Source organism: Pleurodeles waltl, chromosome 10 (genome assembly GCF_031143425.1).
Source record: "Pleurodeles waltl isolate 20211129_DDA chromosome 10, aPleWal1.hap1.20221129, whole genome shotgun sequence".
NCBI lineage: Eukaryota > Metazoa > Chordata > Amphibia > Caudata > Salamandridae > Pleurodeles > Pleurodeles waltl.
Genome location: NC_090449.1, coordinates 605,407,443 through 605,551,621, shown reverse-complemented (window position 1 = coordinate 605,551,621; position 144,179 = coordinate 605,407,443).

The window sequence follows — 144,179 nt, the reverse complement described above, 5'->3', positions numbered from 1 at the left end:
CTCTGCCACCTCTGTCTGCCCTGCCAAATGGTGCCGCCTCCGTCCTGGACCCTTGGAAGTGACCTAAGGTGTTTGCTCCAGCAGAAGCCATGCATTTGCTGCTAGACTGATGCATCGCCGCTGCTGCGCAGATCAGAACTGGTGCATCACCTCTGTTGCATGGATTAGAATCAGCACATCACCTCTGTTGCATGAATCAGCACCAACACTTCACAGCCATTGACTGGCCCTTACTGTTACTGCATAAGTACAACCTCATAGTGCATGAGTCAATGTATATTTGTGTAGCAATCCACCAGAAAAATCAATGCACATGTCAAGAACCTGTATCACACTCAAGAAATGATGCAATGGGTGTGGCTGCATACCAGAAAGCGTAAACTTTACTTTCACTTTCTGCTAGTGTCTATTTGTTGGTGCTGGTGGTTTGAGGAGTGCTATGTGAGATTGGTGGTTATTTGGCTGTTTATGGTGGAGAGTGTGCATGTTATGTGCCTGTGAATAACATATAGGCCCTCATTCTAAGACTGCCAGAATCACTGTGGCGAGAGCTGCAATGGTCAGACCGCCGACACTGCCAGGTTTCCGCCAGCGGACAGCCTGGTGTTCTCGGCCGTCTCAATCTGGCAGGGCAGCGCTTCTTTCAGCACTGCCCTGGGGATTACGAGTCCCCTTTCCACCAGCCTTTGCATAGCAGTAGTCCCGCCATGCAAAGGCTGGCAGAAAGGTGTTGTTGGGGGGCCCCATGGGGGCCCGTGCACTGCCCATGCAATTGGCATGGGCAGTGCAGGGGGTCCCCATGGACAGCCCAGTCGCGCTTTCAACTACCCGCGTTATGGGCAGTGGAAAGCGTGATGGGTACTGCTGCACCCGCCGCGGCGCCACATTGTAGCCGGCTCAATAATGAGCCAGGGTCAATGTTAAGGCCCTGTGGTGAACTCTTAATAGGGTGGGCGGTTTTCAGACCGCAATGGCAGTCTACCAGCAGTTTGAGTTTGTCAGGTGGCCTCTGCCGCCAGCCAAACTCAGAATGAGGGTCTATGTGCAGTCTGTGTAACTAAGTGTTGCTTTTATACTTGTAATTGTATTTGTGTTGTTGGGTGTATGTCTAATTTGGGGTAATAGTTATTTAGGTATAGATATGGGATTATGGGATTTTTTTCAGTGGATTAGGGATAGCTGGGACATGTGCCATTGTGGCCATGTTTGGAAAGGGAAGAGTGAAGGATTTCACAGCAAGAGAAGTTGGATGTTTCATCTGGCTGGTCATCCACTTCTTGCTTCAATGCTGGCTGCAGGAGGAAGGGTCAGCAAAAGCTTCAGACCCAAAGATCATAAGAATTGATGTGAGTGAGTGCGGTGATACATGGGCAGGGTGGCCCTTGAGGAGCACCCCATCTCCCAAATGAATCACCATTGGGCGGATGTCATTGCCCATGAAGCTGATGTGCTGGACTAACCGGGTTCAGACACTAGATACCCCATAGGTATGTATTAATGTACCACCAGCATGTAGAAATGTAGATAACTTCGTTAAGGTACATCTCAATATCAAAATGTATTTGCAATGTGTGCATGCCTTGTGACACACAAGGCAAAAATGAGTGACACCAGTGGCAGATGTATCAAACTGTCACACAAAGCACCTCACCTGGCATAAATGCTTTGTTGCATTACAGGAAGCTACCACTCTTGACGCTAAGTAAAGCAAGGCAACCCATTGTCCAAATGAGGGTTACTATTTGGCAATATCCAGCACTGAAGAAGGTTTGGGCTTGTAGATGTAATTGAATTAATCATTTTTTGCCGTTTTCCCTCACTTATGTGACTCAAAACTGCACAATATGTGACTATGCCAGCCCCTATGGCTAGACTCGTAATACAGATCACATCCATTCTGCATAAGGTACAAGGTATGTCTGTATGGCAAGGCTAGTATTTATGTACCAAGGGACACATTTATCAGTTCTTCATGCAGCACAGCAAGTATTTTGAAATCTGATATAAGACATATCTGACCTTTCACCACCTGGCAGATCAGTTCTGCGTGGTATCTGGCTGCGTTCCATGGTCTGAAAATGTATACCTATGTATATAAGGGTGTCTATGTTATACGGTTTCTACATTGGTAAAAAGGACTGTGTATTAGGGCAACAGAATTTCAGAACATGGGGGACGACCTCCACCCATTCCATCAGGAGCTGTAGGCCCAATTCCTGGCTAGCTCACAGTATCTCACCTGACCCCCACCCCAATCAGGGAAGAAGGTGATTATGGAAACCTGAACGTGACATGCTGACTCCCAAGGAATGTCGTGGAAACAGATCTTACCCTTTCATGGTATTACTCATGGATGACCAAGCGAGACTCAAACAAGATGTGAGATTAGTTTTCAATGCATATATTAAAACAATTGTAATATGGCATAAAGAGAATGACCTGCAATAGTTAGGCAGATGAATCACAGCAAAGTAATAAGCATTAAGAAAAGAAACAATCCAAACATGATGACTGTGGTTCGAGATGTTCTAGAGCCTCTAACCTACCCCTAAGACTATACTCGAGGGCATAACGGGTGTACCCTTCTGCCTGGCCCAATTTACCTGATGACAGTGTCAGGAGTTGGCCTGCTGAATAGATGGCAATCCTCTCGGGTAGCTGGTAGATTAACCCCAGCAAAGCTGCATATCAAACACAGCATGTGTTCCAGGACGGTCGTGGCTGGAATGCCCTCTGAACCTTCCGGGTCAGTGAATTGTTTTTATAATAAACCATACTGTGTTGGAAGCACAACTCTGATGCAGTGCTTTGTCTAGGTTTTAGAAGCTGTCTCCTGAATAGGCAACACAAACTAGGATATTGTGTACAGTGTTCTTAGCCTTGTACAGAAAGAACTGATTATATGTCGTACAGAGGGTAACTAAATAATCAGCTTGATCTGTACATTCCTGGAATAAAATCAAGCTGATACAAATTAGTAAAAGATACTCACTACAAAAATACTAAGGGCCATATTTATACTTTTTGACGCAAAACTGCGCTAACGCAGTTTTGCGTCAAAAAAATTAGCGCCGGCTAACGCCATTCTGAAGCGCCATGCGGGTGCCGTATTTAATCAATGACGTTAGCGGGCGTTAGCCGGCGGCGCTGCCTGGTGTGCGTGGAAAAAAACGACGTACACCAGGCAGCGCTGGCGTAGGGGGATATGGGGCTTGGGCGTCAAGAAATGGGGCAAGTCAGGTTGAGGCAATTTTTTCGCCTCAACCCGATTTGCGCCATTTTTTTCCACTCCCAACCCCCATAGAAATGACTCCTGTCTTAGCAAAGAAAGGAGTCATGCCCCCTTGCCCAATGGCCATGCCCAGGGGACTTCTGTCCCCTGGGCATGGTCATTGGGCATAGTGGCATGTAGGGGGGCACAAATCAGGCCCCCCCTATGCCACAAAAAAAAAAAAAAACACTTACCTGAACTTACCTTAATGTCCCTGGGATGGGTCCCTCCAGCCTTGGGTGTCCTCCTGGGGTGGGCAAGGGTGACAGGGGGGGTCCCTGGGGGCATGGGAGGGCACCTCTGGGCTCCTTCAGAGCCCACAGATCCCTTAACGCCTGCCTTTTGCAGGCGCTAAAAAACGGCGCAAAAGCGGCCGTACGTCATATTTTTTGACCCGCCCACTCCCGGGTGTGAATTTTGCCCGGGAGTATAAATCCGACGCACATGCCTCGGAGTCGATTTTTTAGACGTGAACGCCTACCTTGTATCTCAGTAACGCAAAGTAGGTGTCCACGCTAAAAAATGACGCAAACTCCATGGACTTTGGCGCTAGACGCGTCTAATGCCAAAGTATAAATATGGAGTTAGTTTTGCGTCGAAATTGCGTCAAAAAAAATGACGCAATTCTGGCGCAAACGGAGTATAAATATGCCCCTAAATGTGTAAATGAGAAGCATAAAATGAAGCTATTAGCAGGAGAACCAACTCGGGTCCAAGAGGTCCTCAGAACATCTAAATGTGCTCTAACTCTGGTATGTCATATTGCTTAGTTTAGATTTGGGAGTGTGTGTAGTTGCTCTATGTTTGATGCAATTTCTCTATTTTTGTTTTGCAGGTGGACATTGCCCATTCATGCAAGTCGACGTTGACAGTTGCAGGGATAGTGATGACTCATGACTACTTTGGTTATAGATCTGTGACAAGTGGGTGTGATCCATGGCAGCTGTAAATGTGTGATGTCTATGCAGAGTATACATCACCAGCCAACAAATCACTCAGGTTAATTGAGTAAACACAACATTGCATGTTAAACAGATCGTAAAATAAAGAAGGAGGCATGTTAATATAAATGTAGTGTCAATAAAGGTGTGGATTTTTCTGCTGTGCCCCTCTTGAAATATGGGGATGGTATACCTGTGACTGTACCTATGTGTCATACCTAACAACACTTTGCATAAACATTCATGGCAGTGTCACCAGGTTAGACATCACATTGCAATCATTGCATAACAGATAGATGTTGGAAAAGTGCCAATTACATCCCAACTTTAGGTGTATCCTGAAAACAACACATGAAAAAGTACAATTTACTTCTCAACATGTGTGGCTGCAGGGGCGTGAGTCATTTGTATTACATCTAAACATTCCCTCACTACTACAACTTACCTGAAATATAGCTGTTGTAAACCTGTCTGAGGGGTGACTGACCCTACATCAGAGGTATCTATGTCAGTCCTAAGTAGAATGGAGTGACAGTGGACCCATTGCACTGATGCCCTGGAGGTGGCGTGGATGTAGGGCAGATGATGTATCACTCAAGGTTTGCTTCTAAACATTAGCTCTCAGCCTGTCTAACGTACATTGTGAAGGTAGATGTCCACAAGGTAGGAAACTTGTTCTGTGGCCTAGCAGTTGTACTGTGGATGGCAGCCAGCATATCTCAGTTATATATGTATCTGTTGAGCACAATGTGGCAGTAGCATTGTTGTAAAGTCTATGTGGCCCCATTAGTCCTCACTGCATGGATACAAAGTAATTGGCCTAACTTTGGACAGCAGGATATTTGCTCTAGATTTACCATTTATTGGCGCATAAAGGCCAGCATTAAGTGCAGCAGCTATCCTATGTGGTATTAATGTCAAGCTTTCTTGCAGTGCAACATTGCAAGCCAGCTTGCTGCACTGTGTGAACGGGCAGGAATGCACAGTGATACCATGATATCCTGTCCTTTCCTGCTGGTGGTATGCTTTTGCCTGCCTAGCACCATCTCATGGACCCTTGCATCATGGTCCAAGGGGTCTTGCATTGTAAGGAAAATAGTTCTAGGGCAGGTAAGGACAGCTGACTCCATAAACACACTCCTGAGAGGCCTTTTGCTCAATCTTTGTGTGCTACAGAATGCAGCACAAGGATAATGAGGTAACAGAAATGTGAAATTAGATTCTTTCTCCTCATTTAGGTTCACCTGCTGACTTAATGCATTATGACACGCTTCCAAGTCTGACACTGATGCTAAATCTGTAAAGCCATCAAAATAATGGTTTTGATGCAGTGAGACCCCACCCTTTATCTATGGAATGGCACCCTGCTGCAGAGTAAGGCAAGTCAACAATGTGCGCTGCCTTGCATAGCTCAAGATTACTTAATGCATGTGAAGCAACACGAGCTGCCGTTGCTTACCTTTACACAGCTCACTTAGGTTTTTCCTTGACCTTGCCCCCCTCCTTTGCATAATGCAGGACCAACAGCAAAGTGTACATATCCAGCCCACAGGTATTATTTACCACTGACACATCAGAATGAGTGGGGACCACTGGTATGAGGGAAATACATGGTTCTATATTGTGCCTAAATAGACATTTTGTATAGCTACACTGACTTTACTTGGGTTAGTTTGACATATTGCAATTGGTGAAGTCATTGTGATGAAGGTACATTGTAGTTTTCTATGTACCAAGGTATAGACAGGCACTAATGATTGCATAACAATGTCAGTTATGATTTGTGATACGTGTTGTACATGTTATAGTTGTCCTAATATGATGTACAATTTTCTCCACAGCTTACATGAAGCCAGACATGGTGAAAACACTTGCCTTGAGACGGGCATATCATGGCTACATCCAAAAGATAGACCATGGCTTCAGGGGAATGGGTTGCACATATTATAAGGTTAAGTCCTCTGGCATTTGGGAAGGACACACATTGACACAGCCATAGAAGACGCCTACCGCGACAGCATCTCAATGTGCCACTCAGAAGCCAAGCATAACACACCCCACCCCTATACCCTCAGGGAGACAGCACCTGCAAGCCACTGGAAAACCAAAAATTGAAGGTGCAGCATGGGAAAATTTCCCTGTTTTGCTTGTGAGTAGGATGGACCGGAGGATTGCCCAGCTAAAAAAGGAGCAGAAGCAGCAGGGAGATGTTTTGTTGAATTGCCATCCAGATTTAGACCTTCCCTCTGGACATCCCCCTCCCCGTTTTTTATACATTTTTATATTGTAATGTTTAGTGCTTATAGTTACAGTTACTGTTTAGTGTAGGCTTAGTAATAGTTTAGGATAGTATTAGATAAGTAAGAAGTTTTATTTAATAGTTTTTACTGTGGTAGATTTTTAAGTGGGTGGGATGGTAACATTTTGTGTTTAAAAAAATACCCCCTTTTTTTTAAAATGTATCAAAAATATATCTTTGTTTAGGCTTCTATGTGTATGTAGTCTATGTTCAGGGTGTAGTTGATGTTTGTATTGTATTGACCTATGTGTACTAAAAGGGGGTGATGCTTAACTTGTCATGTGTCAATAGTGGTTCAGATAGGTTAACTGTTATATAAGGTAGTATATGCTAGTGATAGTGAAGGTTAGTTGATTTTGTCCAGGCATGTGTGACTTCCTGCACAAAAAGAAACCAGCCAGCGATGCATAAATTATCAGGTCATATCCAACACTTACCTGCCCTGTCTCTTTCACACAGGGCACTACAGTAAGGAGGCTGTGTTGCGCTGTGTGTAAAATCAAATACCGAGCCCCACTTACAGTGTCTAAAGTTTGGAAATGGGTCCAAACACATTCCTAATGTGAAGAAGACCTACATTTGTCCAGAGACCTCTGAAAATGACAAATTTCCTATCATGTACTCACAACAAATTGAACATCATGTACTCACCTAACACAATAGCACCAACTCATGACAAATAAATAATATCCAACGAGAGAACAATGATTAATTTATTTAAATGTAAAACCTAATTTCTTAAATACACTACCTAACCTTAACTAACTATTGTGCTATTGTGTTAGGTGAGTACATGATGTTCAATTTGTTGTGAGTACATGATAGGAAATTTGTCATTTTCAGAGGTCTCTGGACAAATGTAGGTCTTCTTCACATTAGGAATGTGTTTGGACCCATTTCCAAACTTTAGACACTGTAAGTGGGGCTCGGTATTTGATTTTACACACAGCGCAACACAGCCTCCTTACTGTAGTGCCCTGTGTGAAAGAGACAGGGCAGGTAAGTGTTGGATATGACCTGATAATTTATGCATCGCTGGCTGGTTTCTTTTTGTGCAGGAAGTCACACATGCCTGGACAAAATCAATTGTCATTGGCATTCACTTCTTGCTAACTGTGTCATATCATGCAGCTCACTTAAAAAGAGCTAACAACAATATTTTTGTCCATATATCTCTCATTTAACCCTCCCCTGGGAAAGTGTGGCATTGTTACAGGTTCCTTGGTCTGCCGCTTGTGCAAAATTGTATGTGCAAACACTTTAATCAGGGGCGGCTCCTCCATTAGGGCGGAGGAGTGCTGCCTCTCGGCCAGCAGCGGCAGCTGCAAAACCTTTCAAAGAAAGCGATAATAAACTGTGTTTATTATTGTTTTCTTTGAAAGGGATGGGGCCACGGGGGGACAAGCAGTGTATGTTTGGCCGGCCATCTCGGGCCGGCCAAACACACATGCGCAGTAGGCTCTCTCAGGCCCAGCAACACAGTTGCTGGGCTGGAGAGAGCCTCCACAGGCTTCCAGTCGTCCTTGAAGCACCCTGGCTGGGCGCTCCCAGCCAATCCTGATGTTGCTCTGAGTAGGGTCAGGATTGGCCGCAGGGCAGGCTGGGAGCCTATGCGTGCAGCAAGAAGACAGAGAAGCAGAGTGGCACGACGGCGAGAAGGTAAGTGTTTCTTTTCTTAATTAATTTAATCTTTATCCCCCCCACGTGACGCCCCACCCCTTCTGCACCCAGCGAACCTTCACTGGCTTTAATGTGTGGATGCATTCACACTCCACACCTGTGAGGCTTCTCTGGGGCAGAGTAAAAAAATCCTGCTATTTTGGCCTGTGTTGCATTACACAACATTTATCAGGATAACAGGACAAGGCAAGGTGCCCTTGCATGTCTTGGTTACTGTCATTCAAGGTATTGGGTACCCCGTGTGCATCCTTGTGTGCCACAGGTACAATGCAAATCAATGAGGAATATGAGCCTGAGTATCTCGCTAGTACTGGTACAACCATCCAGAGCTATACACTGTTGATTATCTTTTGTGTGAGCAGTGATGCATTCCCATTAGGTAATGATGTCATATTTACTTTGAAACAATTATTTGGATCAGTGGAACAATGTCTTGGCCTCACATGCCTCACACGTCATATTTCTAGGTGGTAAGTATTTGTGTACTTTGCTAAAATCTGACTGTGTGTCTATCAAGAGAATGCAGCTTGTTGATATACTCTGAGGTTACATTATGACTGCTACACATTGCTCATCATACCATTATAATGGATATACATGTTGTAGGTGAACCTACAAACACAGCATGTTCAATTTACTTTAGCTCATTCTTCTTCAGCTTCAAAAAAAGTGGCTTTGTGATTTTGAATTGCATTATGTACGTAGACTTTTGAGAAACAACCTTGCTAATCTCAAAATGTTTTTTACATTGTTTTATTTATCACAGAGGTTCAGATCCTCACATTAGAACATGTAAGTAGTTTTTTTTTCAATCAACACATATGCCAAATTATAATGTATTGTGCGTAAAAATACAATTGGATACACCTGTGACTTCACATTTACATGTGTTTGTTGAGACAAGTCTGGAGGAATTAATTGCCATTCTTCGGAAACTGAGGAACTCTACATCTTTATCCTCTGATGAGTGTTGTTATAAGGCTCAGACACACAAACACCAGAGGCAGAAGATGTACATACCATGTTTCCAACACATTTCTGAGTGCCAGTAAGGCAGCATGGTAGTCTCTGGCAAGGGTTTTCTGGTAAGCCAACAAAGCAACATTATTGAGGGCACTCACTGATGCTATAAAGGAGTCAATCTTGGTCTCAAGGGACTGGATGGATGGACTGATGGCTCCCAGCTGCCTGACAACATTACTGATGTCAGATGTAGAAGGCTGGTGTTCTTTTTCCTTCTGCATCATGACACCAGTGATGCCAGGTAATGATTCATCAATCCCATGAAGCTAAGAGTAGGTGTCTGTGATTGTCTTTGTCAACCCACTCTTAGTGCTAATACACTTACAGACTCCTTCAAGATTGCCCTCTATGGTCTCCATCCCCAACTGGACTTCATCAGCCATTCTCTGCTGGACTCCTACCACTTGCTGTTGAAAAGTAATTCTGGGGTCATCAGAGTCCTCAGCTGTTATGTGAAAAATTGATGGTCCATGTCCGGTCTGTGTTGGTTCATCTGGACCTCTACACATAAGAATCTCTGGCCGCGGGCCAGGGGCAGTCACGGCTAGTGACAATGAGAAGGGGCGGTGCGCGTGCGGAGATGTAAATAAAAATTAAAGAGAAACACTTACCTCCTCCGCCACGGGCCGCTCCTCTGTCCCTCGTCGCTGCTGCAGACACAGGTTCCCAGCCTGCCCTGCGGCCAATCCTGATGCTGCTCAAAGCAGTGTCAGGATTGGCTGGGAGTGCCCAGCCAGGGCACTCCCAGGCAGACTGGGAGCCTGTGCAGGCTCTCTCAAGCCCGGCAACTGTGTTGCCAGGCTTGAGAGAGCGTATTGCGCATGTGTATTTGCCCAGCCCGAGATGGCCGGCCAAACACACATGTGCTCTGAGGGGGAGGCTGCTCTTCACCCCCGTGGCCCACCCCTTTAAAAGAAAAGGATAATAAACAAAGTTTAGAAAAGGGTAATAAAGTTTATTATCCTTTTCTTTGAAAGGTTTTGCAGCTGCTGCTGCTGGCGGGGGGGTGACGCTCCTCCGCCCTAATGAAGGAGCCGCCCCTGGCCAGGGGTTCAATTTACCTCTGGGATTCAGGGATTCCTGTCACCCGTCTCATGCATCACGGAAGGGGCATCAGGAAGCGGATATGGACAGCACTAGTTGCGTGCCACGTCTGCCCCACTGCCACTTTGGCCAAGGGTCATTTAGGGTGGTCTGCTCCTCGACACTCCCTTTTCTTCTGTGGCCATCGTTACGGCAGGAGAAGCTTCAGGCACGGAGAAGAGTGAGACTGGTCCGCGGCAGAGCAGCATCTACTGGGCCTGACAAAGTATTGAAGTAGGCTTACTGCTCCTGGGCAAAGGTTCATCAGTGTGCCCTTCATTTCCCCCTCCGGGCCAGATAGAGTTATTTCCCTATTTTAAGTGTGCCACATTAGCACACACCCTAGCTTACTCTTTTGGCACAAAGGATTTATTTTCCTGATATTATGTTGTGTTTTACCTGCATTGTAATAAAACATGACCCATTACCCACAACCAGTCTGGTTGAGTTGTCATTGATTTGTTTGGGTTTGGGGGGCGGGAGGCCCACATTGGAGTCTCTGCGTCCTAATGTCACCCATTCTACACAATGTCGCTCCACTCAGGGCCAAGCCATTCCACGGCACTCAACCCCAATCCACTCAACTCCACTTCATATAGAATGTCTGCCTCATTACCAGTGTTTCTGTATTTTGGATGACATTGCCGCATCCAATAAATTCACAAGTACTGCAGTGTGCGGTATTAAGCGGGTACAAAATTCTCCATATATTCTGTGTTCCACAGGTATGAATGAGTTTGCACAGGCGTTTACAACTTGATTTTGCATGCTTCTGGCCAATTGTCCTGGAGAAATGTGGCCAGGTTTTTCCTGCTGAAATGTGTCTCAAGAACATTTCAAATGTATGGCAAATACCGCATAACCCCGAATCAGTTTTCGGGTGCAAACTCCTGCAGTGAGGTACCTTTTCAGCTAATTAAATACAAGTTCGGCTAGAGAAAACACATGTCTTAGTAGGTAGGCCCTGAGAGTGGGGTACTAGGTCAAACGAAGGTTAGCTATGGCTGTACCTGGATAAAGCGCAGATAAATTTGGGTTTTCAATAAAAATATAAAAAAGATTTGGGAAGAGTTCCAAACTATTTAAAACCGCCAAATTAATCTCGTTCAAAGAATTAACGTTTACTTATCCCTTGTAGCTTCAAGAGAGTTTTGCGCTTCCCTTGTGCTAATGTAAATCACTGAGAAAGCTGGGGCTTCGGAAATAATCAACAAAAATAAGCAAAGCACCTTGGCAACCAACATGATTTTTTTTAAACGGACGACAAGAACAGAAAAAAAATAAAAGAAGCACTGGAGCGAGGTTTTAGGTTAGCCTCCCCTCCCCACGCCATCCCAGAGCCTTCCCAGGGAGCTGCCGGGTGCCAGGGATACTAAACCGGACCAATTGACGAGAAGCAGCAGGGGATGCAGATAATTGAAGCCGCGGCAGGGAAGCAGATGAGAGGATGAGTGTGAAGCGCGTGTCAGATGGGAAAAAAAGCCACAGGGCCTGATTTCGTGTGTGGAGGGGGACGCTCGCAACAACACCTGCAAAAGGCAAAGGAAATCTGCAAGGCCAGTATTTACCCAAGGATGCCATAACTGTACCAAGCAGAGCACTGGGAACAAAGAGCAGCTTGTTTGTGAGACTGGCTCTCAAGAGAAGTCTGTGGTCTTTTTTTCTGCAGTCCCTGCTTGTTCTTGTGTGCCCTGCTCATTCCTCTTGTTAACTAGCTGTGCCACCTGACTTACTACAACGGCGTGGCTTTAATTAGAGCATCGCCACTCGGGAACAGGTTTGTGAGTTGTGAGGGCTTCAAAACGCCCCGGTTCTTCTGGTTGCCTTACTATTCTCCGCACTGGGCTCAGAGACAGCCATTTTATTTTCTTGTGCTTGAATTAGGGCCCAGGGCACTCTGGGTACGCCACTGCTTTTCGTAGCTGTATTATTGCATTGCTAATAGCTTTTTTTTTTTTTTTTTTTTTTAATTATTATTATTTTTTTAGGTCGAGCGTGCAAGCGCTCTGGCCTGTTGTAATCTTTTAACCACGCCCACCGCACGACCATCACTATCACTCGTTCATGTGTTTTCCCTTAAAAAATTATTTGTTATAATTGGTAAATACTTTACGTTTGTCCCTCCGTGGGGCGGATTTGCTACCGCCTTGCAGACTACCTGTGTTACATGGATAATTGCACGTTTGCCAATATGTTTGACTGCGAGCAAACTTGTTTTCCGTTTAGTATCTCTCCTTCGTGCTCAAGCTCATGGCGGCCGTGGCACTTTAAATCGGCTTGTTTATGTCAACTGTTTTACTTTTTTTTTCAATTTATGTGGCAAGAAAAGTCCAGTTAGGAATTTACAACACTAACAGCTCCAACTTGAGCAAACATGAGACCCATTTAATTGCAGATGTTTGTTTGTAAAGAAGTCGATGGAGCTCTCGCCCTTCCCAGAGTTTTGGCATTGTTTTTGAGCTAGGTCAGTCTTCTGGGAAGTTTAGGCTTTGACAAGAGGTCCAGATATGTTTTACATTAGGGTCTTCCTGGAGGAACAAGTTATCCTTCTGGGTCATACCAAGAGAGCAATTAATTAAATGGGAAGAATACGGTGTGGGGCAGCTCTCTCTAAGTTAGGTTTTAAAGAAGAATACCTAGGAATCCTTTTCAAGAGGCCTGGTCTATGTAATTAAGAGCACAGTTTAACTCCTTAACTGCTGCCTCCCCAATAGTGCTGAGGCTTTTTTGGCGATTTGGGGTAGTTAATGCTTAGGCCTTCATAACCTTTTGTCCAAATAATATATCCATGCCTAATTTACGTCCTGTTTTTTCAACATCCTGGATATTCTCAAGCTATCCCAGGGTTTGTGGAACCAAGAAAAACGCCAAAATATAGCTAAATTTTGAGTTTTTGGGGAAAAATATGAAAAAAGGTGTTCTGGATAAAAGTGCCTGCGTTTTTGCAAAACATACCATCAAATAATGGTTTGCTGTGCTAGGCCACTATCTCCCCAACTTTAAGAAACTTGCAGAGCTGATTAAAAAAACATTTTTTTACCACAGTTTTGGCATTTTTCAGAGAGGTAGCTTATTCTTCATATTTCTTGTGCATTCAACCTAATTTCAGTTTGTGGTGGAAAGTGGGTAGCTGTGGCTTTTGAGCCCTGCCTCAGATGGCACCTGGGAAAGCTAGCAAACCAAAACTATAGACACCTGTGGGAATCCAAGGCAGGGTGTCATGTAGGCTCTTACCAGGTTGTCTTACCTAAACTCCCTTGCAAACCTCAAACTCTGCAAACTTTGACTAAAAAAATAAATTTTCATCACATTGGTGTGATGAAAACTTCTGAAATCTGTTGGGAATGGCAAACTTGGAAGGCAGTGGGAGGTGATTCTTACTGAATTCAGTTTGATCTGTTCCCGTCATAGGCACTAGGCCCAACCACACAAGTGATGCAACGTTTTTATGGGCACAACTGCTGCCATTCTGGGTGGTAGGAATTTTGTGAATTTCTGCAGAATCCGGACATTTCCATCTCAGAAACCTAAGAAAATGTGTGATTTCAGGCAAAGTTTGAGGTTTGCAGGGCATTGTGGGTAAGAAAAACTCATGGAATTCATGCAGGCACACCACCATAGAATCCCCTGGTTTTCCAGTTTTCAAAAATGCCTGTGGTTGGTAGGTTTCCGTGAGTGGCGGACGAACACAGCCCCAAATCCTGCAGCTACCCCTATTAGTGATCTTGCCACAAAGCACTTTAGGGCCTTTTTTGTCAAGGTCTTTAGCCCACCTACACAATTGAGGTAAACATTTTCTCGAGAGACTTGGGGAAAAGCTGTGTGGTAGGAAATTTGTGACTCCCTGCAGATTCCAGAAGTTTTCCTCACAGAAATGAGGAAAATATGTCTTCGAAGTCAAAGTTTGAGGTTTGTAGGGTGTTGTGGGTAATAAAATGGCATGGGATGCATGCAAAGCACACCACCCTGGACTTCCCCCAGATGTCTAGTTTTCAGAACTTTCTAGTAGGTTTTTCCAGGTGGCAGCCTACCCAGGCCGAAAAAGTGCAGACATTCACCAGTGCAAGTGGGGGGAAATTGCTAGCCACACTCTCCTGTCCCATATGTAAAAACAACACCCAAAAGAGTCAAATGTTCTCTCACTTGACATTTGGATAGAATGCTTTATTCTACTGGGGAGCAGAAAGAATGTTGGGTATTTCAGTGCCTCCTCGGGGGAAGATCGGGGTAATTACCCATCTGCCCACAAAGGGGGAGCAGAAAGATTGTTTCCCCATTTACCAGGGGATAGGTATGGCCTTGCCCGTGCTGAATAGCCCACACCTCTATATTTTTATAAAAAAAGAATCCTGGTGCCTAGTGCCCCCCCGAGGCTGCTTAGGAAGGTCTTCCTGAGGAGTCTAATACAAATCATAAAGGACTCCCTCTGGTGGAGAGCACCAGAGAGGCCTTTATAGCCCTACCCAGTGTCAGCCAATGGCTGACACCCACACTGAAGAGGTAGTGCAGCCGTCGGCCATTGGCCGATGGCCAAACTTAAGAGATTAAAGCATGTAAACTAAAATCCAGGGCTTCACATAGTGTGCCACCTGGCCAGTATTTGGATGTGTCTCTGTGAATTTTCAGTAATTGTCTGCAGACATATAACAAAACAGATATACTTTTAGAACAAGCCAGGTCTATAGGCTTAACCAATGCTTGTTAGCAGTATCAAATAGATAACTGACAACAACCTTTTTTGTGAAAGATCAGAATTGAAAATGTTTTAATTACAAAAATATGAGACTGTGAATTAAGCATTACTAAAGTTTGTGGAACAGGTACACGCTCTTCAGCATATATTTTCACTCTCTCTGCACCTTTCATTTACTTCGCCACCCAGCCTTCCCTTTGCGTATGACCCACCCACTCACTTATGTTTCTTTATTGCTGTGCATATTTTGACAGATGCGCACCTCCTTCACACACTTTTCCACATTTACAATCAGCCAGATGAAACCATAACTGTGTGTGCTCTTAAGAGAGATCTAAGATTGGATGTGCATATCACCTTTATGATCGACTGACAGTCAAGGGGGGTAACTCACAATGCCTTCAGCCTCAGCTGCAGAAGTGTTAAACATGCCCTGTTATAAACACCAAGTCACAAACTTTATTCGTTCAAACACTTTATCAATGGGAAAAGCAACTCCAGCTAAAATCCTTGCCACAGCAAATAATCATACTTCTCAAAGCTCCTCAAAGACAAAAGCCCATATTTATATTTTTTTATGCAAATCTGCGCTAGTGCAGATTTATGTCAAAAAGCATAACGCTGGCTACTGCCATTTCAACGTGCAAGCCGGATGTCATATTTATGGAATGACGGTAGCCGGCGCTGTGGCCTGGTTAGCGTCAAAATAAATTACTCTAACCGGGCAGCGGAGGCATAGGGAAGGCTGGGTACAGTGCGTCAAAGAATGGTGCAAGTCAGGTTAGAGCCCAAAATATGGACTCTACCCTGACTAGCATCATTTTTTGACACACAACCACCATGGAAACTACTCCTGTCTTAGGAAAGACAGGAGTCATGCCCTCCTGCCCAATGGCCATGCCCAGGGGACTTCTGTCCCCTGGGCATGGCCACTGGGCACAGTGGCATGTAGGGGGGGCAAAGTTAGCCCCCCCCCCTATGCCAACTCAACGAAAAAAAAAATACTTACCTCTACTTACCTCTCATTACCGTAGATGGGTCCCCCCATCCATGGGTGTCCTCCAGGGGTGGGCAAGGGTGGCAGGGGGTGTTCCTGGGGGCAGGGAAGGGCACCTGTGGACTGCTTCCATGGTCAGAGACCATGGAAATGAGGCCACAGGTCCCTTATCGCCTGCCCTTACCCAGGCATTAAAAAATGACTCTAAACCTGTTCAGAGTAATTTTTTAAGGCCCTCCACCCGAGTGTCATTTTTGCAGGGGAGTATAAATAAGGCACAAATGCCTTTGTGTCATTTTTTGCCCGGGAACGCCTACCTTGCATGTCATTAACGCAAGGTAGGTTTCCACGGTAAAAAATGGACTCTCACTCCATAAAGTTGGTGCTAGACGGGTCTAGCACCAAAGTATAAATATGGAGTTGAGTTTGCACTGATTTTGCGTTAAAAAAATGAGTATAAAAATGCCCCAAAGCGTCTACACGGTTGTAGCACCAATTACTAGCGGCATTAGATGAACAGAGTGAGGACACCAGGGAAGGAAGGCCCTCCGCTCCTAGTCGACATTGTGCTCATAGTTATATACCTGCATTAGTCCCCAGTCCACTGCAAGTTCTGCACTTTGATCCCGGTTATAAGCAAGGCCTTACAGTGTACATGTGTAAAGTACCCAAATTATCTCCCCTTTCACACGAAAATAATGTGTCACTGAAGAATAAAGTTACACATTAGGCATATGAGGCAATGGAGATCTATTGTCTATTCAGACATACTATATGTTAAGCGCCAATCGGAGAGGGCTAATTCATGGGACACAAAAGAAATCAAACTGGCTAACTCATATCTTGTGGAGGGAATGTTATCCTTGGATGTTCGTTCCCTGCCTCCAAATTGTCTAACATTTTGTTCAAAAGGAGCTGGCCAAATCAACAGTCTTTTGTGCAGCGGTGACCAAGGGAAGTCCACTACTGGGGTGGCCCCAGATGGAGAAGCCAGAAGCCTGACCCAGGTCTCCATCCCATATGACAATAGGCTATAGGATGTAGGCTGACTGTCCAACCTGCCTATGTTATATGAGTACTCACATGCTACAGTTCCAACTGTTTTGTTTTTACCATTTGCATGTGATACAGAGTGTTCATCCCTTATTCATGCTAGTGTAATAACAAAAGGTGACGCAAGTAGGATAGACATTTCCCTTCAGCCTGGAAAACCTTGGCTCCTTGGTCTCTCCCCACAGCCTACAGACAGGCGCTCTTTCTCTCTTATCTCATGGAACATTGCAGGTATAAGGAATAAGGTAGAGGATGTGGTTTGAGGCTTGTACTTAGATACCTTTGATATATGCCTATTTCAGGAGATCTGGGCTATTACGAACGTATATAGGCATGGCTTCAAGTCCCACTGCATTGAGGCTATACCTTCAAATGCAGGGAGGGAAGCGAGGGGTCTCATTGTCTGGGTAAAATTCTGACTGGGTTGCACTATAAAGAAAATACATATTGATTTCCCTGACATCATAGCCCTCAGTATAACCCCAAACATCGTGGCTCCCTATTTGCTTGCCAACATTTACAATAGAACCAATCCATTCCACCACACCTCTAAAGCCCTTAAAAAAGTCTGAAACTCTTTCTTGGCAGATCTGTCCCCTTTGTATTGCATTAATTTCTGGCAATTTTAACACTTGTCTAGAACCATATCCCCCATATTTAGAACTTCTTTTGGAAGAAGATTTCCTTCCCTTAGTACAACGCGCAAGCAGTCAAAAATTAGTGAACCAGCTCTCCAGACCATATATCTGATGGCCTCATATGAACTGAGACCGGGGAATGGTTGTTTCCCCTCAGAAGGTCCGGCTAAGCCCACTTTTACTAGGGGAACTACAGTAGCCTTATTGATTATGTTCTTTTTGTTTTGAGAATCTCACATGAGATAACTGATTTTTGGATAGGATATTGCCAGGATAGTGAACATTTTCCGATTATGGTAAACTGGGATAAGATTTCCTCCAAATGTGGGGGGGAGTGGCTTGGGCAATCATGATCCCCTATCCCCGGTGGTGGTAACTAGTAATCAGCGCACCATTAAAAGGGAAACCTTTTTTGCATTCTGAGGACTTGGTAGCAAAATCACATACTGTAGTTCACAGTGAACTTTCAGCACTTATAAAATATGATTCCCCCCCCGGTCAAATTATTGCCATGGAAAGCTCCTGGCTTAGATACAATTTCCATAGATATGTATAGATCTGACTTAAAATACAAAAGGATGATGGTCGGAGTGCTGAACAATGCAAACACTCACCCCCAGTCACAGATCTGGGTTAAATCCATTGTTCTTTTAGTCACCATGCCACCCCAGTTTGGACCCAGCTATATGCAAATCAATCTTGACCCTGTTCCTCATGGGAACAGTCCAGCCCGATCTGCCAGGCCAGGTCCTCCCTGGACTGGAAACAGGCATCCTGGGACCAGTTTCAGGGCATCATCATTCATCAGCCAGGCTAGCTTTAATCCAGTGGCACAGTGAGCAAGGGACCCACGTCTGGGCATACCCTTCCCACTTAGGGCAACTTTAGCAACACAAAAGGATGATGGACGGAGTGCTGAACAATGCAAACACTCACCCCCAGTCACAGATCTGGGTTTAATCCATTGTTCTTTTGCTCACCATGCCACCCCAGTTTGGACCCAGCCATATGCAAATCAGTCTTGACCCTGTTCCTCATGGGAACAGCCCAGCCTGAACTGCCAGGCCAGGTCCTCCCTGGACCGGAAACAAGCATCCTGGGACCAGTGTCAGGTCTGACTTACAGACATGGGGGCCATACATAAACTTGAAGCCAGATTTACAGGGCCCTGGTGCCACTCGAGCTTCACTTTTTGTGATGCTACGGTGGTGCAGTGCTCCACATTTACAAGGCAGTGTTAAGCCACTTTTTGTGGCTTAATGTGACCTTGTAAATATGGGCACATCTGATGCAGTTTTCTGCATCAGAGCGGTGTGCAATGTGTGTTGCTGTGGGTGTTCCTGCAAAACACCCATTGCTTTTGAGGCTGCCCCAGATTTACAAGGAGACATAAATCTGTGGCAGTACCAAAAACTAACACCACCCCAGTTGTGGCGTTAACATGGTGCAACAAGGAGGAATACTTTTATTCCTTCTCTTTTTTACTGTTTCTATGTGTGCTGCATTCTGCAGCATACATAGAAAGAGCAAAAGACTATGAATGATTGTTTATGTGCAGGAATGTGTCCCTTCCTGCACATAAACAATCATTCAAAAATGACGATTTGGTACTTCTATGAATGCTGTTTTATGCAAACTGCAAACTATGAGAAGATATATTAATACAAAAAGGAGTACGTCAAGGGTGTGTCTTGGCTTCTATCCTCTTTCTTCTATATATAAACAAATACATAACCTACCTGTATGATTAGCTGAATGACTCCCCCAAACTAGGTGAAAAAAACGCTGTGTTTTCTTTTGCCGATGACACCTTGTTATTATTCAAAACAGCATCTGGTTTATCCAAACTTTTAGAAAGGTTCAAGGCATATTGTGAAATATATAGGCTACAAATAAACATCTCAAAAATTAAATACATGGTGTTTAGAGATGGTAAAAACAAAATGAAAAAACCTACACTCTTAGATGGGGAGGCCCTCAAAACAGAACCTAAGTTTGATTAGAGGACTCACAAAGATGGTTAGGACAACTTAAGAAGTGCATCATGTCATTAAAGCATCGGGCGGGGACCATTATAAGGTCCGCAAGCAGAGTGTCTGCTTTTCCCATTTTTCTAGCTCTGGAGTTTATAGAACTTGCGTGGCAGCACTTTACGGTGCTGAAGTTTGGGGGCATTGTAATCTAAACACCTTAGAAAAAGCTGAAAATGCATTTTTAAAAATGTTCTTCAATATTCCCCAAAACACGCCAACACTCCCTATTAGCTTAGGTCTAAACGTAAGATCCATTGCTGATATTGCCGCTATGAGGCCATTACAGTTTTGGATAAAGGTATGGTCCCTAAACGAACTACAGCCTTTAAGGGAATGTCTCAGAGGATTGTGGAAGGGCCCGCATGCCGACAAAATTCCCTTGTGTTACTACGTAAAAAATTGGCTTTGTAAGTTAGGCTTGGGAACCTATTGGCCAGATCCTCCAAACCTCCCGAGAGATGCTATTCAGAAGCTCAAATTGCTTATTGGAACTTTGTCCAAGGAGAAAAATTAGTCAATGTGCACTCGGGAAGTTTAACTGATAGCTTTATATCAATTAAATATTGGCTTGAATTTGAGTCATTTTTTTGATATTGCTTTGCAGCCATTTGAACGAGCACTTTATGTCAGATTTAGAACAGGCTCACTTCCGTTGTTTGCTTTTATTAGTAAATGGAAAAGAAGTTCAGGAATATCGAATACTTCACCATTGAAATGTGCAACACCAGAGAATATTGAGCACGTCCTATTTTTCTTCACAGTCTACAAAAAACAACGGGCCCGTTGGATTAAACCTCTCTGTAAATTATAGGACTTTATGGATCGCCATTCTGCCCTGCGGGTTTGTAGATCTAGTACTTGTAGCTCTGTTGTGTTTGCTGTAGTAGCGTTTTTAACAGCTGCACGTTAGGATGAAGAAGTTTTTAGGCCTTGATGGGCGCCTTGATGGAGATAGCATTAATTTTCTATGGCTAAGTTTGTATACATGGTTTAGCTTATTTTAGTTTTCTTTTGAAAATGTGCCTTACTACTTTTTACCTGTTTGTACGTATGTACCTTTTATGATACTAATGAATCGAAATAAAGGGAAAATGATGATGATGATGATGATGATGACCTGCAGGCGGCTCAGTTCACAGTACATGCCACAAAGGAGTAATTTGTTGCTTCAGAAAAAAACTATAGAATCACTATCTAAAGGCAAATCATTTTAGGCATTGCAAGATGAGGTAAAATGTGAAATCACAACAAGGACTGTATTACTGACTTGGACTACCTTAAAAGTGTTTACAGTCAATGTTGTGAAATCGATCAGTGTTTGCCTGTAAACTTAAGAACATGAATTTAGGGCCTGATAAAGATCCACTTCAAAGTGCATTTCTAATTACTGAGACCCAACAGGACATGAGTATCAAGTATGAGGAACAGGTGGTCGGGTAGGTCCAGGAAGAATCAAGCAGTGTCCTTTACAACTGTTCCTAAATGATACCTGGGCCTTAGCAGTCTCATGGTAAAGCACTACTGAAGACTTCCTAGATCATTAAGAGCCGGCCAAGTAGCCGAGGTGTAACAAGGGCGGGTCTTGTCAATCACTGAGTGAACTGTCACACAATGAGCAAGCTGTGGTGCTCAATGCATCCCTGTCGCCAGTAAACCCTGTGCTGCTACTATGGCTCTCATTTTATGTGCAGACATTTCACCAGCATGAAACATACTGAATGTTAAGTATGGCTTCCTTTCTTTTCAAAATAGCTTTCTTTCTTTTCAAAACAAGGCTATTCCCTACTATTATTTCATAGCCATAGCAGTGTAAAAACTAATGTGTTTTCAAATGAAGTGGTATCACATTAAAAAATGGGCACACCCTCATCTTCCTCACTTTGCAGGGTCTCCAGAAACTCAAAGGGTGTCATGGAAGTGGATGAGATGGACCACTGTCTTCTTTGACGCCCTCAGATGGGTGGTGGGAGAAAGTGCGTGACACTCCGGTGTCACCTATCAGTTCATATCCTGTCTGTTGCAGGTTTGTGCAGATTCAAGAATGACAGGGGATTTCTCTTTGCAACACCAAATGCTCTTACACAGTCTCTTTGATCAGAGAGCCTGCTATGCTACAAACAACAAAGTGCATGGCCAGCAGCTTGGGAGGGAGAGTGAAAGTCCAGAAATAACAGATTGAGAGATATTTGAATATTTTGGGTAGCTGGGGAGAGTGGTGGAGAGGTATCAATGGTACAGCAACTGTGGTGACAAAGGACCACTGGGCTGTAATGGACCTTCTGCACAGCAAACATGGATTTTCTGCTGTGAAACGTGTAGTGAAGGGACCCAGTTTTCATTAGGGCCTATGGCACCATTGCTATGCCTCTAGAAGCTGGAACGATGCTATGCATCGTTTTGGCTGGTGGCTATAGGGAGATGGCTATATATGTAGTGTACAGTAGTGGTTCCCAACCTTTTGACTTCTGTGGACCCCCAGTTTATCATTAATCGAACCCAGGGACCCCCACTGAATCATCATTGGAATCTGGGGACCCCCACTGAGTCATTACTGGAAGCATGGGACCTAATTTGTCATTATTTGTTAATATTTTTTAATTTTCTAAGCAGTTGCGGACCCCCTGAGAAGGCTTCGCGGACCCCCAGGGGTCCCCGGACCACAGGTTGGGAACCACTGGTGTACAGAATGTAAAGGGACACTATGCAGATAGTCCAGGTAACCCATATTGGTTTAAAAGGGTTAGAATAATAATTCCAAATGCTCTCTTTTGTGATAGTGTGGACGAGCAGTTTAGTCTTATCAGAAGGTAGTGCCAAGCATTTGCTGATACACAGAGTCAATAAATTAGTCATACACTCAAGAAGAAACTTGAGACCTATTTTAGAAAAATACAACACTTTTATATTATGTTTCAACACCAGAAAATCTTCACTGCAAGGAAAGTTTTGTTGCAGAGATTTCATCGCAGTGGGGTAAAAGAGTACCCCAATCCGCTTTTACGTAGTAATGACTTTCAATGAGTAAAGCACACTTACTGCATAGGGGTCTTTGCAGAAGGACCTCAGGGGTCCCCTTTTAGTCATAAGGTGCTAGGGGGGCAAGGTTACAAGAAACACTGGCAGTTCAGTTTTATCTGTCCTTGGTCTTCCAGGTGCTCGATAGGTCGGGTGCCTTGCTCCCTGCACTGTTGGCAAAGAGGGAGGCCACTGAGAACCAGGCTGCAGTAGGGGACAAGTCCAGAGGCTCTCAATGGGAGACTCAGTCTGTGAGGGTCCGAGGAGCAAGAAAGCACTGTTTGTTGTCATGGACCCAGGTAGCTCGGATGCCGAGGGTTTTGGTCAGCAGGTGCTCCTGACTCAAAGGCGCCCACAGTTCTCAGTTGCCATTCAAGAGGGGAACAAAACAGGACTGCAAGGCCATTCTCATGCTGGCCTCTTTGATGCTGATGTCCCTAGTCGACTTGCCGGTCTTTGCGGCTTTGGAGTCTGGATTGGACTCAAACAAGCGGTGGTTGCTGCAAGGGATCTGCTACTAGGGGTACATAGTGCAGGACAGTCTGGTGGGTCCTGGCATCTTCTCACTTGGTTGGAAGACAGATCTGACCTCCTGGACCATGTTGACTTCCTCCTGAGTGGCAGCTGTGTTGGTGGACCTGGTGGTCAACAGAAGAGTGAGCCAGACGTAGTGGTTGGTGCCTGCCGGCTGCAAGGAAGTGGCTCCTCCACTTCAAGAGAGATGGGTGTTGGATTGGAAAACTTCTGGAGGCCCTCCAAGGCCTTTGGATGATGCACAGCTGCAGGAGAAGTCACGTTGTCATTGCTGTCGGGAGAGGAGCAGGTAGGCAGGCAGGCAGGGTTTAGCACCAAAAGTCCACCAGCATTCCACAGTTCTCACTTCTTCAGCTCTTCTTTGTCCTCTTCTTTCTTCAGCCAGTCAAATCTAATCTTCTGGTGTCAGGGGGCACCACAATACTCAATGTAAGGGCATTTAGGGAAGTACAGGGTAGTAGCCAAAGGGCTACCTACCCCTAGATGACCACACCACCTATAAGACCACTTCCTATGGGGGGTGGACATAACCCTGACCCAGAATTCCTAATTCCACCAAAATCAAGATGGTGGAACCTTTTTTTTCAAGGAGCACATCAAGCGGCCCACCTTATGGGTGTGACTAGCCTGGTAGTGCAATACGCCTACTTGCATAGCTAACTTACTGCATGTCCTTCTGCCAAATGGTCCTCTGGGTAGGGGGTGACAACTCCCAGGTCTAGGGGAAGACAGGCTTGCATATCAAAGGAAGCAGGGACTTTGAAGTCCCTATCCTAGATATGCAGATTCACTAGCCATCCTGCTGGGGTACGTGACAACACCTTCCTCTGGAGTACACATTGTTTCTGGCCTCTGAGAGCATAGGCTCAAGGTGATCAGAAACATGCCTTTGATGGCAAGCTGGTCGGTACCAGTCAGTCAGCAAACTATAGGACTAGTAGGTGTCAGTGGGCACCTTGAAGGTGCCTTCTGGGTGCATGTCATATTAAATCGAGTACTGGCATTAGTATGGATTTATTAAGATGACAAACACCATAGGTTTCAGTGAGGCCATTGTGTAGCTGGGTAACTCATAGTAATAAGTGTCCAGTACATACCTTAAGATGGCTTCCCTGCTCACTTGTAACATTCAGTAATCGAACAAGACATCACAGGGGTATATCTGCACATGTAAATAGGTTCTCACATCAAATATAATGCACCCTGCTTTAAGAGTAAAAGGCCTGCGGTAGGTGTGACTTACAGTACTTAGATGCAGTGATTTGGGGCATGGCACACAATGAGTGTGCCATGTCATGTTTTCACTCATGGCTTGCACCATGAGACGCAGCCTGCAATGGCAGGCTGTGCACAATTTTTAGGGGGTCCCTTAGGATGACACAACACATGCTGCAGCACATAGGGAACCTCTCTACTACAAAGGCTCTAGGTGCCAGGGGTACCATTTACTAGGGACTTACGGGGGTACTAAAGTGTGTGCCAACTGTGCACAATTAGATCTTATACCTTGTTTTTTGGAAGAAGCACTGACACTTGGCACCTGGTTAGCAGGAGCTCAGTGCATCTTCAGTGGAAAAACCTCAGTACTAGTTGCAGAAAGTGGGTGTGACCATGTCAAAAGGGGCCCTTTCCCACAGAGGCAAGAGGCAGGGTGCCAGGAAATATTTTTTGAGTGGTGAGAGTGTGGTAGGATGTAAAGTATTATTTTTTGTAGATGGGAGTGGAAGGTGTTACTGAGGGAGGTGGGGAGCTTTATAGGCCACATATAACTGTCTTCTTATTTACATAGGAATATGGATCTAAGGAAGAGTCATAGGAGATGGAAATGTGAATTTTCTTAATAGTTTCCCTAGGACTCCTCACTACCACTCAGGACCCATGAGATCAACTTATAATACATAGGATTCTGTAACCCCTTTATAAATCCCAGCATCTAATTTCTTGATAATCAACAACTTGTGACCCATCCAATGGCCAATTCTAAAGAACAGATGTCAGTACTCGACTATTATAAATTACTACAGTGGAGTTATAATGTCACAATGCCTGCTGCATAGGTAAAAGGCAAGTAAGTTAATGGAGTATCATTAAAACAGCTGGTTAAAGCAAAAAAAATTGAACTTTTTTTTTTTTTTTCTTCTGCTTTTTTAGCATACAGCGACAAACATGAAGAATATGTTTAATTTTTGCACTCCTTAAACAGAGAAAAGCTAGAATCTTTCTGCATGTTTCTACACATTCCGAGCTAGAGCAGAGTTTTTATTAAAACAAAAAAATGACTTCTTTTGAACTGTTTAGAACATCAGTTTGCAACAAATAACTAACAGGTTTTTGGTATGGTGAATTCTGCATGAGAGGTTTTATTTTTATTCTTCATGTTTGCATACATGCTCTCTCTTTCATGGGAAAGATCTACACACCAAAGCTTTAAGAGATTTGTGTGAAAGATGATTGTGTGACCATGTATTATATGGGATAAAGTAACGACTGGTTGTACATGATGAGAATATTGCAAGTCACCTCAGTGACGTGTAATATCCTTATAATGTACGGCAAGGAGTATTCTCATAAAACAAAGAGAGAGGCCTGTTCCGTGGGAGAGGGGTTTACCACCTTGGGATCGAAAGTAATACCATAAACTCTTTACCTTAGCTTTGATCTTCAATGACGCCATTTAAAATCTTTCAGTGGAAACACAATTATTGATGCCTACCCATTTATACTTCTAGATGTGGCATGTTACACTTACCTGTCATTGGGGAAAAAGGGAATCCTTTGGGCTCCAAAGGATGAATCTACCCTCCTAGATTGGGAAATCCACCTACACCTAAATTAGGCAAAGTATCTAGAGTGTTTTGCCTGTAGAAGAACATTGGGGCTGGGGATAAGCAGAATGCATGTCAAGCACACCATACAATGTGACTTTATTAGCCTGAATCACAAGCATATCAAGTATTGATGAGCACTGTCATGCACACACGATAGTCTGAGGACCACATTTATAAACGGCTTGCACCGCCGGTGTGTCACATTTTGTGAAGCACCAATGGCGCATGCTGCAGGTCCATATCTACAAAGCCACACAAAGCCACTTTGCATCGCTTTACATGGCGTTGTAGGTATGGAGTATGGCAAAGCAGTGCAAGTTGCTGTGTTGCCCTACTCTGCGTCAAAGAGGTGCTCCATGGATGTTGCAGTGGGTGCTCCCACGCAACACCCATGGATTTTGACGCATTCCCAGATTTACATGGACTTGTAAACCTGGGAATGCGTTAACAGCTTACGCCTCTCTAGGGGAGGCATAAGGGTGGTGCAACAAGGAGAAATACCTTTATTTCTCCTTGTTTCTCCTCTTCTATGTGTGCTTGCTCTTTCTACGTGTGGTTGACATGCAATTGATTTATCCCCATCCCCAATGACCTTCTACAAGCCAGTCGCTCTAGAGAATTTGCCCAATTTAGGTGTGGGCAGATTTCCCAATCTCGGCAGGTAGATTTATCCTGCAGCACACATAGAAAAAGGAAAACACCTCTCATGATAGTGTTTGTGCAAGAAGGTGTCCCTTCCTGCACAAAAACAATCATCACGCAATGCAGACACACTTGCACCATAGTGTAAGGGTGCCTGCGTTGGCGTATGGCAGACGATTGATATTCTAGTGCAGGGGAAAAGGACTGGAATGTGCCATATCTTTTTGATACAGCACAGCCTGCCCTTTTCTTTTGACACAGGGCAGCACCGCAAGAAGGCTTGCTGTGCTGCCCTTTGTCAAAAAATGGTAAATATGCCACTGAGTGTCTGCCTACCTAGTGCTTGAGAGGATGCATGTTATTCTGTAGAACATCAGGACCTTCAAAGCAAGTACAATCCTCTATATGGTTGCGGGGAGGGAAATGATCACCGTTTCTTACTGCTCTTGTGGGAAAGCGTAATGTTTTCCTCTGCAATTTTTCAGGTTCAGCGGGGATTCCTGCTGGGTTTGTGCAGCTATTGTCAGGAGTTTAAACTCTCCACAACAGCCAAGTTGGTAGAAGGAGGTGTAAGGCTCTGAAGCCAGAAACCGCAATCATAATCAGTTCTCGACTAAAGAGACAAGTGGAGATTCATGAACGCACTTGCTAAACACAATAACTACTGAACGCACACATCTACCTACATGTATGCTCATTTCTGAAGATTTTCACCATATGTCTCAATTAGTTATTATGGCTTATGTGCTGCATGCAGAGATTTGTGACTACTTGGGAATGTGGAAAACTTCTTGGAAAACTATGGAAAGTTTGCTCAGGTACAGACTACCTCACAGACGTGCATGGACTGCAATACCAATTCTTGTCCAAATCCAACTCCTCTTTCACTGAACATCATGAACTGTGGAGTCCCTCAACCTTCTGTGCTTGTACTTCTAAAGTACCTTTCTTTAACCGGAACCCTTCACTATAACAGTCCGATGTTTGCGTACAAAATACACTGTTGTCAGATAGCTCTCCCTAAAAATATGGCGCCAGTATTACATTCTCAAGTCGACATTGTGGCCCAAGAAAACACAGCTGTAGATGCCAAGCAATGTCCTCCTACCACACCCCTAAAATACAGACTTTGCAGTCATTGTCCCAAGAAAACAAGCAATGGCAAAGCCAAAAGATCCCACCTACGCAAGAGCTACTGGCTTTGTCAATGTGTTTTAGTCATGTAGTGCAGCAGCTCAGCAGTTGTGCAGCAGTGCTGAAAGTTAGAAAAACATTGCTATGAGGTGACCAGCGCTGAATGTGTCATAGAACTTTTTTTCTGGTGGGACAAGAGGACTCAGGAAGACAGGCCAAAGCAAAAATGCAGTACTGGTGAATAAGGGTAGGGCAAAGCAACAACACAGGACAAGGGGGATTGTGTAAGCAGCAAAGTATGAGGGAGTGGGGCAAAACAACAACACGGGTTGGAGGGACAGGACAAAGCAACAACAGAGCAAAATGACAACAAAGGAGGGATGGGGCAGAGCAACAACATGGTAAGCAACGATTGAGCATGAAAACATAATCACGATGGGGCAAGGAACAACAAAGATAGCCTGGAAATACATACACTGCTGTAACTAAAAGAAAAAAAGTAACTCTGAAGTCCAAAAGCAGTAAAAGGATACACACTGGGCACAGAAGCAATGCTTGAGCCATGGATGGTACAAACACACAAAGAGGAAGTGAAGACGACATCCTCTGACAAAGGAGAAACAAGGAAATGAAGGTGACAATGAAGCCTGCTAATATTAAGCAATGTGCAGGCCCTAATCCCCCAGGAAGTAAACAAAATGTATTGCAAGTGACAGAGCCTGTGCTGTGTCAGGTGAGACCTAAAAAGCAAACTTGACATAGCCTTGGTGAATGAACTCTTATATCATCACTTTCGTGCAGCCTTATCACCTTCTATTAAATCCCTAGGCTTCACCAACGATAACACTCTAACTCTAGAACAAATTAGTCCAATTCACAAATATTTTCCTTCAGATCCTGAGAAATATCTCCCAGTACCGATCAACTGAGAACTGCAGACAATGCACTAATCAGGGCTCGCCTGGATTAAGGGAATGCAATTCTTATGGGTCCCAAGATCTCTGTTTCCATCATCAAGGCAGTCTTTCATGACATGGCTCATCTGTTCTCTGCAGCGAAAACATTTGCATTTTTGCTGGCCCTGAGCAATATGCATTGGTTACTCATACAAACCAGAAAACAATTCAAAATTATTTGTTCGACACACAAGGTCTCACTGCTCCCCATCTTGGGAAGCCAGAGGGCTTTGAAGCAAGGACTCGCTCCTCGTGCAAACACGTGTTGTGAACAACTTCACTGGTTTCCAAGCATTCCTGCATGGCTAAGAGCCTATCTCACTTCCATCAACACTAAGAACCCAACATATCTCCTCACCTTCAAGAAACTACTGAAAGTGCCCCTTTTCCGGTTGTACCTGAACTAAATGCACCTGTAACCAACCTGTTTGAATTTCCTCTTCTCTTCAAAATGTTGTTTTCTTACTGCTTTGCCTATTTCAGGAAATGTGTTGCTACATTGCAATTCACTGGTTACTTGTAAAACACAATTATACCCAAAAGAAAATCATAAATTAATACAGAAAATAATAAGTAAACATAAATAAATACATACATTCATGCATGCATACATACATACCTACATACATTCATACAATAGGTGCCTTGCTGATCACTCTCAACCACCCTGCAGCTTCGCAGTAGGGACTAGAGACTGTGAAATTTGGAAGCCTTTCCAATACAAGAAAGACTTTCACAAATTATAATTTCACAGGCGAGCATACATCGCAAAATATGTTATAGAATGCTTTGGAGACTTAAGAACCAAACTTAGGTAACACGACCCATATTTACTTGTGCATTAAACAAGCATTGACAAAGCCAATAAGCCTTGCCTAAGCAAGAGCTATTGGCTTTGCCAATATGATTTAGCCATGTTGCATACCAGCGTGGCTGCTTTTCAGCATGGCGAAAATGTAGTATGTCAAAGGAGAGTCGGGTGGAGTGGACTATCATGAAGTGGAGTAGAGTGGGGTGTTATTTATGGGGTGGTGTGGAGAGGAACAGAATGGTGAAGAGTTGAGTGGCGTGGAGTAGAGGTAGAGTCTTGTGGAGTGGCGTGGAGTGCCACGGAGGCAGTGGAGAGTTGTTGGGTGGAAGGGCATAGAGTGGAGTAGAGTTGAATGGTGGAGAGTGTCAGAGTGGGGTAGAGTGTCATGGAGTGGCATTGAGTGTTATGGAGTGGCGTAGAGGGTGTTACACAGTGTGGAGTAGAGTGTTGTAGATTAGAGTGGCATAAAGCAGAGTACATTGTCGTACAGTGTAGTGTTGTAGACTAAAGTGAAGTGGCATATAGTTGAGTGGTGCAGAGTAGAGTAGTACATAGAGCAGTGGCATAGTGTATAGTGGTTCGGAGTAGAATAGAGTGGCATAGAGTGCAGTGATGTACAGCACAATGGTGCACATTGCAGTGCTGCAGAGTAGAGTGGTGTTGAGTTCAGTGACAGACAGTACACTCTTGCAGAGTAGAGTGTTGCATAGTGCAGTGGCACAGAATAGAGTGGTGCAGTGTAGAATGGTGCAATGTAGAGCTGCGTAGACTAGAATGGTGTAGAGTACAGTGGTGTAGAGTAGAACAGAGTGGCATAGAGTGCAGTGGCATAGAGTGCCATGGTGCCGAGTAGAGTGGCATTAAGTTCAGTGGTCAAGGGTGCAGTCTTGCAAAGTAGAGGTGCACAGAGTGCAGTGGCATAGAGTACAGTGCTGCAGAGTAGAGTGCAGTGGTGTAGAGTGCAATGGCATAGAGTCGATTGTTTCAGAGTAGAGTGAAGTGGCATATAGAGAAGTGGTTCAAGATAGAGTGGAATTGTGCTGGGTAGAGTGCAAAGGTGTAGAGTAGAGTGGTGTAGAGTGCAGTGGTGTACAGTACAGTGCTGTAGCATGCAGTGGCATGGAGTTTGTTGGCACAGAATAAATTAGAGTGGTGTGAAGTGATGCAGAGTGTAGTGGCATAGAATTCTGTAGAGTGGCGTAATGTTGAGTAGTACAGAGCAGAGTGGAGTGGCATAGAGTAGAGTGGTACAGAGTAGAGGAGTGCAGAAAACAGTGACATAGAGTACAGCGGTGCAGAGTAGAATAGAGCGGTGTTGAGATCAGTGGAGGAGAGTGCAGTCTTGCAGAGCGGAGTGTTATAGAGCGCAGTGGCGCTGAGTAAAGTGGCACAGTGTAAAGTGGCACAGATTTGAGTGGTGTACAATACAGTGGTGCAGAGTAGAAAAGAGTGGCATTGAGTGCAGTGATATAGAGTGCTTTGGTCAGAGTGGCGTGGCATGTAGTGACTTAGAGTGCAGCAGTGCAGGGTAGAGTGGCATTAAGTTCAGTGACCGCAAATGCAGTCTTGAAGAGTAGAGTGGTATAGAGTGTAGTGGCATGGAGGAGAGTAGCATACAGTAGAGTGGTGCAGAGTATATTGGCTCAGGGTAGAATGGAGTGGCATACTGTGCAGTATTGTAGAGTTCATTGGTTTTGAGTAATGTGATGTTGAGTGCATTGGCATAAGGTGCAGTGGTTTAGAGTAGAGTAGGGTAGAGGGCAGTGGCATAGAGTGGAGTGGTGTGAGGGAGAGTGGTGCAGTATTAATTGCAGTAGCGTAGAGTGCAGTGGCTTAGAGTGGAGTGGGTTTGGCTTAGATTGCAGTGGCATAGAGTGCAGTAGCCTAGACCAGAGTGTTTCAGACTAGAGTGAAGTGGCATGAAGTGGTGCTGGGTAGAGTGGAGTGTTGAGGGATAGGGTGCATTGGTGTTGAGTAATGGCGTAGCGTGCATTGGCATAGAGTGCAGTGGCACAGAGTGCAGTGTTGCAGTGTAGAGTGGCATAGAGTGAAGTGGTGCAGAGAAGAGTGGAGTGGCCTGGACTGATTTGGTGTATAGTTCAGTAGCGAAGAGTGCATTTGTGCATAGCAGAGTGGTGTAGAGTGCACTTGCATGGAGTACAGTGGTGCAGAGGAAAGTAGAGAAGCATAGAGTGAAGTGGCATAGAGCATCACATCAGACGCCAGCAGTGCTAAGGCCGGCCCTGGTGGTAGGCTGTTGTTGTTTCAGCGGAACATTTTCACCTATTTCATTGTTGACAACACATGCATCCACCAAATAGTATAAAAACTATGTTTTGACATAGGCAAGATGTTTAAGGCTGTAGTGTACATAATGTAGTTATTTCTGGGTTCCTGTTTGTCGTTTTCTGGAAAGCACTAATCTGTGCTGTCTAGGTTTTTATGGCACAGTTCTCCTGCACATGTTACACATACAAAGGTTATTGCTCATTAAATGTAGTTGTTATTATTATGAGGGTTTGGTACTCTGACTCACTGACTTTAAACAAAAACATCATTAGACATTCACTAGAGGGTCACATTAATCATTATCTAACAGTGCTTTGATAGAAGGACCGCAACATATTTGCTGGCACAGAAAGTGTGTGCACCTCCTCCCTGCATGCCTGTTTTCAGGGTTATGTTACAGTCTTGTAAACTGGAGGACAGGAGAGGCATGAGCAAGCTCTATGGGAAGGGTAATCTGCCTATTTCTTGCTTTCCTATAGACACTTCCACTTTGAAGTCACAGGAAGAAAATACACCAAGCTCCCTCATAAACAGGAGCCTAACTTTTGACCTTCCTGTTTACCTGCACAGCAAATGTGACAAGATACTAACAACATTTAAAGGCCTGTTTACAGAAAGTGTGAATTCAGATGGATACAGTGAACAAGATCTGGGCAAGGGCAGGAGTGAACTCAAGCTGGACAGCCTAAAACAAATAGAGCCAGCAAATGGATAGCAAGGAAATGTGAGTTACAAACAACAAAGCCAATGGAAAGCAGTGGGTATAATGCATACCTAGGGAAGCTTTCTGAATGTCCCCATGATGTCTTATGCAAACCAGACAGCTGTGCTGTGTGGAAGGCTTCCCCTAAAAGGATGACCCTTTCTGCCCTTACTCCTTTCCCTTCTCCTGTAAACAAAATGTTCCTTGAACAGGCTGAGTAGGTAGAAATGATTTACCCTCTAGTACTTCTGGCTTACTACTGAATTGCAGGATTAAACTGCGAGTATTAAAAGCATGAGTTTCCCCTGCTCGCCGCAAAATATTGATGAGTGCTGTATATAGCATAGACATTCACTGATCAGCTCAAAATTATCTAAGGAAATGTGATGCATACAAGTAAAATAGACTGTGTTTCGGTGGCAGAGAAACTACATGTGCATTTTACTTCACTCCCACTGCACAGTTCTACATTATGTGACCAGTCCACAATGATCGTGTTATCAGTCGGTTATTTCCTCTTATAGTACTCCTGGCTTACTTCTAGAATTGAAGAGTCAGCTAGGATTTCTACAAGGATTAATAACAGTAAATCATTTTTATGTCTAAGGAAGCCCTATTTTCATTGCTTTCTGCTTAGCCTCTGAAACCTCCAGACAGACTCATAAAATCAGTAGTGAACTAGTTCAAACGTGGAAACAACTATAACCAACACTGAATATCATTTGATGAGAGACCCCTGCACTGATACAAACAAAAGTGCATCACCTTTAGGTTGAGAAAATTTGGGACCAAATTTAGGACACAAGTAAGCTGTCAGGTCGGGATACTGGTGCATAGTCATCATCACACCACGAGTGTTTCTCACGAAAGTGCATCAAAGCTATTGTAGTAGTTTGGAATGGGTTTAGACTCTTTGGGCCTGATCACAAAGTTTTTGCTGTCACTTTACTTGTGGATTCTTCGGCATGCTCCTGAATACCAGGATGAACTAGAAGTGCTTTAGTACTTCTAGATTACTCCTAGAATTAAGGAGTAAAGTAGGAGTACTACAAAAGTAAATCACACACACGCTAAGCAAAATCTTTCTGATTACTCCCTGTGCTCATTCGGTTCTTGGCCTCTCTGTAGAAATTGCGATTAGGAAATTTCTCATTTTAGGCTGGCAGTCTTGGTGGCTTTGCAATAAAAGGCTGATGGAGGCGGCATACAGCAATCAAAACCTTGGTCAACGGAAAGCTGGTCATTTTCTTGTCCCACGGTCTCGAATGAAACCAGCTTTGAATAGGTGGAGCTGTCTGCGACGTAGGGCGTCTTGCAGAACCCTGGAACCACATCTTTGCAGGCAGCGTTGCGAAACGTTCTCAGTCATTTAAAGCAAGTTCTCTTTCACCATCATTTCAATAACCTTCGAAGAGTCCCTGGGCTTCAAGCCTGGTGCTAATTGGAATTAGCTGACAACATTTAGAACATTGCTGGGAGCGTGATTTCAGAAGGGGGTATATCACGCAAGCGCTGAGGGAAAAAAACTGTGAAATAAGGTACCCTGGGGGCTGCTTTCCAGAGACACAGCAGTGCCAGAGTGTCATCAATTGGGCTAAAAATATCCCAGACAGGTGTGTGTCCTGAAACAGCCTCACCTAGACGATTGCAACCCTCTCCCGTCCCTGCAGGGAGTCGGTGGCCTCATTAGTCTGTGCATAAGGAGAACAGGAATAGGGCGGCTGTGCCGGCAGACTTTGAGCCCTATTCCTTAAACTAGTAGTAAGTATGCATTCGTAGTATTACTACTAGGAGTGGGTACGGATCCATTACTTTTTGCAATTCCGGATCATTGGCAGAAGTTGTGTAGAAGTCGTGTAGAAATTAGCCCTGGGACAAATGTGAATTACTAACATCGTTCGTGTAGTTTTGGGAATTTTGCTTTATGATTGTTGCTTTATGATTGTATGCAAAATTCCCCAAATTACGCCAATGGGCAACTTTGCATAATTACTGGCCATTTGCAGTAAGAATGTGCTGCTAATCGCTCTAGTAAACAACAAAATGCGAGCAGATGCTTTTGTTAAATGCCTTTTTATGCCAAAAATTGTTGCAAAGTCGCAATCCACGCCGAAGTTTGGGGCCAGATGTACGTAGATTAGGAATAGCGATTTCCTAATTGTGATTTCCTGTGAATTGCAATTAGGAAATTACTATTCCTAATGTATGAAACTCTGTTGAGTTTCATTAGAAATGAGTGGGTCGCAAACAGACCTAACTCATACATATTAACGACATAGGACACAATATGCGCCCCACTAGTATTTGGCTTTGAGTTGGTAGTAAATAGTAAATGTTTTGTGGCCACATTTTGATCTTAAACATTTGTACATAGCACTGCAAATATGTATTAGGAAGGGACGCCCTAAACATGCCCCTTCCAAATACCGAATCGCAAATTCCGACTTGCGATTTGGTATCAAGTTACTGAATCCCCATTTGGGTTTTGTACATCAGGAAAAGCATTTTTGTGGTTGCAAACGGAGTTTGCGGCTGCAAAAATGCTTTGTACATCTAGCCCTTAGAGAGAAGCGACAGATATTCATGCTGTATATGTGTGCGAAATTTTGGAAAAATCTTGCGCAATTACGCAAAAGCGAGTTATGTGGATTTTGCGCACTCACAGGTTTCTAGCCGTACATCTGGCATTTTTGGAAGTTGTTCTTTCCCCACTGTGGAACTGTACATGCAGTACATTTGAGAAAGAGAACACTATTGTGCAGATTTTTTCCTCTTTTTAGGGTTGAGCCAGCAAGTGTATGTGCTCGCGCATGCGTCTCTTGTGAGACCCTGTTGTGTGCAGTATAGTGCTTGGAGCCCACCTGTTGCTCACCATTTATTAGCTTGCACAGCACTCTTCTTTACAGCCTCGTAATTCGTCACTGCAGGCTTGGCATCATTTCTGTTCCTTTCTTTTACTTTGTGAAGTCGCCTTTTCTCACGTTCCACTCATGTTGTCTTTTGTTTTTGCTCATGGGCACTCTTTTCAAAAGATGATGATTATGTTGTTCAAAATATTGCAAAGCAACAATGTTAACATATAATTATCCCCTGTACTCCCCAATCCACCCACTCTTATCCACCCCAGTAAAATCCACCCTAATCCACCCCACCATAGCCCACACCAATCCACCCCACTCTAGTCCAAAGCAATCACTCCAATCCAATCCCACTGCCCCACTCCAAACCTCCCACCCACTCCAAGCTAACCTGTCCCACTCCAATTCACCCACTCTAATCCAAAACAGTCTGCTCCAAACCAAAACAATCTGTCCCATTCAATTTCAAAACAATCTGCCACACTGCAGTGTAAAACAACTAATATGCCCCACTCCAATCCAAAACAATATGCCCCTCTCCCATCTACCCACTTCAATGTGCCCCCTCACATCCAAAACAATCTGTCCTACTCCAATCTAAAACAATCTGTCCCACTCCAATCTGCTAAAATCCAAAATAATCTGCCCCACAGCAATATGCTGCACTCCAATCCAAAACAGTTTGCTCCACTCCAATATGCCCCACTGCAATCTAAAACAATCTGCCCCACTCCAGTCCATCTCACTCCAAAGTGCCCCACTTTAATTGAAAACAACCTGGCCCATCCCCAACTGCCCCACTCCAATCCAAGACAATCTGTCCCACTCCAATCCGGCCCACTCCAATCTGCCCGACTTCAATCCTCACCCACTCCAGAATGCCCCACTCCAATCACAAACAATCTGTCCCATTCCAATCTGCTCCACTCCAATCCAAAACAATATGCTCCACTCAAATCCTGTCCACCTCACCCCAATCAATCCACCCCACTCCACATCAACCCAATCCACCACTCTTCAATCCACAATCCAGTCAAATCCACCTTAATAAAACCTGCTCCACTCCAATCCAAAACAATGTGCCCCACTCCAATCTGCCACACTCCAAACTAAAACAACCTCTCCCACTCCAATCTGCCCAACTCCAATCCAAAGCAATCTGCCCCACTTCAATCCAAAACAACCTACCCCAATCTATTTCAATTTACGCCAATCCAATCTGTGCCCCACTTTAATCCAAAATAAACTGCCCCACTCCACCATCCAATCCCAAACAACTCACTCCAATCTAAAACAATCCGCCCCACTCCACCCAATCCACCTCATTTTACATCACCCCGGTCCATTCCACCCCACTCAATCCCTATTCGCCCTACTCCAGTCCTCCACAATCCACCCCACTATAATGCAGTCCACCCAATACCAATCCAACCCACCCCAACACAAATCCAATCCACCCCAATCAAGCCCAGTCCAATCTTCCCCACTCCAATCCAATCCACCCCAATCCACTCCAGCCCAATCCACCCCACTTCAATCCAATCTAATCCACTCCAATCCAACCCAACCCACCCCACTCTAATCCATCCCACCCAGTCCAATCCAATCCACTCTACTCCAATCCAACCCACCCCTCTCCAATCAAATCCAAACCACCTCACTCCAATCACATTCACCACTACCCAATCCATCTCTCTCCAATCCATCCAATCCACTCACACTACCCCAGTCCATCACACTCCAATCCAATCCACTTTAATCTACCCCACTCCAATCCAATCCACCCCACTCCAAACCACCTTAATCTACCACTCTACAATTAATTCACCCCAGATCAATCCAATCCACCCCACACCAATCCAATCCACCCCACTCCAATCCAATCCACCCTACTCCAGTCCAATCAACCACAATCCACTCCACCCCACTCCAACAGAGTCCATTCCACCCCACTCCAAACCACCCCACCCCAATCCATTTCACCTGGCCTCTGTTATATCCACCCCAATCCAATCCAATCCACCACACTCAATCCATTCCACCCCAATCTGCCCCACTGAATCCAATCCACTCCACTCAATCCAATACACCTCACTCCACTCCACTCCACCCCAGCCCAACCCAATACACCCTAATCCAATACACCCTAATCCAGTCCACCTCACTCCAGTCCACACCACTCCACTCCACCCTACTCCAATCCAATCCACCTAACCTCAATGTAATCCAGTCCACTCAAATCCACTCACCTCCCCCACCTCACCTCAATCCAGTCCACCTCACTCTACTCCAATCCAATGCACCCCTACAGTTCATTCCACTCCAATCCACCCTACCCCATTTCAATCCACTCCACCCCACTTCAATCCACCCCACTCCAATCCTCCCATTCCACTGCAATCCCCCAATCTACCCCAATCCACCCCCCCATCCCAGTTCAGTCCACTGCACTGCAATCCAGTGTATCTAACCTACCCCACTCCAATCCATTCCACCCCACTCCAATTCACCCCACCCCAGTCCATTTCATCTAGCCTCAGTCCAATCCCCCATCCAATCCACCACACTCAATCCAGTCCACCCCAATCCACCCCACTGAATCCGATTCATCCCACACAGCCCAATACACCTCACTCCTCTCCACTTCACCCCACCCCAATCCGATACACCCTAATCTATTCCACCCTAATCCAGTCCAGTCCATGCCACTCCAGTCCACCCTACTCCAAACCAATCCACCTCACCTCAATGTAATCCACCCACTCCACCCTACCCCACCTCAATCCAATTAACCTCCCCCTACTCCAATCCAATGCATCCCCTTCAGTCAGCCACCACAATCCACCCCACCCCATTTCAATCCACTCCACTCCATCCCATTCCAATCCACCCACTGTACTGCAATCCCCAAATCTACTCTAATCCACTCAACCCATCCCAGTTTAGTCCACCACACTCCACTCCAATGCATCTAGCCTATCCCATTTCAATCCACCCCACTCCAATCCAATCCACTCCATCCACATTCAGTCCACCCCACTCACATACAGTCCAATCCATCAACCCCATCACACTCCAGTCCATCACACCTCAATGCAATCCACACCACTCCAAACCACCCCAATCCAAGTGACACCAATTCAGTCCAACACACCCCACCCAAATCCAATCCACCCCACCCCACTCCAATCCAATCCATCCCACTGCAGCCCACCACACCCCAATCCAATCCACCACACCACATTTCAAGCCACCCCACTCAAATACAATCCACCCCATCCCACCCTGGACTCCACTCCAATCCACCCCAACCCATTCCAATCTACTCCATTCGCTCCAATCCATTACACTCTACTCCAATCCACCCACTCTATCCCAATCCAATCCACCCCACTCCAATCCTATTCACCCACTCCAGTCCAATCCACTGTACTCCAGTCCGGTGAATCCAATCCACCCCACTCCAAGCCAGTCCACCTACACCAGTCCAATCTAATCCACCCCACTCCTCTCCAGTTCACACAACCCATGCCAATCCACCCCATTCCAGCCCTATCACTCCAATCCAAACCACCCACCCCATCCAATCTAATCCACCCCACTTCAGTCCACCCCAATCCCATCCATCAAACCCCATTTTAATTCACCCCACTCCAATCCACCCCACAGAATCCACCCACCCCACTCCACTCAATCCACCCCACTCTACCCCAGTCCAGTTCACCCCACTCTACACCAATCCAACACACCACACTACCTCAATCCACTCCAACCCACTATACGACCCTCTTCCACCTCACCCCACTTCACGGAATTAAGGTACATTTTAAAAAATATATATTTTATTTTATTGCCCCTCTCTCCCCCCGCATCGTGCCTCCCCTCCCCTTTTCCTTCCCACAAGCCCCCACTAGCTGCTTTGTGGACACTTGACCAATGTAAAACAGCTATCTTCAGTCATAAGGGGGTTTTGGTTGAGTTAAAGGTGAGATAAATGAGGGAGAATTTAGTAGGGTTGTTTGGGAGATCATGGTAGTAAACTGAAGTTTGGGTGAGATAGATGTGGAAAAGGAGGGAAGAGCTTGGGCAGGGTTATTTAGGAGATGAAAGTAGTAGAATGGATTTGGGATAAGTCAGAGTGGGAATGGAGGATAGATTGATAGAGACATGACAACCTCCTCCACCCCTTCATTCCTCCAGTCAATCCAACGAACAAACTCACATATCCGCAGCTCAAATTAACTCATAATAATACTAAAACTGTACTCATATTTCCCTATACTAATCCACCACTAATTCCTTTTGGGGTCTGGAATAGCGTGCTACTTGCCGAAAAGTGCTTTGACGCCTCGTCAGGGATAGTAAGCGCTATATAAATACTATTACAATACAATAAATGTTTATGGCCAGAAATGGCTGTCTGAATCTGGCATCATATGTCAAATTTAAGTAGCACTGGAAATCGTCAAGCTGACTTGGGTAACTTTATCATGCCCAAGTGTAATAACATACAACATGTAAACTTTAAGTGTGTATATCTTTTTGGAAATCTAATTATGAAATGTCCCTGTTAATAGTGCATGAATATGTTTTTTGATAGTTCCATTTAAGGAGGCCTTTTCTGCCATATTTAGATTTCGGGTGCCAATGAAATATTTCCGACAAGGACAGGAAGTGAGTGACGGTCAAGACCATTGCAAAAAAACACATAACCGCGGTCACTGACATGCTGCCCTCAACACATTTGGTCAGTCTGTCTCGGCCAGCAGGAGCTTCCCTGAGAGGCACAACGCTATATCTAGACCTCCCTATGTGTACTGAGAAGCCATATAGTCACCTCTATTATGTGCTGTGAAGTGATGGATGCAAAGGACAGACAATCTATTATTTGTCATCCTCTTAGTGACAACCCCTTCATCCCTGAATACACAAAAGTACTAACACAGCCTCAATATTTAACAAATAAACAGACACAAGCTACCCATGTACCTGAAGTATGCTGGTAACTACCCCAACCTTCAAGACAGCAGCATGACCTAGTAGTTGTAGCTCATCAGTCTCTCACTGCTTACCCCAATATCTAGTGACCCTAAAGGGACCAAGGAGAATGTCACCACACTTAGGTCATTGATTGTCTTTCCTGTAGTCGAGGACAGTAACAGAACAAGATGTCTGCAAACAGATGCTTCAAGGGCTTTCCACCATGGTCTTTACTAACATATATACTGTAGTGGACTGCTATTAGCACTCCATTAAAATAAATAACAGAAGAAATCAGAATTATTGCAGTGTGTACTTTAATACAAAATGAAACACTGGCTACATCTAAAGCAATTTTTTAAAATTTGTATCCATGTGGCATAGGACAGTAACAGAACAAGATGTCTGCAAACAGATGCTTCAAGGGCTTTCCACCATGGTCTTTACTAACATATATACTGTAGTGGACTGCTATTAGCACTCCATTAAAATAAATAACAGAAGAAATCAGAATTATTGCAGTGTGTACTTTAATACAAAATGAAACACTGGCTACATCTAAAGCTATTTTTTACAATTTGTATCCATGTGGCATAGCATCTGGGATGCTGTGCCGCATGGCTAAAGCCACTGGTAAATCAAAAAGCTTCTAAAGGTGAAACCTAATGTCTTTGCAATGCTTGTTGAAACATCTAGTCACTTCTAGTTATTTAGCCAACAGGTATTCTGAGACTGCATCTTTGCCTTTGGTATGAAGAGGCTCACAAAGTCCTAGCCTGCAATATGGTGTAGACTAAACAGCAAGGACGGGGGTTGCACACACTACATGGTAAAACTTTAGAGCTATGGATGCCTCTTGCCCCCATTGGGTACCATGATGGCAGCTTACCATCCAGTAAGTATTGCTTACAGAGTACACTTCCATTGCTGTCTCAGGCACAGTTGGTCATGGTTTTTTCCTGATGATCTTACAGGTGTCACTTTCGTGCATCAAGGGGGTTTGAGATTAACTCCTCCTTCCCCCCGCTGTTATCTTGTTAGGGTTCAGAGTTTAAAACCTGTACCATGCTAGTGCTGACTTTGTCAAAGAAAGAGTGCTGGGTCTCAATTTTTTCTTAAAAATCCCACAAGCGCAGTTGCCAAATGTTGGGGTTGCCAAATATCAAGACAGCCCAGTCTTTATGTCACCTCAAGCTTCTTTCAACCTCCAATATTCTCTCAATGCTCCTATATTTGCATTGCAAAGATCTCCTTTGATGCCTGCTTTCTCGCTTTGCCAGTATGTTGACGTCTTTTTATTCCTCCTTCTGATTTGCTTTGCTGCTTTTCTCTCTCTCTTGTTCTGGATCAATGCCTGATTATTAAAAATAGGTCCAAGTGGCCAAAAAAAGAGTGCCGATGGGCCCCACCTATAACCAACAGCTCAAATGAAGCTCTGCATCATGCGCTCTCAGAGCAGCATCAGCTTCTGTCTGCACGCTGCCATCCTTGTTAGCACATGTCCATGGGAAACATAACTGTCTGCAAGTAGGAAATATCATTCCTACTGGCTGACGAGATGCTATAGTCTGATCATCTTTACACTGCTCAGATAGCACTGGGGTCATCCAAGGCCCTCAGGCCCACACTGGCCTCAGTAGACAAACCCCAGCAGGATCACTGACAGAATATCGGAACCAAAAATATTATGTGGACGGAATATTGTGTTAAAAATATTGAGGACCTTTAAGATATATATTGTCAAGGTACATATACGTGGAGATAAAATATATAGTAAAACTTATCTTCATTACATTTTGTCCTCTATATCTTGACACAATATTTAGTCCCACTATATTTTTATTTCTGATATTCTGTCTAACCCCCCCCCCACCCAGTCAGTTGGTGGTCTGGAGGGCCCAGGGCTACCCACTTAACTCTCTTCATCCCCCTCCCTAAGCATGTGTTGCTGACACTGCCCCAACTTTTCATTTTGTTAGCAGGAGTGTTGAAGCTGTGCAGGGCAGAGCTCTAGAGAGTTGGAATAACAGCAATAAGAAATAAAAAGACACAAGCAATGTTTAGGCCAAATGATCTAGTATTCTCAGCCAACCTTTTGGCTTTCTCAATGCTTGTTTGCTTTGTCATGGTTATTGATGGCAAAGCCCTTGAAAGTCTAAAATAAATATTGACTAAAAGCCAAATTAATTTTTGGTCTCAAAAAGCATACATTGCTATTGTAATCCCTGGCACTAAAGGAACTACTTTGTATGTGGATGTGTTTCTAGTGAAAGAGTAGCCAATGGCTGAAGTGAGCTGACCTAATGTCCCATGATGTATGCTATGGCAGGTGGGAGAAACATGAATGCCACAACAACAGATCAATGGATGAAGAGTGCTGGCTGAAATCCTCTATAAGTAACTATTATACATATATGTTTAGTAAAATCAAAAGGTCTTAGCTAATGGCAGGCCTAAATGTATAAATGATGCATGTCACAAGCATGGTGTCATTGGTCGATCAGAGCTCAACCATATCCTTCAGTATCAATCACATGGTTCATCCGACATCTGCCCTGACAATCTTGGGAAACATGAACAGCCAGGTGCTATGTGGGGCAGTCCTTGGAGCATAAGAGTTGAAGTGTTGGTCAACTGTTCAGTGCCTGCCTACACATCGACTCACTCAGCTTCCCTAGTATACCCCCCTTCACCCAGTGCTGCAATGGTATGTAATGGACACTTGGCGTGGGTTGGCTCTTGTACACAGCAGGCTTAGCCCTGTGCTGGGTACATACTATGCTATCACTGATTGGCATTGGGTCTCACAATATGCACTGGGAGTGCATATAGCCTGATTTTGTGTTTTCTTCCCTACATTGTTATTGACAGGCACAACATAAATATTTGTTAGGTAATCTTTGAGTTATACAATGTTCAGGCCTCTGTAAGGAATATAGATGTGGTATAAAGTGTTTTAAATAACATAGCTAAAACAAAATATAGAGTATGATTTATGTGATTTACAGCTCATTTATTCTAAAGAGCATTGAAATCCATACTATTGAGGATCATATATATGACAAAAACACAGAAAACAATTAAAGTGCATAATGTGATAAGCAATCCTTGTAAACATTGACTGGAGTTGGGGTATATAATTCTAGTGTCCATTTTACACTCTGTGGTAGTTCACAAAAGAAACCAAGAATCAACCTGGACGTTTGGTGTAATTTTCATAGTAAACTCCTCAAAAGAGAAAGGTTCAAAGGGTTTCGGCCATTAGAATTAAGACCTCCTCAGGACTTTTACAAAGACGTGTGTATGTAGTTCCAGGAGCGAAGTGGTCCTAATCAGATGAAAGGGTCATGAATAGACCCTTAAGCCAATGTGGTTAATGTGCCCACCGTATACCTAGAAGACCATCTTTCTATACAACACAATTGTGAGATGTTTGGTGTGGGTTATTAGCTGTAGAATACGTTACTGGCTTTGGTAAATGGCAATATAGGATGAGGAAGAAAGACAGGAAAAAGGGAAAAGATTACATAGTGCAGCATATGGTCGAAGAAAGTGAAGGGTGCAAGGGAAATGAACCATGGAGAATAAAGTGAGTGGAGGCAAGGAAGTAAGAAGCAGGGGAAGAAAGAGAGAGCAAACGAGTGAACGAGAGAGTAGAAGAAAAGAAAGGAGAGCAGCAGCAGTATGGTAGAGTTGAGGAGCGGAATCAAGAGAAAGTATGAAGCAAGAGAAGAGGAAAGAGGGGAAAAAGAGGGCGGAAAAGCAGCAGGTGCTGAAAATTTACTATTTTCCCAAATTGTTTCCATGAATTTCTTGGGATTAGAACTTCCTCAGGCCTTCTTTCAGTAGATGGTCCCGTTTGCTGTGATCACTCACTCCTTGCAGCATGGGGATTGGTGTGACAAATGTGATCGGGCTGCTTTGGTTTCTTACGCTTACTCTGTTCAATTACCAAGCTAGAGTAACAGAGGAGTGGCATTCAGGTGTGCTGGTTAAATGTAGCCTGAATAGGATGTCTATACGGTACATACATCCCAGACCAAAAGCAGACCATGCCTGGAGGATGGATTTCATAATAAAGGGGCAGATTAGACCTGTGACATGTTATAACATAATTAGCACATGGGGTCTACCAGCTAAAGAAAAGGGCAGCCTACGGTGCACACTGTGTACATGGAGCCACCGTAAATGACCTACAGGGACAGTTCATAATGCTGTGAAGCATACCTCTAAAACAATGCAACAGCTTGGCTGTCGAGATTTCAGGGCGTGAGCTCATTCATGACACCACTCAGTTCTTCCAAGAGATACCCTCAATGATTGATCCAAAAAATATTTTACTTTCCTGCGCATATTTAAAAGCCTCTTTTTACTCAATGACCTATAGTGCCATGTCACATGTTTTTTAAGAGTTTAGGGTTTTTTCTCTCTTATTTGGCCTCCTTTGTGTTGTTCTCATTTGCCACCTGTATAAGTGTCAGCACGCAATCCGGTCAGAGTGCTGTTGAATATCAGAATTTCGGAAATGTTGCACACAGCAGCAAACCTAGTAAAGAAGAGAGGTTGGAGGGTGAGGACCAACCCCACCACACATACACACACACTACCACCACCACCAAGACGTGTCTCACACAATAGCACTCAAATTAAGAGCTGTGGCTAACATGTCCTCCTAGGGCAGAAATAGACAACAGCTTTTCCTCTTCAGTCACTGGACACATGGCACCTTTGTGATGATCTAAAATTCATTCAGAAGCGATAAAGAGTTGTCTATATGCATACAGAGGTACATTCATGGTAAGTACTATTCACAGCTTGCTAGGATATAATACTGTGTGGGTTCCAATCATGAGTTACTGAGGATCACCCATGGCTGGGATAAATTCCTTTTCGGACAAACACGGTAAAACATGTGAGTAGCCTGTGCCATGCACTGCTGACAGTCAGGCCAGGGTAAGTGTCCTGTTGCATTCAGACTTGTATCTTTTGTATGTTTTTTACGACAGATCGCAGAGGTGCAGTTTGTGTTGCACCAGAACACCAGAGTGTTTCCCCGTCCTTCATTAGAGAAAAGGTGTGCCTAAATTGTGCTGGTGGAGGACAACAGCGCTTTGAGCATCATTTTGAGGACCAGGGTGTATTTTTCTACTTCAGACTTTGACCTAAGAGAAAGACTGGAAAGATAGGGAAACAATGATAAAGGGAGACACATTGATGACAAGGAACCTGCAAGTGTGAGACAAGAATCATAGTTTTATGGAAGCACGAGGTGGGATCAAGTTTTAATCATCTCTGCTGTTTGCCAATGGCGGTGGTAGCTCCCGAGAAAAAAAAAATATCACTTGTACATATTTTTTCATAAATTAAGCAATGGCGAAAAAAAAGAGTTTTGGTTGCTTCTTGACCCTTTTGATGGTTTTGTGTATTGCTTATCTTTGCTGGTATAGTAGGGAATTTATTCGATACCTGTGATACTGTCTTTGAATTAATGGCTGGGCTGCCACCTGATGTCTGAAGGTCAAAAGCTCATATCCACTCCAGCACCAACTCAGGCTTTCATTCTTCCAAAATCAATACATTTAGGGCAATGAAACTAGGTAATAGAAATGCCTGCCGTTTACAGTGCTTAGATATGGCACGACTGTGATATGATGATGAAACGCTAAACAGAAAACAATGGCCCACATTTAAGAAAAGGGGCACTTCTATAATGCAGCGCCACTTTTCTTGCACCCTTTAGTGCCCCCTAACTCCACCATGTGTGCGCTGTATTAAACAAACGGCACACCATGGTGCATGTTAGGGGCAATAGTGACAAAATTGTTGGAGCTATTGTTGGACTTTGCAAGACTAGCGACAAAAATATTGGTGCTAATTCTGCAAAGTACATAGGGGCCCATTGAAAACAATGGTGTGGCCCCTTTTAACACCTGCTCTGTGCAGACATTAAAAATAGCCGGCAAAATTGGCACAATGGAATCTCATAGATTCCACTGCACCATTTTTGCAGTCCTCTAATGAAACGCACCCCTTGCATACATTATGCCTGGCGCAGGCATAATGTGGCACAAGGGGTTACAAAGTAGAGCAATGCATGCATTTCACCACTTTGTAAATCTGGTGCGGCGAATTTGGCCTCATTGAGCTATATTAGACAAAAAAATGACGCTAACGTGGCACAAGGAAGCGCTAGGCCCTCTTAAATCTGGGCCAGCTTTCTATCCGAAATCCTTTTTCAGAAACAATGCTCAAATATACATAGGCCTGAATTTAAGAAAAGTGGCTTTGCATCCAAAGCAGCGCCACTTTTCTTGTGCCCCTTAGCACCCCACTAACGTCCCCCGTGTGCACACCGTATTCAATACACGGTGCACCATGGCGCAGGATAGAGGCAATAGAGTCAAAACTGGCCCTCTTAAATCTGGGCCGTGATTTACTGATCTAACTCCCGTTTTATGTTATTTAGCAAATGTGTATTTTCTAATGCCCTTGCTTTAGACTCAACAAGTTGAAAAATGTAAAATTAGAGACATGCTGCTGCAGGATGACAGGCGCGAGAAGCGTGCACCTCAGTAGATGGGGCAGACAGTCTTTAATACACGGAAATGCGGCAAAGGCAGCATGCATTTTCAGTAAATAGATAAGTAAAACCTTTGTTCGAAAATTGCATTCAATTGCAGAGCGTTCGCATAAAGAGTAGTTATGAGCCAATAAATAACAGTATTTTTCGAAAGGATGCCTTGATGCAGCTGAGGCCCGTGGGTGTTACACCACGGAGGCCTCAGCAGGTGTTATGCAACAGCAGCTGGCACATGACCTGGCAATGAACTTATGTAGACCCAAGAGCCGGTGAAAGCAGGGCAAACTCTCACCAGCCTTTAGACTCAGTGACTTTTTTTTCTCCTGCTGCAAGAACATTTGTTCCCTTAAGAGCTCACAAAATGCCAGAAGAAGACGCTTCCCTTGCACTTTCTCTGTCCTCATCTGAACCATTGCTAATAACATGCTGAGTCTCAGTTTAATCATCACTGGGAAAAATAGACAGCTTTTTTCTAAACAAGGGATTGAGCAGAGCCATTTTATTCGTTTAACAACTGTATTTTGGAAGGTCTTGTTTGCGAAGATAAGAAGCACCTTTCAGAATGGGTATGTGGACTGTCGTCATTATGTTTATTTTGGGACACAATGACGTCACTGAAGGAGCCACCTGCACACTTTACAAGTCATTGACTCCTTAACTAAGATCAATAATATTTAAAAAGCCTCAGTACATAATTTATGCACACACAATTAAGGGTTAGTTTTAAGATGCTTTCTTTTTTCAGCAAGGCACTTATTATAGGGTGACCAGATTTTGAGGAGCAAAAACTGGGACAGGTCAGACATAAAAGAAGGACTAAAGACTTTACACTCACTTTTATATCTGGCACGTCCCGTTTTATTGCGTAGCTTTGTGAATGTGTTCCAATACATGTGTGTTTATATATGTATATACACACACACACACACACTTACAAGACTACACATATCAAATTGGCTATGGCTTGACCTCCCACCCTGCACCCCCAACCCGCCCTCACCCACCTCTCTCTGCTCCCCAATCAGTCTCTCTGCTGGGAGCAGACAGGGGACTGTGTGCCTGACAGTAACAGATACATTATATACATCTGTTAAAAAAGGGCACACCTTTAACTTATGCTTCCCTAGATTATCTGACCTTTGACCCAAAAAACAGGACATTTATGTAATGATCTGACCTTTGTCCCAAAAACCGGGACATTTGTTTAAAATTAAGAGAAGTGTCGGGACACTCCTCTAAAAACCGGGACTGTCTGGGGAAATCCGGGACGTCTGGTCACCCTAATTTATTATGAGTGACCTGCAATTCAGTAGCAGTAATATCACAACCGATACCGGGGGTGTCAGTAATTTCTGACCTTGGTCAGTGGAATCGTGAGCCAATTCAGTATAGTGCCAAATGGAACAAGGAAAAAACGCTCCAGTCAGTGTTACTTCTGCACGTAAAGCCATAATTCTCAGCCTGTTTTTAAATCATGGCTATGTGTCCTGAATTCCATGAATTATTACCATACCTTGGAATACCATGCACTATAACATCGTACAACCATTACTCCCCTTTTGGCCATTTTCAGCCAAAACTGGAGTTTCAGGCCCCTCCTATGAGCTTTTCCTACAACACCCAACCTGCCAGGACATTGTTTTAGGTCTCGCCTTAGACTGCACATGGCTGCCACTTTGAAGACATTTCATTTAGTTACATGGGGCTTAGAGCCCACCTCCTATTGCTTATTATTGTTTGGCTTCCTCACCACTCTCATTTCCTTGCTTCTCCTTGGTCATCGCATGCCAGATTCACTTCCTCTCCATGTGTTTGTCTTTCCCTTGGAGCAAGACCGAAGTACTGCTTCCTTGACCAGGGTGTATTCTTCCACCGCTTGTTGGACTTCAGAGATACCTTTGTTTAACTAGTGGTTGCAGTGGAGCATATTTTTTCAGCCCATCTCCCCATCCCTCTCCGTGTTGTTGCTTGCCCCATTGTCTGTTACTTACTATGTTGTTTTTTTGTTTGCCCCATTCTTGTCTACATCATTGTCTAGTGATTACCCCATTGTCTGTTGCTTGCCCCATTGACTGTTGCTTGCCCAAAAGTAGCTGCTTGCATGTCCCCCCAGCTAGGAAAAACACACTATGACAAAGTCGGTGCTGGCTGTGTCACAGTGCTTTTTTGTGTGGCTTGCCTCATTTTTGTTGCTCGCCCCATAACCCCCATGCCCGCCATTGTTGCTTGTCCTGACCTTCCATCCCTATCGTTGGTTGCCATGGCCCCTCCGGCCAGAAAATAAAGCACTATGATGCAGCCAGCATTGGCCATGCATAGAGTTCTTTTTCTAATTTTTAGCCATGCTGCACAGCAGTCACGCTGATGTACACCATGGATAAAAGGCACGGTGAAAGCCGATAGGTCTTGCCGAGACGAGACTATGCCAATGCTTGTTTGAAATATGGGTCACTCAAGGGGAGTAGAAATTCACCTTTCAGTTAGGAGGTGATCTACTTCCGATCACTGCCATTTAGAGCCCTCAACATGTTCCTTTCTTTCTAAGTGACTGCAGCAGCACCCTCCTTAAACATCGTGCAGCTCACATGACCTCAAATTAAAAGTATTTTAGTAATGAAGGAACTAGTCTGACCTTGTGCTTTACTGATTTTACCCCCACTATTCGGGTGCACTTCATGAGTAAACTCATTCTACTTTTCCAAAATTTTGACTCAAAACACGTGCAAAGTTCCCCTGAATATCTCCTCATCACACCTAGATTTGGCTTGCATCCTCAATGTCACATTTACCACAAACTTTCTATTTTGATGCCAATCCAAAAGAGATTTCCATTCTTGCACGGATACTCCGTCCAAGGTCTCTCAATCCTGAATTCCTATGATGGTGCCAGAATGCCCTAAAATTTTAAAGCTCAGGCCCCCATTAAGATCCTAGATACACTTAAGAAGACTAAAGCTCTCTTATAAACTAATAGAAACTCCCCTGATGCAACGTTGCGCTATAGCAGTGGCACAAGACAACAAGGTCTCTCAACAATAGTATGTTCCTACCCCAAAGCATGTATTATCATTAGGCATCATTTTCATGAATCATTGAATCCTATATAATTGAGGCTAACCCATTGTTGTCACTCCACCACTCAGACCAATTACTGTCAGGTATCTCAATCTTCCTCTTGTCATTCTTTCTGCCATTCCTTATTGAATGCCCACTTTAGCAAAATGCAGTCTCTTCACACATTGCTTGCTTGCACCTGTTGACTCATGTTGAACAACCCTTGACCCATTTCATATCCTTGCTGCTACCAGAGTTAAAACAGTCAATTTCCCCTTCAGATTTCCTCTCTTCCTCACTCCTTTTGCTAAGGTAGGATGACACTCTGTCACCTGCATCCCACCCTTGCTACTGGCACCTACAACAACTGGCACACACTTACCTTCTTCCTGGTCTGTTTCCTCTCCAGGTGTCTCCTTTACCCATTACACTCCTTTACACTACTTTATGATCTATGGAGGTGGTCCATAAACTGAGGTCAGGGGTCCCCCGAAACCTCCTCAAGGGTTCTGTGACTGCTTAGAAAATATAATTACATTAACAGATCAATAAAGTGTATATAAATAAAGTGGCTAAATGTACAACTGACATTTTTTTAAAGTACAGTATATGTCAAGGAATTTGATACTGGAGGCTAAAAATGTAATTAGTATCCTCAGATTGATCTGTGGGAGCAGGACAGGTGCATCAGACAGAATATAGTATATGGGATGTGTGCATCAATTACATTTAGAAAAGGTTCAATCTTGATATTAAAATGAACAATTTTTATTTTTATTTGTTTGCAAATCAAATAGAATGTGTTAGCATTTGTATATGTGTTTGATGAATGTTTGTTTCTGTATCTTTTGTGTATTGGTTTGTGGGTCATCAACAATGTTTAGGCCAGGGAGCCCGGCTTCAGTGGTGGTGGGGAGGGGGAGCTGGAGTCCAACATTGATTCAGTGGGGGTCCCTGGGTTCCAGTAATGGTAAAGTGGGGTTCCACAAAAGTCAAAAGGTTGGAAATCACTGATCTATAGCCTATTCTAAGGTCTGGGCTGGCATAACTGCTTGTTCTAAAATGGATTGTCGACTATGCCAAAGTCATTTGAGACTTATTGTAGGAAAGTGTCTCTTTTGACATGGTCACCCCCACCTTTTGCCTGGTTTTTGGTGTAATGTCGGCTGAAAGTACACTGGGTTCCTGCTAACCAGGTCCTCAGTGACAGATCTCTTAGCCCAAATTGCACAGTTGTTTTTACCAATTGGCAAAACCTTTAGGTACCACTGTAAGCCCCTAGTAAGTGGTACACTGGTACTTAGGGTCTGGGGTACTAAAGGAGATCCCTAAGGCCTGCCACACAAATTGTGTCACCGTAAGGTACTCTCTCACCTAGTGCACACAGTGCTGCCTTAACAGGCTGCGTGTGTTGGTGGAGACAAAAATGAAAACATGACATGGCACACAGCCTGTGCGCTATGTCACCTTAACATTGCATGTAAGATATGGAGGTCACGCCTCTAGCAGGCCTTACAGCCCTAATGCAGAGTGCATTGTATTACATGTGAGGGCATACCTGCAGAAGCAGATATGCCCTTGCTATGTCTATGACGATTCCCAGACATAGTAAGTGCACAGGGAAGCCTTTTTAATACATGTGCTGGACACTCATCACTATGAGTTTCCTAACTACATGATGGCTTCTCTGAATATAGAGATGCTTAGTATCAACCATCTCATATTGGTTAGCCCACACTGATGCCAGTGTTGGATTCACCAATACCTGCACCCAGAGGGCACCTTAGAGGTATATGCAGATGTGTATACACCCATGTAAAGCAATCATCTTCCCTCCAGCAAGTATGTACATGTCAGAAGAAGTCCCACTTCCTACCTCTATTAAGAATGAGGGTGGGGTGAGGTCACCCCCACCTCTAGCAGTGTGCTCTTATAATGTACTACTAGTATATCAAGTAAGACCTAATGGGTTTAAACCTGAAGAGATATACTCAATACTTTCAAGACAAAGAATAGGTAATGACACACACAACTCCATTGACATTGAATAGGGATTAAAATAACAGGACCCCCAATTCCTCCATTTATCACCAAAGAGTAACAGTGCTATGGCTCCATGGGAGCCATCTGGAGATCAGAAGTAGGTCAAAGAAAGAACAGTGGCTAGTGGATCCTGATATGAGAAATTACCCCATTTTGTAGAAAGTCCCTCCATTTTTCCCTCTTTGATTGTGCTGGGACTATGACTTTCTACGCTTTACCACTGCAGAAGTAAAGTACCTGTGCTTTCCCCTAAAACATATGCCCACACATTGGAACTCTATGCTTGGCTTTGTTTACTTCCCTATAATTCCATTGTAAATGAAGCCTAAAGTGAACTTTGGCACTGAAGGTTAAAAGTAATCTGGGGGTGCAGTGTGTGTATTCCACCCACATAAATGACAAACATATCTCTGCCAGGATCTCCACTGTGTTGTGACTAGGTTGATGTTTAAGTGGGGGAAAGTTCCTTTGCCACATAGGAAAAATCTATTTTCATATATTCATAAGTTACTCCTAAAGTGTGTCTTGTAAAACCACAGGGCAGGATCCTAATAGACAAAAATAGGGCACACTCTTTGTTGGAGTTAGCATGTTCTCATAGTGAAATAAAACCCAAAAGCTTTTTCACTGTGTAGGCCTTGTGAACATTTTCTCAGAGAACCATGTCTAGATGGGACTAAACTGTTTATTCCCTATCTATGCTGGGAAAATTCAACGAAAATACTGCAACATTATTTCATACTTAATTTTTAAAATCAAATTTACTGGTGAAATCAGAAGTGGGAAATAGCTTTGTAAATATGTACTTTAAGATGCCTGGGCCAGAACAGGTTTAAAATGAGTTCTGCTAGTCATCACACCTCCACAGCTGGAATAGATATCCTTGGATGGGAGCGTTAAGCTGGGAGAGGTAAGCTCAGGGTTAACAGCCTTCCTGCAAGCCAAGAGAGAACAAATGGGTATTAAGTGCTGGCACATTATCAGGGATTATATAATTGAGAGTGGACAGGAACATTTGATAGATAAAAGGACAGCTTTATCTCCTCCTCTTTTGACTTGGAGATGCCAGGAAGAGTTTCTCCTATGCAATGCCATAACCCTCCCAGACAGCAAGAGCCTGTGACAGTAAGGGGAACCCAGCATTTACTTGGTCAGGTGGTGAGAGAGCTCTTCCAAATAAGGAGCCCTGTACAGTGTTGTGAGCCAAAGAGGGATGCTGCCTTACTTGTGTGGCTTGCACACCAATAAGCCAGATGGGGCAGTGGTGACACCAGGGAAACCTAAGGATTGTGGCCCTGGTGAAGTGCTGTAGTGAAGATGGACTTACACCCTGCTGTACAGTGTTATGACCATAAGAGGGACGTCACCTTGAGCACACACCCATATGGCAGGTGGGAGCCATGGAGGAAGCCGAGCGGTGTTGCCCATAAAAGGAATGCAAATGTGAACCCAGAGTTGCTCCTTTCTCATTGAAACATGAGTATTACCCCATGTCTGCCAAGAGAAGCAGGCAGTTCTCATAGTGACAACGGAGGACTGCCATGGAGGTCCAGAACCTGTGCCGACTGTGATGAGGCTACCACTCATCAGTGGCACCAGTCGGCCATGACCTAGGATCGCTGAACACTTCTGGGCCTTCTACCCACTTGCATTGTGTGCACTTGGAGATACTCTAAAGCTTGCACTGCTATTTTCTTTCTTCGATGCCTGCATCGAATGGGAAATATTATGCATGTATCTAGGAAAATCCTTGAAAGTGCTTCATAAAAGCCACAAATTGAATTATCCTAAAGTGCATGTGATTTTCCCAAGTTTAGCCCTTAGTTAAAATGTGCTTCTAGTCATTTTTATTTTTGCAGTTTTAATGTAGTCCAAACGTGGCACAAGGGCATTAAAGTGCTTTTTATGAGCACCAGATCTGGTCAGTTGTTTTAAGGCAAGGAGCAATTCTGGACCAAATTTATAGTTTGGCAGCCGCAGGTTAAAGGAGTACTTTACTAACACCATACTTAAGATCCTCCCCCGCCAAATTTAGAGGTGTCCTCCAATCCAGCAGACTTTTCTTAACATTAGTAGTAACCACCATATGGCAGTTCCTGTCAATGTATTAACATTTGGCAGACATCAAACATTCAACATGGTTTTGTATTTTCTAAATCAAAATCCCTAGGCGAGAGGGAGAGGAAGAGGGAGAAAGAGAGTGACAGGGAGAGGGAGAGAGAGAGAAAGAGAGAGAGAGAGAGAGAGAGAGAAAGAGAGGGAGAGAGAGAGAGAGAGAGAGAGAGAGAGAGAGAGAGAGAGAGAGAGAGAGAGAGAGAGAGAGAGTATATATTTTCACTGAAAAAATCATCAAAGGTTACAGGGACGTTATAGTTATGGAATATAAGTTTAAAAAAACATAGAAGTTCACTTAAAAGAAAACAAAGGTTACAGGGACTCATGACATCTTTGATAACATGATTGATAGTATAAGTGTAATATTTGCAGTAACATTTTTGACAAAAAACTGTGTATGGCGGGGGCCTAGCACACAGTTGATTAAAAGACATAAACTGGAGTGGTGTGTTGTACAGTAGAGTGGATTGGCATGCCATACAGTGTTGGAAAGTGTCCCACACAAGAGTGCATTGGAGTGGCAGACAGTGGTGTAGAGTATTGTAGAGTGCAGTGGCATACAGGAGAGTAGAGTGTCATATTGTGTGGTACAGTGAATTGTCATAGACTGTAAGAGTCGAATGGCATAAGTGGCTTAGAGTGGAGTGGCGTACAATAGAGTAGTGCAGTAGAGTGGAGTACTGTGTTGGAGAGTGGAGTGGAGTAAAGTGGGGTTGAATGATATACAGAGGGTTGCATAGAGTGTCTTAGAGTGGAGTAGAGTATCACAGAATGGCATAGAGTGGAGTAGAGTGTGGAGCAGTGGTAGAGAGTGGAGTAGAGTGTTGTACAATGGATTGTAGGGCTGTAGAGTAGGGAATAGTGCCATAAAGTATCTTAGACTGTAGTAGAGTCTTGTAGAGTGGAATTGCATAAAGTGGAGTAGAGTGTCACGCAATGGAGTGGCATAGAGTGGAGTGTTGTACATTGGCTTAGAGTAGGGTACAGCCTTGTACAGTGGAGCAGAGTGGAGTGGAGTTGATTGGTGTGATGTACAGTGTCTTCGCATACAGTGTCATAGTGTACAATGGTGCAGTGAAGGGTGGAGTGGTGCACTGTGTTATGGTGTATAGTGTTGTGGCGTATAGTGTTATAGTGTTTAGTGGAGAGGCATAGAGTGGAGTGGCACCCAGTGTCGTAGTAAACAGTGCCATAACATATCACAGAGAGGCATAGAGTTGAGTGGCAGTGAGTGGAGTCGGTGGAGTGGAGTGGCATTGCTTGGAGAGGCATAGAGGGAGTTGCATAGAATGTCATAACGTACAGTGCATTGTTGTTCAGATGCATAGAGTGGAGTAGAGTGCTGTAGAGTGGAGGTACATAGAGTGGAATACAATAGAATGGCATAGAATAAAGTGTAATTGTATGGAACAGAGTGGCGTTTTGTGAAATAAAGTTGAGTGATGTCTCATAGAGTGGAGAATCGTATCGTGTCTTAGTGTGAAGAGTGTACAGTGTAATGGCATATAGTGTAGTGGCATATCATACAGTGGGGTAGTGTGTCATACAGTGGAGTGGTATGGAGTGTTGTAGAGTGGAGTGGAGTGTCTTAGAGTGGAGTGGAGTACAGTTGAGAGGTGTATTATAGAGATGCATGTTGTACAGTGAGTTAGAGTAGACTGGAGTACAGTGGAGTGGCATAGATTGTAGTGGAGTAGAGTGGAGCAGTGTGTCATAGAGTAGAGTGGAGTAAAGTGGCATGCAGTGGTGTAGAGGGAGTTGCGTGGGGTCGCAGACTGAAGTACAGTGTTAAAGAGTGGCACAGAGTGGAGTAGAGTGTTGTAGAGTGGAGGGACGTAGAGTGGAGTGGCAAAGAGTGGAGTACAGACCAATGGACTGGCATACAGTGTTGTGGCATACAGTGTTGTGACGTAGACTGTCATGGCGTACAGTGCCATGGCATACAGTGACATAGCGTAAAGTGGAAGAGTAAACAGTGGTGTACAGTAGCATGGAGTTGAGTGGCATAGAGTGGCATGTTGCTGAGTGTCTTAAAGTGTAGGGGCATATAGTGAAGTGACATATGGGGTCATTCCGACCCCGGCGGTCGCCGGGGTCGGCAGGAGCACCGCCAACAGGCTGGCGGTGCCCCGCAGGGCATTCTGACCGCGGCGGTTTGGCCGCGGTCAGAACAGGAAAACCGGCGGTCTCCTGCCGGTTTTCCGCTGCCCTCAGGAATCCTCCATGGCGGCGCAGCTGCGCCGCCATGGGGATTCCGACACCCCATACCGCCATTCTGTTCCTGGCGGTTTGCCCGCCAGGAACAGGATGGCGGTATGGGGTGTCGTGTTGCCCCTGGGGGCCCCTGCAGTGCCCATGCCAATGCTCATGCATGGGCACTGCAGGGGCCCCCGTAAGAGGGCCCCACATAGAATTTCAGTGTCTGCTCAGCAGACAACGAAATTTGCGACGGGTGCAACTGCACCCGTCGCACCTTCCCACTCCGCCGGCTCCATTCGGAGCCGGCTTCCTCGTGGGAAGGGGTTTCCCGCTGGGCTGGCGGGCGGCCTTCTGGCGGTCGCCCGCCAGCCCAGCGGGAAACACAGAATCACTGCGGCGGTCTTCAGACCGCGGAGCGGTGTTCTGTCGGGGGAACTCTGGCGGGCGGCCTCCGCCGCCCGCCAGTGTTAGAATGACCCCCATAGACTAGATTGGCATATGTGGAGTGGAATGGTGTGTCACGAGGCGAAGAAGCATACAGGGAGTTTCGTAGAGTAGAGTAGAGTGGAATAGAGTATCGTAGAGTGACAAACCATGTGATGGTGTGTCGTACGTTGGAATGGTGTGGAGTGTCATACACTGGAATGTACAGTTGTGGAGTGGAATATTACCTTAAAGCCCACCATAGCAGGCTATACCAGCCATTAAAGGCCTGCTCCTGTGTTAAAGGCCTGAGCCAAAAGAGAGGGCCTTTAACAAGGGAGCAGGACTTTAATGGCTGGTATAGCCCATCTACGGCAGGCTATAAGGCTATTAGAACATTCCACTACTGGAGGTCAGAACGTTCTAATAAATTAAGCAAAGCCCTCACGAAGTCCGAGGGGACTGAAATCCCCTTGGGCTCCGTGAGGCCTTTATTCACAGCTGTTTCTGTGTAACAAATACTGGAATGTTAGAGCTCTGGGCTTTTACCAGCCATTAGAAGCCCAGAGATGCTCCTTTGCCTTCAATGGTGCTTCCATCATTCCAATGTTCTAATGGCATTTAGAACAATGAAGTGGAGTAGAGTGGACTGGCAAGTCATACAGTAAATTGGAGTGGTGTCTCATAGAGTGCCTTATAGGGCAGGGTCATAGGGTGGAGTGGGGTAGAGTGAACTGGTATTTTGTGCACTGAAGTGGCATACTGTGGAGTGGCATGTCATACCACTTGTGGTTGCCTTGTGGTAGAGAGGAGTGGTGTGTCGTAAAGTGGATTGGCGTTTCACCGAGTGGAGTCAAATGGAGTGTTGTGTCATACTGTGGAATGGTACTTCCTGTTGAAGAGTACTGTTTAAAGAGGCATAAGGCCTGATTTAGATATTGGTGGATGAGTGACTTCATCACAACTGTGACGGATATCCCAATCGTCCGCCAATATCTAAATTAGGCCCATGGTGTGAAAATGGCTGAACGGATTTTTATGAAATGTGTCAGAAATACAGATTATGTCCTGTAAAGGGTCCTTTTTAGTATTAATTCTAAAGTGTTTCAGTATTTTCAGAGGTATAGGGCCTGATTCAGAAAGGTAAAGCTACAGTTTTGTGTGAGTTTCCGATTGTTTGCTATTCAGCGAGGTATTTTATGAGTAGTATCTTTACGACTGTGGAGTATCCGCACCTAAAAAGATAGTACAATCCCATCTTTTTATATGTAGACCTGGCAGTCATAAAGATTGTATCAGTTAAATGCGTATGTGAAGGCCAAACAATGGAAATCTTATAGAAAAGTAAAAGTTTACTATTGTAAATCAGGCCCATACTGCACAAAAACTAAGTGATATATTGGCCTCCAGTATACCATGAAATTACCATGGCATACTGCGGTACACACCAATTACAAAACAGTATATGATTGGCTAGTGACTGCCCTTTCAAAAGAAAAAGGCATCCATATAGTTCATACCACACTTTGGTTGTGTTCTGGTATTTAAGTCTAAATTTAGTGTCCTACTGTCTTGTAGGTGTATAGGAAGGGATGAATCTATATATGTGTGTAAAGGTAAGAACAATTTGTTGTATTACTTTGTATATTATTAGCAAAGTTTGCAGTACTACCATATGGTGAAGACGGCACATAGTGGGTTTTAATGTCGAATATTGTGAAGTAGAGGTTATTTTTTTGCATTTTTACAATGTTTTTGTTAATGTTAAGTGCACTGTACTAGACAATATTTCCCCTTAAAATTCAGAATGTCAATATAAGCATAGTTTGAACAAGCTTTTCCCTTCCAAAATTAAAAGTGAGAAATATGGCTTAAACTATGCTTACCGTGAATTATAAGCTTTGAGGGAAATATTTGCATAGTAGATTATTTTACATTTTTTTACAAAAGTATTTAAACAATTTTATAAGTGCACTGTACTAAACTATTTTTTCTCTTAAATATAAAGTAATATAGTTTACTTAATTCTGCACATATTCTTTTTTATTTATGAAAGCAGTGCAGTAATTTCTAGGGTTTACCCAGGTACTCCGTAACATTTAAAAAAATTAAATAGGTACTAAATTAAAAAGGCACTTTAATAGACTATCTTACTGAAATATAGTGTGGTACAGTGTATTTTCGATTCATTTCATTTTTTTAAAAACATTTTCAAGTAGCGCAGTACTTTCTAGGTAGTACCACAATACTCTGCAAATATTTTCTTTAAAGAATGAAATATATCAAACATTCTAAATACACTTTTTACACTATATTTGTCAAATACAGTGCAGTACAGTGTATTTGTAATGTTTTCACATATATATATATATATACATATATATATATATATATATTTTTTTTAAGTAGGAAGTATTGCAGTTCTCTGTTAATTATTTTTTAAAATATGTATAAAAAACTTAAAATATTTCCCTACCTATTACCAATTTAATAAAGTAGTAATAAGTTGGGAAAAATATAAAACCTAATACGATATCTAAGGCCCCAACCCAGAACACAGTCAAGGTGTACTGAAATCAACATGGCTGCTTTTAACTTTTGTAAAGGCACTCATTAACCAATCACATCATCCCTTGTCATCACCATGTTCCATGTTACTTTCACAAAATACCACAAAATCTTGTGAAACTACTGTGGCATTAGATATAACTAATTTTAAATGCCCTATATTTTTAAAAATACTTACCCTACTTACCTGTACTACCAAAAAGGATCATCTGAGCACCCTAATGTATAATGTATGATCTTGCCAAATTTCATGGAAAACACACTGGCCATTTGACCATTATTCATGAGGACAAAGTCTCAAAGTCACGATATTTAGAACTCAGTGTCCTGACAAACAACTAGCCTGTAGAGTAGCATCTCTGCCCACACTTTTATTAGATCTATCAGGTTGCTTCTTCTCAGCTGTGGGTACTTTAAAGACATGGCTTAAACTGATGAAAGATGAAAGATGGGAATGTTACTATTAATGACATTAATTATAATTTGCAGAATTGCTCTTAACAATACTTATAAATACTATTACAATTACAATTAACTTACATTTACCGGTTGTTAAGAATACATGTCTAAGGACCTCCATAAGATCTCTAAAGAAATTATTAACTACAACAGGATTTACAGTTCTTTGGTGTATAGCCAGGAACAAAAACAAACACAGCTGATAAGACAATGAAGGCAGGTTTAAAGTCTCTGTGCTGCATGCATGCACCCGGACGCCCAAGGCAAGGACCAACCAATGGGAGACGTTTGTGGTAGTGACTCACAGAAAATGTATGCTGTGGTTTGAGTTAGCGCCCCCGAAGCTTTTTGGAGGATTGACAAATGACGTGTGTAGGCTTATACACTACATAAATGTTAAAATGGCCTGCTGTAGCCAGGTTGGACCCTGAAAAAAATATACGTTTCATAGGTTATGTTACCCTGGTTTTATGTATTCAGACCATTTGTGCGGGCGAAAACATTAAAGATTTGTAGTGTATATACAGGTAAAATAAGAGAAACACGAAATAAAATATAAAACAATAAATGCACACATGCAACAACTTTTAGAGGAAGCAAAATTAATGTTGTGCTTTAGTGTTCAGCAAGCATAAGAGCATGTTTACTGCTCATTCTATGAGGTGAGTGAGTGTGTGTGAGCAGTAGGCTCACAGAGTCACACCCTCTCTGTGGTGGTCCCTGACCCATGCAGAGAGAACAGATTGTATAAGCAAGCCAACACATAGCCGGACACCCTGGGCAAGAGTTATCATTATTTGAAGCAGTGAATTGCGATGGGTAAAATGGAGAGAGCAGAAATGCCCCTTATTTACCAACATATGGAGCATTCCAGCTCTCTAGCTGCGTTGGCCCACTGTGTGCTTGCATGTGCCAACGTAGGCACCCTTGAGACAGGTATTAAGGGTGCATGCATTGAAGCTATGATTGTTTTTGTAAAGGAAGGGATACCTCCCTGCACAAAACAATCCTTAGAGTGAGCTTGCAGGAGACTTAGAAGAGAAAACAACAAGAAGAAATAAAGATATTTCCTCTGGTTGCATCCCTATTGGGAAGGCATAGCATCTGGACACATTCCTAGGTTTAACTGTCTTGGTATACCTGGGAATGCGCAAAATACATGGATGGATGTGTGGGCACACCTCCTTTCATGTTTTTGTTTTTTATATATATTTTTATTGGCAGTTGGTTATTTATACAAACAAACTACACTACAGGTCAGGTCTTCGCAGCATGTTAGTAGTCCACTGATTGTGTAAGGAAACATAGCAATAACACAGCAACAAATATTGTACATTCAATCATAAGTTCGCTTAGCATGCATTCCCAATTATTTGCAAACTTTGTTTCAGTTTGTAGTCTGGTGACACCACCCATTGGCGATATCACAACTATGTGATCACTAGGTTTGTCTGAGCCTGGTCTCCGGACTTGCCCAGAACATTTCCTGTGTCATGTTTTCTAAATGACTTTGGGTCAGGGCCTAGGGAGGGTGGGAACCGGGCAAAAGTGAAAGAAAGATAATACCCACAAATGTGGGAACTTCATATGAAAAATAAAGAAAATCTAAGGAAGAAAAAAGAAAAATAAGGTATAAACTGATGTATCTCAGAGGATTTAAACTCCAGGCGGTAGGAGGTATGTCATGGGAGGTGTGGCTCTTTAGGGGTTAGCAGTGTATGTGCGTCTTGTGTCATCTAAGGAGTAAATTTCTATGTCCAGGTATAGGGTTAGTGACATTGCATGTAATGTGTTTCCGGGCCGTACAGGTCATATATCACATGGTGTGTAGTCATCAATCATCCTACTCTTTATCGTGTGGCCCCTCTTCACTCCCTTTCACCTGAGTTGTCTTCCTGGCATCCCTCTTCTCACTCATCTGAACCATTCTGCTCTGAATCTATGTTCCTTTCTGGGTGTTGCCAGTTCTCCATCACCTCCATTCACAGCTCAGCTATAGGGCGCCTCCGAACCCATTTGTCTTCTTCTCGACGGAGAGCTCTTTCTGTGGCCCTATCCCATGTAGTAATGTCTCTCGCCCATTTTGAGCATGAGTCCTGTCCCTCACTTCTATGCCATTGCTATTTTGCGTTGGCTTACATAAGGCCCAGGTCTAAAAACGAAGGCCCTCATTACAACCATGGTGGTCGGTGTTAAAGCAGCGGTAATACCGCAAACAGCAGCGGTTTACCAAAAAAAAAAATGGGATTGCAACTGTGGCGGAAACCGCCAATATAGACAGCCACTTTAACACTCCGACTGCCACGGCGGAAGAAACAAACAGCGCGGCGGTCACCGCCAACAGACAGGCGGGAGACAAAGTACCGCCCACCCTACTACAAGAGGCCTATCTGCCACATTTTCCGGGGCGGAACCAACGCTATCAAAAACACGGCGGAAACAGTACACAGAAGGGAAAACACTCACCTCTCAACACCCGAGGAACCAGGATGCCATGGAGCCCGAAATGCAGGTGTTACCAATGCTGCTCTGCCTCCTCTTGTATCAGGAGCAGCAAAAACGCCGTTGACGACCATGGTGAGTACTGCACCTACAACACAGGGGAGGGTGGGAGGGAAAAGAGAGTGACACACACAAGCAACACGCAATACCCCCGCCCCCACCCTCACCCTCAATACCATACACACAAATACATGCAGCAAAATTACATATACACCCTGTCACCGCCTGGAAGAACTCAAGGACAAAAGGAAATGATTTTAACCATTGTAATCAATAAAAATCAGATAGTGCAATTTAAATAATCAGTATATACAAATATGTACAGCAACTACACAAGTCCGGATAGTGTACTAATCGTTGTCCGTGGACCACTGGGCCCAAAATGCATGGGCGAGGCCCACACATGATACCTGACTTGAAACGGAGAGAACAATGCTGGGGCATCAGATCGAAAATATACAGGCACCTCAGGGGGAGGAAGACAGGGGGGGCACCTCAGCCCGATGAACGCACGACGCCACTGCTGCACGAGGGGGCTCCATACCCATTGATGTATCCTGGGGAGTGCAAAGCCACAGTCTCTCAAGTCTCTCCAGTGGGTGGTTTGCCCACTGCTTTATCCTGGGGAGTGCAAAGCCACAGTCTCTCAAGTCTTTCCAGTGAGTGGTTTGCCCACTGCTTTATCCTGGGGAGTGCAGAGCAACAGTCTCTCAAGTTGTTCCAGTGGATGGTTTGCCCACTGTTTTATCCTGGGGAGTGCAAAGCCACAGTCTCTCAAGTCTTTCCAGTGGGTGGTTTGCACACTGCTTTATCCTCGGGAGTGCAAAGCCACAGACTCCCAAGTCTCAAGGATCCAGAACATCAGGGGGGTCATGGTGCAACGGGCACCCCTCCCACGATGGGAGGTCATCCCCAGCTGGTCCTCCGCCGTCTTCTTGCCCAGCAGCACAGGTCCTCCCATCTTTTATGGCAGTGGGTGCTCTGTCTGTGGTAGACCCCCAGGGTCCGGACATCCTTGGCGATGGAACGCCAAATACCCTTCTTCTGGAGGGTGCTGACCTAGAGGAATGGTACAGGGGGAAATGGAAATTACTTACCCATCCGGACCGTCATACTCATTCCCCCCCAGTTCCCACCCTTGCCCTGATGCACATACACTCCCCATCCGCACATGCAGGCCTCAGCCTCAGTAATCGGGGAGAGGACTCAAATGAATAGTTTCTTGTAGATATGGCACATTTCTGCCCTTTCCTGGTGGCACAAGTGCCTTGCTGCATCACCCTTCACTATGGGCCTTGTAAATGAAGTCCTTAGGGCCTCATTTACAAGAACCTGATGCTTCGGCTCCAATGCATCACATTTCTAGCGCTGCCCTACGACCCCCTAATGATGCCATGGATGTGCTGTATAATACAGAGCTCCATGGCACACGTTTTCACAGATGCGTCAGAAATACTGATGCATCTGTGGCACTAAAATCACACATTGCTGGACTAGCATAAAAAATGATGCTACTCCAGGAATGCCAGGAGGCCCCCATTGAGAAAAGCCCTGTGTCAGTTTTACGCCTACTTTGAGCAGGCGGTAAAATTCTGACGCAGTGAAGTTGCAGAATGTTGTCATTTCACTGCATAAGGTCTGCTTGGCTTTTCCCCTGGAAACGCCAACCTTGCATACATTATACCAGGCACAGGTATAGTGTGACGCAAGTATTACAAACTGACGCAGTGGACCCAATGTGTCAGCTTGTAAATAAGGAACGGTGTAGAGCATTGTTTGCGCCACCTTTGTGTAAAAAATAAGTTAGGCACGGTGGTGCAATGGCCTTGTAAAAGAGGCCCTAAATGATATGCCAAGGATTACACTTGTTGGTCAAGTACGGGTTATAAGTAACACATGTCTACTGCTGTTCCCAAATCAGGCCACTTACCCACACGGCCGGATGCACAGACGGGAATTTGGAGCTGTTTTACAGGCTGCTTACACACAGTCACCAGGCTGTCTCGAGAATCCAGAACGCATCAACAAGGAGTCACATTTACACATAGGAGGCGAGGCTGGCTGCGTGGGAAGCCGATTGTGAAGGAGGGGCTTGGGGAGGAAGGGAGACTTTGTCTTCTCCCTCTGTCTGAGTTGCTCCTCTCATTACAATCTGGCTTCCTTTTCCCACGGGCTCCATCATATGGCCCAGTTAAAAGAGGAGGGGGGCAGGTGAAGGTCAGACTCAGAAGTAAAGACAGAAATCTAAAGCAAATGCTCTCCAAAATATGTGGAGACAAAGAGGCATTCTTGGCACCTGAGAAAACCGAAACGGGAAGCTTCATGGTAACCCCGCCGCCGGTGCACACACAAACATGTCAGCTTATTGTGGACGTAAAATCGCTCTATCAGGTATTAAAGCATCTGACTAACGTGGTATACCAGAAAACTATTAAGCTTTATTAAGCTTCCATCAGTAACGAAATTAGAGGTAGTCCCTACTCCCCAGCAAAATACATGCCCTCCCCCCACCCCTGAACTCACTTAGAAGCTCTCAGGCCAGGGTACTGTGCTGAGGGGGGGTCCCCTGGAGCTCGTGCCCTCCCCGCCCCGAGGGGGCTGCGGGGCCTTTGTTACGCCACTGGCTTCCATTTGTGCCTGTAATAATGATAGTAATCATTTTTTAACAGCGTTTACTGCCCTACTCGAAAGGACTTATTGTATCACAATTTAGATCATGGGTATTCGCAAACATTTTCCCAGGGGCCAAAAAGTTTGGTCTGTGACGTGCCTGGGGGCCGCATTGATGCCAGGGTGGTGGCGGTCGGGTGGGGTGACTAGGGGGATTGGTGGCAAGATAGGTTTAGGGGGATGCAGAGGATATACATCTAGTAGGTGAAATAAACAATGGGAAACCAGAAACCCTGGAATTAATCCCGGCTTACCCACTTTTCCAAAATTTGTGATCATAGGCAATTGTTTAGTGTCACTTTCCCTCCTTTTTCTGCATTATCACATTTAAGATGAACTCGAAATACATGATTCATGGTGTGTGCTGCACAAACCCTGCTTCTATGTTTGATTTAATAAACTATAATGTTGTTTATGTATGATAGGAACCCAGGCCACCCATAAAGTGCACATAACAAGTGACTTGCCGCTTTAATTTACTATTGGTGGTGTTCTCAAGGTAAGGGAAATAATTAATGTTTCCAAATTTATGTTTGAAAACTATCACTTTAAAATGAATACATCTTAATGCACTGATAAAATAAAATAAATTATACTAAGGCGAAAAGGTTCTGCATGTTAACTAAATGCACTTAATTAATTTTGAAGAGACTTAGTTTTACACTTATGCTGCAAGATGTCTTTAAAAATGAAGGCGTTTCTAAAGTTAAGTGCAGGAGTCCCTGTAATTATTTACGTTATTTAACACTAATTCAGTTTGAAATAAATGATTGTTTGTGTATTTAATATTTTTGTCGAGTGGAGCAAAAAGCTGCCCAGTGCTCCTGTTGCCCCAGGGGCCGCATGTAAAGGTCAGAGGGGCCGCATGAGGCCCGCGGGCCGTACTTTGAGTATCACTGCTTTAGATGATGAAAGGCTAAATCGCACTTTTGTTGAATCCCTGAACATGGTGCACAAAGATTTCGGCTGTAAGAGCCTTAACCCATTGGGCTACCTTAGCAACTTTTTTTTTAAGTCTTAACCGGAGCAGCATACTGCCCTGGTTTCATTCTGGCAGTCCTGCAAAGAGTTGTTAGATGAAAAGTTTTTTCCCAGCTTCCAAAACAAGTCTCGAAGGTGCATTGGTCACTAAGAACAGTGATTAATTGATCAGAATTTTGAGCCCCCACTCACAACATTTAAAGCAAAAAGCCGAAGCCACAAAATAGAATGTGCTGGTGGCTAAAAAGCCAGGGCTAACAGAAAATGTCATACAACACAGGGAACTACTAGGAATCTCTGCTCAAAGAGCAAACCACGCCATTCAGACTATGTCACACATTAGTTATTATCCCCGTGTCCTGGGGTGACTTTCAGCCTATTTCGTCTGTTTTTTAGTTTGCGGACAGCAAAGAGGCCCTCATTAACGGTGGCACAGTTTCCTATGTGATAATTATTGCACGCAATTTATTGAGTGCAGTAATCATCACCTTTTAAAAATAACATACAGATGTTGGTGCCTACCGACCAAAAATCTGCTTTTCCCAGCATTTCAAGGCATTTTTAAACCAGTAAATAATGACTGGTCTGCCTGCAGAAATGCATTAGGGATGCAGATATTATTGCACTCAGTATTTATCGGGTGTGACAAAAAAGCCACAACTCATAATTATTGATGAACCTGGCCCTTTATGCAGGGTCATTCCCAGACATGTTACCTTTTCCATCCACTCATTGCTTAATTCGTTTTTGTTGGCTTTAGGACTCTGAGCACTTTACCACTGCTGACCAGTGCTAAACTGCAGGTGCGCTATAGTATAAAACATGATAAGATTGGCTTATCCACAATTGGCATATTTAATTTACTAACAAGTCCCTGGTAAAGTGCAGTACTTGTGCCCAGGGCCTTTAAATTAAATGCTACCAGTGGGTCTGCAACACTGATTGTGCCACGCACTTAAGCAGCTCTTTAAACGTGTCTCAGGCCTGCCACTGCATTGTTTGTATGTGCAGTTTCACTGCCATGTCGCTTGCATTTAGAACCTCTTGCCAAGCCTTGAACACCCCTTTTATTACACATAAGACACCCCTAAGGTAGGTCCTAGGTCACACATATGGCAGGGTGCTGTGTAAGTAAAAGGCAGGACATATACTTTTTTGTTTTACATGTCTTGATAGTGAAAAACTCACAAATTAGTTTTTCACTATTGTGAGGCCTACCCCTCTCATAGGATAACATTGGGAATTCCTTAATGCATTTAATAATTGTAATTCGTGAATGGAAAGAGATAGAGCTATCATTATTAATACCTATGTAATTATATTGATAAATCATCTTTAATGGTAAAGTCGAACTTATCATTGCAATTTTAAAAATTTCACTTTTAAAAAGTTTGTAATTTTCTGCTCTTAGACCTGTGTGCCTGCTGCCTGTCTCCAATACACATCTGGTATAGGTGACTGCATTCCCTGTGCATTCCCTCCAGACAGCCACACACAATGGGAGATTAAGTGTGACTTGATGGGCCTTAATAGGCCATTAACTGGCTTGATGGGGGGCAGAGCTTAGCACTGAGCCACTTACATCTGAATAGGCTTGTCCCGTCCACCCACAATAGGGTTTAACAACCCTTCATTGTCTCTCCAGCCAGCTTGGAGCCAGGACAGAGGAGGCAGGGCAGCTGGGCACCTCAAAGGCATGCCTTTAGGAGCTTCTCACACCTTCCAGAACCAGGGGACCAAAGTATAAATTCTAGACCTCAAACACCACCACTTCAGTACACTTCTGGACCTGTGGATAGTCTGCCAGGAAGAAGGACTGCTGTGCTGCTGAAAGGACTGCCACTCTGCTGGACTGCTACTTTGCTGCACTCCTTGTTTGCTGTGCTGGCCTGTGCCTGTTCCCTTCTTCTCAGGGAGTGGGAAGGACCGCACCTGCATCTCTGCAACCCAGAACCCAGAGTGACTCCAAGGGCCAGCTGACTGGCCTCCTGTTTTCCGAAGTCTCAGGGACACAAAAGACTTCAAACCAACCTGCTCCTGCACCTGGACTCTGCCATGTGTGATTCTGCCCTGCCAAGTGATACCACCCCAGTCCTGGACCTTTGGCAGTAGGCCTAAGGTACTCTGCCCTCTGTGTTCCTCACCGGAACTGCCATGAAGCCTTGCACAGCAACACCTTTCAGACCATGTACCAAGATTTAAAGTACTGTGTTCAGTGGGCCTAAGTGGGTTCCTGCTTCTGACCCAGCCTTTATCATGGTCTGCCTGAACTCTTGACTTTGTCCCGGTCCAGTGCAACCAGACAACCACAGTTAGTGTTTTGCGCTCTTATGCTATATTTTCACCTAAATCTTTAAAATTTAAATGTCAGGATCTACTTATTGTTTTTTTGTCATTTTGGTCTTGTTTTACTCATAAAAGTATTATTTATTTTTCTAAACTGGTAAGGAGTCTTTTGTGCTGTTTCCACTGTATTACTGTAATTTACGTTTTGCACAAATCTTTTACACATTGTCTCTTAAGTTAAGCTTGATTGCTCTGTACCAAGCTACCAGAGGGTGAGGATAGGTTAATTTAGGTTGTGTTTCTAACTTACCCTGACTAGGATTGTGGTCTCTACTTGGAAAGGGTGCATACCTCTGCCAACTACAGGCCCAATTTCTAACAATTATGATATGTGTATCAATAGGACTTACTGTTCATATTGGAATTATATGGGCCTAATATGTTGAGCATATTTTTGCTTTTCCTTTTGGAAGTATGGGAATAGCTGGCCGAAGGTATGTACTTTGGTGGAAAACAAAGGACTGGCTAAAAATCTTGCATGTGATCAGGCATTGTGAGGCGGCCAGCTGAGAGATTACTATTGTCAACAACAGTAACAAGCATTGACAAACCCAATAGGTTTCACATTTGCGACCTATTAGCTTTGCCAGTGCTTTTTGCCAATGTTGTATAGCCGATGCTCTGCAGCATCAGCCAAAAGAAAAAGAAAAGGTGTGATGACACTGCTGGCAGAGACTGCTTCATTTCATAAGAGCATGCATGATGACGTATGTGCACACGATTCACCACATACGCATGAGCCTATGAAAGTGATGCACCAATTATTTGTATTTACTGATACCTGAAGGATTAGTAAATAAAACAATTAAACTGGAGTAGCTGAAAAGATGCTTTTTGTAGGATGGAGGGGTCAGCAGCAAATTGCTGTCTTGCTCTAAAAAAAATTGTAAATTAAAATAGAAGGAGACCACAGGGGCAACAAAAGAGTGTCTGAAAGGGAAGCAACAGGGAATGGGCAGTGGGGATAAAATTAAAATAAAGTTTGTGTGGGGGTAGTAGCGGAGGAAAAGCAGCATACGAAGGAGAAAGCAACATGGGGAAGGTGGACAAGCACACAAGGTAAAGAAAAACACGTACTGAGGGAAGTGACGTAGTAAAACTTGAGAGGGCCCCCCTGCAAAGCACATGGAGGGGTCCTACTCAGCCCCTCCCTCCCAGTCAGGAGCCGAAGCACAGTTCCGGCCAGGGCACCGTGTATGACTGTGTGCTGCAGATAGGGCCCCCTGGAGCTCGGGGGCCCCACTGCACCATGTGGGCTGCGGAGGCTAATGTCACTCCACTGACTTAGAGCACAGGTATTTGGCACGGGGAGAACTACATGAGACAGAAAGCTAGAAAACATGTGCGCTCTCATGAAGTGCTTAATGAAAAAGAAAACAATATTTCCCTAAAAGTGAGTGGTGGAACAAGAGATCATCCAGTCACAAGGATGTTAAAGAGGCTATCATTTTTGGAAGTCGAGCCATCACATCAGAAGCAACCAGGTACTGAATACAGGTAGAAGTGGACTAGCCACTGAAACCTTGAGCTAAACTTGAGCCTAATGCCTGGTTCAGCTCCAGATTCTGTTTGAACCATGTGAACATGACAAGCTGAACGTTCATGTGATTTCTGGCTGCCGCCCTCATTCTCCCTAGAATGTGGTGTTACGGCCAGAGCTGCTAACTTTGAAATTGGGCCACCAGGTTCCAGTCTCAGAATCGAATCAACATGCTGTGATTCTGGGCAAATCACTTTATCTCCCAGTGCCTACATAAAAAAGAAAATATAACCTTATGTAATGTAACTTGTGCACATGTAAAGTATTACAATAACTTTGGATCGAGTTTGTGTTATATAAAAACTGCAGAAAATGCAAAAAGAGGTCAAAACAAAGCATTAACATAACAAAGGAAAGACAAATAGACACCCATTTAGTGGCTGATTTGTACAAAATGGCCCAGAAAACTTGGATACATCTTGGTTTTCCCAGCTTAAATTGTGTGCTCTGATGCAAATATCTTTTTCACCTAAACTCCTGTTTATGGTCTGGCTTGACAGCACAGCTGTCACCAAACAATTATGTGAACATCACTAGAGAAGGGCTTTAGATCTGCCCACGTGTTGGGAGTCAGGAGTACATGTTTTGATTGGGCAGAAGTTGTGTCCTTCCACAAAAAAGCTGTGATCATTTTATTTATCCAGCTGCCTAAGCATGAACTTTCAGGGGCACACACATGGCACTGGAATAGTTTTAAAGTGTCATAGATAACAAGGTAATATGTGTTATTTTTCTCTGGCAGCTACACAGAGGGAAAGAGGGCAATCATTAACTTATATGGATTTTTAGGTCTGGTTTGACAGTGCAACTACCACCTTACCTTTTATCTTACACCAGTATTACTCTACATTTCTTTCCTTCAAGACACATGCATATCTATTCCCAAGCTATTTACTTGCAATGCTTCAAATTACCATAAAATATTTCTTTCCAGCCAGATCTACTGGCATTGCCAATGCTTGTCTTCATTATCACATATCACAGCACTTTCAGATACGTGAGCTCAGAAGACCAGTTGTACAAACACCTATATAGTTTGATATAGACAATAATGGTGCTCTATAATAATCAGAGCCACTTACAGCATTTTTAGGACAACTGTCTTGCCTTCTTAATTCACTAATTGAGCAGGTTTAATAACTATCACTTTTGATAGGTACTTCTTAGTGCAGTGCTATAACGTGACATAGTAATGTCAAAGCTACCATGTAATAAAGAAATACACCTATTTGAATTTTAACGAGACTTTATAATATTTTACATGAACTTTGTTCTATGATTTACATAGCAAACATTTTCAGGGGTTGGCTCGTGTACAGGCTGCAGCTGCCAAGTAAGACCTTTGGCTCGGATCTGGCTCTGCCCACTGTGTTTATTTGTTTGCTCCCCCGCCTCTAAATACAGCCAGACCACTTCATGGCCATGTGCAGACTCACTGCTTGGTCCCACACCTGGCAATAGGAGTGTAGTCGCACCTACACAAGAGCTGCTGTGAGATATTCGTGGTTTAGCACTGCTAAACCTAAGCAAGTATTCAAAAAAATGAGTCAAGGTTTAAAGTTCTCAGTAACAAATCCATAGTGTTTAAACAACACTTGCCTATATTGGTAGTACAAATGTCAGCATCAGGCACTTAAAGCTACCCTAGCTCGCTCAATTAACAAATGTTTACATGCAAGTCAGTTAACATCTCTTTTAATACATATACCACTTGGGTTATTATCCTTGCTGTCCTCATTGGGCACAATTTGTGATTGTGGACTAATGAATATGGGTCTAATTTACAAAGGGTTTGTGAAACAATTCAGAATTACCCTTCTGTAGAATTACTACCATGTTTGGAGAAACTTTCTGACATATTGAATTCGCAACAAATGTGAGGAATATAATTGAAAATCTGTGACTGTCACTCACATGCATAAAAGTTAAGTTGCGGAATTTCCACAAGATGAAAAATGTTTTGCATGTCTTACTCTGCTGTAAGTCAACTTTTGGCCATTTAAACGTTTTCAGTTGTTTTAATTGGGGAACCATTTCCCTCTGAAGAAACATTCCTCATACCCTGGTGAAATATTAAAGAGTACATTGCCCATTACCAGAGTAGGAGAAAATGTACTACTGTCTTTGAAAGGAGCAAATTTACATGCACTTCCAGCTTGGAAACCTACTAGCAACAGAAAAGGGAAACCCCCATACTTATGATTGTATTAATCCATGTTTTCAGTGTGCACTGCTGTCTTGGATTATATTTTCGTAACTCTCTCACTGTTCAATAAAATTGTGAGTTTCATGATAACTGCAAAATGTGAGAAGGACCAATCACCTCAGATTATTGGGATCAAGAACTACAATGAGCTAGTAAAAGTACCCAGTGTTATTGGCACACAAGGTGAAAGCTGCCATTGGCAGTTGGAAGATTGGGTGACAGGAGAAAATGTAATTACATTCAATGAAACTGTTTTTTTAGAGTTAAATCTAGTACCACAGATAACTTGGTCACACTCTCAATGATTGCTGAGAAATATGTAATCAGTAAAAAACAGCTTTTATGTACCTGCTTTGTGGATTTCTCAAAGGCTTTCGATCATGTTAATCAAAATCTTTTATGTGCCATCCAACTTTTATACTCTAGCAGTTGGGCAAAGGTCAGACCTGGCACTAATGAAGACTTGTCTTCCAAAATAGCAGCCATGAGGGGCTTGAAATAAGGGTGTGTCCTTGCCCCAGTGCTATTTAATATTTTTATATCGGACTTAAGTGCACATCTAGACACAGCCAAATCACATTCACCTACATTGGGGCATTGTCAAGTGATTTCATTACAGTATGCTTATGATATAGTTCTGCTTAACTTGACTGGAACTGGGCTAAAGAGGCTATTAAATAAGGTATATGCTTACTGTGTTGAAAATGAATTGGCTGAGAATCTTAAAAAAACTTAGATTGTGGTGTTCAGAAGAAAGATTGAAAAGAAAAGTAGCTGGTTCCTGTGAGGCCTGGTGGTATCAAGAAGCTCTTGTTATTAATATCTCGGTGTCTGGCTGCAGGATCGCCTGTCTTATCGTTTACATATTAATTCATTAAAGCCAAAGACTGCCTCCTTATTTGAAGCTTTTGAATCCTTACACAACAAATTGCAAAGCCCAACTCTGGTGCCTCTTCTTACAGTGTTAAAGGCCAAGTCTATTCCAACAATCTGGGGAAGTTCGGGTCCTTTTTCAATTGTGCAGAAGCCAAGGCATTTTGCCTTCTCTTTCAACCCCTGCAAAATGCACCTCTGGCCAAGATACAGCTGGAATTTGGCTTGCTTAATCAAGTATTACTTCAACACAGGTCCTTACTTAAGTATATGTCACTATTAAGAATGTCCGACCGCTTGGCTTTGCCTTCCGGTTATGGGAAGAAATTCGAATTGCAATTCCAACAAAAACAAATAGCTGGCAGCGGGCTTTTGAGTTTGCCTTGAATGACTTAGAGGCAAGTGAACCATGGGAATTGACACTTCCGCATGATGTCTTTAAAACATCCCTAAACAAACAAATAAAGGGGATCTCATGGAAAAGGATAACAAAAATATTTTGGCAAACGCTGCCATGCATAGATGGTCATTGGCTGCTATACACAACCCTGTCTGCAGTTGTACTTAACAGTTTTACTTAGATTCTTTAAAAAAAATTGAGTTGCTCCACCTGCGCTTTGGCCTGTGTCAAACTACAGATTGCCTGTCAAAATGGTTGTCGAAACCTCTTTCCTCTAAGTGCAGACTTCATCATCAGTATAAGGAAAGTTTGACTCACATTGTATCAATTTGCCCTCAGCTTCTTATAGAACGTAAGACTTTGCACCAATTTGTTTCTTAATCAGGATGGCCTCAAAACATGCAGCCAAGCACTACTACTCTTTTGTTTAAAGGTTGAAAGCCCCCAAGTGATTGCGGCTTTCATATAATATTCTCAAGAGCAGACAGGTTACTGTCAGACAAAGGTCCAGTAACAGCTATACTAAAATGAAGGAGGTAGACCAAGGGCCAGATGTATCAAACAGTAGTTTTTTGATCGATGTGAAAAAATTCTTACATCACATAAATAAATGGTCCCAAAGGCGCTGTCCTAAATGTTTGCATCTATTTCCTAAATGTTTGCATCTATTTAGGAGTCAGTGAAGCTTAAAGATGTGTTCGGGTGAAAAGCACCAAACGTTAACCGTAGTGCCCGAAAAGCCGGCTACTCCCGAGATGAACGTTTATAATGCTTTATAAACGTCCATTTCACCTTTGGGACCACTTATTTATGTGATGTAAGAATTTTTTCACATCGATCAAAAAACTACCCCGCTTTAGGGTGTGGTTCTCCCCACTAGTCCTGAGGAAGCCCAGAGTTGTAGGGGCCAAAACACGTCGACTGCATATTTTCGTGAGTTTGCAAACAATGTTGAATTTCGCCTTTAAGAACTTTATACCACAGGCCTTTCCATCTTTCCCTTTGAAAATAAGGATGTTGTAGGTCTGGGACTTATTTTGCAACCATCTCTTACATGTGGATCTTCTGCATAATTGTGGACACCACATGGCTCCTTGAATAAGGAGAGGACTGTTGGACTAACCATTGTTGTTCTATGTTTATTGTTCAGTGTTTTATGTTTTAAGTGTTTTTTGGAATGTGAGACACTAACCAGAAGGTTTGGAAATGTTTACTTTTGTTGATGTATACAAAAATGACTGCTGTAATCAGAACAGTTGTCTTAGTTGACGGGATGTGGTAAGATGTTTTGATTAAAAAGCAATTAAATTGCATGCTCAATGATTGATTTACTGCATCATTGATAGAACTTATGCGTGTATTTTGTCCTACTATTTGACCACTCTTTTTTAGATTGTGCCACTTTAGAAAGGCAGGGAAGCACAGTATTTACTAAAATATGGTGCACTCTGTGTTTCTACTTCCCCGGCGCTAAATTTAGCTGCCAGCGCCAATGCAGACATCCTTGCCCCATAGTGCAAGGGTGTCCGCATTGAGGGGATTGATGGTTTATGTGCAGGAAGTGTCCCTTCCTGCACATAAACAATCTACAATGGTGATTTAGCACTTCTATGTGTGCTGTATAATGCAGCACACATAGAAGTAATAAATTGTCATTTTTTTATGATTGTTTACGTGCACAAGTAGGGACACCTTCCTGCACATAAATCATCATTCATTGTCTTTTGCTCTTTCTATGGGTGCTGCAGAATGTCGTCACCCCTGGCGTGGCATTCGTTTTTGGTGCTGCCACAGATTTACCTTCTTGTAAATCTGGGACAGCATCAAAAGCAATGGGTGTTGCAGTGAAATGCCCAGAGCAATATTCATTGCACACACCTCTGATGCAGGAAACTGCACGGGGGGCCCATATTTACCATGTGACGTTGAGACACAAAAAGTTGCTTAGCATCACCTATAAATGTGGTGCACTGCACAGTGCATCTGAAGAGTCACAAAAAGCAACGCTCCGGTGACGCTAGGGCCTTGTAAATCTAGCCTTGGTATTATGGAAGAGGCAATGTAAGACACGATGAGAAAGAAGGAGAAACAAGAGAATATGAGGTGACACTGCTTCCTATGAAGGAGCTACGAGCAAATGTTCAGTCTGATGGTGTACAGTTTCATCTTTGCACCTTATAGCGAATTTTGTACTGTCACATGTACACTTTTCATCTGGTCTCATGGAAAAGGCAATATAAGGCATGATTAGAAACAATTACCACTGCAAGGAAAAAGGGAAAATGATGTGATATTGCTGCCCGCATAAGGAAAAGGGGGTAGAAACTCCATCTACAGCAGAGCATGATCTTCTTTCTGTAATGAATAGCGTATTTCTGCACAAACAGAGCTCTTAGGCGATATGAATATCACACAGTCTTATGGTCGATATGAATATCACACAGTCTTATGGTCGACGGCACCAGTCCCTCATGGCTGTTACTCTGTATGAGCACTCTATGAGCAGGTTAGCACTAATTATCTGTACTGTGGCAAGGGAAACCAGGAGCTCTGGGGTGGATGGTTCAACAGTACAATTAAACTCAGAAAACTAGTATATGACCCTTGACTCCTCTCCAGTTTCCATGTTAAAGTTGTAATTTATAATTAGCCCCTGGATGATGTAGTCTATTATTTTTATTATAGTAATTTTATGAATGTTTTTAATCTAGTGTATTGTGTTGTATAAAGTTATGCTTTTAATTAACTGAAATAAACATGTCACTGTCAGTATGCACTACTCTCTATCACGAGCAACCAGCCATATCCTTAAGCAAAAGAATGCAGCAAATTTGCCATTATAGCAGACCTATGTGCTTGTAAGACCACCTTGCAAAACTAAAATTCCACCAACCTTGAATCTGTAATCAGGAATGTAATTTTAGATTCACAAACTGGCCACTTTGGTCATCTAAGTGTCAGTTGGGTCCTTTAGCTCACTTGGCCTCAGGACACATAGGGCCAGATGTACAAAGCCATTTAGCATTTCTTAACGGTCTTAATCACTATTTTGGGCCATTAAGAAATGCTAAATGGACTTTTGAGTTGCACAAAGCCCTTTAGGGAATCACAAGATAAGATTTCTACCCAGTAGAAATAGCATTTTGTGATCCCCAAATAGGAAATCACAAATAGGGATTTCCTATTGCGATTTCCAAAGCACATGTACTATCCATTTCCTAAATCCGAATGGGGCATTTAGCAAATGCAATTACTGTTGACTCCAAGTCAATGGAAACCATGTGCAATTTAGAAAAAAACTCCCAAAGAAGTTTTTTTAAGTGCAGTAGAGCACACAAATGCCCCAGGTCAAATATGTGCTCTACATAAGCACCACTATTTTTGAGGTTTACCATGAGGGGCCTATTGCTCAGTCATCCTTAGTTTTGCATTTCCCAAATAGTAATTTTGTAATGGGAAATCTCTATTTGGGAAATGCAAAACCAACCCATTGGAACAAATGCCATGAGAGTTCGGAACTGCAATTCCTAGTCTGTAAGAATCGCTATTAGGAAATTGATAAATTCATACATATCACTTTCATTTCCTAAATAAAGATTTCTATCATGTCGCTATTTAGGAAATGCAAAATTGCATTTTGATACATCTGGCCCTTAACTTCCTAAAATGGAAGTGCTCAAACATGCATCTGGATCTCTCTATAAATACCGAGAATTTCTTAACAAAAGGGAAAAAAATCATATGTGCTTCATAAAACAACCTACTCATTAACATCTTGGATATTTCCCAGACACGTGCCAGTGAAATGTATAATTTTCACCGCTTTTCCTGCAGCCATAGGCTATTGAAAATGTGTACTTGAAAAATTCTTGAATGTCCTTTTCTACTTTCATACTGATTTTTTTTCTTAATGTAAACAAATCCCTTTTCGTACATTTCTCTAAAGACAAGAGTGCTAATGGCACTATGCCACACTTACACCACCACTGTCACCTATTCAATTAAGGCATGACTTTAGAATTGAATTATGTGTGAGAAGCTCATTGTAAATGTTCCCAAATACCAAAAAATGTATTACTTTGGGTCCTTGACAAGGAGATATTACTGCTGCATCCTCAAAATTAACAATACCAGGGCAGGGTTCCCACAAATTCCTGGGATGTGTAATTATTGGGGATTCCGGATTGAACCCGGAGTATCCCCTGAGTAATGAGGAATTACCAGGGGAAGAAATAATACTGGTTTAGTAACAATAGAAGACACTCAGAGGTGTACCCACCATAAACCGTCCAAATTTAAACAAGAAAGCACAAAAGATACAGTGGAAATAGGGAAACTGTCCTACTTGGCCATTTGCCTAGACCCTAGTATGCCACTTTTATTGGATGAGGAAGCCTCACCCACACATTGTAGCATTCTTCATCATCTGCCACCTCATCCCTCCAAGGTAAGATGGCACTGTCCAGGTGGACTAAACCTCACTGAGATCTTGATAAAGCTTTTGCTGGACAATGCTAGGATTCAGGTGGGTGTAAAAATACCTTATGGTAAACGTAAAGGAATTATCTTTATTTGTGTGTACCCCAGGTATGGTTAAACAGTATCATTGATAATTGGGGGCACAATCTCCCTTTCATACACTAAAGAGCCAACATGTTTCTGACCACACTTGTGCCAGCAAACTGACCAGGGCCATTTGTCACAGCTTTTGTGGATCCCTTATAAGACCCTGGCCTATTCAATCTCGTGGGTTGAAAGAAATGTTTACAATAATATAAAAGATAAGCGGTGACTCTGCAGACCTATTGGGCTGAAAACAGAGTTACATCTCCATTGGGAAATGTGGGTCTCTCATAGCGTGACGTTTACTACACTTGCATTGCACACTCCCAATGATGCAGCCATGAGTGGGCCCTTTTCTTACTATGGATTTATCTGCAAATCTAGCCATTCATTTGCAGTCATAAGTGTAATGGATGCCTGGGGTTCTCGGCTTTCAAAGCATACATCCGATAATTATGATTTTTTTAAATTCTGAAAGATTCCAAGAACTCTCCTGGTAACCTGTGACAGCTGCAGTATTTCCAAGAGTACTCCTGAAGTCATTTTATGAACTCCATTTACGCATGTTTATTTGTTCATTCTTTTTTTCTTTTTTTTACCCATAGGGAAAATATTTTTACAATGCAGAAGCCTATTCTCCTATGACCCTCCAACTCCAGGGGTATTTCCATGTTCCATCTGTGGAAAGGAATGTATTGTTGTCCTTAATGGAGTGAATCTCTGACCACCATTTTCATGATGGTAAGTGATTGAGACAATGTTTTTGGATACTCAAAAAAACTATGTCGTACCCACAAACTAGTATGTCAGTGGGCTCATTGCCAGTGGCGTCTCTGGAAGTGAATATTAATAGAGGACACACACTGAGCCAGTGAAAAAACTATTGGGCTACCTAAAAAGGGAAATCATAAAGTGTGTGTGTTAAAAGGTGCAGCATCTGTTTTTGCTCTGTCACTCCCCAACACTCCCATTCAATAGCTATGTTGGGCCTCAAAGAGGAAGTAGGGGAACCAGGGCAAATGGAACTGGGGTACAGGGCCCATTGACCTCCTTTCCCGTTAACGTCAGTGCTCACTGCCCAACCCAAGGAGTAGATTTACTCACATAAAAATCTGTAGGAGAGTAAGGGGCATACTTAAAAGCCCCTAAAGCCGTTCCAACGCCACGTTAGTGCCAATTTTATACGTTAATGTGCTGTTAGAACGTTAAAAACGCCACACCATATTATAAAGTGGGGCAATGCATGCTTTGCGCCACTCTGTAACCCTTTGAGCTACATCATGCCTGTGCCAGGCATAAGGTATGCAAAGAGGACATTACCCTGTTAGGGGGGGCAAAAAAATGGTGCACAGAAATCTAAGAGGTTTCCTTGCGCCATTTTTTTTTTACACTTTTAACGCCTGTTCAGAGCAGCCATTAAAAGGAGGCTTCCATTGTTTACAATGGGCCTTTGGGTGCTTTGCAGGATTAGTGTCAACATTTTTGACACTAGTTCCCTAACTACTGCCATGGTGCGCCGTATTTTAAATATGACGCACGTGGTGGCGTTAGAGGGAGTGCTAAGGGGCGCCACGTTAACTATGCCCCCAAATCTTTTAAAAAGCATAAAACCACCTTTTCCCAATGTCAACAGTTGTTATGCACTAACAAAATGAGCTAACATACTGGTGCAAATAGCTTTGTGAATCTGTCCCAGAGATTTCCCTTTTAGCACATTTAAGCTCTCAAGACAGGTCTATATCTTTGGGTCTTTGCTTGCATTGCAATATACACAAAGACACCACTGCTGTTAGCTTTCAAAAGTAGATAAGGTTCACCTTCCTAAGAGCTACTGTTACAAAGACTTATTGTATCCACAAAATACTGGTTGCAAACAGCGACCAGTGTTTTTGAGACCAGTAAAGATTTTTAAGAACCAACCATGCTACTAAAAAGTCAGTTCCTGAAAATCTGAATAATAGTGGGTCACAACCTGACTTACCTCATGTATATTAATGAGGTAGTCACAAATTGCAACTTGGAAGCCATCACAGGGATGGTGGCCTGGTGGAGTCAGCAGACCACCACAGCATTAATTGCCGTTCAATAAAATAAGCAGAGCTATATTTAATAAGAAAGGTTTACAGTTTTTTTTTGTTTATTTGAGAGTTTTCAATTGCAAAGTTAAAGTTACAGACTAGTAAAAGGGGTTTAACACATTACTAAAAGAAGTTTTGGTTCGCAAACGTCAAATCATAGCATTAGCAAATGAATAATAGCTTTGTATATCTAGCAGTGGCCACTTTACCTTAAAATTATTGTGAAACCTCTGTCACTCAATTGTAAGTTCAATTGTAATTACAATTCAAATAATAACTCAGTCACTCAAATCTGATTCACAATACCTGGGCAGTCACTTTTGACTATGGCTGAACTAAAACAAATGACCAGAAAGAAATATAAAACACTTACCAGCTATTCTGTCTGCAAAGCAGCTCCTCTTGCAGTTGGATTTAACCATCCATTGTGCTTTATAAAGGAAGGGTGTGTTCAAGAACATTTTACTCTATGTGGGGAGAAGTGTGGCACAATGGTTAGAGCGGCAGACCCTGATGCAGAAATCTGGCCCGGGACCAGGGTTCAATTCCCACCTTGGGGGGTCTTGGGGTTAATTCCCTTGGACCAGATAATTCTTGCCTCTGTGCCTAATCTAATAGATGGGTCCCACTCTGTAACTCTGGGCAATAGCTTGCTTAATCTCCACAACGGCCCTCACAGCGCTTGGATGCCTGGCTTCACCCTGGGGCTGTCCAGGAGTGGGCACCTCACAGAGAAAAGCCAAGGGGGGTTCCACAGCGGTATGCATACAGAGCCTTGAGACCCTAACGGGTGAGTAGTGTGCTATACAAGTGCGAAGTGATGAAAGTGTATTCACAAATGATGCCCATGCAAGGTACATTGTTTAGTATTGCCCTTCAACCTGATGAGTACAGTACTTGTCAATACTTACAGGCATGTTACTGGAAAGCAATGTGATTTGCCTTGGGTCAAACAACCTGATCGGGGAGGCAAGATTCAAACTTGTGTATCCAAGTTCCAAATACAACATAGGTTCCTGTTACCAAGGACTGGTTAGGAGATGGCCTCTGCAAATGTTATCAAAACTCTCAAATTCGGAAATTTGAAGAAAATCAAAAACATTTCCAATAGGTTTTACCACCATAACGCACAGCAAAAGCTACACTGAAATGACTGTGCATTAAGGGTGGGCGACTGTCCAGATTGGTACAGTTATTGGTGCAGTTATTGCACTTTTTATTTACTCGCAATGAGGATTTGTAGCAAAATCCTGCTTGGTCTTCACACATTGATTATAAAAGCTTAAAAAAGAGCTAACAACAGGAGTCCAGGAGGGTGAAATGTTCGGCCAAAAAAAGCTGCAGCATATTTTTCTCACAAAAACGTTATTTTGTAGAATTTTTTACCATACTTTTTTAGAATTGAAAACGTTGCTAATTTCATGGAGCTAGCAAAGATTTAAAAAAGACCTCACCAAACCAACATTGTAAATTCGACTCAACCCTAGCCTCATATTAAAAGTACTTTCGAGAGTTTCTTGAACACAATCCCCGACCCTTTAGGTAAAGTCCGGGTCACTCCAGAGATACGTATGAGTAGCAACAAATGTTGCCAGTAGGGGGCATGTTCCGAAAAGGCAGAGGTCTGTAAACTGGTTTGCTGTGCTTTTATGGGGCCCGGGTCAAAACTTTATAGAGGGGGCAATCTTTGCGCTTCTTTCTAAGTACAAAAAATATTTCCTCAAGAAAATAAAGCTCCAGCATCTGGAGGGACCATGTGGTAGCTCATGTAGGATGCCACATTATGAATAAACAATGCAGGCTAAATTTAGAAATCTATTTACAGACGCAGCAGATGCGCAGGCCCCTGAAAAGCATAGTGCTTGGTAAAAAAATGCCCGCCTACCTTGTGATGGCGATGACAACATCTAAGATCATCTGTATGGATTATAAAGCCCTCTTTGGGAATACACCATGTCCACTATCGCCATCTGGCTCAATGTCTGAAGGGTGGTCTTCATCAATCCTAGGGATGCTGGTTCCTGGAGTTTTGCTTTATGGCAAAGTTGTCAAAGAATGTTTGGCATCTTTTGATGGGCAGCCTAACAATTATCCCAGCAAGGATTTGATAAGACTGAGAACCATATCAGCCATGGCTGGTGTTTTGTCGTAGGAAGCTGAGCCCAGGCACTGGCTCCAAAACTTCAAAGGGATGCATGAAGTCATCTTCATTAACCCCTTCGCTGCCAGGCCTTTTCCCCCTCAGGTGACAAGCCTTTTTTTGGCAATTAGGGGCAGTTCGCGCTTAGACTGCATAACTTTTTGTCCACATAAGCTATCCACGCCAAATTTGCGTCCTTTTTATCCAACATACCAGGGATTCTGGAGGTACCCAGACTTTGTGGGTTCCCCTGAATTAGCCAAAATACAGCGAAAATTTAGTTTTTCTTTTTTTTTAAAAAAAGGGAAAAAGGGCTGCAGAAGGCAGCTTGTGTTTTTTTCCCTGAAAATAGCATCAACAAAGGGTTTGTGGTGTTAAACCACCATCTTACCAGCTTTCAGGAACAGGCAGACTTGAATCAGAAAACCCAATTTTTCAACACAATTTTGGCATTTTACTGGGACATACCCCTTTTTTTTTTGTGCTTTCAGCCTCCTTCCAGTTAGCGACAGAAATAGGTGTGAAAACAATACTGGATCCCAGAAAGCTAAACATTTCTGAAAAGTACACAAAACTCTGAATTCAGCAAGGGGTAATTTGTATAGATCCCATAATGTTTCCCTACAGAAAATAACAACTGAAATAAAAAAATATTGAAATTGAGGTGAAACAAAACAGCCATTTTTCTCCACGTTTTACTCTGTAACTTTTTCCTGCGATGTCAGATTTTTTAAATCAATATACCGTTACATCTGCTGAACTCTTCTGGTGTGAGGATATATAGGGCTTGTTCATCAAGAACACTAGGTACCCACAGCCAATAAATGAGCTGCACCTTGCAATGGGTTTTTATTCTGTACCGGGTATACAGCCATTCATTTGCTGAAATATAAAAAGCGAAAAATAGGTATCAAGAAAACCTTTGTATTTCCAAAATGGGCACAAGATAAGGTGTTAAGAAGCAGTGGTTATTTGCACATGTGTGAATTCCGGGGTGCCCATACTAGCATGTGAGTTACAGGGCATTTCTCAAATAGACGTCTTTTTTGCACATTGTCTTACATTTGGAAGGTAAAAATGTAGAGAACGACAAGGGGCAATAACTCTTGTTTTGCTATTCTTGCGTGGGTAGGCCTAATGCTCGCGACAGGAAACTCAACATGGACACATCACATTTTTACATTGAAATCTAAAGTGTTTTTTGCAAAGCCCCTAGCTGTAGATTTTGGCCTCTAGCTCAGCCGGCACCTAAGGAAACCTACCAAACCTGTGCATTTATGAAAACTCGACAACTAGGGGAATCCAGGATATGGTGACTTGTGGGGCTCTCACCAGGTTCTGTTAACCAGAATCCTTTGCAAACCTCAACATTTGGCCAATAAAACACTCTTTCCTCACATTTTGGTGACAGAAAGTTCTGGAATCTCAGAGGAGCCACAAGTTTTCTACCACCCACCATTCCTACACATCTCCAGATAAAAATGGTACCTCACTTGTGAGGGTAGGCATAGCGCCTGTTACAGGAAATGCCCCAAAACACAACGTGGACACATCACATTTTCCCAAAGAAAAGTGCCTAGCTGTGGATGTTGGCCTCTAGCTCAGCCGGCTCCTAATGAAACCTACCGAACCTGCGCATTTTTAAAACTAGAAACCTAGGGGAATCCAAGATGGGGTGACATGTGGGGCTCTCACCAGGTACTGTTACCCAGAATCCTTTGCAAACCTCAAAAGAATTTGGCCAAAAAAACACTTTTTCTTCACATTTCGGTGACACAAAGTTCTGGAATCTGAGAGGAGCCACAAATTTCCTTCCATCCAGCGTTTCCCCAAGTCTCCTGATAAAAATGGTACATCACTTGTGTGGTTAGGCCTAGTGCCCATGACAGGAAATGCCCCAAAACACAACGTGGACACATCACATTTTCCCAAAGAAAACAGAGCTGTTTTTTGCAAAGTGCCTAGCTGTGGATTTTGGCCTCTAGCTCAGCCGGCACCTAGGGAAACCTACCAAATCTGTGTATTTGTGAAAACTAGACACCTAGGGAAATCCAAGATGGGGTAACTTGTGGGGCTCTCACCAGGTTCTGTTACCCAAAATCCTGTGGAAACCTAAAATTTGGCCAAAAAAAACACTTTTTCCTCACATTTCAGCGACAGAAAGTTCTGGAATCTGAGAGGAGCCACAAATTTCCTTCCACCCAGCATTCCCCCAAGTCTCGCGATAAAAATGGTACCTCACTTGTGTGGGTGGCCCAGGTGCCTGCTACAAAAAAAGGCCAAAAACCTATAGAGATTGAGGGGATAGCACAGCGAGTTGATAAGCACATATTTTTCTTTTATACATCTTTAGGCTGACTCTGCTTTGAGGACCCACACAAGTGAGGTATTATTTTACTTGGGAGACTGAGGTGAATGCTGGGTGGTAGGAAATTTGTGACGGAGCAGTGATCCTACAAAGAAAAGTGAGGAAAATATGCTTTATTAACTAAATTATGAGGTTCGCAGAGGAGAATGGGTAATAAAATGTTGGAGGATCCACGCAAGCCACATCTCCTGGGACTTCTTGGGGTGTCTAGTTTAAAAAAATGTCTGGGTTTGGTAGGTTTCCCTAGATGAAGGCCGCACTAGGGGCCAAAAACATAGGTGCCCCCCCAAACACAGGTAGTTTTGTCATAGATTATTTTGATGTGTCCACGTACTTCTGTGATGTTCCAAACACTAAAATTGTGAAAAGAAACACACTCAGGCTATGTTAAAAAGACCCCTCAGCCACCAACCAAGATGGTGGCACGATTCATCATCGGGGTACCACCTGAGACACCTAGCGTGTCACGGATGTGCTGCGATGCCTGATTACAGCGGAGCAGGTTTTGTCATTTTTACCACACATACTGGTTGGATTTGGCACGAGGGTAAGTGATGGTTCAGTAGATCAAATTTTATTAACAGGAGATTTCACAAAAGTGAAATGCACTGTTAATAACTGAAAGGCCAAAAAACTCAACCAATGACTCACAGCTTGTGAGCTGTAAAGCCCGTCAAGGCACCAACCGATTTACAGTCCATTCACACACCTTTCATGCATGACAGACACAAGACCATTCACGTCGCCAGCCATGGGCCCAGCACATTACAACACTCGCATCAACAAAGAGTGCCATTCAAGGGCTCATCACTTTCATATACCCACATGCCTGATACAGCAATCACACCAGCTAATGGGAGTGTGTGGACTGGCGTTTGGCTGGCACCGCCAGCCAAGCGCCACTCCACGCACACCGCCAGCCAAGCGCCACCCCACACACACCGCCAGCCAAGTGCCACCCCACACACACCGCCAGCCAACCGCCACCCCACACGCACTGCCAGCCAAGCACCACCCACGCACACCGCCAGCCATGCCCCACACACACCGCCAGCCAAGCGCCAGTCCATGCACACCGCCATCACTTTTTTGTTTGTTTTTAAACAACAAAGAAACCACTAATTATAAATAAGTACAAAACTACAACCACAAAAGCTCTAACTGAATACATGACAGTAATGCCAACCGTGAAACTGAACATATGAAAATATAAAAACAGCAGTTTACGCTCATGATGTTTCCCAATAATTCTTCTGTGTGTGGTAGCTCCTTAAACAGCCACCCACTCACAGCCCAGGCTTTGAAGGACAATCAGGGCAGTACATCCATGTCTCCTTCCTGATACATCTTCGAGCACAGACTCTACATCTCTTAGCAGGAAAGTCTTTTTTGGCCGTGGGAGGAATGTGCTCAGCAAAGTGATGATCTTTCAATCTAGACACATCCTCCACCACTGCTTCTCTATGAACTCTTACCTGTTCCAGCACAACTAGGCTCGGTATAATAGACTCCTGAAATTTCACAAATGTCATCCTTGACTCTGACTATCCTTGAACACAACAAAAGCATTAAAAGTTCCCAAGTGGAACAGGTGAACTGCTAATTTCTTATACCAAATTTAAGCCTTACGAGCAGCAGTGTAAGGTTCCAACCTCTGATCTATTCTATCAACTCCACCCATGTTCTTATTGTAGTCTAAATTGCACACAGGTTTGTGCACTTCAGCAACTTGACTCCAAACAGCCACAGGTGAGGTACTCTCATCCTGGATGATAGTTATCATGTACACATCCCTCCTGTCTGCAAATTTCAGAGCTAGCAGCTCATAATTCCACAAGGCACTGCACTGTCCCGTCTCAAGTTTTTTACAGACAGGCTCTCTTGCATAGCCTTTCTGATTAGAGAAGATTGTGCCACAAGCAACAATGTTTACTCTGAACAATTTCTTGAATAACTGAACTCCAGTGTAGAAGTAATCTACATATAAATGGTGACTTTCGCTAAACAGACGTCTACCAAGTTCCCACACAATTTTCTCACTAACTCCAAAAGTGGGCGGACAACCTGGGGGGTCAGTACTGGAATCCCTTCCAGTGTAGACCCGTAAATTATAAACATATCCTGTACTACTTTCAGACAGCATATACAAGTTAATTCCATACTGTGCCCTCTTGCTAGGAATGTACTGCCTAAAAACCAAACGTCCCTTGAACAGGACCAAAGACTCAGCTACAGATATTTCTTTGCCTGGAACATAGATCTCTGAAAACCGATCTACAAAAGTGATCAAGGACAGGTCTAATCTTAAAAAGACGGTCAGAATCAGGGTGATCTCGTGGCAAGGCTAAAACATTCTTTACAAAATGCAACATCCGAAGAAGAAGCTCATACCGGTTACGACTCATGATTGCAGGAAATATAGCAGTTGCCATCAAGGGACTAGTAGACCAATATGAAGACAGTGATGGCTTCTTTATCAGCCCCATCAAAAAAGTTAAACCCAGGAACTTTTTCAACTCTTCCAGATTTGTGGGAATCCACCTGCTAGCTCTAGAGTGTGGCCTAAATCTGGCAGCGTTGTCCCTCAAATACTGCTCTGCATACAAATTAGTCTGCTCAACAATCTCTTCCAAAAATACATCGTCCATAAACAACTCAAAGACTTTGACAGGCAAAACGTTTTCCGCATTTACTCTACACCCTGGGAAACCAGTAAAGGCAGGCAACTATGGCTGCTCCATGTTTGGTGCACCCACATGGCAGGTCTTCCAATGGGAAGCCTCTCAGCCGCTGGCTGCTGCACCATTGGCACATCAGTGTCCTCCACTAAAACAGGCATTTCATCAGCACTGAGAGTGGCTTCATCATCAGATGATTCCTCCCTGATAGAAAATTCACTTCCAGAATCTTGCGCTTCCTGCTCTGCCTCAGATGCAGTCAGTCTCATACTCATGGTCAGAAGACGACTCAAAAAGCACACCAACAACCTGCTGAGCGGTCATCCTACGGCTAGCCATGATCCTTCCTACAAAAAGTAACTGGACAAATGCACCACCAACAACCAGCTCTGTGTGAGATAAGTAATAAACAAAGTGTAGCTTTATCACAAAAGGTTATAATCTCAAAAACTATACCGCTCACTTGCCTGAAAAAGCTTGACTCAACAGCAACTACTCTGCACAGCCACAGCAATCACCAATGATATCCCACTAAAAAGAAAAAAGAAAAGCAAATTAGACATAAGACAACACAAATATCATTGTGCATAAATCTAAGGACAATTTCACACACAATCCTGCATTTAGTACACCACCTACAAACATGTCATTCATGCATGGCAACAATACTCCCACGCAAACCGCAGGACAACAACTTTCAAAACCGCAACAAGCCACAGCAAAGGAAGCAAAATCTTAGAACTTGGACAAAAAGGAGAAATAAACTCTTATAATCACAAATGCAAATACTTCGCCAGTTGACACACACCCGCCACCAAACATTTATATATTTTTCCCTGGTGTCTGCAGATGGGGCTAGAAAAAAATAGGCCAATCTGCCCCCATGGGGGGCAGAAATGGCATAGAATATATTGCCCCCTTTGGGGGGCGAGCCTTGCCCAATGGGCCACCCCCCCACACAAAGCGTGAACACATACACATACATGATCCCTGGCGCTAAGTGGATTCTGCCCCCCTTGGGGGCCGATGGTCCTAAAAAAAATAGGCCGACAACAGCCCAATTGAGCTTTTCGCCCCTTGGGGAGGGGGGGGGACAGAACTACCCAACAGTGCTTTGTCCTCTTTTGGGGGTGACCTTTGCCAAAGGGGGCACCCCCCCAAATAAAAAAAACAAAGTAAAGAAAAAAAACCCTGGCGTCTTTATGGCTTCTGGAGCAGATGCGCCTAAACAAAGTAGCCCAATCTGTCCCCCAAGGGGGGCAGAAATGGCATAGAATATATTGCCCCCTTTCGGGGGCGACCCTTGCTCAATGGGCCACCTCCCCCATACAAAGCACACACATATGATCCCTGGCGCTAAGTGGATTCTGCCCCTCTTGGGGGCAGATGGGCCTAAAAAAATAGGCCGACAACAGCCCAATTGTGCTTTTCGCCCCTTGGGGGTGACCCTTGCCCAAGGGGCCGCCCCACAACACAAAAAAAGACTGGTTTCTACTGGCTTCTGCACTCAGCGTAAAAATAAAAGGCCGATCTGGGGGCAGAAACAGCAATAAATATTTTGGCCCCCCAAGGGGAGCGACCCTTGCTCAAGGGGTCGCTCCCCCACACTGTACACACACACACACACACACATAAACAAATTCCCTGGTGTCCAGTGGGCATTGCTGCTGCCTGTTCGAAAGAGACATCAAGGGAAAGGAAAATCCTTACCTTTCCCCTGATGCCTCTTTTTTAGCAATCCCCCCGCCCAGAGGAAAACCTTACCTCCGTCTTCCTGGATGTGCTGGAAGCAAATGGCCTCCAGCGCGTCTGGCACCCTCTGACGATGTCAGCGTGCAATCGTGCGCTGACGTCAAAGGAGTGGTTAGGGGGGGTAGGGCGGAAGGGGAAGCGATTCCCCTTCCAACCCTGACCGTTGGCGGTGGAGGGGTGGCCCTCGGGGGTGCGCTAGCGCTTCCCCCGAGGGGGAGCCAGTCCCATGACGTAATGGTTACATCTGTAACCATTACGTCCTTGGCGGGGAAGGGGTTAAAATCATTAAAATATCGTCCCTCTCGCCTGACACCAGTGATTCACTTAAAGTGCTTTTAAGCATTTATAACATCCTGCAAGCACTGTTTTTAACACATCATCAACTCTCTTCCTTGCTCTTCCATTTGCATCTCACCCCCTGCTTCCACACATCAAAAACCCATGTTATGACATGTTATCTGTTATGTTATGTAATCAGTTTTATATAGTGCTGTAATCGCTCATGTAGGTATCCAGGCACGTGTAGCAGTATGTGAGGTCAGCCCTAGAGGGCTTACTCAAATGCCAGGTCTTCAGCTTCTTTTGAATGCCAAGAAGAGAGGAGGCGGCCCTGATGTGATGAGGGAGGTTGTTCCAGAGTTTTCAAGTATGTAGGGCCTGTGCTGTGGAGTGCTTTGTAGGTGTGGGTTAGGAGTTTGAAATGTGCACACTTGTATCACGGGAGGCACTGAAGTTCCATAAGGTGCGATATGATATGGGCTTTGCATGGGTGGTTGAGGACTAATCTGGCTGCTGTGTTCTGGAAGATCTGAAGTCTTAATGTGAGGTGGTTGGTTATTCCTATGTACAGAGTGTTCCCACGTTCCCATATTCCAGTTTACTGGTGACGAGGGCTTGGCTCATCATTTTTCTGGTGTTGTCCGATAGCTACTTGAAGATTTTCTTCAGCATCCTTGGTGTGTTGAAGCAGGATGAGGCAACTGCATTGACTTGGGTGGCTGTGTTCAGTTTGTTGCCTGTAATTATTCTCAGGTTTCATGTTTGTGAACGGGACAAGGGCCTGAGGTCTTTAGGCCACGGGGTGGAGTTCCCAAAGACCACCACTTCGGTCTTGGTCAGTTTATTCCTCGGTCCCCAAATAAAAAACTTGTCACCATCCTTTTATTCACCATCAGCAGCAAAGGCACCACATTTCTTTTTGACCAGAACTTTGTCCTAGCAAAGGCTGATGGCAGCTGCTTGAAATATCATATGTAAGTCATGACATCAGTAACTGGATGTTGAAAAATTCAGGGAATTTTACACCCGAAGATCAAAATGGAGCTCTTCAGAGATATTACTTTTTAACTTGAGCATGCAGCTCCTGCGTATCTTCAGACTTGAATAAAAGGACATGGTATTGGAAGGGTTTCTCTAAGATGGGTCCTAAATAAAGTGACTCATTTCCTGGTAGCGCCAAATACATGTGAACAGAAGTTTTTATTCCGTAGTGGTAGTTATATCCAATTGGATTTTATGGGTTTGTGGGAGCAGGATAGAAACGTCCTAGGACAAGTCCTCAGATACTTCAAGAAGTATGGTATTTCGTGAGACCTCAGATACTTCAAGAAGTGTGGCATTTCTTGTGTAAGATATGCTATTTAGATCATATTGATTGTGATGTATTGTATTATACTTGCACTTATATATTGTTTACTACCCCTGATAAAGCACTAAAGCGCTTTACGGTGAGTAGCAGGCTACTCCAGAACCTAGTGTTAAAGGTGAATCCTTTGTTTTAAGGTATGGAGAATAGCCGTTTGCTCTCAAAGGAATCCATACATTCACTCCAATTTATTTGTGGAAGGTTAAACTTATAGGAGCGAGGTTTGATCATTGGTGGAGTTATGTGAGTTATAGCAAATGGCTAGTGGAATGAAGAATAGGCTACAGGGTACTAGGTATTGTTGGGTTTCAGAAATAAAGCTTAAAAGAAGGAGAGGCTCTGTGAAATGAAGTGTGGGAAATTAGCAGAGATACAATAGAGAAAAAGACAGACAGGCCGGTAACTTAGAATAAACTATACTCAGAATGAAGATGTATGCATAGGATGGAAAATGAGGAGAGGGTCATTCGAACTAAAGAAATTAGAGGGCCAAGTCAAGGTCAGTTCGGGGGCACAAACCAAGGTCACTTTTTCATGCAAAGTTTTAGGAATAGAAGTTGGAGGAGGCTTTTTGACTTAGAATGCAATCTGAGGATGTAAAATGTAAAACTGTAAAAAAAATGACAAAATTATTTGCACACGATTTAGTGCAATATTAAGTACTGACTGATAGGCACTCGATTCATTGAACCATCTGACCCTGCAAGCAAAGGTGTTTGACTACACATCTAAACAAATGGGCAACCTTGGCCTACTGGGTGACCAGATTTTTTCAGATTAAAGTAAAGACGATACACCAAAGAAATACAACAACAATTGAGTAGTTAATATGGGCATACATCAAATACTACAAGAAAGACATCCTTCACCCACCAAATAGTATAAAATACAATTTGTACGCTTCCAAACCTTCTTAGAAAAATGAAACATTTTCAAGATATTTTAGATATGGATGTAAAGAGACAATGCAGTTTTGTACGAACAGCCGGTGTGCCTGGCCATATGAACACTTACCAAAGAAACACCTGCAGATAGTAGTCAAAATAGTTCATTTAAATTGGTCTCCTCAAGGACAATACCTCTGTACCTGTGTGTGTTTTTGGCAGACCATTGCAGGCAACAAAGGTGAATGACTGGAAGGGGAGAATCCTGTTGTTTACAGCCAAGTTTCCCTATTTTGTGGAAAATGTATAAAGTGCTTCACCCGTTCCTGGACTGACCTGAGATGAGAGTTTGATAAAAGCAGTCCCAACAAATTGACTATTCTCTTATTTTTGGAGCCCTTCAACAAGTGTCCCACAAGACATTCTTCATTCTGGAAACAGCTCCTTTCACATTGCCTGGACAGTGATGTCTGCTGCTGTATTTCTTTCATTTACTTTACACAGTAAGCAAAACCGGGTACAGTGTGTTACTTATAATTATTAGAGATTAAAACAGCGTTTGCGAGCCTGCTACGAGTAAAGCGACTCACCAGTGCCTTCCTTTAAGATTTCACAATAGGTCTACACGGTAAAAGCTATTTTGCCACACTTTGGAGTGCTTAGAAAAAGCTAAATAGTCATATTTTCATACTCATACTATTGAGTGCTAGAAAAAGCGAAATGTTCAGTATAGTTATACTATCCACAACCTCAGACCAGTAATCTTTGTAATAATGGCTGAGGATGACCCACTCTACTCCGGTGCACTTAGAATCGACCAGGTGGGCATAACGGGTCGATAAATAGTACTGGCAATAAATTAATACTTTTATAAGCATTTATAGAAAGCCATTATATGTTGCTGTTGTTACCTAAGGAAAATGGGTGGCAGAAAGATAATGGAGAAATGTCTAAAATCATGCTATTTGTTAAGTGGTGAAAGAGAGATTAACACTTCTGATAGACAGACTGTGCGCTTTCACTTTGGGTTTATAAAAAGAGGGTCTAATTATTATGGCAGGACAAATCCTACATTTTGCATCCTCAGCTCTTTCACAGAACACTCTAGTAATGTCGTTCTCATAAAGACATTGAATTAGATATGCCGACCCTATAACTTAATCAACGCACCCCATTTGGATCTAGCGTCCCAGCCATCTACTAACTTTTTCATAATAACTACCTTCAGCACTTCTGGGCCGGTGGATCAATGCCCTCTCTATTTGTTCCTCAGCTCCACTATTGCTTCCTGAACGGAGACCTAGAAAGCCTGCACTGAGAGGCCCACCCAGTTTCATTAAGTTCCACCAATCCCCCTTCATCCTTCTGCTCTATCATTTCAACCGAATTTCCTACCTACCATCTCTCAACCAGTCTTCCTGCACATCGACCAGGGCTACTAATTTCCCCATTCCATCTCTTAATTAACCCCTTTTACTAACCTACCAAATGGATATAATGATCCTTTTATTTTCCCTGAGGCTTTTTCCACCTCCCACTTCCAGAGAAAACACACAATTGCATCACAATTTGTCTACATCATGGGTACTTACAAACGTTTTCCCAGGGGCCACACTGTTTGGTCTGTGATGTGACCGAGGGCCGCAGTCGGAGGGCTGGGGCTGGGGAGGGGTAGTGTTAAAGTGGTTGTAGGGTAAGTGAAGCGTATACATCTAGTGTCTGAATTGCGCAATGTGAAACCAGAAACTTGGGAATAAATCCCGGCTTCTCCACTTAACCAAATCGTGTGATCCTAGGCAAATGTTTGACTTCACTTTACTTCCTTTTTTCCTTTTTCTTCATCATCACATATAAGAACCTTGAAATACGTCTTCAGGATGTATCCTGCATAATACCTTCTGTGTCTGATTTAATAAAATATGTTGTTCATGTATAATAGAAACCCAGCCCTCCCAAAGAGTTTACATAACAACTGGCTTGCCTCTTAGTTCACAGTTCACATTGTTGTCAGGGTGTTGGGGGGGGGAGGGGGAAGGGGGATGAAAGTTTCTAAATTTATGTTTGAAAACTATCACTCTAAAAATACTTCTCAATGCAGTGATATAATTGTGTGTACTAAGGTGAAACGGTTCTGCAGGTTAATGAAATGCACTTTTTTTAATTTCAAACAGATCATACTTTTATATTTTTGCTGCATGATGTCTTTAATAATGAAGGTGTTTCTAAAGTTGAGTTCCAGGACACCCTAGTTACTCCCTTTTCAACTAGCCTCCAATTAAATACTTGCCTGTTTATTTAACAATTTTTAGTGCTGGTGCCAAGTCCAACAAACAGCAGCCCAGTGCTGCTGTTGACCTGGGGGGCGCATGTAAATGTAAGGATGGCCGCATGCGGCCCCCGGGCCGTACTTTGAGTATCACTGGTCTCCATGATCCTGCATTCCAACCAGCTTTCTCCAAACCCATGCAACAAGGTCGGTGAAACTTAACACAATGTCCAGGTAAAGGTATCACCATTGTGTATGAGTCTGGGTGGGCCATCGCAACGCTCGGCACAGCCGTCATATTAAAGTGTTTCACAGGTCACGTGCCCGTAGACCTTCTGTCTCTCCAATGCCCACAGATGCAGTGAAATAGCCCATTCCATCTGCCTGGATCTGCCGTGTGAGTTTCTGATTCAAATCAAAGCATTGTTTTATAGGGAAATACAGAAGCACTGGTACTCACTGTCCAGAGTGCCTGTTTGCTACTGAGAAATGCTGGTACTCTCCCATTAAATATATTGCAGCCAGTGGTTAATTTGTAAATAAAAACTTGCCGTGCTCAAAGCTCTCCTTTGACACACGTGGCTCCTGCAGCTAAGTGTGCGAGCACAGAATACTTTGGCAGCGTAATCCTGAAGCCATCTCGGGCCTCTTTAATCCATTTACAGCCACTCACTGCCCCTTCAGCTCACTATTACCGATTTCTACTTTCTCCCATTGTGACGTTTTTTCGTTTTTTCTCTTCCTCTGTCTTTCCCATAGGTGTCTTTCGCTCGAAGTACATGCTTGAGGCAGAAAAATAAGTGCCAGCCCTCAAAAATAAGTGCCGGTGCCCCGCACCGGAAACAACAAGCACAAATTAAGAAATGGTTGCAGCAGTGCTGAGAAGTGCTGGAAATCACCCTTTCAAATTAAAGATGTGCAGGTACTCAGTACCGGGCAGAACCTGCCCATTTAAAGCAGCGGCTGACACCTTCACCAATTACAACACTCCTTTCTTTTGAGTTGTTCTCTCTCGTAACAGAACTAACGGAACACGAGATTATTCACTGTGGACGAATGCAAGATTTCCATTTGCACAAAGCGGAAGCAAGCATTGAGTGGAACGGACATGATGCCTTAGTGCCTTGTGCCCAGGGGACATTTTAATAGCAGCTCGTGAACAGAATGCTCCTGCCAGCAGAACGTTCAGATATGTTTGCTGCGCATGCAAATTATTTCTCAACTTGTGGTGGAGCATTTGAACACTTAAATAAACGGAGGGCGCCCAACTCCTGGAAAATATTTATTGCTGTGAAATATTGCGGTGATAAAGAAGGACGCTATGAATGTACATTTAAATAATATTTGGCAGCCGCCCAGCTTCCTATAAATACTACCCAATGACCACCGACGCGTGACAAAAGGCTGCCGCGAAAAATACCACCTTTGTAAAACAGATAATGAGAAATGACGGAGACCGGAAGACAAACCAAATAAATGTCAAAGGCTGACGCGTGCTCTCCCAAACGTGTGCGTCAAATAGCCAAGGATAAACGCAGGCTACAACTACACGTGAAAAACGCACGGGGCCTGAGGGAGTTTTATTATTTTTTATTTGCACATTATAAAGTGTGGTCCCGTTTCACAATCTCATAACGCGCGTGCCTCCTCGAACACCGTGACATACATGTATCTGAGACTTTCGGTTTTAATCCCACAACCAGTGCTTAATTTGTAAATAAAAACTTGCCGATACCTAAAGTCTCCTATGAAACACGCGGCGGCTGCATTTAAATGGGCAAGCACAGAATACTGAGGCATCGTAATCCTGAAGCCATCTCGGGCCTTTTTAATTCATTTACAGCTACTCCCTGCCCCTTCAACTCACTCTTGCAGCTTTCTTCTTTTTCGCTTTGCGACGCTCTTTCATTTTTCTCTTTCTCCGTCTTTCCCATATATCTTTTGTTCGCAGTCAATGCTTGAGGCAGAAAAATAAGTACCTGCCCTCATAAAATAGGTGCCCGTGACCTGCACCGGACACCACCAGCTCAAATTAAGCACAGGCAACAACTAATACTTAATTTGCAGTAGTAGGCTGGTCCATTAGTAATCATTTTTGGAAACCTGCACTTACTTTTTCTCAGACTTTGAACAGAGCAAGAGAGATAATACACAAAGGGAGAAAAGAAAGAGGGGAAAACACTGATGAAGGGGAGAAGGCAAGGATGAAAAAGAACACCACTCGTGAAATAAGTGGGAGGAATTTATAGGGAGTTTATGGAGGTGGAAGAAAAGAGGAACTAGGTAGAAATAAGACTACCAGTCAGGGCCCGTTTTAGGGCAGTGCGATGGTGCAGCGGCACTGGGCGCTGACCTGAAGGGCGGGGCACTGAACTTGGGGAAGGTGCTGTGTTTAGCAATCACATGATTTAAAAACAGTTGCTGTGGAGACCTTTTAGCATCCAGGTTTCCGGCAACAATAAAAATGTCAAGATAACTCTTGTGATTAATGTTTGTGTTACAGAGAGAAATGAGAGTTTGGTCTAGCGTCAGTTTTGACTCACCATAAAGTAGCATCTATGGAGAAATGAGGGGCACTTTTGAGGGGTAATAGTGTGGAAATCCAAGGGAAAGGTAATTCGGGGATGGTGCCAAAAAAGATTGTTATGCCAGGTGCCACCAGCACTAAAGCTGCCCTGCTCGGCAAAACCAACATTTGCCAGCGCAGGCTGCGGCTTGTGAGAAAAACTTTGGGCACTGCCAATTATTCTTTCAAAAAACGAGGCACTGGGAGCAACCTCCTGCTTCTCTCCATACCACTCCGCTGTGGAAGTGTTCAAAGTGAACATCTGTTCAGCTGATCCAGAGAGCCTCTTTGCAGCACACGCCTAGCTGGGGAGACAAATATTTCTGCAGTGAGGTTACTGAGGGCGCACAGAACATACTGTACCAGCAAGTGGTTGGCTCAACAAGTGCGCGGCTGCTTAACAGGCTAAATATTTGGGCAGAAATCTCCTTCACAACTGCATATGACCAATATTTTTTATCACTGGGGGATTTAGTTATGGACGCAAAGGCAACATGTGCCTAAATTATAAAGGTTTTGCACTGGTGTAAAACACAAAAAACTGATGCAAACCAGCACAAAAGTCTCCATAAACTGTTTACAATCCAACGCAAATCTTGATTTGCACTGAGGCCCATATTTATACTTTTTTAGTGCCGCCTTTGCGTCATTTTTTACCATAAAAGTGGCGCAAACGTACAAAATAACATTTCTATTTTGTAAGTTTGCGCTGCTTTTGCGTAAAAAAGCTGCACAAATGCGGTGCTAAATAAGTATAAACATGGACCTAAAAGGTAGCCCTTAACAAAAATTTGTGCTTTGCACTTCTTAATGCTACTTTGCAGGAAGGCCGTGTCCCTTGAGGGGTACATGGGCATTCTCATGCAAACACTCATGTTTTTTGTCACATAGCCCTATCTACTAAAAATTGTAGATTTCCAACTCTGCTTATATGTTTTTATGTACAGCACACACACTAATTTGGAAAATTGTAAACTACGCCCAAGCATAGTACTTTGTAAAGGCAGGTTAAATCTATCGCTTGCTCTGTGGTGCATGTGGCGCAAGGCTGCCTACAGTGCATCAGTGCAAGGAGAGAGAGAGACTCAGGGGCATATTTATACTCTGTTTGTACAGAATTTGTGTATTTTTTAATGCAAATTCGGCACAAACCTAACTCCATATTTATATTTTGACGTTAGACACGTCTAACGTCAAAATATAGGAGTTTGCACCATTTTTTGGATGCGTGCACCTACCTTGCGTCAATGAGATGCTAGTTCGGAGTTCCCATCTAAAAAATAGTGCTATCCTCATAGCCCCATAGTTATCCCCCATGCTAAAATGACGCACAAGTGGGAGGAGGGGTAAATAATGGTGCAAAGCTTGCTTTGCACCATTATTTAATGCCTGGGTCAGACCAGGCGTTATGAGACCTGTGGACCCATTTCCATGATTAAACACCATGGAATGGGTCCACAGGTGCCCTCCCGAAGCCCCAGGAACACCCTCACCCCACCAGAGGGACACAGGAGGATGGGGACCCCATCCCAGGTAAGCATTTTTTTTCTTTTTCTTTTTTTTGCGATTGGGGGTCCTAGCTTGGGGCCTCCTGCATGGCCCAGGGTGCAATGACCATGTCCAGGGGACACTTATCCCCTCTGCTGGCCATTGGGGTGGTGGGCTTGACTCCTGTCTTCCCTAAGACAGGAGTCATGTTTTTAGTGGTTGTGTGCCAGGAAATGGCGCTAGTCTGGTTAGAGGCATTTTTTTGTGTGCCTCTAGCCAGGCTAGCGTAATGTTTTGACGTACAACCCCCTTCTTCCCTAACGCCACCACCACCCGGCTAGCATCTTTTTTTAAGGCGCTAACCCAAGTTTAGCACTGGCTTGCACCATTCCTTTAACATGGCACCCGGCTGGCGCTGTGGAATGGCTGGGCCTCAGTGTCAATCATATATTAGTAGATGTGGTACTTTCTGTCCTCTACCTTTGATACAACCCAGTGCAGCAGCTTTGCACTGTGTAGCATCAAAAGTAAGTAAAACTGACAACAGATTTTGAGTGCAACAAAACGCTCTTTTACAGGTTTTAATTCACTAGTATCCTCTTTAAAATACTTGGTTATATGCTAAAGCAATATCTTTTACTGGTGGAAATTGCATCTAACCAGATACAAAGGCTTTCTACTGAATCTACTTGCAGTTTCATGGGTTTTGAACACCTTCTGCAAAGCAATGGAAAAGTCTCTGACTGATTCCAATTGTATCAAAGGCCTTTTATTGTTGCTTAATGGTGTTTACTGGTTACACTTGGAATTTGTATTCATCCAGTCAATTCTCTCTCTGTTCTGACTGGGCATAGAGTATATTGGGCGATGTAAAACAACCCATGAAGAGCAACTCTTTAAAGAAGAAAACACTTCCATTTGTGATTTTCACCATGATTAAGCAAAGAAATAAAACAGGGACAGAATTGTCAGTCATTTTCACATATACAGTACTGAAATTAAAGCTGGAAGTTAAAAGTAGGCAAAGCACATGGAGCAACCTGCATTCTTCAGTGAGATTCTATTCTATTCTATTCACTTAAATGATTAATTGGATCCCCTGCCTCTTCTAGAGTGCGTGCTCGTGACTTCACTAAGCAGAAATAAAGCTGATTACCAAAGGCCAAAATAGAGTACATAATATTGACTGAGGTCTTCTTCCTCGAAAACATTTTGTCTTTGAGCTACGGTTTGTTGGTCCTTTTTTCCAATTTCATTTGGGTATCAGAAGACTTTATCCAACTTTTAGACTAGGGTCTCCCTGACTGGCAGCAAAAACCTGCATGTGGGCTGGTTGGTGGGAAGGGCATTTCAGGCAGAGTCTGATCCATGAGGCATCTAGAGCAGAATCCCAGAAATTTCCCTCATTCAAGTAATTTGTTATGCTGTGGTGCAAGGGAGAGCTGAGAGATGCTCATAGCCAAGAAAATATATGGAACGCTTTTGGGATAATATCATCCTAAATGCAAATAATAAATTTACTTTTGCGTTTCACGCTACAGGTGGCTATACAGATTTAAGGGCAGATTTATGAAAAGTGGCGCTGCACATAGTGCATCACAACTTTTCTAGCGCCCCTTAGCGCCCCCTAACGTATATTAAAATACGGCACACCGTGGCGGTAGTTAGGGTGGGTAGCGTCATAATTTTTGACGCTAGTCCGGCACTTTTCAGGATTAGTGTAAAAAATTATGAAGCTAATCCTGCAAAGCACCCAGAGGCCCATTGTAATAAATAGGAGCCTCGTTTTAACGCTTGTACTTAGCAGGCGGTAAAAACATGGCAATAAAAATGTTGCAAAGGAATCGCATAGATTTCTTTGCGCCATTTTTACTGCCCCCCCCAGCACCGGAATGCCCCCTGCATACATTAAGCCTGGCGCCAAGGTTACAAAGTGGCGCAATGCAAGCATTGAGCTACTTTGTTAATATGACGCAGCATTTTTCCCCTTCCAAAACCATATTAGCATAAAAAAATGAGGCTAATGTGTCACTGGAACGGCGCAAGTCCAGCATAAATCTGGCACTTAGAGCCTTATTCAGAGTTAGGCAGATCCTTCAAAACATGGTGACGATCCAATCCACCATATTACAAATGTCATAGATTAAATTGCAGTTGTTATATGTCCATGGGACATCCACCATATTTGTGATGGAACACTCAGTCCGCCGAACTCTTTGTAAGATCCATAGTTGCATAGCACCTTGGTGGGCGGTTGATCCGGTGTGTGAAAGTGAACAATGTGTTCAGTAATGCTGTGGATATGGGGATGAATTCCCTATATACAGTTTTCATGGAGTGGAGGGAAGTAAGGGGTATTTTTGCAAAACATCCTTTACAAAGCTGCAGAAGGCGAGAAGATGACAGCTGGTCATTTGTAGGATGCCATCCATACCGCTCCCCAGAGACATTTTCAAGATAATTATTGCAAGGTATTAAATTTCAAACACTAAGTGCAGCCCTCCAAGGTACAACAGAAATAACTAAACTCAAATATCTTTTAATAAGCATCTGCCAGATGAGACCAGGGTTGATTCGATGATGTTTAAAGCTTCTGGTTCTGGGAAAGTATTATTTGGTTCAGGGTAACAGTATGACACATCTAGGGCCAGATTTACAAGGCCCTATCGCCTCCTTGCACCACATTAGAGTAATTGTTTTACGCTAATGTGGCTCAACGAGACAAAAATTGCATGTCATATTTGCAAAGTGCCGCAATGCATGCATTGCGCCACTTTGCGACCCCTTACTCCCCATTATGCCTGAGTAAGGCATAGTGTATGCAAGGGAGGCGTTTCGGTTTTAGGAGGCCCGCATAAATGGTGCAGTGAAATCTACAAGTTTTCAATGCGTTATTTTTGGCGCCATTTTTAACGTCTGCTCAAAGCAGTAGTTAAAAGGATGCACCCATTGAAGTCAATTGGCCTCCTTGCACTTTGCAGCAATAGCGTCAACATTTTTGACACTAGTTCAGCAAAGCGCCACAATAGCATCAAAAATGTTCATGTTATTGACATAATGTGTGCCATGGTGCACCGTATTGTAAATAAGGCGCACCCATGATCTCGTTAGGTGGTGTGGGGGTTGCGGGGGTTGGGGAGGTGCAAGAAATCTGGTGCATAAGTATTGATGCACCAGATTCTTGCAAATCTGGGCCTAAGTGACTGTACAAATAGCTTTGTTAGGAAGTATTTAAATGGGTAACAACCCAAGGGTATATTGGGCAAAAGGAAGTGGTACTACACTGTGTAACGATTAGATGGGGTCTTATAGTGTGGCATCAAATTCTAGCAAGCACACATGAAATGGGAAAAAGACAAAAACAGGACAGAGGAAAGTGAGCAAAAAGTCAATAGAGGTGGATCTGAAACATAAAGGGAGAATTAACAACTTAAATATGCATAGCCTAGAAGAAGGAGAGAGAAGAAAAGACAAACGCTTACACTTCTACACAAATTTATGTTCCTTGTAATGAATTAGATAAATACTAAGGGGCATATTTATACTCTGTTTGCGCCGGAATTGCGTCGTTTTTTTTTTACGCAAATCCGACGCAAAGGTAACTCCATATTTATACTTTGGCGTTAGACCCGTCTAGCACCAAAGATCTTGGAGTTTGCGTCATTTTTTAGCGTGGACACCTACCTTGCGTTAATGATATGCAAGGTAGGCGTTCCCGTCTAAAAAATGACTCCAAGGCATGTGCGCCTTATTTAAACTCCCGTGCAAAAATGACGCACAGGAGTGGGCGGGTCAAAAAAAATGACGTCCAGCCGCTTTTGCGCCATTTTTTAACGCCTGGTCAGGGCAGGCGTTAAGGGACCTGTGGGCTCGGAAGGAGCCCAGAGGTGCCCTCCCATGCCCCCAGGAATACCCCTGCCACCCTTGCCCACCCCAGGAGGACGCCCAAGGATGGAGGGACCCATCCCAGGGAACTTAAGGTAAGTTCAGGTAAGTATTTTTTTATTTATTTGTTTGTGGCATAGGGTGGCCTGATTTGTGCCCCCCTACATGCCACTATGCCCAATGACCATGCCCAGGACATGAGTCCCCTGGGCATGGCCATTGGGCAAGGGGGCATGACTCCTGTCTGTGCTAAGACAGGAGTCATTTCAATGGGGGTTGGGAGTAAATAAAAAAATGCCGCAAATCGGGTTGAGGCCAATATTTTGCCTCAGACTTGACTTGCCCCATTTTTTGACGCCCAAGCTCCATTTTCCTATACGCCGGCGCAGCCTGTGTGGGTCATTTTTTTTGACGCACACCAGTCAGCTGCGCCGGCTAACGTCATTCCATAAATAAGGCACCCGCATGGCGCTTTGGAATGACGTTAGCCGGCGTTAAAATTTTTGACGCACAACTGCGTTGGCGCAGTTGTGCGTCAAAAAGTATAAATATGGCCCTAAATTTTACCAATCAAAACTCTTCCAATCTCATCATTTTAGCCTGTTGCTCACTGTGTGGACTGTGTCCAAACTTTGAACAAGCAGTTACAAAGCCATTAAGCCTCACCTTGCTTGCGATGGCTATTCTTTTTCATTTTTTATTATCTGTATACTACTACAGTGCAAATAGGAAGGAAAGTTAAAGGTTGTATATCTTACTTTCTATCAGAAAGTAAAGGAAGCATTTTTGGGTGAGGGTTATGAATTAGCACATTTAGATTAAATGTCGGTGTCAGTTTCTAAAACATGTCAACCAATGTCATTTAAATGTGTAGTTCAAAACGTGTCCTTTGCTTAATTGTGCATAATTTAAACATATGACCCGGTACCTCTCCTGTATAATCTAGACTTTGTGGAGATAATTAGAATGTCAGTTATCCTCACTACCACCGGCAACTTTCAATTTTAGCTGAAAACGATTCATGATATTTTAGATTTATCCAGCCTAAAAGGTCCTTTCCCCCATAAAAGAGGAAAATGAATTCCCCCATTTTTACAAAGACTCCCTCTTGGGGTCATATTACGAGTCAGATGGAAAACAAGTAATGAGCGCTTCTGTGCCTTAATTTTGTAATGCCTGATTATTACTGGTTAGGCATTTCCACGCCTCACTTTTCTGCGAGTACACGCACCACCTGGATGTCTTCTGCCGGTTAATGCTAACACAAATGTTTCCCCTCCCATAGAGCCCCATCCGTCCTCCACGAAGCCCGACTCATACATTTATCACTTGCTCAGAGGAGGTGGTAAATGTATGTGTTAAAGCATACAAAATTGGGAATTGCGTGTACTTTTATATCTGGAAATCCTTTCCCCACACAGTAATTCTCATTTCCATGAGATTTAACCCCTAATTGCACTGTACTGGACTCTGTTACTTCATGGTAACAGTAATCCACATACAAATTTACTATGCGGTAAATCCACCCAAGTACCATGTAAATCATAATTAATGACTTAATAGGCCCCATATGTGAGAATGCATTAGCGCCACTTTTAGATTTAGATGTTCTAGTGTTGGGTTGCTAAAGTTTTCTTTTCAGTGACTAGGAGGTTGGATGTGATTTCACAGAAAAACAATTTCATGGCTTAATATTACTGTGAAACCATTTCACTTAAACTGTTTAACGGAAATTTGCGGGATGAATGACATTTACCATTTCATAGAAACAAATTCATAGACTGTCTGTTTTTTTTTTTATTTTGTCTTTTACATGCTTTTGTTAGTGTAAAGGCAACAGTTGCACTACTTTCAGGAATATGTTTTATCAGAGCTATTTATTTCAGTGCTTTACCTCAGGGTACATCACTTTAGACATTTATTTTATGTTGTCAAACAATTACTCTGGATGCTTTTTCTTTACTGACCCCTCACCACCCATAATCACCATCCATCCCTGACCCCACCACACCATCCCTAAGCACCATCCACCCCTATCCCCAAGAAGTCCCTCACCATGCCTAAACTACACCAGTCATTGACCCCTTCAATCCACCCACCCCAAAACTCCAAAACACTCTCACCAATTCCAAACTCAACCCATCCCTGAACCCTAAGGCCACTTAGTACCCTTGAATGCCAGTCATTACTGAACTGTAAAACCCCATCTCAAGTCTAAACACACTCATCCATGAACCTTACAGCCCCTCATCACCCCTAAGCTCTACTCATCCCTGAATCCTAAAAACCTTTTCTACATATAGATTCCACCCACCCTGAACCCTTAAAACCCCTCACCAACCTCAACTTCACTCATTCTGCAATCCTAAAAACCATCGAGGACCCTTAAACTCTACCCATCTCTGAACCTTAAAGCTCTAACCAGACCTAAACTCTTCCCATTCATGAACCCTAAATACCCCCGCAACACCCCTAAACCCCCTCACTTGAGAACCTTAAAACCCCTCATTACCCCTAAATCCCATCCATTCCTGATCTCTAAAAACCCTTCACCACAATTCCATCCATCTCTGAACCATGAAAAGCCTTTTGTACTCCTGAACTCCACCACCCCTGACTCCTAAAACGACCCTCATCACCCCTTAACATCACCTATTCCTGAACTCAACAAACCCTCTCTACCCCTAAACTCCACCCAAGTGTAATGTAAATTTGGATTTTTTCCTTAAAACTATCTTTCCTTTAAAATGTTTCCTTTACTTTTCAAATTGTTTGGATTTCCTTAACATTTCCTTTCCTTAAAACTGATTTTCCATGATTTGGTTTCCTCCAATGTGGTTTCTCATTTTTTGTTTTTCTATTAATTCACATGCACCAATTCATCAAATAATAACAGCTTGCTTCACACTGGGAGCGAGCAGAAGCAGAACTGTAAGGCTTCCCCCAAGAGAGTAGAGGGTCAGTCTAGAATTGAGCCCACATGAAACACAGTAAAAACTAATAACAGAGCTTTCAAACCACCACAAATACCTTCTGCTGATAATAGCTCCCTTACTTAAAGAAAGGTGTTACAGAGCTTGTCCCCTTTCAGAGGGCCAATGGACACTTAGGGCTACTTGGCCCAACTGTGGTGGTTGAGACCTTTTACTCCAGATGTCCCTGGGCCTGACATGCTATGAATTACGAGCAACTGGTCCAAGTACCTCTTCTACACTTGACCCTCAGTGGTCGCTGTGGACAAGAATTCAAATGCTTCTTTAGGGGGGGATGTGTAGATACAGGTTACTGAACATGCCTCATAAACGAAAGAGTACTCACTAATGTCAGCAAATCAATGTCCAGAAAAAGACTTATTTATATGTTAAAAATAAGTATTTTATTTCTGTCTTCATATTCAAATAAGTATCACGACATTCTAAAGCAATAACACAGTCCCCTTGAGGTTGGGACTCTAGTGTTTAATTGGCAAGTCTCTGTTCCATCCTCTACCTTGTAGTAGGTTCAGGGAATTCCCCTATTCACTGGTAGCCGTATCCAGGAAATGTATCCAAGTAGGCCTTACTCAAGAGTCTACTCTGATTCTTTAGGAAATAGTAGTCAAAAGTGTCTATGGTGCTAAAGCACATTTAACAGCAAGTCCACCAGGGCCCAACAGGCCTGAATCAAATCTGACCTGCCCCAGCAGCATGGAAGGATTCAGCGTATGGTCAGGTGCCCGAACACTGGCACTCACAATGTTGCAGTTCTAATTGGTTGAGTTGGTCTGCAGACGGGATGTTCAGCAGTACCTGCAGGTGCAGGCTCTATCCTAAGCAGGATGACCATCCTCAACAGTGACTGGAGATGCTCCAGACGTCCGTTAGTGTGCTAACTCTGGTGGAAGGGGTTGATCTTCATGCACCTTACCAGATCCTGGAGGAGGTTAATCTTTGTGCTCCCAACCGTGTCGCAGGTTGCAGCCTTAGGTTTTTTCCAGACAACAGCCAGAACTTTGCAAAGTTCTGAACAGGCAGCCCATACTAGCATATGGGGATGCCACAGAACCTGCTGACGAGGTGTTGAACTCTCTGGTGCAGTCACCTATACCACGGCAACCCCATTTGGCATAATGGTCACAGCTTTGATGCACAGAAGTCTCAGCTCTATGTCAGCTTAGTCACTTCTATGGTGGCTCCCTCTGGCTTTGTGCTTCCCGCATTGACCTCGTTGTAAGGCTCAGTCCACGATGACCCTCTCCTGGCATACGCAGATCACCAATTCAATCCTGCTCAGGGCAACAACCCATTTATTGCTCAGCCATCTCCTCAGTCATCTCGTCAGGACTCCCCACTGAACCTCACTCCCTCCAAAGCTCCCCTTTTCATCACAGGGCACAGAGATCTTGGCAAGTAGACAGGCGCTGCTCCAGGCTCCAGGGTCATTGGTCATTGGTCACGGTTTCCCTGGGTGATGTCCGTCCACCGAGCTGGGAAAGTAGCAGGCCTTGGTCAACAGTCCTGGTCATAGGCTGAAGTCTTGCAGAGCTTCTTCTCGCACTGCCTGACTGGCTGCTTAATTGTAATTGTATTTATATAGTGCTTACTACCCCTGACGAGGCTTTGAAGTGCTTTTCGGTGAGTAGCACGCTACTCCAGAACCCAAGAGGTATTAGTGGTGGATTAGTATAGGGAAACATGAGTATAGTATTAGTATTAGTATGAATTAATTTGAGTAGAGGGTATATAAGTTTGTTAGTTAGATTGACTAGAGTAATGGAGGAATAGAGGAAGGAAGAATCCAGAAGTGTTAATTGGTATTTTATAGTAATAGGATGAGGTTTGGGATGAGTAAAGGAGAGATGGAGAAGGGAAGAGTCTGTGAAAAGGGGTTAGGGAGATCATAGTAGCAGACAGGGTTTTGGATTAGTCAAAGGTGAGATAAATGATGGAGAATTTAGTAGGCTTGTTTGGAAGATCATATTAGTAAATAGGTTTGGGGTGAGCTAGGTGTGGTAGAGGAGGGAAGAGCTTAGGCAGGGTTATTTTGGAGATCAAAGTAGTAGAATGGGTTTGGGATCAGCCAGAGAGGGGACGGAGGATAGATTGATAGAGCCATAGGGTGATGAGGAGACAGAGTAAAGCTTATGAGAGAGTAACATTTATATTATTTGTATTCATTTATTTTTTTAATGTAATTGTTTATATTTTCATTTCATTTATACATTTAATTGCATTTGTATTTATTTTTCTCTCTAGTATAGTAGGACCAGAGTAATAAATAGAAATATATGTACATACATAGTAAGGGAATATATGTGCAAGGGGTATAGTAAATGGTAAAATAATATGAGAAGTAAAGTTGTATTGTATAAACACATACTTTCAAGATTTGTAGTATTTGATGTTAATTAATAGGTGTACTTTTATAACATTAATTTATCTTTCCTCAATTTTTAAATAGTGAAATGCTGGCTGTTAAATAGTTAAGATAACATTTGTCATTGTGAAAGAAAGAAGGGATTCATAAGTATTTAATATAACAACTTATCTAGGAGCTATGCAATGACCTATGAACATGTTAAACATACACACACACACACACATATATATATAAGTAAATATATATATATATATACATACACATGCATATACACACATATATATATTTAACTGTGAGTAAATATACAATTGTTAAACAGGCTTAAATATTTATTATGATGAAATAATAACTATACAAATGTCTTACAGAACTATACATATCTAGAATATACACATAATCAGATTATAAATAGTTATCAACAAAGGCATATGCAGTCCATTGCTATTTGAATATGCTGGTTATGAAAGAAAGAGCCATCTCTTGGGTAGTCTTCTGAAGACAAGATAGGTATCCGTGGATCTTATATTTGGGGGTAATGAATTCCATAGTTTGGATGCTTGAACAGAGAAGGATGTACCACCTATTATCTATTTCTTGTATAGTGTTTTTTTAAGGAGGGGTGCCAATCTTGGACAGAGGTTTCTTTTTTAGAATGTATTTGGTTATTTTGTTTCTGATGAAAAGCGGTCCTATTCCATGTATAGCTTTGTGGGTGATACAAAGCAGCTTCAAGGTGGATCTTCTGGCAACCGGTAACCAGTCTAGTGCTCTCAAGGCAGGGTCTGTGGTTTTACATGTAATAGTAGCCTGCCAGCTGAGTTCTGAATACATTGTAGTTTTTCATAATAGATAGAGATGATCCATGGTAGAGGCCATGGGCATAATCCAGTTAAATAGTACAAGAGAGAAAGTAGCCTGCCCCTTGTGTGGAAATCCAAGGTGGAGAAGATGTGTCGCAGAGTCCTCAAGGTGATGAAGCTTGATCATGCTAATTTGTATATTTGGACATTCGTTGTTAACTTGGAGTCCATGGTAATTCCAAGGTTTTTATCTTCCTTGGATACTTGAGGAGGTGGTCTATGATCGTCAGGCCAGGTGCACAGTGGGTCATAATTTTTCCAGTCGCCACATGTGAGTATTTCCGTTTTGGAAGCATTCAGTTTGAGATGGCTCCAAGTCATCCACTGATCAACGGCTCTGAGGCAACTGAAGATTTGTAAGTTTTGAATGTCTTTGGGGCATTCCAATTTAAGTAGCCTTTGTGTGTCATCTGCACAATTGTAGCATGTGAGTTGAAAATCATTGAACAATTCTGGTAATGACACCTTTTAGATGTTGAAAAGCATAGGTGAGATGATTGATCCTTGGGGGACCCCTGCTTTTGTGAGATAGGGTTTGGATGAGAAGGGGGGAGAATAGATAATATTAGTTCTGTTTTGAAGGTAGGATGTCATCCTGTTGAGAGCAGTCCCTTCTATGCCGGCTTTGTGGAGTCTTTGAATTAGGGTGTCATGGTCAACAGTATCAAAGGCAGCTGAGATGTCCGAAAGAAGTAGTGCAGCAAGTCGCGTTCGACTGTGTTTTTAAGATCATCCCAGATTGCTATGAGTGCCAATTCAGTGCCTCTTCCTGGGCAGAATCCAGTTTGGTAGTCTGAAAGTATGAAGTTGTCTTCAATGAATTCTGAAATCTGGCGAAGCTGCTCTTTCTATCAGTTTGCCCAGGAAAGGTCCATTTGTAATTGGTCTGTAGTTTTTGGGGGTAATGCGGGTCTAGGTCATATGTATGTATGTCTTTTTCAGGTCTTCAGGAAGAGTTCCTGTAGTTAAAGTTCCTCCAATGAGTCCTACCTAGCTCACAGGAATGCAGCTATAAACAAATATGTCTGGGGGATTCCTGTACTACTCATGTCTTCACCAGGCATATTCATTCTGTGCACTGGACAGTACTTCACCTTTTATTATAATTGTCACGAGTATACATAAACCCAGCACATGCTTTTACTGTGCATGCTCTGCACAGAACTATATCTCCCATGCAATGTATCCCTTGCAGGGATATATCCACCCAGAACACACACTCACCATGCATGTACTACACAGCAATGCTCTATCCCTGTACTGTACACTTTCCAGACACACATACATCCAGCACAGAATTACCATTCCTGCACTATGCAGCACTTTACATGTAACTGACGTAGGCCAAGGGTGAGTTACGCTCACAGTAGCGGAACATTTAAAAAGGTGAGTGGGCCTGTAGGCCTTACTCCGGTGACACAGGTTAAGAAGGACCTGTTCACTCCTACTGATAACTACATAATATGCTGCTACCACCGTACTCATGCTACTTAACTCATAGTAATGCCAGTAGCTTTTCATTACTATGAGGGTAGGTCTTTGGGTGCCTCTCCTGGTCCAACAAGACTGTAATCCATGAGACAGGCCTATTTCATGGTGCACACGCATAATCATTGTTTACCCATGACAACAGAAAGCAACATTAGGGATCCAGACAACAGTACAGTTGGGCACTCGGGGCAGGGGCAAATGCCTTTCACCATGCAGAAGACTTTTCCGTACCAATAGGGCTTTTTTAGCTTTTTCCTTTCTGTCTATATTTTTCAAATAGTAGGGGACAGCACTCATTTCCTGGGATTCTCATCAGCAACAGTCCTATTTCTTTCCTTGCATAGTATTTTTTTAGGTAAGGCCTTGAGACTGCTTTAGCTGTACATTGTTGAAAGCCTGTTTTTTTACAGCACAATTTACAGAGTAGTCTCAGGGTAAACCTCTTGCTTCTGACTGGATGGCTTTCTTGTCTATCTGAGTTCCCTGATCCATATTCAATGGCTTTTCTCACTATTCATGTGTTTGTTCTGCCCACTAGCATAACTTCTTTAAAACAATTCTGATTAAAAGAAGCATATTCTTCTATTGCTGTTGTGAGGGGATCATATTTGTGTTTTCAAACTGATTTTAAGGAAATGTTCTAAGAAAAGAGCCTTGGTAAAACACACATGGCCTTTGTGGGCAGGTAAGGAAATAATCATATAGGAATAGTTATATCTGAGTGGTTAGGGGCACAGCTAGTTGCAAGTGCAGAGGGAGAGAAACAAGAGTACAGGGAGAGGAGAGACAGGATATGAGTGTGAGCATTGATTAATAATTATATTAAGAGGGGTTATTGATTAAGATGAAGGTAATCTGGTGTGAGAGGATATAGCCAGATTGGAGTCTAGAGATGCTTGGGCATGCGTGTCATAGTATGGGCACAAAGGGGTTGGTGGTGTATACAGTGAATTGAGGTGCTATGGCTAAGTTATGTTTGTTCCTGGAGGTTCGATTTCTGCATGTATATATCTAATTTGGTCCATAACTAACATGAGGTTTGAGCGGTTACAGTCAGGGCCACTGGAATCATATGATTGTGCGGTGAGTTTTTCATAATTTTAAATTTGCTGCACTTGCAATATAATCTGTCATCTGCCACATAATCTGCAGATTTTAACAAAAAAAAATTCTAGCTCCAACAGCTGAGGTGCAGCCAATGCCAAGACAGTGTTAGCAAGTTTAAAATGATGAGATACTTAAGTAATACTGTTACAAAATGTGGCACATTATGCTGCATAATTTGTCTTTTCTTTCTGCATAATTTACGTGATGATGCCACATAATTTGGCCCTCTCCTTAAGCGTAATTACAGTGGAACTAGTTACAGTTCTTGTTGAATACAGAGGTTGTCAGTGCGTCTGGTAAAACATACTCATACCCACCATGTGCGGTAGGTCAAATTCTTCTAGGATTTTCATTTATATAATATATTTTCTATCCAATAGTTAAGAGAATATCTAAGAAGTAGCAGTCATGGCATTACATTTCATGTGGCTGTAATGATCTATGAGCTTAAAACTATATTGATATAATTTAGGTAGATATTTATTTGGAATATTTTATTGATGGTATTATCTATTTCTGTCCAGGAGGGTCTCCGCATTTTACAGTGGATCAGCATGTGATCAAGGGAGTCTGTTAATTCACAATAAGTCCAGAATTTGTCAGTACTTGAGACCCACTTCACTGAGTTTTTCTTGAGTCTATATCCCACCTCCTCTCCCCACCCTTGCTTCACTATTTACATGCATTCGCCCACATCTATCTATCTATCTATCTATCTATCTATCTATCTATCTATCTATCTATCTATCTATCTATCTATCTATCTATCTATCTATCTATCTATCTATGTAAAACAGAAGACAGAACTCAGGGTAGTTCCCAAGTTCCAAGGTGGAGAGCAGCTCCAGTATGAAGCACCCTGCAACACCAGCCACACACTAGATTTGCTCACCTTAGACGTCTGTTTTTTAGCAATGTTTTTAAGCATAGGATTGGCACAGTGTGAATCCATGCCAAGCTAGAAAGCAACAACGTTTTTTGACATTTGTACAGCAAAATATTTAAGCATAGGATTGGCCCAATGCCATCCTTGCCGAGCTGTAAAATGACAAAAGCCTTTCACCACACCAGGCACAGTATTACAATTTTGGACTGGTAAAATACCATTCAAGTTAATCTGGAATGAAGCAAGCCCTGACACATGTTTCAATGTCATTACATCTCTTCAGGGAGGTTTAGCTTTGTCCAGTCACAAGGGAGCATGCAGTATAAGTCAAAACAAAACCCTTTCAGGGGTAGAGTGATGCATAAATTATGCAAAACAGAAGAGAGAACTCTGGGTAGTTCCTAAGGTTAATTGGAGAGCAGCTTCAGTAAAAAGCACCCTGCAACACCATCAACACTCTAGATTTGCTTATCTCAAATGTCTGTTTTTCTGCAATGTTTTTAAGCATAGGATTGGCACAGTGCCATCCATGCTAAGCTAGACTGTGATATATCTATATATCTATATATAGATATTTTGCAGAGTGGGCTGAGTTGTGAGACTCTCAGCTAAATGAGCTGGGGCTCGTTTGTGGGTATCTTGGGCATCCACAATTATGTTCAACACCAGTGTTTCTCTATGGTGTAAACCTGTTGAGCCATTTTCAAAAAAATAGCTTTAAAAGATGGGCTTGTGTTGGCTCTGAAGGGGATCAAATGTTAGGTATATTTGGACCACTGATGTCCAGATATGCTCTGATTGGCCAGTTGAAGGGGGACTAGTCAATCCTGATTGGTTGGCCACGCATGAACAATATGTTGTGGCAACCATTACAGGACTCAGAAACATGTCCCCTGCGTCCTCAGGGTATGGTAATTTTATCTTGATTTTTTTGTAGCTTTCATACAAAGTATGTAAACACTATATTTTGTTTCTCACTATTTGTTTGGCGATATTTGAGTCATTGTGATATTTGTGTTCTCGATATCATGCTATACAACCTCCAGCTCTGTTTCCTAGTTCCATTCCTTAGCCAGGATCTCGAGCCATGTGCTTCTAGCCCTTGAAGGAGCCAAATGCTGGTCACTACAGCAGTATAGACAGACACCTGTACCCTGCTTTGAGAGGCACTACCCCACCAGTCCAGACTCCATAATTTGCCATCCACTACAAAAGTAACACACTAAAATTGTCCAGCAATTTCCTCATAAAGTGATTCACATCAGCAGAGGCTCAACCGCAGTGTAGGGGATTCACAGGCTTCTAGTTGCTTAGGATGATCAGCACTCATGCCATCATTCTCCTAAGCTTGTTCCTCCCAGTTAGGTTGGTAACAGAGGGTACCAGCCAACTAAAAATTACAAGTGTCACTCCCTTTTTTTTCACTCAGACATTTCATCTGCTAAAAGCCAACAAAGTAAGCTGGTGAAAGCATTCCCTGTCAATTGGAAAACATCAGATGTGTTGGAGAATTGCTACTGTTATTCCCCATTTAAGAGTTAAAAACTCATTATGTCCCAGTATTTCCACATCCTAGAAGTACCGATATTCCAGATATACCTATTCGCAGCCCATCTGTCATGGGCAAAATGAGGGCCGAAGGCTGCTATAAGTAATACTGCATACTTGACCAGCCTGACTCTCTAGGTCGACCAGAAGTGTTCAGTGACCACTGCACCAATGCGGCTTCCTCAAAGCATTGCCTATTGATTGTACTCTAAAGTCTGGGATTTGTAGCCTTCCCTACCTGGCAACAGTGTCCTGTCAGTTCTACAGGTTTGATGGCACTCTGGGGCAAACAGAAAGTGCCAGTTTTTCTCAGAGACTCTGGAACCAGATTCTGTGAGGTCACAGAATGTCACAAACCACATTTAAGGCATCTACTTTCAGGTGATAGGCGTTATTAACAGTCAAGGCTTACCCCTTGAAGTATGGTTTGGGGCAGAACGCTAAGCAGGGACAGCATTAGCACTGATGGTGCCCAGTGCGACAGACTTCCCCACCACCCATGACCTCCTTCTCAATAAATTCTCTTATTGTGCTCTCCAACAGTGCCCCTCATTTCTCGATAGTCCCTCTCTGACATACATTTTTTTTTTTAAAGAAGTACTCAGTTCACTCACACTCAGGGCCTCATTTACAAGAATCTGACACATCACCATCAAGCATCAGATTTCTTGAGCTTCCCACATATCCCCTAATGACACCACGGATGAGCTGTATTTACAATACAGTGCGCCATGACGCACATTTTCACAGATGCGTCTGAAGTTCTGACGCATCTGTTGATACTAAACTCACACATTGCTGGAGTAGTGTTGTTAAACTGATGCAACTCCAGCAATGCGAGGAGTCTCCCATAGGAAAAAGCCCTGTATCAATTTTATGCCTGGCACAGGTGTAATGTGACACAGGGCTTTACAAACTGATGCACTGGGGCTAATGCGTCAGTTTGTAAATATGGAGCAGTGTAGTGCACTGCTAGCACCACTGCTGCGTAAAACAAAATTACGCTTTGGTGGCGCAAAGGGCATGAGGCCCTCAGTTTTGTGACCTGCATGGTACATGTTCTTTCCAGCAGGCATATTATCCTTCTGGGCTTTTTTTAGGATGAGTCAAAACTGCCACTAGACAAAATCCTGATCTCACACCAGCAGTAACATTAATCACCAGAGCTATGTTGAAATTGTTATTGTTGCTTGAAACTGCTGATACACTAGGAAATTCAGGTGCTCCTAAACCCAACAGTTATTTTTAAACACAGCGACCCGCACCAAAGTCAGCGTCAGGTGCAGCTGCACCGGCAGCACCACCCTAAAGCCAGCCCTGACACTAAGATACAACCGACAGCACCAGAATACTTTCTCGAGGTGCCGGTACATACATACATCTTCCAAGAGCAACAAATCACATACATGATTGAGACATGGTTATAAAAGAAGTATAGCAGATCAACAAGAAAACGAGTAGGGTGGCAAACATACAAGCCCAGCGGACTCAACATTTTTAAAACATAGTTCAAACATTTACAACACAATGTAAGGTTACATCAAGATTTTTGTTACAATAAACAACAGACCGCCTTACCTAAACCATTAAATAGTAATAACAGCAAAATGTTAGTCAGAGAATGGAGCGAAGGACTCCTCTGAGACAAATTGTTTTAGCTCTCGTTTGAAGGCAGCTAAGCAGTCGATGGTTATATAGCATAGATTTTAGAATCGCAGGCAAAGAACGATTGGGCCAATGAAAGGAGGATCCAAGTACGAGGATACGAGTGCAGGACGATAGAATGATTTTTTTTCTCACACCGCTCCAGGAATCTGAAAGTTATGCGGCCTCTGACCTCATGTGTCTAAGACCCTTCAGTGGCTGCCAGCAACTAAGTGCTAACGTAAGACGACTAAGAGGGACAGTAAGAGTTCACAAGCAGCAGTACAGAACTATGTAAGTGCTCCCCCTACAGAGGAGATACGTCGCCTGCTTGGACGTCAATTTAGGAGATGTCAGGGCTAGCAGAGGTGGCATCACATGCACTTTGACCTCCACTTTCACTCACACAAACATACTTACATATACATAGACATTAACACTTATACACACTCTCACATAAACACACTATCATCTGCTAACATGCACACAACATACGTTTAAAAGCATATTTACTTACATCAGCTGTGATGGAACAGCTAATTGTACTCCATTTTATTACACTATTAGTGAATACTTTTATTTATTATTATTCTTCACTATTAGTGGAATAGAAATTTAAAAGAAAACAAAGAGTGGGACCCAACTGAAAGACAAGCTACCACTGTGTTTCTGGCACTGAATTCGCCACCTCTGAGGCCAGGGGTCGCAAAAGCAGTGCCAGGGGTAGCAAAGAGAAAGCCAGAGGAAGCAACTGAGACCGCTGGAGACCACTAAATGATATCCATGTTTGCCTGCATGGCAGCTGCTGTAATGGGTACGTGAGACCCATAGTAGGTTTAAGTGCATATATGACCCTTGCAATTATGGGGGAGTTTGATTGATATTGAACCTTTTTATTGTGAATAATGGTTTATACTTGCACCAACGTTTCTGCTGCTCCTGACTTGTCCAGGGCCTGGTGATTGTCAATCTGGTGTTGGGTCCCTCTGATCCCTATTGCTGCTCGCTGGATCGCAACAGCTCTCCTTGGCATACCTGGGGCCTTGCTGATCGTCTATTTTGACTGGGTCTGTATACCCCTCATTGTTGTTCATGAGGAAGGAAAGTGGCAGACTAGCTGAGGATCATAATGTGCTCTTAGTTGACCTTTGCTACCTGAGGTCACCATTGTTACTCATGCTCTAGAAGATCACTTTTGTTTGTGGTTTTGAGCACAATCAATGCTTTGTAGGTGCAGGTACCTACAGGATACCATTTTATAGGTCTCCTAAATCTCCTCATGTAGTTCCACCCCACCTTCTGTGTCTTATTTTTCTCTCTCCCTCCACTCATTCCTCCTTGAGCTATGGACTATGCTTTGTCTTGGTGTTCATTGAAAGCGAAGTTCGATTACATCTGTCTTTGTGGCCGTACAGGATCACTGTGACGAGAAAGGACTTCTTCAGTTACTTTCCCTCCTCCTCTTATGGCTCACTAAGGGGCTGATTTAGAGATGGGGAGACAGTGTTGTCCATTGAAAATGCAGCAGACTTTCCTGTCCACCAAACTCTTATCCCACCCTCCTTATTTAGAGATTGACAGACCATAAGCTTTCTGTCAGTGGATCTCCTGTTGACTCCATCGATGGAAAGCTTACTTCGATGGCCCAGTGGAATAAGGGCTATCAGAATAAAGCCATCACACTGCCCGCTCTATAGAGAGCAGATAGTATGTGATTTTATTTTCTTCTGTCACGGCCAGGAAAAAGCCTGGCAGAGAGGGACAGAAAAAACCCAATAAACACCTACGTACCCAGGGTGAAATGTCTCAGTGTATGTGGGTCATTACTTTTTTGTTTTTCAGAAACAAACACCTATTTTTGGAGTTTGTTTCAGAAAAACAAAAAAGTGAAAAGTTTTTTTTAACACATTCAAAACCGATTGCTTTCTCATTTAAACTTTTTGACTTTTATTGCAATACTGGTATTCCTATAGAGACAACTCTGATAGTTCACTTCACTTAGGGATCTGCCAGCGAATGAGGCTGAAATGGCACCTGAAACTTCACACCCCGGGCATGGCCTTTGATCATTCCTCCCCCTACTTCAATGCAGCATTTGCTGGGACCACACTGTTCCGTATATTTCATCAGGTATTTTGGGCGCATCCTCACTACAGCCTAGTACCTTCACACATATGCATTCTTTTTCATATCCCTTTCACTCCAGCCCTCAGGACTGACCTCAAAGTGTGACTACACCAATTCACCACATATTTTGGAATTCACTGAAATTCCATCTACTTTAATCAGTGCCTTCTGAAGACCCAGGAAAGTAGCATGGTGTGCCCCACATAATTGTTATCACAATGTAGAAAGTGAGGGGAAAACATCTGTCACGCAGCTGCCCTATACAAGTCATTAGTAACATCAAATGCGATAGTCAAAAATCGACTGCATCACACCCTTAGCCATAGGTTTCAAAGGTTATGGAAAAGAACACCTCACCCACAGTTCTGTGGCATCCTCCCTACTCCACATAATAATTGTTGGAGTGTCAATTCAATTTGCGGATAACTAAATAACAATCGCTGAATAACAGGATATGTTTACATTTGTTTTTGATAAACTTTCTTTATTAAAGTTTAAGTGGTACAGTCATCAGTACATTTACAACACGGCCGCTACAGATAGTTACAGTATGCCACAAAGGTTGGCCATTATCGTGAAGAACAAAGTAATAGCAAACATCTTATCCCCTACTCAGTAAATTAACGGCATGAAACATACTATCGCCATCTAGTAAAACATCCTAACAAGGATTAAGTTAACATTGAAAACGACAAACATGAAACAAATTGGCATGGAGAGGTCATAGTAAGAAAGAACTCCCATCTATGGAACTATGTTGTTGAGGAAGATTGCAACATCAGGGGGTCGCGTCTCAAGTGAGGTGGGTATGAAGGGGGGAAGTCTTAAATCTGTAATAAATGAAGCACCCTTGTGCGGGGATGGCACGAGAAAAGCGGGAGCCCCCTGGAGAGGAACTGCACCAGGGGTACCCAAATGTAGTCAAAACTTGCCCTGTTGTCTGCCAACACATCAGTCAGACGCTCCATACAGAGTGCTTGCCAGAGCCTGGCATGCCATTGTGACGAAGCCGGGGCCTCAGGTTTCTTCCACGCTGCAGCAAGTACCATCTTAGTCACCCCCAAACAGAGCCACATGATTGAGCAGTCCCCTATTGTCTGCGACTCAAGGTGGGGCCACAGAGACCTAAGAATACAAATTCTGGCCTAATAGGGATGGGATATACTAGAATTTCTCTAATTTGTGCCAGTATTTCGTTCCAGAAGGGGTGAATTGTCGGCCACTCCCACCATATGTGGCAAAAATCTCCCAGCATCCTGCACCCCCTGCAACAGGTATCGTGCATGCCGGGGTAGATCTTTTTAAGTTTCTCAGGGTACAGGTACTAGTCATAGAGAAGTTTATAATGTATCTACCGGAGCCCCATGGATCTATTAAACTTAGGGATGTCTCTGTTCAGCTTAGTCCAAAGCGTTTCACTTATAGCAGAGTCAAAGACTCGGTCCTGAAATGTGACGTGGCAGGGTGGTTGGGACGGTCTGCTGCCTGTAATAGAGCATAAAGTGCAGAGATACAGTCTCTAGAAGCTCCGGCCTGTCAAACAAATTTCTCGACTGTTAGTAAGCCCCTTGCAGCTGCCGCGCGCGTACTCTAGGTTGAGACACCTAATGTTTCAGCTGGGTATAATGAAAAAGCTCAGATGGCTGTAACTTAAAGTCCAAGCAGCAGTTCTCAAACGTTAGGAGATCTATCACATGGAACAAAGCTGAAATCTTTGAGCAGCCTCCCTCCTGCCACTCATCAAAGAGACTCGGGAGAAGGGCCAGGGGGAAGGCCGGATTGTAGTGCATAGGTGTGGAGAGAGAAAAGTTGTCCACTAATAAGCCTTATTCATTGTGCCCCAAACTGTAAGTGTGGTGGCTGTAGTTATACTCAGATAGGCATTGTGCGGACGGTCTTGCCGAAGCTTCCACAACACATTGCATATTGTTCTCCCGATCATTGCAAGCCATAGTTTATCTGACTCCCTGAGTGACCATTCGGATATTACTTGGAGTTTCACCGCGCTATAGTAATTTTGAATATCTGGTTTTGCTAGGCCCCCCCCCCAACTCCCTGGGGCAAGTCAGAACACTATAGGAGAGTCACGCTCTACAGCCCTGCCACACAAACCTCATTATCAGGGAGTGTAGTTCCATAAAAAAAAGTACCTAGGTACTCCTATAGGGAGCCCTTGAAAGAAGATGCGTGGTAATACTGACATTTTGAATGCGTAAATGCGACCCATCTAGGTGAGATATCTCAACTTCCAACGTTCATATCAGCCTTCAACTGATGGACCAAAGGAGGATAGTTTGCTTTGTATAGGTTCTCTATTTTGGGGGTGAGCTTTACCCCCAAATATGCATTCTTCCTCTTGGCCCATTGGAAGGGGAATTGAGAGGCAATGATCTCTATTTTCCATGCGGGGATTGACAAATTAAGCAGATAAGATTTATGGATATTAACTCGGAATCCCATACCTACCTTGTAGGTTAGCAGCTCCTGTTGGAGAGCAGGAAGTGAACTGCGGGAAGACCGGGGAGCCAATAAAACATCATCCGAGAAGAGGCAGAGTTTATGTTTGTCCGACGCAAAATGGATACCTTGAACTTCTGGGTTGGCTCTAATCTTAGCTGCCAATGGTTCTATACGGAGCACAAACAGCAAGGGGGACAGAGAACATCTCTGTCTTGTCTCCCACGTCAACTCAAAGGACGCCAAGGCAGTACTGTTTACCATAACTCAGGAGTTGGGGCATTCATAGGCAGCCATTACCCTGTTGGTGAACCGTTCTCCATACCCAAAACGCAACAGTGTAGCTATCAGGAATGAACAGTCCACCAGGTTAAAGGCCTTCTCAGCATCTAATCCCAATAAAATTGCAGGGATATGTTTTTTATTCACCTTTTCGAACAGACTTAAATTGTCATACCTGGACCTGGAGATCTATTAAGTTTAAGGGAATCTATAGACTCCTGTACCTCCTTTCTCGTGATGGGATTGTTCAAGTCATCGATGATATTCCGGGGAACCTGTGGCACATCGACTAAATTGAGATAGGTCGTTCAATCATCCCCGTGGACTGGATCAGTGGTATAAAGTCCCTAATAAAACTCCCTGAATGTTTGGGCTTTCCCCTCTTCCTGGTACTTTAGCTTACCTCATTCATCCCTGATTAGCCCTATATATTAGTTTTCCTGCTTCCTCCTCAATTACCTCGTGAACAGAGGACCTATCTTGTTGCCCTTTTCATAAGTAGTTTGCATCGGGTGTAACAGTGTGTGTTCCGTCCTATTGGCATAGATTGCATGGAGTTTACCTTTTAAGGATACTACTTTCCGTTGAAGAGGCAGTGAAGGTGCCTTCTCAGCCAAGGGTAATTCATTTTCTAGAGCTATCCGTTCACTAATCTTTTGTCTATGTAGTGTGGTCATCAGCAAGATACTTTTGCCCCATATCATTGCCTTGAAGGCATCCCATGTTATGGTATAGTAACTATTTTTGTGGTCATTAAGAGCTAAGAATTCCCTTATTGTCTTTCTAAGTTTGTCTCTGAATTGTCTGTCTCTTGTAAGAGCACTGTGAAAGTACTATCTACTAAATTTGAATTTCGGATCTGGCCATTTGTAGGTAACCTTCAGGGGGATCGATCGGATATGAAGAGTGGGTGGATGGTGGCTGCGGGTTGGAGACGTTGGCTAGTAAATATGTAATAAATCCTGGAATATGATCTATCCATGTGGGAAAAAAGGTGTAGTACCTTATGGCAGGGTTGCAGGTGCTCCATACGCCTAGAAGGCCTAACTCATGTAGCACGGTCTTTAAGGAGTTGGAAAAGACCCAGTGAATATCTATGGGGATGTGTGGAGTCCAGTGCCGGATCCCAGATGACATTAAAGTCCCCCATTAAAATGATGTCCCCTTCCGCAAAATCCCTCAGCGTTGCTAAAAAGGCCCATAAGAATGTGGAATGTGGAATTGGGGGCGTATGGTGTAGGTATAGTACATAACTTACTTCTGATAAGACTCTTGACCATGAGATACGTTCCCTCCTTGGTGGTCTTACTACCCTGAATCTGAAAGGGGACAGAGGCGTGGAAGAGTAACTCCCTCCCATTATGTTTAGTGGTAGCTGAAGTGCGGTAAATGAGCGGGTATCTCCTATGGTGGAGGCGCCGGTCATCCCCTCGCTTAATATATGTTTCCTGGAGGGCTATGTTATCAAACTGATGATCGCCAATGTACTTCCACATTTGGGAGCATTTGTCTAATTCAACCCCTTTACATCTCATGTTAACATATTCAGGGCCATATTAGTGATCCAAAGCTATTAATTGTTGAGAGACGCCCCCTAGAGTGCCTAGTAAGATATTGAAATGTGCATCTGTTCCGTTGTTTCTCCTCCGCTGCCTGTGGCATCCCCCTGTCTCTCCCGCACATATCCTGCCCCTCCCCCCTCCATGCAGGGAGCATCCATAACAATAAACTTAATTTAAAAATTGTTGAAAAACATAAAAATCTATTAATTGTGACATTGTCTAACATTTAGTATATCAACTAACTTTCTTCTAAAGGGGCAGTGGACCATTACCCTTGTGCCTCACCGGTTGCCTTCGGTTTTCACAGGACTGTTACCTGAAACTGCTAGATTTCTCAAAATGTGCCATCTCATCGTGAACATGAGTATGGGTCCTCCGTAGGGGTCCCTGAGTCCAATACCCCAGACCTGAATATTCCAGGATCAGCAGCTACCTTGATAGGCTTTTCCCGAGTGGATAAGAAGCTCATGAAAGTCCTCAACGGCCCTCCATCCAGACCAAGTTCCCGTAAAGTTGTAGGGAGAAGGGTCCTTCGCCGCTTTAAGATTTGTGGGATCTTTTCCCCTTCTTCTGTTGGTGCCACAAATTAGAGGCCCCACTGTCTCTGGGTGTCCCCGGCAGTGCCTTCTCTTGTCTGAAAGTACTCCATGAGTCGTCTCTGGAGACACCCAACAGTGAGGCCGTCTCATCAAAATCCACGTAGTGATGGTGTTTATTGTTCATCCCAAACGCGAGCCTAAATGGAAATGTCCATCTATATTTTATGTTTTTGGATATGAGGGTCCCTGTAATGGGCCGAAACTGTTGCCTTCGTGCCAGGGTGGCTGGAGCAACATCTTGAAATAATGAACCAGTTGCTCCCTGAAACCTCACAATGACCTGCGAGTATCAATTCCTTGACCTTAAAAGAGCTCGCATTGGCTAAGATATCTCTGGGCTTCTTCCCATCTTCGGTGGTGCACATACCCAGCCGGTGCACCCTTTTCAACTGTACGTCCGGGTGATTGTCCCCTAGGATCTCTGAGAAAATCTCCACCATAAAAGCCTCAAGATTGTGGCCCTCGCTGCTCTCCTTCAGGCCTCGCACCCTTATATTGTCCCGGCATGAGTGATTCTCCAGATCTTCACACATTAAGAGCATGAATTGTAGTTGGGAATGAAGAACATCTATTTACCCTGTCACTGGAAGAATCTGTTGTTCCAAGTCTTGAACTTTAGTCTCCAGATTCATTGTGCGCATGCCCACCGAATCTATGTCTGTCTGGAGAATGGTTAAATGGGGGTTAATCACTTCTTTAAAAGTCTCAAAAGTGGCTTTAGTATCTGTCTTGAGTTCCTCCTTCAACTCATTTTTAAATTCACTCAGGGAGGCTAGGAGATTCTCTTTGGTGAGCGCCATGGTGTTTCCTGTCGGGTGAACCACATTGTCTGAACTGGTCTCGGCAGGGGTGAAGTAGCTAGATACCCTATTAGGCTGTGTCTTTTGCGTGACATAGAAAACACGTAGTTGCTGCTGTGATTTGATGAAGGGCAGGGGCTGTACCTTATTCAGGCTCCATGAAGCCGTCTTTCTAGGGTTTCTCCCTCTGGCCCTACGACTCTGCAACCTGCTGCGGCAATTAAGAAGTTGCTGTTCTGTGGGTCACAGTAGTGGGGCCTCTGCCATCTACGTTCTCTGATGGAAAGGTCATCTGCGTGTGGTTCCCAAGGCGCCCCTGTGGATTGCTCGCATATGCACTTCCCTGTGATGACCCTCTTCGCTGGCCTCTAGTATTTAAAGCTGCGTTACAGTTAGCTCATTTTCTTCCACTTGCTCAGTTTGCTTTAGGTGTTGTTTCTAGGTAAAAGCCACCTTGGCCCTAGATCACTTCAATTAGTGCACAGGATGCTTCACTCTGCCTGGCCAGGCGCCATCTTAGGGTCAGGCAGCCCAATGGTCAATCAGTGGTGTAACGAAACTTAAGGGTACTCCCTGTAAAAACGTGAAGGGGCCCCGCACGCAGGGCCGGCTTTAGCATTTGTGGTGCCTGGAGTGTCAGTCTTTTTTGGCACCCCTCTGCCCCTTGACCTCCTTCTCCACAATTCTCCTCTCTAGCACTCTCCACCAGCGCCCCTCACCTGTCCATAGCCCCTTTATTTTTTTATTTTTTTCATGAATCTGTTTATTGGCATTTTATCACAACATTGCATCATAATTATAAACCATTGACATTTAAACATAATGCATTGTGTAGCGTTGCTGCCACTAAATAACCACTTGGCTGGATAATAACATGTTAATGCAACATACCAGGCAACGTAGCCAATGATAGTCCAGGTTTTTGGCTCGTCCCCTGAACCATCTACAAGTTGGGCCCGATAGCACATTTTGATCAAGAATACCCCAATGGTGCTAACATGGCTTACAGCTACGGCCTGAAAGGATAATAAGCTGCCGAGAACTGTTTGATGAGTGCATCCCTAGACAACACCCATCATTGCACCATTACTCTCATCGCAGACTTTGCAGCTCAAGTGTCATTGTAGAGAAGGCAGATGCTATAAACATTTTATAAACAAACCATACAAACAATAACAACTGCTGGTTACTGACATCCATACAATTATTTCCCATACAATCACTTCCCGATCGGGCTGAGGACTAATCTGCGTCAATCCGGCATGCCGCTAGAGGGGCTGAGCCGGGCGCCAAATCCAGCAAACTGTGCCTTTCCGTCTTCCAGCACTGCGTCATATCCCGCTAGCTCACACACAGATTCCCCCAACGCAGCGCATCACACCTTTAATAGACTCTCATTCGTACTAGACCGAACCCACCTCCTCTGGGTCCCCGCTCATGCTCCTCAATCGCAACATCAGCTCCTCCCAGCTGGCGGACAACGGAAACTGGCACAGCCCCAACACATCCTCCCTCTTCAGTGCTGTTCCCTCCGCCCCAGCCCATACCTCAAGAGAGCGTCTCCAAGCCTGCACCGGCGAGGGGTCCGGTGATTTTCACCTACGAGTCACCAGTCGCTTTGCCACGATAAGTCCCAGGTCCGTGAAACGTACCTCCGCTCTATGCTGCTTACTTCCAGGGAATAATCCCAGTATACACGCCTCCCAGGTGAAAGGAACCCACCAAGCTGTGCAGTCCGACAAATTGTCGATTACCACCCTCCAGTAGGAGCACAAACTAGGACAGGACCACACCATGTGCAGCAAATCTACGCCAACTCCGTGGCATTGGGGACAAGCCGCGTCCCGGCTGGCAAAATATTTATTCACGCGGGCCGGAGTAAGGTAGGCTCTGTGAACTATATAGAACTGAATTAGCCGAAATTTGGAATTACGGGGAAGGTTAAGGTGGCCTGAAAGAGCTAACTTCCACGGCGCCTCTGCGATTGGACTACCCACATTCTCCTCCCATGCCGCACGCAGCGCGTCACTCTCCAGGACAGTATGAGTTTGCAACGCATCTGCTAGCCAGCTAATCAAGCGTCGACCCGACCCATCACCTGTAAGTATTGAATCAGCAGATGTGTGGGGGGAGCCACCGAGATATTTCCCAATCTGGACCTCAGGGCTCGCAACAAGGAACTGTACAGTAGGAAATGACCGGGCGGCAACCCCAGTTCTTGAAGCCTAGTGAACCGGAGCAGCTGACCCTCCTCGTAAAGATCGCCCAGTGTATACAGTTCCACCTCGTGCCACGCGCGTAGTTCCGAGTGTGACATGACCCTGGGCCCCCGTGGTGTGCCTGACAGCGCCAGGGCCGGCGCAAACGGGACTACCCGCCCCGTGAGCCGGAGGGATTTACGAAAACATCTATAGGCTACCTTGAGGAACAGCTGACACAGAGTTGGCGCACGCATAAGTGGATGGAATAAATGCAGAATCTGCTGCAGTGACCAGGGACCCCGCTCAGATGTCGTGTCAGCGAGCTGGACACCCGCCAGCCACCTGGACACCCACTGAAACTGGGCTGCCAGGTAGTAGTGCTCCAGATTAGGGACTGCTAGTCTGCCCCTGTCAGGCGGTAAGTACAACTTCTTTAGGGCAACTCTGCATCGGCCGCCATTCCATATAAAGTCCCTCAGCCCCGTCTCCAGGGCTCTAAAGAAACCAGGGGGAACATAGTGCGGGAGGTTGGAAAAAAAGTACAAAATGCACAGCAGGACTACCATCTTCAAGAGTGCTATTCTGCCCGCAACTGACATCAGTAGCGTCCTCCAAAAGGGCATTTGAGATTTGATCGAAGACACCGCTCTTGTGAGGTTGCCATCAACCAGATCCTCCTCGCGATGGTAGATTCAGATCCCAGATATCGGAACGTGCATGGCTGCCAAGGAACAAGACTCCCAGCCAGACTAAGCCACGGATCCGAGAGCCCGGGGTCAAATGTGAAAAGGCACAACTTAGACCAATTGATCTGAGGCCGGACATCATCGCAAAGCGTTGTGGCAGCAACCCAACCTCTGATGGGATCTGCGTGACATCTCTAAAGTACAGAAGGAGGTCGTCAGCATACAATGACACTATATGCAGGCCATCCCCTAGGGTGATACCCCAGTCATTCCCTTCTCTACGCAGGGCCACCACCAGAGGCTCCATGGCGAGTGAGAACAACAGCGGTGAAAGAGGACAGCCCTGCCTCGTGCCCCTGCACACTCGGATCGGCTCCGCTATCATGGACCCCAGCTTCAACCGGACCTGCGGCTTGGTGTATAACAGTTTAACCAGCCGGATGAAGGATGGCCCCATACCAAACTGCTGCAACACCCTAAACAGGTAGGGCCACTCTAGAGAGTCAAAGGCCTTCTCCAAATCTAGGACAAGGCAACCCGCCCTCAGCCAATTCCGCCTTGCATACTGCATGACCCGGAACTTCTAATATTAGGTGAGGTGTCTCTAGCCAGCACAAACCTGTTCTGATCGGGGTGGACCAAGTCTGGCACACTCGGCGCAAGGCGCACTGCCAGCACCTTGGCTAATATTTTATAGTCGGTGTTCAGCATTGCCAGGGGCCGGTACGATCCCATTTCCGCTGGATCCCACCCATGCTTAGGAAGGGAGACCAACAACACTTCCCTCTGGGTGGCTGACGGACAACCCCTCCACTCAGCCTCCTCGTACACACGAAGCAACCTAGGTGCCAATTGTAGCGCGAAGGCCTTGTAGAAGTCAACTGGCAAACCATCCGGGCCTGGAGTTTTACCAGATGCGAGCTCACGAATACTGACCTTTATCTCCTCAAGATCAAGAGGTGCTTCAAGTACCTCCATCTGTTACTCCTTTAAACACGAAAGTTCCACCCCAGCGAGAAATTCACCGCAGGGATTGCCCATGGGGGGCACCCCGAGGCATAGAGCGCCCTGTAATCCCTTGTAAACTCAGCCTGTATCTCCCCGGGCGTGTGTACTAGTCCCCCCGCCCGTGAGTGGATCTCCACTATCGGTCCCCTCTCACAATCTCGACGGATCAACCAAGCCAGCAGTTTACCCGCTTTATCAGCCGAAGCATGAGTTCTCGCAGAGTGCGCGGCGTAGTTCAAACATCGCAGGCACTGGAGCAGCGACAGGTGTTCAGCGCGCACCGCTGCTAACATCGAATTTTCGGTCTGACTGCTAGCCAACTCCCCCTCCGGTCGCAGCAAAATGCGTTCCACCCGAGCCAGGTCGCATTCAACGGAACGGCGCAAATTACATTGAGTTCCCAAGCAGTGCCCCCGGATAAAAACTGTGAATGCATCCCACTCTACCAAACCCGACGAAGCAGTGCCATCATTGTGCTCGAAATATTCCAGGATTGCAGCGCTCAATGACGCTCTGAAAGCAGCGTCTTCCAACTGTTCCGGCCTCAGCCTCCAAGTGGGAACAGCCAGGTGGGAGGACTCCCAACTCAGGCTCACAAGCAGCGGGTTGTGATCCGAGTGCGTGCGCCCCAAGTAGTCCGTATTCACTATTACTGAGGCCAAGTTCGGAGCGCAGAGCATTCTATCGAAACGCACATGGAGGGAGTGCGGGGCAGAGTAGAAGGAATAGACCCTGTCGCCCCCATGCCGCTGCCGCCATATATCTACCAATTGCCATTGCTGAGTCCAGGTCACCAAACCAAGCACGCAAAGGGAGTGCCCGCTCGGACCAAAATCAATGCGCCCCCAGCATACGCTGAGTGACCTGCCGCATACAATTGCCCTCTCCAGCGTCGACGCAACCGGGGGATCTCCAAACCCACCAGGTGCGTCTCCTGCAGAAACGCCAAGTGGACTGAGTGCCTTCCAAGATAGGAATAGATAGCGTATCGGCGCTTGTGGGTGTGTATGCCTCTCACGTTCCAGGTAATCGCAGTGTATGAAGACATTCCATTGGTAGCAAACTACCCCTCATCCACCACCACCCCACCCCTCCGCACAGCACCACATCAACATTAACCTTCTCCCAACCATTGATCGGGTACTCAGTAGATGCCCTCCAGCAGAACCACGACATAACTAATAGCATCAGAGCAGATAGACAACAGGTCACTGCCCGCGTGCAACCACACAACCACACATTATGTGTCTCCACTAGTAGGAGTATGGGGTAGGCCAATCCCACAGAAAAGCAATCCAAACGCAAGCCATTCTGTCCGGCTACAGCAGATAACATAAAAAGGGGGGGACATAAGAGGAAGTTCACACCTGTCAACTGCAAGGGAGTGCAGCGTGCGAGGGCAGACACCGCGCCAGTGGCCACACGCGCAACAACCCAAGGTTGGACGCCCACATTCAACAACCAGATCCGCCATCAGCTCATTTCCTGAATCATACTAATGTAAGTCCAGCACACACTACTAGCCAGATGGACAGTTCCAGCAATGTACAATTTCCCAACACAGCTCGAGCATCCCTTAAAAGAGCTCGTCCGCAGTGGCCACGTCACAGGTGGGCCCCCAACGAGGCCCAACTCCGAGAGACAATCCGGCGTAACAGGTCTGTCACTGGGCGGCTGCGAAAGTTCAGTGTCCGACTCTGACGCCAGCGGGAATGCGCTGATAGCCGCAGCAGAGTGAATCGCTTCCCTCCTCTCTTGTATTAGTTGCTCCAAGTCTGGTGCGCACGCCACAGGACCAGCACGGATTTCACCTCTCCTCAGGACGCGTCTTGCCCGGCTACGCTTGCCTCGAGGCACCGGCGCAGTCCGCTCTGTAGCGCCACCCGAGGCCAGGCCCGTTGACTCAAGCCACTCCCACACTGCCTCAGGTGTAGCAAAGAAATGCGACTTGTTCCCTGCCACCACACGCAGCTTGGCGGGGAATAGGAAAGAGTAATTTAAGCCAAGAGATCTGAGCTTACGTTTCAAAGCCCGGTAGGAGGCCCGGCCCCTCTGTACCGCTAGGGTATAGTCCGGGAATAGTAAGATGTGTGCACCGTCCATCCGAGGAGGTGAAGTGGCCCTCACAGTTCTCAGTATAACGTCTCTGTCTGCGTAGTGGAGGAGGTGGATGATAAATGGACGAGGAGCAATACCCGGCGGTCCTGGCCGCGCGGGAATCTGATGGGCGCGCTCCACAGAGAAGAAAGGAGTAAGCCCGCCCGCCGGTACCAGCCCCCGCAGCCAATTCTCCGAGTAGGCCACTGGATCCTGGCCCTCGGTGCCCTCCGGCAAGCCAACCACTCGAATATTGTTCCTCCTGGAGCTTCCCTCTGCTTCTTCCACCCTACGCTCCAACTCTGCTACAAGGGCCTGCACATCCTCCATCTGCGGGAGGCTGTCGGCGTCAGTTCATCCACCTTCGCCTTGATCTCACCAGTTTTGTCCACCAACTTGCGATGGTCGGCATGCAGCAGGACAAGGTCGCTGACCACCTTGTCTATCCTAAATTCCAGCGATGTGCGGGCGCGCTCCAACAAATCTCCAATGCACTCCACCGCAGCAAGAACTGCATCTAGTTTCTGGCTGTCCTGTACCACCGAGTCCTGCGACCTCCCAGATCCGGCACCAGAGCGCAAACGTCCCGCCCCCGCCATGCTCCAGGTCACAAGGAGTTTCCACCTGTTCCCAAGCCGTCACTCACCGCCTCGTCGCCTGCTGCATCCGTTCCGTACCTTTAATCGGCCTCAGTTGGGGCAAAAGGACCAAGCGAGTAACCTGCCACCAAAGGTAGCACAACTTGACGCCAGTCAGGATAGCCAGCAACTGCTCCCAACTCCGCACCACTAACCCCTGGCTGCAACTGGCTCTGCAGGGATCAGCACCGAGCGTGGTCCCCCACGTGGCGTCCTCCTCGTTGTTGGCAAACAGCTGGCCACGAAGGTCCCCACAGATCTTCTTTTCTCGTAGTCACCCAGGGTAATGGGACAGGCCGGGCCCGCTTGCTGGGGCCACCAGCTCGCCACCACACGGCAGCACGAGCAGCCCGGCCCACTGTCCCCTCACCTCCAGGCTCTCGCCACTCCTTCCAGCCTCGCAGGTCCCACCATGAGCCCACGAGGTCCCAGCAGGCTAGCCAAGCCCAGAGCGGGCACAGATGTAAGTCGGTGGCTTCCCCTGGGCCCGACACGGCCCGATCACCTCTCGCCAGCAGCACTCTCAATGTGCCCCAAAACGGGGCTCCAGTCCTCAGGGGGGTGCCTTCCTCCCGCCGTTGCCGCAAACAGGCTCCGTCCAGATGCCGCTGGGGCCCCGCTAATTCTCAAGAGGGCCCCGCAGGTCCAGCCTGGGTCCACCACCGGCCCCCAGGAGGCCCACGCAGACTGCTCGCCTGCCCCGTACTCCTCGTCCCCCCCGGGGCGTCTCCTCGCCTCCCCGGGGAGCAGCGGCCGCAGGAAGACTGTGTCGCAAGGGCGCCCCGGCCTCCGCCACGCGTGTTGTGCCACTCTGCGCGGCCGCGCCGCCCCTCGGCCCAGACCAACAGGCCCGACCCACGCGGTCGCTGCCCAGCTCTGCCGCGGGCTGCCGCAGAAAGCCGCCTCCCGGCCCGACAGGCTTCAAGGCTGTACAGGCGTGGCGCAGAGCTCTATCAGCTTGCGTCCGCCATGTTCGACGGCTTGGCCACACCCCCCCCGTACATAGCCCCTTTCTGACATACATTTGTTTTTCTTTTTTGAAGGGCTACTTATAGTTCATTCAGTTTTGTGATCTGCATAGTACACATTCTTTGCAGCAAGCACATTATCCCTTCGCTCTACTTTATGATGAGTAAAAACTGCCACTAGACCGAATTCGGATCTCTCACCAGCAGAAAAATTAATCGCTAGAGTTATATTGACATTTTTATTGTTGTCTAAAAACTGCTTGACTCACAAGCAGGAGGTGCTTCTAAACCCATGTTATTTTTATAAACAAAGCCCGCCACAAAGTCAGTGCACCAGTGGTATCGGATCCAGCCAGGAACCCTCAGGCCAGGGGCACGTGCACAGTACCCGGAGGGCTCCCTGGAGCTCGGGCCCCCCACCGGGGGCTGCAGGAGCTATTGTTACACCACTAAGGTCAGTAAACCTCAACAAACATACCTGCACAAACGTTTTGTTCACGGATCATAATTTACTGTGCCACTATTAATGAAGTCCTAGGAATAAACAAACGGGGTAATAATAACTCGTGCAATTTTGTGTAGTGTAATCATGCATACCCAAAAAATGTGCAAGATAATGCAGAATTACTCAAGAAGACTAATTTTATATATACATATACACCGTTACTTTCTTTTTAAAAATTGATGCACTTAGAAATAGAGCTAAATTCGACAGAACATGTATAGAGAGTGGGAGCAGCTGGTCACGCAGCTTAAATGTGCACTGGAGGTAGAATTTTTCCCCTCAAATTACTCTTAATCAGGTGAGTGTGTGTGTGGAATCCTGTAATTACACATAATTCTGTGTGAAACAGTAACATGGAATTACCAACATTACTCCGATTACTCTAGGGTCATTGAAATTCTGCCCAAGCCTAACAAAGAAGTGGCTAACCAATGTCACCCCATGCAGGTTGACACTAGGTGCTAGATTTCAATCGCAGACACGTGACCAATTTGAGTAGAATTAATGTAGGTGTAAATGATTTACAGTGGGTACTTTGAAAACCTGCTGCGGTGGAGGGCTTCTCTCACACCAGGTTAAACTTCTCTGCTGTAAGCCCTACATTAAAAGATGTTAAACAAGATTCTGCAAAGAGACATGCAGCATCAGGCTCTGTTATGACAACCGGATCGAGGAGGACTGGATGAGAAAGCAGCCTGAGTGATAAGGGGAATTAAACCTTCATGTTGGGCCTGGAAGAACTGCCTTGGCACTGAAGTGAGAGATGAAATATCTATCCCCACTTGTTACACAGAAAGGGCGGATGACTAACTCTTGCCGGGAGTTACAGTTGAGAGGCAGCCAAACTAAATACCAGTCATGCAGAGCAGAAGAATGTTCACTTGTTCCTATTCCAAGATGCTCAGGGCACAAGGCACTCTTTCTTATAAATTATTATATCATACGGGATATCAGCTGCTCAATTTTCTACTTATCATTTCCTTCCACTAGAAGGCTTTAGCACAAATACCGTTTTACAATTACGCATGGTAGAAATAGCATTACCAAACAAGCATAGGCAAAGCCAATGGGTCTCGTGTTTAGGACCTATTGACTTGCAATGGTCTTTAGTGATGCTGTACACATCATCCCGATGCTCAGCAGATTGGCTAAAAAGGAACCAAAAATACCCCCATTATGAAATGGCCACTGCATCATTTCGTAGGCATGCGCACTACCATGTGTTCTACAAAACGAAGCAGGCACTTATTTTTCTTATTTACCGTATCAAATTAGATCGGTAGCTAAAAAATAATAGCTCAAAAGCATTTTTTTCAAAAGTGGACGAGGAAAGCAAAACATAGGGCGTGGCTGGGTGAAAGTTAGATGGAGGGTGGCGGAGTGGATGAAACATGGAGAGTGTGGGTGAGTGGATGCAGCATGCGGGGCATCAGCAATTTGGACGGCGGGAGAAACAATACGGAGGGGGAGAAATACGCTTGAGGGGCAATGCAGAGCAACGTGGGATGTGAGGGGAAGAAGAGCGCAGTACGAGAGAGAGGAGCATGGAGCTGGGGGTGAAGCACATAGGGAGAAAGCAATGCAAGTGGGAGTAGCACACAAGGGCCAGCGTAACAAGGAGGGGAGTGGGGAGAAGCACACCAGTGAAAGAGCGACACAACAAAGGGCGGAAGAGAAGTACACAAGGAAGACGGCTGGAAAGCTCATGCACTCTAATGGAGTGCTTAAGCAAAAAGAAAATAGTCCCGCCTGAAAAGTAAGCAGGTGAAGTAATGAAGCTATGCTCTAGTGGATGAACAAAAGCAAGAAGAGGAAAGACATCCTACCTGACCTAAAGAATAAAAAATAAGCAAATATGAGTGACAATATAGCCAACCAATGGTAAGCAATGGGGAGTAGGGGAGAGCAGGTCTCTAAGGCCACTGGAAGCTAACAAGAGGGTTTTTCACAAATAGACTGTGCTCTCTAGTAGGCAAGATCTAAAATATGACATGAAGTTCCCAGTATCAGCCCCAGCTTTTCAGTTGTAGTAGTAGACATTTCGTGAAAAGGAAATATTGGTAAATCTACACCCATGCTCAGTAGTAATTTTACAAACTACAGAGTTACTGTTCTGTGAATCCGTCCCCAAGTATCATTTCTTTGTATATGAGGCGGATGAAAAGTTGAGAGTGATGTGTGTGAGTGGCAGGATAGCGAGTAGTATTTTATGCTTGGACAAGTAAGGAAGGGTAATGCCAAGGGTGTGTGGGGGACACAGGACACTAGGGTGCACATTTATGGATTTGTGGTGCAGGGCAGCACGGCAAGTTACCTTACCGTTCTGCCCAGCATCACAGGTAAAGGGCAGGAATGTGCTGTATCTGTGCCATACAGCACATTCCTGTCCTTCCCCCTGAGCTGACACCATTTTGGCAGCATAGAGCCAATGCGGGTACCCTTGCACAATGGTGCAAGGATGTCTGCATTGCAGTCAGAATTGTTTTTATGCAGGAAGAGGCACCTTCCTGCACAAAAACAGTCCTGGGAGGCCGTTTCCTCTATGTGTGCTGCAGAATGCAGCACACATAGAAAGTGGAATAACAAGGAGAAATAAAGATATTTCTCCTCATTGGCCCTCCTTGAGCATCCTCTGGTTTACAAGGCCTCCTAAATGTGGGGATGCATCAAAATCCATGGGTGTTGCATGGGACACACACCGCAATGCCAATGGAATACCTCACTAACACAGGGTAAGGCAACACAGGGATTTCCGCTGCCTTGCCTTATTCCATATTTAAGAGGCCATTCAAAGCCACTCAAAGTTAGAGGTTTGTGCCACCATTGCTTCACAAAACGTGATGCAACCGCAGCACAACTGCCTCATAAATATGGCCCTCTGTGCTTTACTTACAATGTGGGTTGTAAGAGGGAAAAGATGGCTTGGGGTAGGCTGGGTAAGTGCATGATATCAGGTATATTTTGTAATATTACTGTATCACCGAGAAGTGTAGCTCAGTGAGTTGACTTCAGATTGTGCATGTCTCCACATGACTCCTCTACCCCTGCGCTGCTCATCTGAGCAGTGAAAGATAGTGTGGGCGAGAGGCACACATAGCATACAGATGTAGATGGGTAACTATGAACAAAAGATATTTTTCACTGCGTAATCCTGAGTGACATCTTCTGCAACTTGGGCTTTGCTCTTGTGTTTTTGATGTCACTAATGAACCCCTCAGTGACAAACTTCGCCACTATTCACAGTTTAATTGCATTGATTAATTTTGTATTTTGCAGCATGTTAGAATGTATATAGTGGCAACACTAAAAATGGAATCATGGTGTATTTCCAGTAGTTTGCCAAATTCTAATATATATTCCAGCACTTTTTAACATCATCTAGAGGTATTGATGACATTAAAAAAATACTTGATATGTCACATCTTATTTATTTTGCTACCAGAACCCTTCATTTACATTAAAGGACAGCATGCTTTATAATAACTATAGGTTAGCGGTATAAAACATTTTTGCGTTCGCAAATGGCCTTTTGCAACCTCAAAAATGCCTTTTCTGATGTGCAAAGCCCAAATTGAGATTCTTTAACTTGTTACCGAACCACAATTTGGGTTTGTGAATTAGTATTTGGAAAGGGCATGTTTGGGGATTCTCTTCCAAATACTGATTCACAATGGTATGTGCAAATGTTTTACGACTAAAATGAGGTTGCAAAACATTTGCATATTACCATCAACTCAAAGTTGGTGGTAACCTATTCGCAAATGGGAAGGGATCCCTCTGGGACCTCTTCCTTTTGAGAACGGTTGAATAAATATTTTTTAAGAGCAAGTGGTCCCACGGACCACTGCCTACTCTTAAAAAATAAAAATGAAACTTTTCATTTTTTATGGTTGCTTTATTTAGGAGCAATCACAAACATGCTGGCCTGCTGGCCCTGTGAATCCTAGTGGGTCACAAACTGCGACCAACTTCATTAATATTTATGAGCTAGGTCTGTATGCGATGAACTACGAATCACTATTTAGGGAGTAGGGGACAAATAAACCCTTTGTACATTAGTGAGAGTAATTTCCAAATAGCGTTTGACCCAAGCACATATCACTGGGCCTGGGCAGAGTTCGCAGAGGTCTGCTATGCAGAACTCCACAAAGTGCAAACAACACTCTGCTGCGCTACGTGGGGTTCTGCTAGCGGTGGAGTTTGTGTAAGTTGCGCTGTTCAACCTGATTTTCAGTGGCAGGAATTTCTCCCTCACTGTAAAATCAGCGTGAACAGCAGCACGCTGAGCACCAGAGGACGCTAACTTCTTTCTGCCACTTGAGTAGATTTTCTAATCAAGAGCCAGTTCCCTCAATACGAGTGTCAGCTTTCTCAGCGTGGGCGGGCGCAACCTGCCATGCCCGCTTACATTCAGAAATCTCACTTGCGCTAACCAACATAGTGATTTCTCTCACTCACCAACTTAAAGTTGACATGCCGTGTGAGAGAAAAAACTCCCTGAGTGCGTAGTTCCAAAAACTCTGCAAAGTGTTGCAGAGTGGAGTTCTTCACCCACCCCTACATGTCACTCGCCCTACTTTCCTTTGAACTGGTGTATAATCAGTATGTTTGTGGTGAAGAATTAAAAGCATTTGTGAACAAAAAAGAATGAAAACACTTTTAGAGGGAGTGTTCCATGTGTTGAAGGAACCAAAGAAACATAAATGTACTAAAACTAAACCTTTGTGGCAAAAAAGACAACAATTCCAGAACAATATCCCCTGGATACGAGAGGGGGCAGTGGTACAAGAGGAGACCAAGGTCCCAGGCCACCCAACATCTCGCAAGACTAAGGCCCTCATTTAGAAGGGCAATGCGCCACCGGAACGTCACTTTTACCGACATTCCGAAGGTGCAATGCCCACAAAGATGCGTTAAACCACTTTTTGTGGCTTAACGCTGCTTTGTAAATATGCTCTGAATTCCTTACTTATTCATCTGAGTTACTTCACTCAATGAAACTGCAAGGTGAGAATTGTAAATTCAGTCATCTGCCCCCACCATGCCACATGTCTGCTTGAGCCCAACCTAATCCTCCTTTTAAAGAAAATAGTGTAGCACAAATGCTGAAGTTAAGCCACTTACTACTGATAGTCAACCCATCACTAAACAGCCTATTCACTCATAAATTAAGTCGCCTAGAATAGAATAGTAAAGTTTTCAACATTGAGGATGTGAGGTGGTTGGAGGTCAGCTACCATGGTGCTAAAGTTAGCTCTTTTCTCCTGAAAGCCGGTAGAAGTGAACTGAATGTGAGTGTGAATATCGTACCTTCATTTAGAGGAAAGACATGTGAGTCATTCAGAGCGGAGGATAACGAAGATCAAAAGCTGATTCCGAGAATGCCATCATGTTCATTTTGATCGTCTTGATGTACAAGGAGCCAGATGGAATAAAAGCTGCTATATGAGGGGACAAGCTTTTATGTAACAAGTTTACATGGGGAACAGGGCATGTGGCTGGTGAGTAGCATCAAAATCAACTACGTCTAAGTGGAGTCTAGGAATATATCTGACATTTACAAGAAAACAGTTAGCTTGTGGTGATTTCCACCTAGTTGATTTGTCATCTACCTGCACAATGGCTTTTATCAAACCATTTTGAGCTTTAGGCATTACACACATTGTGAGATTACCCACTCCACGAGCAGGACATCTGCCAAACACCCAAACACCTTAGCTACGAATTCTAACCGTAGACCTTTTGTCTTTTCCACCTTATTTGGTCCAACCACTATTCAGTACCTTTTCGTCGACTGCAACTCACAAGATTCGATCAAATAACTTCCTGCACCAATTCCAAAGTTCATAGGTCTTGATCTACGCTCAATAGTTCTGCTTCCCTAATGCCCTGCAATGCCTCCCTGGTATCTCTATAGATATCTCTTTAATAATCACGAACCTTATTGCTTGGATTTCTGGGGCTTTTGACATGATAGCACCCATAAACACTTTGCTCTTTTATTCCAATACCCATTCTGTGCATTGGAAGAGCTCCAAGAAGTCACATGGCAGTGCAAAACATTAGACATTTGTGGGTAGAATGCTACATGTCATGAGAGCAAGGGATCACCAGGCTATAATGAATACCAGAGATTCACAAAGACACGTACTAGTTAGGATTCTGCACCAAAATCGATACATCTGACAAGTCCTCTGGTGATGTATTTTCAATTATTTAAAAAATCAAATGCTTCCCCCAATTATAGCAACTTGATTTAACCATTCTCTGAGCTACGAGACAATGTTATAGTCCTTTTTCCATAAAATAAAATGTCAAGGCAGAGTTTCTAACATTGTTAGAGTCTATTCCTCTTCTTGATACAATTTTATGTTCCCTTCCAACAATTCTCTCTCTGAATTCACTAGCCTCCACTGGATAAACTTCAGAATCACTTTTAAATCAGGGTCACCCCTCTGCCCCTGCCCATCTCACATCTATGTCTTAGTCTCAAATACCATTTCCCCAGTGCTAGCAGAGCTCTGAGCTTTGTCTCTACTCTTGGCGATTGCAGGGCCTCCTCTGGGGCAGTGCGACTGGTGCAGCTGAACCTGGTGCTGACCTCCGGAGAGGGTGTTGTGTTTAGAAATAACCCACGATTAAAAAACACCCCGGCAGATTTTAGGCAACAATAAAAATCTTTTATATAATGGCAGTTTCCACTAATAATAAAGCTAAAGAGGATTTATATGCCTGCTGCAAAGAAGGTGCACCATGCAAATCACCAAACTGCATTTTGATGTGGATCGCTCAGTAGGTTTCTCCTTTTGTCATAGAGACCCTTTTGTTACTTGCAGTTCATAAATTACAACCCTAATATAGCACAGTTGAATATGAACTATCATCAAAGAGCTACAGGAAAACTGCATTGTATAGATGAAAACATTATGTATTTCCCCCAGTCTTTCATCATCCTAATATGTTACTAAAAATTGGTTCAGTTGGGTAGAAATACATTCTTATTAGTAAAGTCAACCACAGTGGTAGGTTTTAAATCCTGAGTTTGTGCTTCTACAGACCACTCAACATATACTGCCTACTTCTATCAGTGACATCTGACTCCTACACTTTTAATTTCCCATTGTCGGGGGCGTGGTCAGGCCACAGCAGAAGATGGCCACCTAGTTCGGGAGCTCCGTGCAGCGGTGGGCTCTGTCCAGGGACGGGGTCGATGCGACTGCTGCAAACGTTTCTTCATGAGCCTCAGAGGCTCCTGAATACGAACGGGCACCCACCCTTAGCGAGAGGACACGAGACAGGGACGTGGCGTGGACTGTTCAACATCCCAGCGGCGAGGGCCTACAAGACGGGGCGGAGCCGCGACCTGCAGTTGCGGGAAGAGGCGCAACTACGGCAGCGGGTCACGGCATCAGCCAGGGGCCTGTGGCGTTACCTCCATTCCCCTCTCCACCTCCCTCCGCCCCCTCTCAATGTACATGCAAAGAACATGCATGTTGCCCCCATCCAAGGGAGAGGCGACCAATGCCCGTCAAACTGACGGCACTGGACTGCTCCACCTACCTTTCCCTGCCCCAACATCGGAGCGATCATATATGAGCCAGGGCTTGCATAGTCGCAAGCTGGGGCGAGGACCCCCACAGAGTGACAGGAGAAGACACACTGAGACCTGGCTGACCCACTACTGTGATGGGGAGTGCAACGCTGTTACACGGTCCCCCCTCCCCCAACTGCTGGGAGCTCAGAAACCCTATACCTATGGTGAAAAGGAACCCTGCCTGCAGTCTTCATTCCTGGGGGCCCTTTGACCTCGGCCCTTTCCTCTCCAGCCGACTACTGCCAGTCAGTGGGGTCAGCCCCCTCCTCCCCATCTCACGCCTGGCCCTGGGACGCCGTGGATGTCTGACGCCACTTCGCTGCACTGAACTCTTTGTTCCATTGGGCCCAAGATTGTGGTGCCATCTCCCCTTGCCCCTCCAGCACAGCTCTCCTTGCTGGCACTGCTTGAAGGCCTTGGTGCGCTGCGGACGGTGACAGCTAGACAGTGACAAGAGGATTGATCCTAGACTGGCCTCCACGCAGCTGACTCCAGCGACTATTGGGAATGGAAGATGACCCGGTGGGGTGGCGCCCCTCCTCCCCTTCAGTACAGGCCTGGACTCTATAAGACTATTCCCACGCATTAGCCCTGAGATGCCCGGCGGTAAAGCGACAGACAAATCTTCAGGCAGAAAGGCGTTACAGCTGCTATTCTCCGAGGCCCTCCAATTCAATCGACCCATCTCCCCTGCTGTGGGACCCCACCTATCCTTATCACCTGTACAGCCTTCCACCATGTCTGATAAGGAGCAGGCCACGACCATGGACCGGATACTTCAGGAGAATAAGCCGCAGGATAGAGGGGATGGACGCCGCCATATCCTCCTTGACTTTAAATACCAAATCCATGTGCTCAGAAATAGCAGGTTTTCAATCTAGGGTGACGGAGCTGGAACACCTCATGAGGACCCTGGAATCTCACATGAATACAGTCCAAGATAGGGATCAGGACCTCTATTTACGCAGCAAAATAACGGACCTGGAAGACAGAAGCCGAAGAGACAATGTTCGTTTTTCAGGTTTCCGGAAAACGAGGAGGGTCCGGATGTCCAGGCTTTCCTCAGGTCAGTCCTACCCAAACTGACTGTGCTAACATTTGATCCGCCATTGGAATTCTAGTGGGCGCATCGGCTAGGCCCGAGACATTCAGACGGAGCTTCCATACCCCGTCCGATCATCGCATGCCTCCTGTGACACGGACAGGCCGACAACTTCTCCAGGCTGCCCGAACCCACAGCCCCTTTCGGATGGAAGGCTATGACATCCATATAACGGCTGACTACTCCAAAGACACTAACGAACGCCGGAAGGCTTTTTTGGCTCTCCGGCCCCGTCTCCGCCAGTTGGAGGTGAAATATGGCCTTTTTGATCCTGCGAGAATGTGGGTCACCAAAAATGGAGTATTCAAAGACTTTTATGACCCTGAGGACCTGAGGCTTTTCTTGGACACGTTTTAGCACCAGACTATGGACACAGCATCTCCAGCTCGACCGCAAGTGCAACCCAAGGACATCAATTACACCCCACCCCCCTGGGATCAGAGCGAGGAGGGGTGGAACGACACAATCCTGAACACCGTCCCAGAGGCAGGGACTTGGAGAGACTCACGAGGACACATGAAGATAGGGGTCAAGTCTTACAAACAGTGGTGCTCCACACCCAACTCTCAGGGACAAATATCACCCCCGTCTAACTCCGGCCCCAGCCCCTACTTGACACATGACACTGTAGCTGTGATGTGTGACAACTGGGGTCCCGGAGTCTGGCCGAGAAGCCCATAAAGACCGCTGCTGACCTGGCGGATGGATGAGTACTTGCCTGGATACTTTGTTGTTGTTGATATTAATGTTATTGTTATGTTTCTTTAATGTGTGTTACTCTAGACCATGTGCTATGCATGCGCTACCTGCACTTTGATTGGATCTTGTCTGCAAAAGTTATACATATGCATGCCGGCGATTCACTCTAATGTTTGACGTTTCCTGCGTGAAACTGTTTTGACCCCATAGCCAATGGGTCCATCTTTATTGTCTTTCTCTGCCCAACATCCTCTCCTTCCCATCTGCTCCCCCCTCCCCACCTCCCACCCCTTCAACCTTCAACTCTCACGGTGAAGCCTTCGGCTTGAACGGACAGCTCGGTCTCACGGCCCTCTGCTGTATTATAGGGGGTGTGCTCTCTCCCAGCTACGGGGTAGCATCTCCCATGAACGGTAGCCCCTCCGCCATGATATGAGACCGGCAATGGACTATGGACGCCCTGAGATGCCGCCCCTCATACAGCTGTGGGGGGCACACCCTGCAGCATCGCCCTATTCTCACGGCCACATAAACAGCTCCCCTCCTCTTCACCCACCCCTTTTCCCCCTTCTGCCTCCCTGGTCCTCGACATAGGCGGGTGGAGTTCTGGGCTGGCAGCCCTCGCCTCTCTCTTTCGCTCAAATACCTCTCCCACGACAGGCTAACTTTCCTTCATTTTCTTCCCCTCTGTCCCTCTACGGTACCCCTGCCTCTGCAGGCAGCCTCTATGTGTTTTTCAAAAAACGGCGGCTGGGGGCGCCCACCAATCCCCCGCCCGGGGCCCGACTGGATGTGCATGGGGATCCCATAGGTTGGGACCCGAAGTCCACAGATCCAACCCCGAGGTGCTTGCTCCCTAGCTCACCTAGCCAACTTTTAGCTACTTTCCTCTCTCTCTCAGTTTCTTCTCTCACCCCTTCTTACTTTCCTTTTCCCTTACCCCACTCATTTCTCTTCCCTCCCCTTCATCCTCCCACCCTCCTTCCTCCTCCTTTTATCCCTCTACCTTTTCTTTTACTCCCTCTCATCTCTACCCCTATATTGTAAGGGATCGCCCGACGCCTTCCGTCTTTCCCTTCCCTAACCCTTACACCTTACTTAGATCTTACCTCTGCTACCCACAGTGAGGGATACCTCCTCCCTCCCTACCCGCTCAATCCTTGTCTGCATAATAATCCTCTCCCCCCCTTCTCATACCCACTCTAATTGCCAGCATGTTGGGAACCACTCCCCACACGACACACCCACTATAGATCCTCTCATGTAACGTGAATGGCTCGACGAACCATGTTAAACAAAAGATAGTGTTGTCCTACCTCCAATCGAAGAGAGCAGACATAGCTCTTATTCAGTTGACACATCTCGATAGCGTGGAAACCAGTAAACTACGGCGAGACTGGGTGGGAAGGGTGCTTTTTAGCTGTTGCCCAGCACCACGGAAGGGAGGCGGTGGTATTCCTCGCAAATGCGGAGTAGCAATACTGCTACGCAGAACCCTACCACTCACGGTCATCAAAACGTGGGACGACCAGGAGGGAAGATATGTATTTGCTAAATTGAAAGTGGGAATTGTGTTCCTGTGTGTGGGTTGTGTATGCGCTGACCGGTACTAAGCGGCCATTCTTCTTGCACATAAATTGCCTCCTGACCAAAATCGGGGTGACCCGCTACGTCATAGGGGGAGACTAGAATTTGCCCCAGGATGCAATACTGGACAGGACGGGCCCCATAGATGTGGGTAACAATCATGACAGGGTGCTAATACCGGATGTGATGGCTGACACGGGTCTAGTTGATTATTGGAGACTAACCCATCCAATGGACAAAGAATACACCTTCCTCTCGCCCGTCCACGGTACCCAATCTCGCTTGGACTATTTTATGGTATCACATACTGTAGTGGCCCAACTACAAGACGCTTGTGTACTGGATAGTGGGCTCTCCGATCATTCTCCTATTCAGATGTCGATCCAAACGGGTCTAACGTCTCCTCGTCGTAAACCATGGCGTTTTGTGGTGCATCTTTACCGCTCCCCCCCAAGGGAAGGAGCAGCTGCAGAACCATGTGTCCACAAACATGTCTGACAACGCCGGCACTGCGAAGGCGACCCTGAGGAGCCCAATGGTGCATGATGCGGCACTGGCCAATAGAGACAGGATGGCCCGTCAGATGACCCTTGAAGATGACGTACAGAGTCTTACCAGGCAATACACTACCCAGCCGTCTGTTGCAATATGTTGTTCTCTAGAACACGGCCGTATGGTACACAACAAGCTGTACACCTCACAGGCCGAATATGCACTACAATGCTTGCGCGGTCGGCACTATGAACAAGGCAAAAAGGCTGGACGGCTGTTGGCGGCACAGCTCTGCCAGAGAGAAGCTGCCACTGCCATCCCGGCCATCACATCTTCCTCAGGAGAGATACTAACGCGCCCCCAAGACATTGTAAATTAATTTTCAGCCTTTTACCACCATCTTTACACTCCGGAAATGATGGCAAGTACCACCCAAATAAATACCTTCCTCACCAAAGCCAACCTACCTCGTCTCTAGGATGCGGGTCGAGCCCTTCTGGACGTTGAAATAAGCCGAGCAGAAATAGCTCAAGCTACCTCGGATCTCCCCTACCACAAATTTCCGGGCGTGGACGGCTTCCCTGCAGAATTTTATAAATGGGCCGGGGTAGAGGCAGTCGTCGCTGTCCACGAGGCGCTTGAAGAGGCGTACCGGGAGGTTTCCTTGGGAGCTATGTCTAACAAGGCTACAATAGTCGTATTACCAAAACTGGGCAGGGACCCTCTACTCTGCGGCAGTTACCGGCCCATATCTCTCTTGAATTGAGACATGAAACTTCTGGAAAGTGTCTTAGCGGCGCGCTTGCACAAGGTCCTTCCGTCCCTGATCAACAAAACCCAGGTGGGGTTTGTCCCGGGTCGTCCCGCAAGAAACCATATTCGTACTTTCTGTCACACTCTGCATGAGGCCTTGAACATACCGGAGGAGGCTCTAGCCTTATCCCTAGACTCAGAGAAGGCGTTCAACTGTATCGAATGGCCCTACCTGTTCGCCTCTATGACGCATTTTGGACTTGGAGAGCAATTCATCTCCAGAGTCCATTTACTATAGGATCATCCCACGGCACAAGTCAATTGTGGGGGCTTTCTATCGGACCCGTTCCCTGTCAGAAGAGGTAAGAGGCAGGGTTCCCTCCTGTTGCCACTCTTGTACCTATTGGCAATGGAACCTCTTGCAGCTACCATCCGCCACTCTCAGCAGATATCTGGTATCCCCCTCATAGGCGGAATCTCGGAAATCTATCTCTACGCCGATGACGTTTTGCTAACCCTAACCGATTTGGCGAGATCTCTGCTGACTTTACTGACAACCATAGAAGGTTTTGCGATCTTGTCTGGTTACTGGGTGAACTGGGATAAGTGCGAAGCGCTACCCCTCTCGAGGATAACGACGAGAGCTGCAATCCATGGCCTCCCATTCCGGACCCCGACCCGCCTCAAATACCTGGGAACCCTTGTTAACCGGGGTCTGGACCACATGATTGAGGACAACCTGGACCCTCTGGTGTCATGTATGCAACAGGACTTCGCAAAGTGGTTGATCCTGGGTCTCTCCATGTGGGGCAGAGCACAGGCGGTGAGAATGGTCACACCTCTGCGCTTTACATATGTTCTAGGCATGCTTCCCCTAACAGTGCTCCTCTCCACGCTTAGGATGATAGACGCCTCGATGAGAGCCTTTGTTTGGGGCTCCATGCGCCCACGACTGACGTCGGCGAAAATACTTCCGCGCCGATCATGCAGGGGTCTAGGACTCCTCTCATTGGAACATTACTCCCTAGCTCTTCAGCTATCCCAAATGGCTTATATGCTGCCCAGAACGCCGAACCCTCCGCAGTGAGTGTCCACAGAGAAACTCTTGCTGGCCCATTGTGAAGGATTTGGAGGCATGTATAGTGTAGGCTCCTTGCAGCCCAATCTAGTTAATCCGATCCTAATGGCAACACGTGTGGCATGGCGAAGGGCCCACCATCTATTAGGAATACATCCTTCCTTATATGCCCAAGCCCTCATAGGGGTTAATGACAGTATCAAAATAGGGGGAACTGCCCTGAGATGGCCTCAAATGAGTTTGGCTGGTATTGACTGTGCAGCCCACATCATGGAAGAGGGTCAGCTCAAGTCTTTTGACAAACTAAGAGAGGAGTT